General features: G+C 46.9%; 8 protein-coding genes and 1 pseudogene across 18 annotated transcripts in view; 4 read left to right on the forward strand and 5 right to left on the reverse strand.

The window, feature by feature from the left end:
* LOC310670827 (uncharacterized protein) overlaps nucleotides 1-4936 on the forward strand; it is a 10643-nt gene extending 5707 nt beyond the window's left edge. For 4 of the 5 annotated variants that reach the window (XM_083426610.1, XM_083426611.1, XM_083426609.1 and 1 more), the window contains one exon: nucleotides 1146-3058. In XM_083426610.1, coding sequence (XP_083282736.1) covers nucleotides 1146-1621 — 476 coding nt within the window. In that variant the 3' untranslated portion in view covers nucleotides 1622-3058. Of the gene's footprint in view, nucleotides 1-1145; nucleotides 3059-3736 lie in introns of those variants that run through there. The other variant, XR_014507636.1, reaches the window with a different exon arrangement.
* A 425-nt stretch (nucleotides 4937-5361) lies between these two features.
* Nucleotides 5362-16218, forward strand: LOC310670038 (uncharacterized protein). 3 transcript variants are annotated; one of them, XM_083424484.1, is made up of 6 exons: nucleotides 5362-5519; nucleotides 7223-7738; nucleotides 8355-8451; nucleotides 10058-10140; nucleotides 11854-11980; nucleotides 14935-16218. In XM_083424484.1, exons 1-6 carry the CDS (start codon nucleotides 5463-5465, stop codon nucleotides 15771-15773), a joined length of 1719 nt encoding a protein of 572 aa, XP_083280610.1. In that variant the 5' UTR covers nucleotides 5362-5462; the 3' UTR covers nucleotides 15774-16218. The 3 variants fall into 3 exon arrangements, with proteins under 3 accessions (XP_083280610.1, XP_083280611.1, XP_083280612.1); XM_083424485.1 differs by having other exon boundaries at nucleotides 14938-16218; XM_083424486.1 differs by having other exon boundaries at nucleotides 8355-8436.
* Nucleotides 16219-24063: 7845 nt separating this feature from the next.
* Nucleotides 24064-30577, reverse strand: LOC310670300 (uncharacterized protein). 2 transcript variants are annotated; one of them, XM_083425438.1, is made up of 5 exons: nucleotides 30162-30577; nucleotides 29357-29429; nucleotides 28720-28802; nucleotides 28337-28463; nucleotides 24064-25898 (listed from the first exon to the last, which is right to left on the reverse strand). In XM_083425438.1, the coding sequence occupies exons 1-5, from the start codon at nucleotides 30486-30488 to the stop codon at nucleotides 24526-24528; spliced, it is 1983 nt and encodes a 660-aa protein (XP_083281564.1). In that variant the 5' UTR covers nucleotides 30489-30577; the 3' UTR covers nucleotides 24064-24525. The 2 variants fall into 2 exon arrangements, with proteins under 2 accessions (XP_083281564.1, XP_083281563.1); XM_083425437.1 differs by having other exon boundaries at nucleotides 29342-29429.
* An 8075-nt stretch (nucleotides 30578-38652) lies between these two features.
* LOC310670208 (uncharacterized protein) lies at nucleotides 38653-64636 on the reverse strand. 3 transcript variants are annotated; one of them, XM_083425098.1, is made up of 6 exons: nucleotides 64534-64618; nucleotides 47218-47638; nucleotides 46927-47008; nucleotides 45043-45125; nucleotides 43094-43220; nucleotides 38653-40763 (listed from the first exon to the last, which is right to left on the reverse strand). In XM_083425098.1, the coding sequence occupies exons 2-6, from the start codon at nucleotides 47629-47631 to the stop codon at nucleotides 39145-39147; spliced, it is 2325 nt and encodes a 774-aa protein (XP_083281224.1). In that variant the 5' UTR covers nucleotides 47632-47638; nucleotides 64534-64618; the 3' UTR covers nucleotides 38653-39144. The 3 variants fall into 3 exon arrangements, with proteins under 3 accessions (XP_083281224.1, XP_083281222.1, XP_083281223.1); XM_083425096.1 differs by lacking the exon at nucleotides 64534-64618 and adding an exon at nucleotides 48811-48927; XM_083425097.1 differs by lacking the exon at nucleotides 47218-47638 and adding an exon at nucleotides 60758-61178 and having other exon boundaries at nucleotides 38655-40763; nucleotides 64534-64636.
* On the reverse strand, nucleotides 51458-60432 carry LOC310670738 (uncharacterized protein). The gene is made up of 4 exons (XM_083426461.1): nucleotides 60351-60432; nucleotides 57171-57297; nucleotides 52480-54995; nucleotides 51458-52102 (listed from the first exon to the last, which is right to left on the reverse strand). Exons 2-3 carry the CDS (start codon nucleotides 57202-57204, stop codon nucleotides 53968-53970), a joined length of 1062 nt encoding a protein of 353 aa, XP_083282587.1. The 5' UTR covers nucleotides 57205-57297; nucleotides 60351-60432; the 3' UTR covers nucleotides 51458-52102; nucleotides 52480-53967.
* A 5946-nt stretch (nucleotides 64637-70582) lies between the features above and the next one.
* LOC310670138 (uncharacterized protein) lies at nucleotides 70583-81197 on the reverse strand. Its single transcript, XM_083424877.1, has 6 exons — nucleotides 80841-81197; nucleotides 78829-79252; nucleotides 77894-77975; nucleotides 76940-77019; nucleotides 75133-75259; nucleotides 70583-72961 (listed from the first exon to the last, which is right to left on the reverse strand). The coding sequence occupies exons 2-6, from the start codon at nucleotides 79243-79245 to the stop codon at nucleotides 70770-70772; spliced, it is 2898 nt and encodes a 965-aa protein (XP_083281003.1). The 5' UTR covers nucleotides 79246-79252; nucleotides 80841-81197; the 3' UTR covers nucleotides 70583-70769.
* A 3324-nt stretch (nucleotides 81198-84521) lies between these two features.
* Nucleotides 84522-98037, reverse strand: LOC310670659 (uncharacterized protein). Its single transcript, XM_083426298.1, has 4 exons — nucleotides 97924-98037; nucleotides 95822-95872; nucleotides 88665-88786; nucleotides 84522-87412 (listed from the first exon to the last, which is right to left on the reverse strand). The coding sequence occupies exons 3-4, from the start codon at nucleotides 88696-88698 to the stop codon at nucleotides 86163-86165; spliced, it is 1284 nt and encodes a 427-aa protein (XP_083282424.1). The 5' UTR covers nucleotides 88699-88786; nucleotides 95822-95872; nucleotides 97924-98037; the 3' UTR covers nucleotides 84522-86162.
* Nucleotides 98038-106677: 8640 nt separating this feature from the next.
* LOC310670996 (zinc finger protein RFP-like) lies at nucleotides 106678-119057 on the forward strand. The gene is made up of 7 exons (XM_083426894.1): nucleotides 106678-107183; nucleotides 108733-108828; nucleotides 109891-110121; nucleotides 112175-112197; nucleotides 112992-113110; nucleotides 116284-116316; nucleotides 118320-119057. The coding sequence occupies exons 1-7, from the start codon at nucleotides 106758-106760 to the stop codon at nucleotides 118835-118837; spliced, it is 1446 nt and encodes a 481-aa protein (XP_083283020.1). The 5' UTR covers nucleotides 106678-106757; the 3' UTR covers nucleotides 118838-119057.
* Nucleotides 119058-124665: 5608 nt separating this feature from the next.
* Nucleotides 124666-137042, forward strand: part of LOC310672801 (zinc finger protein RFP-like) — a 15046-nt pseudogene continuing 2669 nt past the window's right edge. Inside the window, exons 1-5 of the transcript XR_014515465.1 lie at nucleotides 124666-125198; nucleotides 126271-126366; nucleotides 134004-134026; nucleotides 134834-134952; nucleotides 135348-135380. The product of XR_014515465.1 is annotated as a zinc finger protein RFP-like (transcript). The remainder of the gene's footprint in view (nucleotides 125199-126270; nucleotides 126367-134003; nucleotides 134027-134833; nucleotides 134953-135347; nucleotides 135381-137042) is intronic.

Here is a 137042-nt window from a genome sequence, read left to right on the forward strand (position 1 = left end):
TGCAAAGAGGTGGAGGGAATGTCCTTTCATATGTGGTAGACCTGTGAAAGGGTAAAAGAGTGTTGGGAAATGATCCATAATGAATTGAAACAAATGTTTAAAAGTACTTTCCCCAAAAAACCAGAATTCTTTTTGTTGGGGATAATTCAGACTGACATTCCCAGGTGTCCAAAAAGGTGTCCAAAATGTATGCCACTATGGCGGCCCGTGTTTTGTTAGTCCAAAAATGGAAAACGAGCCAAGTCCCAACCAAAGAAGTTGACAGAATATGCGCAGCTTGCAGACTTAACATATAGCATAAGAGAATAAGAACTCGTTCGTTGTTGTTGTTTAGTCGTGTCTGACTCTTCGTGACCCCATGGACCAGAGCACGCCAGGCACTTCTGTCCTCCACTGCCTCCCACATTTTGGTCAAACTCATGCTGGTAGCTTCGAGAACACTGTCCACTGTCCTCCATCTTTCCCAACATCAGAGTCTTTTCCAGGGAGTCTTCTCTTTTCATGAGGTGGCCAAAGTACTGGAGCCTCAGCTTCACAATCTGTCCTTCCAGTGAGCACTCAGGGCTGATTTCCTTAAGAATGGATACGTTTGATCTTCTTGCAGTCCATGGGACTCTCAAGAGTCTCCTCCAGCACCATAATTCAAAAGCATCAATTCTTCGGCGATCAGCCTTCTTTATGGTCCAGCTCTCACTTCCATACATCACTACTGCGAAAACCATAGCTTTAACTATACGGTACTTTGTTGGCAAAGCAATGTCTCTGCTTTTTAAGATGCTGTCTAGGTTGGTCATTGCTTTCCTCCCAAGAAGCAGGTGTCTTAATTTCATGACTGCTGTCACCATCTGCAGTGATCATGGAGCCCAAGAAAGTAAAATCTCTCACTGCCTCCATTTCTTCCCCTTCGTATTTGCCAGGAGGTGATGGGCCCAGTGGCCATGATCTTCGTTTTTTTGATGTTGAGCTTCAGACCATATTTGGCGCTCATTACAAAGACTATAAACAGACAGTATATACAGAAATGAAAGCACACCCACCACATGTGGTAGAATATGCCTTCCTTCTCTTTACACTTCCCACATACGTTTTGTGTACAAAGACACCCCCTTGGGCTCTCTTATCGGTTTCCTCTCTTCATTCCGCAGCTCACGGAAAGCACTTCCGCCATCGTTTGGACCACATGACCCACCAAACCATCCATACGTCGGAGAAGCCGTATCAGTGCTTCATGTGCGGCAGGAAGTTCATCCAAAAGGGAAGTCTCACTGAACATCAGAGAATCCACACAGGGGAGAAGCCGTATCAGTGCTCCGAGTGCGGAAAGAGCTTTGGCCAGAAGTCGCAGCTCACTTTTCACCAGAGAACTCATTCGGGGAAGAAACCTTATCAATGCCCGAAGTGCGGAAAGAGCTTCGTTCACCATTCGACCTTTTCTTGCCATCAGAAAGTTCACTTTCGGGAGAAATTGTATAAATCTGGGGCGGGCAACATCAGGCCACTCTACCCTGCGCATGGCACCTGCCCCACACCAGGGCCCCCCTCCCCAGCCCCTGCCCCCCCAATGACTCTTCTGTTTCTGCCTGCCTGGAATGTGTCCTTCAACTCCAACAATGCCCCTTGAATGTCTGTATCGAGGATAGAGAAGGTGTTGAAACTGGCCGGCTGGCATGTCAGGCTATGAGAAAGTTCATTGCAGAGGACTCTCTTACGCAACTGGGGCCAGGACAGATCTCTTAAATCAGCTTGTGGGAAGAAGGGAGCTTCATTCCGCCTGATTTAGGTGTGCGAGTGATCTCTACAGGGAGCTTTTCCGTGCTTCAGAGCCCAGCGCTAAGCAGGATTGATCAGTCCTGCTCCGCACCCACATAGACCAGCTTTGACCCACATAGACCCACACAGACAGGTGAACAATGACAGCAAATGATTGACAGGTGGGTGGGCTCACCCACAAGTCAGAAGTTGGCTCAGGTCGGTGGAGTGAAGTGTGGAGATATCTGGTCCCCCAGGCAGAAAAAGGGTTCTCTACCCCCTGGGGTGGGGCGCGGGTGGCGCTGTGGGTTAAACCACAGAGCCTAGGACTTGCTGATCAGAAGGTCAGCGGTTCACTCCCGTTGCTCGGTCCCTGCTCCTGCCCACCTAGCAGTTTGAAAGCACGTCAAAGTGCAAGTAGATAAATAGGTACCACTCTGGTGGGAAGGTAAACGGCATTTTCGTGCGCTGCTCTGGTTTGCCAGAAGTGGCTTAGTCATGCTGGCCACATGACCCGGAAGCTGTATGCCGGCTCCCTTGGCCAATAAATTGAGATGAGTGCCGCAACCCCAGAGTCGTCCGCGACTGGACCTAATGGTCAGGGGTCCCTTTACCTTTACCCACTGGGGTAAGTTACTGGTTTTCCTTTACCGATTTACTAGATACTGTCATTTTGAGACAGCATATGGCAGCCATTCTGTGATTGGCCATGCCCAAGAGAGCAGCCATTTTAGAGTGGCACCCATGTCTCTTTCTCTACATTCCAAAGGTTGCAAAGAAAGGCGTAAGAAGAATGGAGAGCCTGCCGTATCGCCAGGCTCATCCTGGATAGCTCAGTTGGTGCTGATAACTCCAAGGTTGCAGGTTCGAGCCGTAAATGGGGCAACTGCATATTCCTGCACTGCAGGACTAGATGATCCTCAGGGTCCCTTCTTACCCTACAATCCTATGATTTCTATGATTCCCTAAACTGGCATCTATGCATCTATCCACAGCTGATCCATCAGGCTACAGTGGCAGGAGGCTACTGCAGGGCTTATCCTTTGGAGAGCAATTTTGTGTTCCTCGGTTTGAGCTGTTTGCATTCCAGCTGGTCATTGCTATTACTCAGTGACTAAGAAACAGCTCCTGGGCTCCCTTCTCTTATTTCCTTTCCATCCTGTTTCCTTTTCTGTTGTGGCTCTTCGATCGTAAGCAGATGATGCTCTTATGCTACTGATATTTGTAAGCTGGTGCTTTCAAATGTTTCCGGGTTGCACATCAAATAAATGCTTCGTTTATCTTTATAAATGGATTGCAGAGAATAAAATGCATATTGCAATTTTGAAAAAAAAGGGGTGTCCTGGGTGTTGCATGGAGACTTGAAAGGTGGGATAGGAATTGTGTTTTATATATATAGAGAGAGAGTTGTTGTTGTTGTTGTTGTTTAGTCGTTTAGTCGTGTCCGACTCTGTGACCCCATGGACCAGAGCACGCCAGGCACTCCTGTCTTCCACTGCCTCCTGCAGGTTCGTCAAACTCATGCTGGTAGCTTCAAGAACACTATCCAACCATCTCATCCTCCATCGTCCCCTTCTCCTTGTGCCCTCCATCTTTCCCAACATCAGGGTCTTTTCCAGGGAGTCTTCTCTTCTCATGAGGTGGCCAAAGTATTGGAGCCTCAGCTTCAGGATTTGTCCTTCCAGTGAGCACTCAGGGCTGATTTCCTTCAGAATGAAGAGGTTTGATCTTCTTGCAGTCCATGGGACTCTCAAGAGTCTCCTCCAGCACCATAATTCAAAAACATAAATTTTTCGGCAATCAGCCTTCTTTATGGTCCAGCTCTCACTTCCATACATCACTACTGGGAAAACCATAGCTTTAACTATACAGACTTTTGTTGGCAAGGTGATGTCTTTGCTTTTTAAGATGCTGTCTAGGTTTGTCATTGCTTTTCTCCCAAGAAGCAGGTGTCTCTTAATTTCGTGGCTGCTGTCACCATCTGCAGTGATCATGGAGCCCAAGAAAGTAAATTCTCCTTCATGCATCACTGCCTTGCCGTGGCGAAGGGTCTTGAATAACTCAGATAAGCTATGAGCTATGCTGTGCAGGGCCACCCAAGATGGACAGGTCATAGTGGAGAGTTTTGACCAAACGTGATCCACCTGGAGCAGGAACCGGCAAGCCACTCCAGTACCCCTGCCAAGAAAACTCCATGGACAAAGACAACAGGATTTCTGTCTCCCAACCCTGAACATCAGCAGGGACTGGCCCAAGGTCACCCAGGAGCTTCATTCATGGCTGAGTTAGGGGGATCTGAACCCGGGTCTCCCAGGTCCTAGTCCAGCACTTGATAACCACCACACCACACTGGCTCTGCAAGGTTGTTGTTAAAATTTGTATATCCCCCTTCATCCGTAGATCTCAGGGCAGTTCACAACGTTGGAGGTTTATAAGCAGAGTTTGGCTGGCCATCTGTCATGGATGCTCTAGTTGAGATTCCTGCATTGCAGGGGGTTGGACTAGATGACCCTTGGGGTCCTTCCAACTATGATTCCATGAGAAAATTACCATATAAAAAGCACATACACATAATAAAAATAAGAACAAAAACTCTGAGTAGGACCAAGCTGAATACTACCCAGAGCCCCCAGGAGAGACTCCCCACCTCACCCAAAAAAAACCACAAATACACATTATAATTTCCGCCCCTTCAAGTGTCTCAGGGACGTCCATGATTTAGAGAAGCCCATGCTGGTCTCTAATCTGATCCCGGAATGTCCCACTTTTCCCTAGGATGTCCATATTTTCATTGGAGGGTATGGAGTAATCTGACCCCCGAGTCGTCTGAAGTCAATCCTGTATAGGGAAGGTTTTTTTATTTTAAAAAATGTATAATGTTTTATAATGTTTTTATATATGTTGGAAACCGCCCAGAGTGGCTGGGACATAAATAGTAAACTTATTATGGAATGGGGTGTCCTTATTTTCATCGGAGAAATGTTGGAGGGTATGCAATTTAGGACTACATAAACTCTTAGAAGACACCTGTATTGGGAAGTTTTTAATGTTTGGTGCTTTATTATGTTTTATATGTCCTGTAAGCCGCCCAGAGTGGCTGGGGAAATAATAATAATGATGATGATGATGACTGGAGTATAATATTATTATTATATGTACCCAGATGAGCAGGAAATAATAATCATAATCATAATCATAATCATAACAACAACAGCTGGAGTATATTATTATTATTATTATTATTATTATTATTATTATTATTCTCCTTTTGGGGTATAATAATAATATTATACCCAGCCATTACTGTATTATTATTATTATTATTATTATTATTATTCGTACCCAGATGAGTGGGTAATAATAATAATAATAATAATACAGTAATGGCTGGGTATAATATTATTATTATACCCCAGAAGGGCGCGGAATAATAATTAATAAATAAATAAATAAATCATATTTAAGATCAGCGTTTGGGCCAAAGGATAAGCCCCCGCCCCCCGCGTGTGCTTTCGTTGCTCCTACTGGGAGGCAGGCAGCATCGCGTGGGCGTCTAAGGGTTAAGGGAAACAAGCGGAGCCAGATTCCTAGAGCGGAAGGCAGCTTCTTCCGGGTGTCGGGAGAGGAAAGGGCGGCGCTCGCGGGAGTGCAAGGGCGCCTCCTGGCGGTGCTCCTTCCTGCTTTCCTACTTCTTCCCCTCCCGGAGGGGGAAAATGGCTTTTGTCTTCCCCGAGGGCTGCCTGGGCGCCTCCCTGCCGGGCTTGGCTCTGGTGGGTCGCCCTGCTCTGGCCCCCTCTCTCCCCCCTTGGGCTTTGGAGGGATGCGGGGCAGGCGGGGGTCAAGGGGGTGGAGGAACCCGCTGGTTGGGGGTGCAGGGAGGGATGGCTTCACCCCATAGGGAGGCGTGGGGTACGGGAGGCACCCCGTTTATTCCCATAGGGAAGTGGGCATTGGCATGGGACGGACCCCTCTGCATGTCCCCCCCATAGGGTGGTGTGGGGTGGCATTGACATTCCCCTCTGCATTGACATGCAATGCTCTTTTAAAATGTTCTGGGGAGGGAGGTTATTGGGGCGGGTTTGTTTCTGTTTTCATTATGGGGGGGATGTTGTTGTTGTTGTTTTAATTAGGTATTTTGTGGTTTTATATCTCGATTTTGTTCTGTGAACCACCCTGAAACCCCCTGGGTATAAATTTAATAAATAATGCAGCGGTACCTCGGGTTACCTTTAGCTTACAGACACTTCAGGTTACAGACTCCGCTAACCCAGAAATAGTACCTCGGGTTAAGAACTTTGCTTCAGAACAAGAACAAAAATCGTGCGGCGGCAGCAGGAAGCCCCATTAGCTAAAGTGGTGCTTCAGGTTAAGAACAGTTTCAGGTTAGGAACAGATCTCCAGAATGAATTAAGTTCTATTTTGTGTTTTTATATTGTGATTTTATGCTGTGGCCGCCCTGAGACCTGCGGGTATAGGGCGTTATACAAATTTCTTTAATAATAATAATCATAACAATTACACCCAATAGTTATGGGGGGGTGGAGAATACAGAGAAGAGGAATTCAGAGGACACCCCCCATTTCACCCCGTAGGAAGGTGATCTGAGCACCTGGCCCATCCAGAACCCCTCCCCATCTGCAACTGCAAAGGAAGGTGGGGAGAAGCTTCTTTCCTTTCTCCTTGGCCCACCCAGGTGTCTCTTTGCCAGCAGTTCTCAGCCTGTGGGTCCCCAGATGGTATTGGACTACAACTCCCATCATCCCCGAGCTCTGGCCTTGCTAGCTAGGGGTGATGGGAGTTGTAGTTCAACAACATCTGGGGACCCACAGGTTGAGAAAGGCTGCTCTAGGCCATTGACACCTGGTAGATGTCAGATTATATCTATCAGGCTATTAACAATCAACCCTATTCTTCAGCTCATAAATTCTTTTAACTGATTTTTAACGTTGTGTTTTTTTACACTGTTGCAAACCTGCCCATGTCATGGTACAGAATAATAATAATTTATTATTTATACCCTGCCCATCTGGCTGGGCTTCCCCAGCCACTCTGAGCGGCTTCCAAAAAAATTAAAATACTGTAATACATCAAACATTAAAAGCTTCCCTAAACAAGGCTGCCTTCAGATGTCTTCTAAAAGTCTGACTTGACTTTTTATGTTTCCATGAGGTTCTGGGGGCGGAACGACGGCAAAAGAGGGCTGGGGACTTAAGAGGAACAGCAAGAAAAGGAGAGAATAAATACTTGATCATGCTGCATGTCTAGGAGAGATGCTACATCTTCTCACCCACAACCAGATTGAAGGTTTTGGTTTGTGGCCTTGAGACAGAGCAGCCTCCTCTTCCAATCTCTAGCTTCTCTTTGAGTTTTGCTTTTTCTCCTAGAATGAAACTTGATTGCTGGCTGGAGTCATCCACATAAATCTTTCTTTTCCGACAGCACAATAATTTGTGTAAACGTTTTGGCTTTGCAGGACGTGGTGGAACCTCCAATTCTGTCTGTCTTTGCCTGGAGACAGGCATTGGCAGAAGAAGGCAGATTTCACCACTCAGCCTTTGTGGAGGCTTCATTGGAGCACAGATCAACGATGGGAGAAGAAGACTCAGCTGCTCGCAGAGCAGGAAAAGGCCCCCTTATCAGTGGGGAATTCTGGGAAAGAACACTGCCGAAAAACATGGATGAGGAGGACACCCTCAGCTCGGACGTACAACGCCGGCGCTTCAGGGAGTTCCGCTACCAGGAGGCCGAGGGACCCCGAGAGGTTTGCAGCCGACTCCACGATTACTGCTGTCGTTGGCTAAAGCCAGGGCAGTACACCAAGACTCAGATTCTGGACTTGGTGATCCTGGAGCAGTTCCTGGCTGTCCTCCCCCCGGAGATGGAGAACTGGGTCAGGGAATGTGGAGTGGAGACCAGTTCCCAGGCGGTGGCCTTGGCCGAAGGTTTCCTTCTGAGTCAGGCGGAGGAGAAGAAGCAGTTAGAGGAACAGGTGAGAGGGTTTCATCCTGGTAGTTCCAAGGTGCTGAGAATCCTTAAGAACTCGACTGATTCCCCCAGCTTTCCCTAGAAATTATCCAATAGCCAGCACCCCTCAAGCTTTGGCTTCTGCCATTCCTTTTGCAATCTGTAATGGTTCTAGGGATTGCTTGTGCGTAAGTTGCCTTTACTCCTGGCTAGGTTGCATGGTTGAACCCTTTCTGACAGGACAGCCTTTATTCCGTGGCTGCCTCAGTCGCTGGCAGAATCCGTCAGTGGGCGTTTCTTAAACCGCTTCCAACATAAAAGCTGCTTGACGCCCAGTCTCCTCCCCCGTTGCCTGCGCGAAAGCTTTCTGCGCAAGGTGGGTGTGGGCAAAGGAGCACTTGTCCCCTCTCCGCTGGTCTCCTGCGAAGAGTCCTGGAGCCAACTCTCCGCTTCCTCTATCTCCTCCCCTTCTCCACTGGTGTTACGCTGATTTCCTTCCCCAGCGGATGGGCTATCCCTCCTCCTACTAGGACCTTCTCCACCATCATCCGGGAGCCCCCTCACCACCTCCCGCTCTGATGGCAGTTCCCTGACACAATCCTTCTCCCCATTCTCTGTTTGAATACACTTTCCTCTTTCAGGTCAAAGTTCTTCTTGGACAAGCAGTTCCTGATTTCTTTGAGGCGGAGAGGATTCTGTTGGGCACCGGACAGAGGTCACTGGGTAAGGGAGAAGGAGGTGGCCTCGATTGATTATACCATACAGTCGTACCTTGGAAGTCAAACGGAATTCGTTCCGGAAGTCCGTTCAGCTTCCAAAACGTTTGAATACCAAAACGCGGCTTCTGATTGGCTGCAGGAAGCTTCTGCCGCCAATTGGAAGCCCCGCCGGACGATCGGCTTCCAAAAATAGTTCGCAAACCGGAACAGTGACTTCCAGGTCTGTGACGTTTGGGAGCCAAAACGTTTGGGAACTAAGATGTTCAACTTCCAAGGTACGACTGTAAATCTGTGGGCTGCTTTCATCTTTTTTTATTTCTTTTTCAATGGTGTAACACTCTTGTCTCCAGCCTCAGAAATGCCATGATCCTGAAAAGCTTGGTATGTTTGTGTCCAAGAGCCCAGATGGGGAGAGAGTTGTTTCCACACCACCGACCTGTAAAATGGGTATAAACATCCAGAAATGCATGCAACAGCTAAATATTTTTTTGTAGCACCCACATGCACCATATTTTTTGCTCTATTAGACGCACCGGACCATAAGACGCACCTAGTTTTTAGGGGAGGAAAACAAATAAAAAAGCAACGCAAAGCCTTCTGAGCTAAGAGGGAGCGCTCCTCCATCTTCGTTCAGGAGACTTTGCGGGGCTATCCCTGAACCCAGGAGAGCAAGCGGGATCGGTGCGCACCAATCCCTCTTGCCCTCCTGGGTTCAGTGAAAGCAAGCCTCCTGGCTTTCCTTCTGCAAGAGCCGGGCACTCTTTAAAGGGAGCGCGGCTCTTGGGGGCTTTTCTGGGAGGTGGGGGAAGGGATAGAGCCATGCGCTCTGTCCCTTCCCCCACCTCCCGCAAAAGCCAGGGATAGCCGCGCAAAGCCTCCGCAGGGCAGTGGGATGAAGGCTCCCCGCTGCCCTGCGGAGGCTTGTCGGGGCTGGCGGGGGAAGCCCCGGTTGCTCTGCCGGCACCTGGGGTTTCCCCCGCCAGCCCCAAAGAGCAGCTCAGGAGCATGCCGCACTCCGGCAATTTAGCTCCAGGACCCACACATTCGCTCCATAAGACGCACAGACATGTCCCCTTAGTTTTTAAGAGGAATAAAGTGTGTCTTATGGAGAGAAAAATACGGTAACATACCATATTTTTCGCCCTATAAGGCGCACTGGCCCATAGGACGCACATCGTTTTTTGGGGGGGAAATGAATAAAAAAAAAATTTCCCCCCCCAGCCACGGGTCTGGGGCGGGGGAAGCCCGAGCTTCCCCCTACCCTAGCCCACAGAACAGGCTGCCACCTCAAGCCTTGCGCGCCCGGGGGACCTCCCGACAGCGTGCTTCGGGCTGCTGGCTGCCGCCCCAAGCCTGGCGCGCCCGGTGGGACCTTCCGCCAGGCGCGCAAGGCTTGTGGATAGCTTCCTGAAGCCTGGAGAGCGAGAGGGGTTGGTGCGCACCGACGCCTCTCGCTCTCCAGGCTTCAGCGGAAGCCTGCATTCGCCCCATAGGACGCACACACATTTCCCCTTCATTTTTGGAGGGGAAAAAGTGTGTCCTATAGGGCGAAAAATACGGCAGATGTGCATTGTAACTGAGACGAGCACCTCCTACCGACTTCCTTTCATCTTTGTCTCTGACAGGTGATGGAGCGATACCAGAAATGCTTACTCGGACAACTCTTCTGTGTGCTGGAGGAGAAGCAGCAGACACAGGAGCTGAGCCGGTATGGAGAAATATCGCTGGCTGTCTCTGCCCCACCCCTCTTGCCTCCTTAGGCCTAGAATGAACCTCTGTTCTTCTTTTTAACTGCATTGCTCAGTCAGTAGAGCACAAGACTTTTAATCTGAGGGTTGTGGGTTCAAGCCCCACGTTGGGCAAAAAGATTCCTGCGTTGCAGGGGGTGGGACTAGATCACCCTCGGGGTCCCTTCCAATTCTACAATTCTATGAGTCTTTGCTTCTGTCAAAACTGCAGGCGGGGAAGCAGTGGTCGCTGGTACCCCTTAGGACTAGTGGGTGGGGGTTGAAGGCAACCTTTATTTAAAAAAAAAACAGAAGCCTTTCTCTGAGGGAAAATACGACAGGATATAGCAAATGATCGGAAGAAAGTACAGTGGTGCCTCGCAAGACGAAATTAATTCGTTCCGCAAGTCTCTTCGTCTAGCGGTTTTTTCGTCTTGCGAAGCAACCCTATTAGCGGCTTAGCAGATTAGCGCTATTAGCGGTTTAGCAGCTTAGAAAAAGGGGGTGGGGAGCGAAAAAAAATCTCAAGACTCGCAAGACATTTTCGTCTTGCGAAGCAAGCCCATAGGGAAATTCGTCCTGCGAAGCGCATCGAAAAACGGAAAACCCTTTCGTCTAGCGGGTTTTCCGTCTTGCGAGGCATTTGTCTTACGGGGTACCACTATATTTGTGTATGCAAGCACAGCAGCCAGGATGCTTTATGCGCAGAGATGGAAGGAAGATACGGTCCCAACCAAGGAAGAGTGGTAGGCAAAATCAATGGAATATGCAGAAATGGCAAAACTTATGGGGATAAGAAATCATCTGAAGGCAAGCGTTTAATGGACTATTGTATTTTAATATTCTGTTGGAAGCAGCCCAGAGTGGCTGGGGAAACCCAGCCAGATGGGCAGGGTATAAATAATAAATTATTATTATTATTAATCAAGAAGAAAGTGTTTTTATTAAAGTATGGGGATGTTACATAGATTTTTTTAAAAGAATCATTGTAGAAAACTAAATAGATTAGCAGGATTAATATAAAATCAAGCAATTGGGGGGAAAGAAGATCTATCTATCCATCTATCTATCTATGTATCATCTATCTATCTATCTGTCAGGAGTTCAGCCTACACTTGAGTAGGACCCTGGCAGAGACACATGCCCGACAGGCATGTCCCCTCCCTCCTGGTCGTTTGTTTGGGAGCTTCAAAAGCTTTCTCCAGCTCAAACATCACAGCGACTGATGCCAACTGACACCGGCACACTTAGGGATCCGCAGAGTTTGCGCAACTTTCGTGATAGATCTCAGGAGCTCAGCATTTTGGCTAATCTACTTTATTTACATATAAACACACACGGAGCACTGCAACAGGGATCCCCCCCCTCTCTAGCATCAGACAGCAAAGACAAAAAGAACAAAGGACAATAGTCCCACTTCACGGAAGACAGTAACACAAACATCCTGTCTCCGTCACTTCCCACTCTGTGGAGTCAAAACATGTACTGTCATGTGAAAAGACAACAACCCCATGACTGCAATCATGGAGCAGGAATTCTAACAGAAGGCTGCAAATGTCTCTCCCCACCCCCAGATTATGCAGAATAATATCCAGCTGCCTTTCCTGGATGAGCCTTTTGGATTCAGCTAGTAGATCATCTTTTATGTGATCTATAAAGCTGCAAATGTCTCTCTCTCTCTCTCTTTTTTTCAGGGTCCAGTGTCATTTGAGGAGGTTGCTGTGTTTTTCACGGAGGAGGAGTTGCCTCTGCTGGATCCTGACCAGAAAGCTCTGCACAGGGAAGTTATGGAGGAGAATTATGGGATGGTGGCCTCTTTTGGTAAGGCCCCCTAATTCCCTGGCTGGGAAAATAAGGAACGAAGATAAGGAACGCATAATTTCTTTTGCACATTTCCACCCTCCAACCATATTTTGGGTAGTGCGGTTCTAACCATGTCTACTCAGAAGTAAGTCACATTAAATTCAGCGACTGCAAGCTTATTTTTTTAAGGAAAACATTTAAAAACAGTCTCGGCTCTGCATGCTGTCTGAGCTGGGAGCTGAACCCAGGTCTCTGACAGACTTCATCCAGGTCCAGCATTCATGGAGAAGGCTGCCATAATGGCTCTGCTCGGCCTCCACAGCTTGGAGAGAGTAGTGCTACCAAAAACCGGTTGCTAGAAACCCTGCGAGGCGAGACTGCCCTTTCTCAGGTCCTGTTTGCGGGCTTCCGACAGGCATCCTTTGGCCACTGCGAGAACAGGATGTTGGATCCAGCAGACACTTTTTATGTTCTTTTTCCTTTTTCTTTTCTTTTTTTAAACATCTTTATTGAACATTCAAAAAGTACATAATTACCGTATTTTTTGCTCCATAAGACGCACTTTTTCCCTCCTAAAAGGGGGAAGTGTGTGCGCGTCTTATGGAGCAAATACAGGCGGGAGGCTCTGCTCAGTGCTCCCTTTAAAATGCTGCGGTTGGTCTCGACTACTTGGTTCAGGGCGGTTTGGTCCCAATCTGGGGTTCTCTGGCCGGTGCTCGGCCTCCATCTGGCCGGGCGGGCGCCCAATATCCAAATGCTGCTCCGGAACTCCGACACTTGGGACTGGCGGTCTTCTTTCTCCTGCCGTAGCCGCCGCTGCCGCGCCAGCCACTTCTCTTCCTCATTGGTCCGCTGGATGAGGAGCGCTGTGGCTGTGCTGCTGCCAGGCAGGGGGAAGATGCTGTGGTTGGAAATGAGGCTGGGCACGGGATGGTGCGAGGCAGACGACGAGTGCAAAGGATGCTGGACTGGCTTGGGGGTCTGGATAGCAGAAGAGTCCTTGGACTTCTCTGCTCGGTTTGGCGTTAGCTGCTCAGATGGTTTGACACGCTCTTCTGGTGGGTGACTCCTCAGTCCGTGCAACTCTGACACTGGTAAGAAGGGGCCTTCCATGGCTTTGACAATGCTCTGCTCTTTCTCCCAGGCTCTTTCTCTCTGCCTCTCCAGCTCCCGTTCCCTCTCTTTTTCCCGCTCCCGTTCCAGCTCCTTCTCCCGCTCCCGTTCTCGCTCCCGTTCCCTCTCGCGCTCGCGATCAGCTTCCCGTTCTTGGGGGCTTTTCCCCGAGGAGGGAGAAGGGCAGCCCGTCAGTCACTTCCCACACCTCCCAGAAAAGCCAGCAAGAGCTACTGCCAGGTTCTGCTCAGCACTCCCTTGTAAGGGCTCCCTTTCATCCCTCATCCTGCTTTGCTGGGAAGCCAGCAGAAGTGGCGCTCCACAGCTACCGCTCTTGCTCTGCTGGCTTCTCAGCGAAGAGGGAGGAGGGACGGAAGGGTTTAAAGCAAGAAAAGCGAGAGCCACTTACATGCTCTGCGCAGAATATTTTTTTTTCTTGCTTTCCCCCTCTAAAAACGAGGTGCGTCTTATGGTCAGGTGCGTCTTACGGAGCGAAAAATACAGTGTATGTGCACTAAACATGGTGAGACATAAATAAAAGGGAGAAAAAGAAGAAGAGAAGCAGAACCCGTGTAGAAGGGAAAATAAAGGGGGGAGGGGAAATAACCCCAAACTGTATATTTTACAAGGTCGTTACTGTACTTCACCAGATCTCAGACCTGTTACAGTATTTGTAAGAATGGATTCCAAATATCATTGAGTTTGTCCATGGCAAGTCTGCGTTTATATGCAAGTTGTTCGTATGCTGCGAGTTTGTATACGTCTTTGATCCAATCGTAGAAGGGAGCCGCATTTTTATTTTTCCAATTCATCAGTATTTGTCTTTTTGCTGTGGTCAGGGCAGGGAGAGTCCACTCGTATTGTCCTTTCGTAAGGTTCCTTGTGCTGGATATGTAATTCAAGGGGATATTTTGCTCTGTAAATGGAAGGTTGTTCCATACAGTTCTGTAAATAGTTTCAGTTCTTAGGTTTATAGCATACCAGTTGCAGGGAATTTCAGGAGGCTTGGAGTCCAATGCTCTAACCATTACACTACACCACACGGGCTCCATAAACATTATGAGGACAGTTCTCTGTGTTGGTAGAACCTGAGATTCTTAATCTAATGGGTTGTGGGTTCAAGCCCCACATTGGGCAAAAAGATCCCTGCATTGGAGGGGGTTGGACTTCATTATTATTATTATTATTATTATTATTATTATTATTATTATTTATTATTACAGTGGTACCTCGGGTTAAGTACTTAATTCGTTCTGGAGGTCCGTTCTTAACCTGAAACTGTTCTTAACCTGAAGCACCACTTTAGCTAATGGGGCCTCCTGCTGCTGCCGCGCCACCGGAGCACGATTTCTGTTCTCACCCTGAAGCAAAGTTCTTAACCCGAGGTACTATTTCTGGGTTAGCAGAGACTGTAACCTGAAGTGTATTTAACCTGAAGCGTATGTAACCTGAGGTACCACTGTATTATTATTATTATTATTATTATTATTATTTATTATTTATTATTTATTATTTATATACTGCCCTATACCCAGGGGTCTCAGGGCGGTCCACAGAATAAAATCAAGATATAAAACGACAAAATACATAATAAAAATAAAAACAACAACCCAATAGCTCCCCCAAACAACAAATTACAATCATAGAATTGTAGAATTGGAAGGGACCCCCAGTGTCATCTAGACTCTCATCCTGCAATATATGCCAGTTGCCAGTAAAGGCCAGTCAACAGAACGTGTGAAAATTTGCCTTCCGTATATTGCAATGACCTTTATTGCAAAGTGTCGTTCTGTTTGCTTGGTGAATGGAGGCTCAATTTCTTCCCCAAGCTCTTATCACTTTCCCTGTCTTCATTACAGCAGTCGGCGAATGGGAAACACAGCATAATCGTGACCGACTCCCAAAGGTGTCGTCGGAAAGAGACAGATGCAAAAAGAACAAAACGCACGCCGGACAGCTGCCGTATAAATGCTTGGAGTGCGGAAAGAGCTTCAGACTGAGTGCAAGTCTCACAAACCATCAGAGAAGCCACAAGGGGGAGAAACCATACAAATGTTTGGAATGCGGAAAGAGCTTCAGTCTGAACAGAGACCTTGCTTATCACCAGATCATTCACACGGGGGAGAAGCCGTTCCAATGCACGGAGTGCGGAAAGACTTTTACTCGAAGCACAAACCTCCGCGGTCATCAGAGAATCCACACAGGCGAGAAACCCTACCAGTGCTTGGTGTGTGGAAAGAGCTTCAGCCAGAAGAAATATCTCACGTCTCATCATCGGATTCACACAGGGGAGAAACCCTATAAATGTTTGGACTGTGGGAAGTGCTTCATTCTGAACAAAGACCTCACTTGCCATCAAAGAATCCACACGGGGGAGAAGCCGTATCAGTGTTTGGAATGCGGGAAGAACTTTCGCTTGAACAAAGACCTTGCTTGTCATCAGAGAATCCACACCGGGGAGAAACCGTACCAATGCTTGGAGTGTGGAAAGAGCTTCAATAGGAGCACAAACTTCCGCTGTCATCAGAGAATCCACACCGGGGAGAAACCGTATCAGTGCTTGGAGTGTGGAAAGAGCTTCACTCGGAAGGTACATCTCACTTGTCACACACAAAAATCTCACTCGGGTGAAATCGTACAGGAGATTGGAGATGAGCTGTTCCAGGAATCCTTTGAAATCCTTACCGTGGACATATGAAAAGGAATCCGAGCGAGATAAATTTCACTCTAGAGTCAAACTTGAGTCTAATACAGTTAAACCTTGGATCCCAAACACCTCCGTTTTCGAACGCTTCGGCTCCCGAACGACGGAAACCTGGAAGTAAATGCTCCAGTTTTGGAACGTTTTCCGGAAGCTGAACGTCCAACGCGGCCTGCAACCAATCGGAAGCCACGCCTTGGTTGTCGGAACATTTCGGAAGCCGAACGGGCTTCTGGAACGGATTATGTTCAACAACCAAGGTTTGGCTGTAGCTGTTCTGCAGCCGTGGCAGAGATCTGTAAATACGTTGTCTTATTAAAGTTCTCAAGCAATCTTTGTTTTCAGTTAGTTGCTGACACAACACGGTGGTCCAGAAGCGAGCTTGCAATTTTTGCTGACATATCAAAGAGAATTAAATCAATACCAAGTTAGAGCATTGATCTGTCTAGCTCAATATTGTCTTCATTGACTGGTAGTGACGTTATAGGCAGGAAATATCTTCCAGAGATGCCCTTCTATGTGAGACGTGTCTTCAGTCTCCTCATTGGAAATATACATATTTATACTGGCAATGGGCCAAACATCTCTCTGTTAATCTCAAAGAGTTGCATTCAACTAAGCCCTACTCAGAGTAAACCCTCCGAAATTAATGAACCCAATCATATCTCCAGTGGGTCTACTCTTGAGCAGGACTAACGTTGCACACCGCCCAAAGTAAGTGTTTACAATGTTTTGTATTGCTGGTACCTCGCACCGCAGAAGTCACGATATTATCACCGTTTGTTGAAAATGATGCAAACGCCATGCGTATATGGTGGGAAAATAAAATCGCCTATTCCTGTGGGGACGTTATAGCTCAGATGAACGAAAATACTGGCAGTTCCGTATCTGCAATACAGTCGTACCTTGGTTTTCGAACAGCTTAGTTCTCGAAAGTTTTGGCTCCCGGACACTGCACACCAGGAAGTGAGTGTTCCAATTTGCGAACTATTTTGGAAGCTGGATGTCCGATGGAGCTTCCTGCAGCCAATCGGAAATTTTGTTTTGGTTTTCGAATGTTTTGGAAGTTGAACAGACTTCCGGAACAGATATGCGTTCTACTTCCAAGGTGCGACTGTATATATTTTACTTGGTTGTCTCAGTGGCGGGGGACAGACTATTGCTAGCACGTAACTCTGGTGTTTAAAAGCTTGCGCTGGTTGCCCGCTGGGAAAAGCTAAAGGTTCTTGTATTAAGAACCTGGGCCCAGTACAGTGGTGCCCCGCAAGACGAATGCCTCGCAAGACGGAAAACCCGCAAGACGAAAGGGTTTTCCGTTTTCAGATGCACTTCGCAAGACGAATTTCCCTATGGGCTTGCTTTGCAAGACGAAAATGTCTTGCGATTTTTGAGGGTTTTTTCCGCTCCCCAACCCCTTTTTCTAAAGCGCTAAGCTGCTAATTGCCTTTTAGCAGCTAATCCACTAATCCCTTAAGCCTTTAATAGCCGTTAATAGCCCTTAAACTGCTAATAGCACTAATCCTCTAATGGGCTTGCTTCGCAAGACGAAAAAACCGCAAGACGAAAAGACTCGCGGAACGGATTCTTTTCGTCTTGCGAGGCACCACTGTATATTCTTAGGACTGCCTGATTCCTTATATCCCGGCCCGATCAAGGAGGTCTTCAAAGCAGTCATTGTTACGATCCCTCATGATGTTGTGGTTCATCTCCATCAGGAGCTACGTGGCAGGCCCAATTGCGTGGAACTCCCAATTAAAATCACATACCCTCCAACATCTCTCCAATGAAAATAGGGATGTCCTTAATTTGCCGCCACTGAGCTGCTTCCAATATATATAAAAACATAAAACCTTTTTAAAAAAACTTCCCTATACAGGGCTGCCTTCTAAAGGTTGTATAGTTACTTATCTCCTTGGCTCGGGGGTCGCATAACTCCATACCCTCCAACATTTCTCGGATGAAAATAGAGATTTCCCAAGGAAAAGCGGGACATTCTAGGATCAAATCAGAAACTGGGGCGGCTTCTGCAAATCCTGGACTGTCCCTGGAAAATAGGGTCTGAGATCAGTTTTGTTGAGCTTCCGGTGCTCAGTGATGACCTTAAAAAGCTGGTGTTTAAGTAAGCTATTCTGATTTTAGTTTTCTTGTATATTCTCAACTACACTGCACACCACTTAGAGACTATGATGTTAAGTGGTATGTAAGTGGCTGAAATAAATTGACGATAAGAAGGGGCCCTTTGGAATGAGCAGTAAATCTTTTATTTAAACACACAGTGGGAATAGTTTTAGCTGCCAAATGGAGGCTCTCCTGCATTCCTCCACAAAAGGAATGGATTTATGAAGTTTTGGATGTAATGTTAACAGGATTCGCTCATTTATGCGAAGGCAGGCAAAAGAAAGAAATCTCTGAGCAATGTGGAAAGCCATTATTGTATCATACTGCAATGTAATATGGATATCAAAGTGATCTGACCGCACATTGGATTAATGAGTTACCTTGCATATATTAACTTCTATGTAAAGCAAAAACAAGATGGTATAAATGCAGATTAATTTGGTAACTCCCATTGATGAAACACATTTTATCAGTGAAGAATATTATCTGTTACGTGTATATATTGTGCATTTTGTGACGTGTGTTTTGTATATTTATAATAAAACTTTCCCCCCCTTAAGTACTTGCAATATGGAACAAAACTATGCCACCGTTTCGCTCCTGTTTTCACACTGGAGAATCCATTTGCTGTAGGAATGAAGAAGTCGAGAGTATTCGCAAGAGGTTTCTCTGCCAATAGCCAGCTTTGCAAAAGTTTTATTTGGTTTTACAAATTCATTCACACAAATAAAATTCTTACAACTGTTAAAATTAATACAAGATTCTTCCGAATCTTAGGACTTCCCTCCCCAGCCCCCCACCCCGTGGATTCTTAGAATACCTTTGTCCACCAAATATTATAGAATCATAGAGTTGGAAGAGACCACAAGGGCCATCGAGTCCAACCCCCTGCCAAGCAGGAAACACCATCAGAGCACTCCTGACATATGGTTGTCAAGCCTCTGCTTAAAGACCTCCAAAGAAGGAGACTCCACCACACTCCTTGGCAGCAAATTCCACTGTCGAACAGCTCTTACTGTCAGGAAGTTCTTCCTAATGTTTAGGTGGAATCTTCTTTCTTGTAGTTTGGATCCATTGCTCCGTGTCCGCTTCTCTGGAGCAGCAGAAAACAACCTTTCTCCCTCCTCTATGTGACATCCTTTTATATATTTGAACATGGCTATCATATCACCCCTTAACCTCCTCTTCTCCAGGCTAAACATGCCCAGCTCCCTTAGCCGTTCCTCATAAGGCATCGTTTCCAGGCCTTTGACCATTTTGGTTGCCCTCCTCTAATGTGATGGAGTAATTCCTTTTGTAACGACAATGTTTTCCCTCCCTTCTTGACATGTACATGCGCATTGTGGCCAGATAAAAGGGTTTGTCTTTTTTAATAAATAAAAAATAAGTAGAGCACGGTTGGTCACACTTGTCTAATCTTTTATCAAACCTTTTCAGGTCACCTTGGTTTCAGAAATTCATTCTGAGTGCCTCCTCCTTTTGAGAAAGCGCCATTCAGAATAGTGGTTTTGCAGGACCCTACTCAGGTGGCGCTGTGGGTTAAACCACAGAGCCTAGGACTTGCCGATCAGAAGGTTGGCATTTCGAATCCCCGCGACGAGGTGAGCTCCCGTTGCTTGGTCCCTGCTCCTGCCAACCTAGCACTTCGAAAGCACGTCAAAGTGCAAGTAGATAAATAGGTACCACTCCGGCGGGAAGGTAAACGGCGTTCACCTCTTCCGCTGATAAATGGGAAATAAATATTCGCAAATGGGATCTTGACCCTCTAGCATTCTGTTTGTTCCCTACCCTATCAGACCTTGCAGGCCAGCGGCTGAAGAAGGAGCCAAAAGGGTTTTCTTGTGTGTGTGATTCTTTGTGGCTGATTAGCTACTTTCCCTGTGCAAAGGTCAGAGGGGGCAGGGTTTCTCTTGAGGCAGGTGATTAGCTGTGGGAGGAGCTTATCAGACTTTGCAGGCCAGCGGCGCGCGCCTAGTGGCGCGCGCAGTTTGATCCGTCTTTTAGATTTAGGGGAGCTAGTCTCAAACGTTTGTTGAGGGAGACCTAGGTTTTTTGGGGGGGAGTTATTAGTCCTGTCTTCACACTTTTTATGATGCAGGACCGCTGTAGCCACGCCCAACGACACGTTCTCCAGATGGAGGGGGAGGGAACAGCTGCAGTCGCCTGCAGTTCCTGCGCAATGCTTGCCATCTTGCCAAAGGTTGCAGGCAGCTTTACATGCAGCAATTGCATGTTGATTGCCCTCCTAAAAGACAAAGTCCAGCAACTGGAGGAACGTGTAGCTACACTCCAAAGAATTAGAGAGCTGGAGCTCTTCTTGTAAGCAGCAGAGCACACCATCTCCACCAAGGAGGAGACAGGAGACTCCCCTGGGAAGGAGGCTAGTTCACCAACACAGGAGCCCGATATGTGGAGAAACGTGACTCAAAGAAGTAGGAGGCCCAGGGTTCGCTCTGATTGTTTAGAAATACACAATCGCTTTGAGGTCCTCTCCCCTAGCATGGAAGACGAAGAGCAGACTCCATTTGAGGATCTCTCCCTCATTACAGTCGATCAGGTATATGAAGATGAGCAGCAAAGTCAGTCCTCAGGGAATGTGCAGGCGACCTTGGAACGGACCGCTCACGGAAGAACCCCGACCAAACCTAAGAGGAGGCGTGTAGTGGTGATAGGGGATTCCCTACTGAGGGGAACAGAAGCAGTGATCTGTGGGCCTGACAAGATGTCTCGGGAAGTGTGCTGTCTCCCCGGGGCTAAGATCCAAGATGTAACTGAACGACTGCCAGGAATCATAAAACCCACTGACAAATACCCCTTCCTCTTGGTTCATGTGGGAACCAATGACACTGCAAGCAATAGCCTCCAGAAGATCAAAAGAGACTACGAGGCTCTGGGCAGGAAATTGAAGCAATTAAATGCACAAATCGTCATCTCATCTGTCCTCCCAGTTGAACGACGTGGCCCAGGGAGAGAGGGGAAAATAGTGGAAGTAAACAGCTGGCTTTGCAAATGGTGTAAACAGGAACGGTTTGGATTCTTAGATCACGGACTGCAGTTTCTTGAAGATGGACTTCTGGCAAGCGATGGGCTGCACCTCACAACGGTTGGGAGGAATGTTTTTGCCAAAAAACTCAGAAACCTCATCAGGAGGGCTTTAAACTGACTAATGTGGGGGAGGGAGACAGTGCTCCTGAAGGTAGGAGTCTATCAATTGATGAAGATGATCATCCAAATGTCATAGACCAAATGGAGCAAACAGCAAGCAGACCTAGTGGTGGGAGGAAAAAATCCTTAAATAAGAGACACGGGGGAATGACTAATGGACTTCAATGTCTGTACACTAATGCACAAAGCATGGGAAATAAACAAGATGAGCTTGAGCTCTTGGTACAGCAAACTAAATATGACATAATAGGCATCACTGAAACCTGGTGGGATAAGTCCCACGATTGGAATGTAAAAATGGAGGGATACAATCTATTTCAGAGTAACAGACCAGACAAGAAAGGAGGAGGAGTGGCGTTATATGTCAGGGATGTATATACCTGTGAAGAGATCCAAGATTTAGAACCTCAAAGCCAAAGTGGGAGCATTTGGGTCAAAATTAAGGGAGAGAAGAATAACAGTGACCTCATTGTGGGAGTTTACTATAGATCCCCAAGCCAAACGGAGGACATAGATGATGCCTTCCTGGAACAGATGGCCAAGCATGCAAAAGGAAGGGAGATAGTGGTAATGGGGGACTTCAATTACCCAGATATTTGTTGGATGTCAAACTCAGCCAAGAGCATAAGGTCAAACAGATTCCTCACTGGCCTTGCAGACAACTTCATTGTCCAGAAAGTGGGAGAAGCAACAAGAGGAACAGCCATTTTAGATCTGGTCCTAACCAATGTCGATGACCTGGTTAATGGGGTAGAAGTGGAAGGATCATTAGGCGCAAGTGATCATGCTCTTCTGAAGTTTACTATACAACGGAAAGGAGCAGCCAAGCATACTAGGACTCAATTTCTTGACTTTAAGAAAGCCGACTTCATAAAACTTAGGGAAGTGCTGGGTGAGATCCCATGGACAGTAATACTAAAAGGAAAGGGAGTTCATGATGGCTGGGAGTTTGTTAAGAGGGAGATAGTAAAAGCACAACTTCAGGCAATACCAATGAGACGGAAACATGGAAGGTGCCTAAGGAAGCCAGGGTGGCTATCTAAAGAACTTTTAACTGAGTTAAGATTAAAAAAGGATGTGTACAAAAAATGGAAAAGGGGGGAAACCACCAAAGAGGAATTCAAACAAATAGCCAGCACGTGTAGACACAAAGTCAGAAAAGCTAAAGCACAAAATGAACTCAGGCTTGCTAGAGAGGTTAAAAGCAACAAAAAAGGCTTTTATGGGTATGTTCGTAGCAAAAGGAAGAACAAAGAAACAGTGGGGTCACTCAGAGGAGAAGATGGTGAAATGCAAACAGGGGACACAGAAAGGGCTGAACTCCTCAATGCCTTCTTTGCCTCAGTCTTCTCCGATAAAGAAAACAATGCCCGACCTGAAGAATTTGGAGCAAATGATTCAGCAGAGAAAACACAGCCCAGAATAACTAAGGAGATAGTACAAGAATACTTGGCTAGTTTAGATGTATTCAAGTCTCCAGGGCCAGATGAACTGCATCCAAGAGTATTAAAAGAACTGGCAGATGTGATCTCAGAACCACTGGCAATCATCTTTGAGAATTCCTGGAGAACAGGCGAAGTCCCAGCAGACTGGAGGAGGGCAAATGTTGTCCCTATTTTCAAAAAGGGGAAAAGAGAGGACCCAAATAATTACCGCCCAGTCAGTCTGACATCAATACCAGGGAAGATTCTGGAGCAGATCATTAAGCAAACAATCTGTGAGCACCTAGAAAGGAATGCTGTGATCACCAATAGTCAGCATGGATTTCTGAAAAATAAGTCATGTCAGACGAACCTGATCTCATTTTTTGACAGAATTACAAGCCTGGTAGATGAAGGGAATGCATTGGATGTAGTCTACCTTGATTTCAGCAAGGCATTTGACAAGGTGCCCCATGATATTCTTGTAAAGAAGCTGGTAAAATGCGGTCTTGACTCTGCTACCACTCAATGGATTTGTAACTGGCTGACTGACCGGACCCAAAGGGTGCTCATCAATGGTTCCTCTTCATCCTGGAGAAGAGTGACTAGTGGGGTGCCACAGGGTTCTGTCTTGGGCCCGGTCTTATTCAACATCTTTATCAACGACTTGGATGATGGACTCAAGGGCATCCTGATCAAATTTGCAGATGACACCAAACTGGGAGGGGTGGCTAACACCCCAGAGGACAGGATCACACTTCAAAATGACCTTGACAGATTAGAGAACTGGGCCAAAACAAACAAGATGAATTTTAACAGGGAGAAATGTAAAGTATTGCACTTGGGCAAAAAAAATGAGAGGCACAAATACAAGATGGGTGACACCTGGCTTGAGAGCAGTACATGTGAAAAGGATCTAGGAGTCTTGGTTGACCACAAACTTGACATGAGCCAACAGTGTGACGCGGCAGCTAAAAAAGCCAATGCAATTCTGGGCTGCATCAATAGGAGTATAGCATCTAGATCAAGGGAAGTAATAGTGCCACTGTATTCTGCTCTGGTCAGACCTCACCTGGAGTACTGTGTCCAGTTCTGGGCACCACAGTTCAAGAAGGACACTGACAAACTGGAACGTGTCCAGAGGAGGGCAACCAAAATGGTCAAAAGCCTGGAAACGATGCCTTATGAGGAACGGCTAAGGGAGCTGGGCATGTTTAGCCTGGAGAAGAGGAGGTTAAGGGGTGATATGATAGCCATGTTCAAATATATAAAAGGATGTCACATAGAGGAGGGAGAAAGGTTGTTTTCTGCTGCTCCAGAGAAGCGGACACGGAGCAATGGATCCAAACTACAAGAAAGAAGATTCCACCTAAACATTAGGAAGAACTTCCTGACAGTAAGAGCTGTTCGACAGTGGAATTTGCTGCCAAGGAGTGTGGTGGAGTCTCCTTCTTTGGAGGTCTTTAAGCAGAGGCTTGACAACCATATGTCAGGAGTGCTCTGATGGTGTTTCCTGCTTGGCAGGGGGTTGGACTCGATGGCCCTTGTGGTCTCTTCCAACTCTATGATTCTATGATTCTTGCTTTACTTAGGGCAAATTAAAGAATTCACTTTCACGAGAATTTGTTCCTTTCCGGGAGCACAGCTTCCCCCTGTGTGCATTACCATTGAACCTTTTAAAAAATACATCAAGAATAAATACTGCTCCCCGCTTTACGACAACGGAAGTTTGTGTTTCTACTCAAATTCTCTCCCCCACTCCCCCGTTTTTTTATTTGTTGTTGTTTAGTCATGTCCGACTCTTTGTGACCCCATGGACCAGAGCACGCCAGGCACTCCTGTCTTCCATTGCCTCCCGCAGTTTGGTCAAACCCATGCTGGTAGCTTCGAGAACACTGTCCCACCATCTCGTCCTCTGTCGTCCCCTTCTCCTTGTGCCCTCCATCTTTCCCAACATCAGGGTCTTTTCCAGGGAGTCTTCTCTTCTCATGAGGTGGCCAAAGTCTTGGAGCCTCAGCTTCAGGATCTGTCCTTCCAGTGAGCACTCAGGGCTGATTTCCTTCAGAATGGAGAGGTTTGATCTTCTTGCGGTCCCTTTTGTGAGCTCTTTGATGAGAACTGAGGCTTTTCTGGCTGTAGAAGCTCTTCCCGCACTCCAAGCACGGATACGATTTATCCCCCGTGTGAATGCTCTGATGGTACGTGAGGTAAATAGCCTGGCTGAAGCTCTTTCCGCACTCCAGGCACTTATAGGGCTTGTTCGCCGTGTGAATCAACGCTTGGTGGTTGGCAAGGTGCTCCTGCCGCCGGAAGGCCTTTCCACATTCCAGACACGGGTAGGGCTTCTCTCCCGTGTGAATCCTTTTGTGGGAGTACAGGTGGGACTTTGCTCGGAAGGCCTTCCCGCACTCGGGGCACTGAAACGGCTTCTCCCCTGTGTGGATCCTTTCGTGGGAACAAAGGGCGGCGCTGGTTTTGAAGCTCTTTCCGCACTCAAAGCACCGATACTCCTTCTCCCCCGTGTGGGTCCTTTGGTGGCGGGTTAGCTTGAAACGGCAGCGGAAGCCCTTTCCGCACTCCGCGCACCTGTGCGGCTTCACCTCTGTGTGAATCGCCTGATGCTTACGGAGGTGCTTCTTCTGGTAGAACTGCTTCCCGCATTCCGGACAGGCGTACGGTTTCTCTCCCGTGTGAATCTTCTGGTGGGAATACAGGTGAGAGCGGTCCCTGAAGCGCTTCCCGCACTCGGGGCACGGATACGGTTTCTCCCCGGTGTGAAGTCTCTGGTGGGAAGAGAGGGTGGAGCTGTGCCGGAAGCCCCTCCCACAATCCGGGCACTGATACGGTTTCTCCCCGGTGTGGATCCTCTGGTGCCGAATCAGATTGTAGCGGCAGTTGAAGCTCCGCCCGCACTCCGGGCACCGGTGCGGTTTTTCCTCCGTGTGAATCGCCCGGTGGTTGCTAAGGTGTTTCTTCTGGCTGAAGGTCTTTCCGCATTCCAAGCACCGGTACGGCTTCTCACCTGTGTGAATCCTTTGGTGAGAAATAAGGCCAGAAGTGTAAGGGAAGCTTTTCCCACACTCGGCGCAAATATAGGGCTTCTCCGTGCCGTGAATTCCTTGATGGGAAGCGACACGAATGATGCTCATTCCGCACTCCGAGTGCGCGTAAGAATTCTCCCTTGGGTAGGTTTTGACGCTGGGTTTACGTCCCCTTTTGGAACGGAGACTTCCCCTGTTCACACAGGGTATCCCTGTTTCCTTTCTCTCGTCCGTTTCTTCTCGGGCTGCAATTTCACGGTAGTCACATCCCCGAGAAGCGGACGATTTATTTCTCCTCTTCCCTTCACGTCCCTCCCTTTCCGATGTCTCTTTCCCAAGTAGATCTCCCTTATTCTGGGTTTCCCATTCGTCACCTTCTGCAAAGAAGAGAGAGAGAGTAAGCAGATAAGAGCCTGAGGGGAAAACATAGTCTCAAATCACTGAGCAGCTTCAACACTTGTGATCAAGGAAGAGCTGGAAGGATTTAGATGGGAGGCAGGCCTGACCACAGATTAATTCCAGCTGCTGTGCTATATAGGCTGTTGAGTTCAGCTTCTAGCTCAGATAGGAAATTCATGGGGTGATCTGGGACTAATCACACTCAGCTCGGCCAACTTCACAAGGTTGTTGTACAGGTAAATGGAAGAACCATGCATCATCTACACTGGTTTCCAGTATGTTTCTGAGTACAATTCAAAGTGTTCGTGCTGACCCTGAAAGACCTAAACGGCCTCAGCCCGGTATACCCCCATCGTTCTGCCCAGACACTGAGGTCCAGCTCCGAGGGCCTTCTGGCGGTTCCCTCACTGCGAGAAGTGAGGTTACAGGGAACCAGAAAGAGGGCCTTCTCGGTGGTGGCGCCCACCCTGTGGAACACCCTCCCATCAGATGTCAAGGAAATAAACAACTATCTGACTTTTAGAAGACACCTGAAAGCAGCCTTGTTTAGGGAAGTTTTTAATGTCTGATGTTTTATTGTGTTTTTAATATTCTGTTGGGAGTCGGTCAGAGTGGCTGGGGAAACCCAGCCAGATGGGCAGGGTATAAAAAAAAATATTATTATTATTATCTCTTCCAAACTGTTAGTTGCAAAAGAAACAACTGGAGGATAGATATGGGGGGGAAATGGCAGAGCATCCCAGACTTTTTTAGGCCAAACCCTTTTCATAAAATAGGGGTAACCACTCCCATTCCTCTCAGCCCCAGCCACAATCGCAATGCTCAGGAATGATGGGAACTCAAATACAAAAACCTTAAGAGGGCACTACAGTGGTGCCCCGCAAGACGAATGCCTCGCAAGACGGAAAACCCGCAAGACGAAAGGGTTTTCCGTCTGCAGAGGCGCTTCGCAAGACGAATTTCCCTATGGGCTTGCTTTGCAAGATGAAAAATGACGAAAAAAATTGAATTTTTTCCCCGCTCCAAAACCCCTTATTTTGAATCGCTAAGCTGCTAAAAGCATTTTAGCAGCAAAACCGCTAATCTCCCAAGCGTTAAAAAGCCGTTTTTAGCCCTTGAAATGTCAATAGCGCTAATAGCGCTACTCCGTCAATGGGCTTGCTTCGCAAGACGAAAAAACCGCAAGACGAAAAGACCCGCGGAACGGATTCTTTTCGTCTTGCGAGGCACCACTGTATTTTGGCTGTCCCAGTCCTGTAAGGGTCCTCAAACCTCACCCCCCCCAAAAAAAATCACAATAGGCACCCAATAGCGAGGAAGATCCTCGTTCCATAACCTGGTCTGCCCATCTGCAGGAGGGAGTATCTGAGTCCCATTTTTGGTGCTCCTCCCTCCACACCACCTATAGGAAACATATAAACAAAGCCACCCCAAGGCCCAAAATAAAAAGCTGTACAGAAACCTGACAATGTATGATGGAACCAAAATGGAGGTTAGATACAGCATACGAGCATGTGAGGAAAAGGTTTAGTGAGAACGCCAAACAAGGGTCTTTCAAGCCAAATGTGGGGAAATATATACGTATATAACTTTTTTATTGGGGAGAAGTGGGGGAAATGGATGTAGGCTCTGAAAGAGAGCATACTTGACTCCTGATCAAATGTTTCTTGAGAGGCAAAAGAACCTCGCATTTGTGTTTACTTGAAACCAGGAAATCCCAGCCTTTTTTCTGCCATGGTTTGCTGTTTGGCCCAATCAAGAAACCTGCTCCATCTTCTGACATCAGTCGTCTTTCCAGCCAACCAGGAAATAGCTGAGATACTAGTTCCACTGCCATATCAGATCTGAAATTTCCATTCTGAAAAAGCCTGGCCAGTTTAAACCAGTCAGGCCATTGCTAAGAATGGCAAAAGTGGAGGGTGTGTATTCAGAGAACGTCCTTTCAACATTTACCACACAGGCAGGGATGCTGAGCTACATCAGAATACAGTGGTGCCCCGCAAGACGAATGCCTCGCAAGACGGAAAATCCGCTAGATGAAAGGGTTTTCCGTTTTGGAGGTGCTCCGCAGGACGAATTTCTCTATGGGCTTGCTTCGCAAGACGAAAATGTCTTGCGATTCCTGGGGGGTTTTTTTCCGCTCCCCACCCCCTTTTTCTAAGGCACTAAGCTGCTAATAGCCTTTTAGCAGCTAATCCGCTAATCCCTTAAGCCTTTAATAGCCGCTAATAGCCGCTAAACCGCTAATTGCGCTAATCCGCTAATGGGCTTGCTTCGCAAGACGAAAAAACCGCTAGACGAAGAGACTCACAGAACGGATTCTTTTCGTCTTGCGAGGCACCACTGTACCGAGTTTCACTATATAAAGAAATTCTGAATTATGAAACAGAGATTATGATCCAAGAGAGAGCCTCACCGAGAGAGGGCAGAATCCAAAGGCTCTCCTCCATGACTTGGTTATGCAGAGCTCTCTGGTCAGGATCCAGCAGATCCCACTCCTCTTCTGTGAACCACACAGCCACGTCCTCAAAGGATACCAGACCCTGAAAGAAACAGAAAACGTTTTTCCTCCTTGCAAGATTAGCGACTAGCCGCAACCAAAATACTAGTTGTGGTGAAGTGGCTGGTCATTATTCTCAATATTTAAATGGGGTTTTTTTTGGGAGGTGGGCAGACACAAGTCTTCATTAGGGGCAGCTTTGAGAGAAGCTAAGAGGAGGAGAGAGATCTGTTTAGGATCGAGAGGGGAGCAGGTGGCAAAGGTACCAGCCTCTTTCCCCCAGTGATTTATCCTCCTACCTGATCTGGTTTCACAGCTGCTCCTTCTTCAACACCACAAAGAAGAGATGTCTGAGCAGGTATGTGTGGCTTCATTCTGTCACCTGCGAGAAGAAGAAGAGTTTGGATTTGATATCCCGCTTTATCACTACCCGAAGGAGTCTCAAAGCGGCTAACATTCTCTTTTCCCTTCCTCCCCCACAACAAACACTCTGTGAGGTGAGTGGGGCTGAGAGACTTCAGAGAAGTGTGACTGGCCCAAGGTCACCCAGCAGCTGCATGTGGAGGAGCGGAGACGCGAACCCGGTTCCCCAGATTACGAGTCCACCGCTCTTAACCACTACACCACACTGGCTCAAATGTGAGAGACAAATGTGCCATGAACCCATTAAAACACGCATACCTTGGAGACTGAGCGACTGCATGTCTCATTTAGGAAAGGTCCTATATGATGAGTGTATTCCAGCAGATTATACTCTTTATATTTCAATCGTGTGAAAACCTGTCTCTGGATCCTCACCAGAAATCAGGGGTGTGAAGGGTTGCAAATAAACCAAGTTTGCCTTCCCCCAAAAGATGAAAGGGTTTCCTTCAAAAATATGCAGAGAGAAAACAAACTGAAATAGAAGCCTTGAATCCGTACCTGGTGACCTCTGACTTTTGACGGACGGAGCCCTCTCTGCTTTAGGGAAATCAGTCCTCATTTCTGTCGCTGGATCCTTTACCCAAAACTGCAATAGGGATAAGAAGACGTCACATGCGGAGAAGGATTAAAAAAGGGGATGACAAAGGCAGAAACCTAAAGGATATTCCTGTTCGGCTGATTTCCAGTAGGAAAATGAACAGAGATTTTTTCAAATCAACCCTTCCATTCCGAAAACCTTGGGAGTTTCAAACTCAAGGGTTCCCTGCAGATTCCAAACACCACCAGCCCCAGAAAATACAGACAATCTTCAGGGTCCTGCAGGACCTACATTGGCTCCCAGTACGTTTCCGAGCACAATTCAAAGTGTTGGTGCTGACCTTTAAAGCCCTAAATGGCCTCGGCCTAGTATACCTGAAGGAGTGTCTCCACCCCCATCGTCCAGCCTGGACACTGAGGTCCAGCTCCGAGGGCCTTCTGGCGGTTCCCTCCCTGCAAGAAGTGAGGTAACAGGGAACGAGGCAGAGGGCCTGCTCGGTGGTGGCGCCCACCCTGTAGAACGTCCTCCCATCAGATGTCAAGGAGATAAACAACTATGTGTCTTTTAGAAGACATCTGAAGGCAGCCCTGTTTATGGAAGTTTTTAATGTTTGATGTTTTATCATGTTTTTAATATTCTATTGGGAGCCGCCCAGAGTGGCTGGGGAGACCCGGCCAGATGGGTGGGGTGTAAATAAAATATTATTATTAGGGATGATGGTCATTTTTAATTCAACATATCTTGCAGGACACATCCATAATCAAGATGAAATGCTCTCACCTGCTGCTCTTCCTGCTTCTTCTCCTCTGCCCGACTCAGGAGGAAACCTTCGGCCAGAGCCACCGCCTGGGAGCTGGTCTCCGCTCCGCATTCCCTGACCCAGTTCTCCATCTCCGGGGGGAGGACAGCCAGGAGCTGCTCCAGGATCACTAAATCCAGGATCTGAGCCTTGCTGTGTCTTTTTGGCTTCAGCCACTGACGGCAAAGGTGGTGGAGTCGGCTGCAAACCTCTCGGGGTCCCTTGGCCTCCTGGTAGCGGAATCGCCTGAAGCGCTGGTGCTGAGCGTCTGAGCTGAGGGCACCCTCCTCGCTCAGGATCTCCTGCATGGCTCTTTCCCAGAATCTCCCACTGCTCCAAATCTTGATAGAATTGTGGTCTCTTCCCTCAGCCTTTTTTGGTCTATTTCTCAGGGCAAATCCTGCAAAGCCAAGACATTTTTTCCGTGTTAGAATTATCATGTTGTCAGTAAAAAGATTCCCTGTATTAGTTAAAGGACAGTGTTCTTGAAGCTACCAGCATGAGTTCGGCCAAACTGTGGGCTGCAGTGGAAGACAGAAGTGCCTGGCTTGCTCTGGTCCAGGGGGTCACGAAGAGGCGGACACAACTAAACGACTAAACAACCACAATTATTTAAAGGAGCATGGCTCTCAATCAGGGCTGGGCGATATATCGATATATCGTCCAAACCCAGTTTTCAAGTCCATATTGTGATTCATAATTTTTGACCTGGCAATATATCGTGAATCATGATGTGTGTGTGTGTGCTTTGCAAAAATCACGATGCAGGAAAAACCGTGAAGCCGGCCAATGACTCTACATTGCTCCATTCTTATTTAAGACATCCTGATTCACAATATATTGCTCATTTTCAGCCGGGTTTTCCTTCGCTAGGTTTGATGGCTCGCCAGTTTTCATGTTAAGTGCCTTCTGTTAAGAAGCGTAGAATCGTGGCGTTGGAAGGGACCCTAGGGGTCATCTAGTCCAACCCCAGGGATCTGAATGAAAGCATCCATGGCAGGTGGCCATCAAAAAGTCCCGCACGCGCATCTTGGGAGCTGGTGTCTGAATTGCCCGCACGTGTGTGTTATTGGAGGGGCATTAATTCTAATCGCAGCGCAATGCACAATTCATTGAACCGCAGAGCTGGAAAGGGTCCCCTTGGTGTCATCTAGACCAACCCCCGGAAATGCATTGGCCGTCTCAAGAGATGCAGACACAGCGCACCCCCAGCGGCTTCCTGGCCTTGCTGGCCATGCTCCCTGATTTGGGGGGCATGGGATAAACAGCCCCCCCCCCCCCGTGGGACCCTCTCCCTGGGGCATCCTGTGCAATGGGTACGGGCTGGGGGGGGGCTCACCGGATTTCAGATGCAGCATTTGGAAATGACCCTCCCAAGTGGAAAAGCCAGGCAGGAAAAGGGACTTCAGAGAGGTGGTGCTTTGGCTGCAGAGGACGCCTCCTCCTCCCTCCCCCCCCCCCAATTCACTTCTTCTCTAGGAATCGAGCTCGCTTCGTTTTAACCCTTTGAAGCCCAGCCTCTGCACCGCTTGCTCTCGAAGCAGCCGCCAAGGAGGAAAGGCAGATGGGTGCTTTGCAGGCGCACTTCAGGTTCCCAAATGAACATAGCCCATGGAAACAGCTCCGCCACAAGGCTGTTTGTTACGTGGTTACAAAGCACGGATCCACATGGATCCTCAGGATTTTTGCATTTTTTGTTGTTGTCGTTTAGTCGGGTCCGACTCTTCGTGACCCCCTGGACCAGAGCACGCCAGGCACTCCTGTCTTCCACTGCCTCCCGCAGTTTGGTCAGACTCATGTTTGTAGCTTCGAGAACACTGTCCAACCATCTCGTCCTCTGTCGTCCCCTTCTCCTTGTGCCCTCCATCTTTCCCAGCATCAGGGTCTTTTCCAGGGAGTCTTCTCTTCTCATGAGGTGGCCAAAGTCCTGGAGTCTCAGCTTCAGGGTCTGTCCTTCCAGTGAGCATTCCTTAAGAATGGATCAGTTGGATCTTCTTGCAGTCCATGGGACTCTCAAGAGTCTCCTCCAGCACCTTAATTCAAAAGCATCAATTCTTCGGTGATCAGCCTTCTTTATGGTAATAATAATTTATGGTCCAGCTCTCACTTCCATACATCACTACTGGGAAAACCATAGCTTTAACTATACGGACCTTTGTTGGCAAGGTGAACCAAATTCACCATCAGATCACATAGCATGTCCATGGCTACAGCCCGAACCAAAAAAATATCATGCACCTACTGTTTTGTGGGGCCGCAATGACGCAAAAACGTGGTTACAAAGCACGGATCCACATGGATCCTTAGGATTTTTGCATTGGGTCACCCCAAATTCACCATCAGGTCACATAGTATGTCCATTGCTACAGCCTACACCAAAAAACCCCCACACACCCAAAGTTTTATGGGGCCGCAATGGCACAAAAATGTGGTTACAAAGCACAGATCCCCCATGAATTCTCAGGATTTTTGCATTGGGCTACCCCAAACTCACCATCAAATCACAGTATGAACCACAAAAATCATACATCCACTGTTTCGTTCGGAATATTTTTTTTCTTGTTTTCCTCCTCTAAAAACTAGGTGTGTCTTATGGAGCGAAAAATACGGTATATATCCAAGGACTTTTTCCACCCAGGACCCCCATGCCACACACTTGGTTCTCCTGCCCTCCCCATTTTATCCTCGCAACAAGCCTGCGAGGTAGGCCAGGCCGAAGCCACGCATAGAATCGTAGTGTCGTGGAATTGTGGCCTCGGAAGTGACTCTGAGGATCATCCAGCCCAACCCCCTTGCAATGCAGGAATAGGCAGCTGCCCCAGATGGGGATCGAACCTGCAACCTTGCTGTTATCGGCACTGCGCTCTAAGCAACTGAGCTATCTAGGGAGCAAGAACTGGGGGGGGGGGGTGTCTAAAGCATCATCAGGTTTTTAAAACAACAGCATCAACTGGGTCAATTCAGGGAGGCGTGGAAATGACCCACACTTTATGACATAGAGCCATAGAACTGTCGAGTTGGAAGGGATCCCTGGGGATCATCTAGCCCAACCCCATTGCGATGCAGGGATCTTTTTTGGCCGACATGAGGCTTGAACCCACGGCCCTGAGATTAAGAGTCTCGTTCTCTGCCAACGCAAGGAGCTGACTTCACAGAGCCCGTGTGGTGCTGTGCAGTGGTTAGAGCATTGGACTCCAACCCTCTTGAGATTCCCAGTGACTGGCACTGTTGTAAATAAAAATATGCCCTTTTCCCTTATGGGGTATCCAAGAGCCCATATAGAGTCCTTACATAGGTTCCCTATTGGTAGGAGAAAATAACAGGCCAACCAGAGAATATTGAGAAGCAAAGCAGCTAGTAAGCTTGATCTTTATTGATCTGTTGCAACAGGGTGCTCCCCTCACCCACAGGAGAGGAAAAGGACCCCCAAAATTGCTGTGCAAGGGCTTATAAAGACTTTTGAAATTCCCATCCTGTAGATCAAGACCACCCCCAGAAACATTATGCATACATCACAGAAGGGGTGTAACCTAAGACCACCCCTCAGATACATCCCACCTATATCACAGAAATTTAAATGTTGTTTTTCTCCTGTCACAGTTTATCTCCTGTCTGGCAAGTTACTTGATTGGATTTCCTGGGGAGCCTGGCCATTCTTTTGTAGTGGTAAAATACTTATTTCCTGGGCCAGGTCACAGGCTCAAACCTTATTCAAACAGACATATCTTGTGAGGAAAGAGACAATGGGGAGGCTTTTCCAGTTTAACCTTGCAGAGAAAGGATTTGGTCAGTTTAGGAATCAAAATGGTTCCAGGTTGGTCTTCCTGTGTTGATCTATGTATGTGCAGTTATGAACATTACCATATATCTAATACCATAAAATTCCTATCACAGCACCCAGAGGCATCACTAGTAGCAGCCACGGGTGGCCTGGCCGTCCATGAGTTCCTCCAGTCCTCTTTTAAAGCCAGCAGTGGTGTGCAGTGGTTAGTATGTCAGGTTGGAGGATGGATGGCAGCTAATGGATTGAGGTTGAATCCTGACAAGACAGAAGTATTGTTTTTGGGGGACAGGGGGAGGGCTGGTGTGGAAGACTCCTTGGTTCTGAATGGGGTAACTGTGCCCCTGAAGGACCAGGTGTGCAGCCTGGGAGTCATTTTGGACTCACAGCAGTCCATATAGGCGCAGGTCAATTCTGTGTCCAGGGTGGCTGTCTACCAGCTCCATCTGGTACGCAGGCTGAGACCCTACCTGCCCAGGACTGTCTCCCCCGAGTGGTGCATGCTCTGGTTATCTCTCGCTTGGACTACTGCAATGCGCTCTACGTGGGGCTACCTTTGAAGGTGACTGGGAAACTGCAATTAATCCAGAATGCGGCAGCTAGACTGGTGACTGGGAGTGGCCGCCAAGACTGGTCCTGAAAGATCTTCATTGGCTCCAGTACGTTTCCGAGCACAATTCAAAGTGTTGGTGCTGACCTTTAAAGCCCTAAACGGCCTCGGTCCTGTATACCTGAAGGAGCGTCTCCACCCCCATCGTTCAGCTCTGACATTGAGAACAATTTTGTACGGTAAGAACTTTAGGGGAGGTGTTAGAACAAGTAAAGTAGGGGTTGCTGCGCCTCCAGATCGGCTGTTTCCTTCTGTCCCCACCCCCGTTTTTTTGCACCACATACATAACCAGCCATAAAAGTCCTGAATGAATTCATCATGCATGAAATTGCAGCTGGTCGTGGTGGGGGAACCTCAGTCCTGGAGGCCAAACGCCTTCACCAGTCGTGCTCCATGCCTCTTTTGTGGTGTTCTTCAGCTGCATACACACCATGCATTTAAAATGCACAACTCCCCCCCCCCAAAGAATCCTGGGAACTGTAGTTTCTTCAGGGCACTGGGAGCGGTAGCTCCATGAGAGGTAAACTGCAGTTCCCAGAATTCCTATGGGGAAGCCATGTGCTTCAGACGTACGGCGTGTATCGCTCTGGAAGTGGGATTAAGCCTCTTGTCTGTGGGTGTCTGACTGAAATTCAGCCTATTGTACAAATGTCACCTCCATCACTCGGTCACTTTTGCCTTTGGCCCCTCCCACCATCGGCATGCGGCCCCCAGAAAGTTGCTCACAAAAGGTTGTGTTGCTGGCCAAGGCACAGTCTGACCCCCTCCTTTGGTAATCCTCACAGAACTCTAGCCCAATAGCTGCCATTAATTTGATTTTGAATTGATTTTAAAATGAATTGATTTTAGAATGCTGTGTTACTTTTATTGTTGTTGTTGTTGTTTAAAAAAATAATATTTATTCGAAGTTTAAAAGTTACAGAAAAAAAGCACAAAAAAGAAGAAAAAGAAGAAAAAAACCAAAAAACACAATACATCAAAACACAAAAAGAAACAAAAACAATTAAAAACACATCCAATATTTATCCTTATCTTTCATTAACTTATTTCCTCGAACTCCTCACACCTCCCTTTTTTGTATTCCAGTTATTAACTATATCTGCAAATCCTTTCCCTCTTTTCACTGCTTTCTGTCATTTGAATTATCTTAGTTTATTTTAACAATATCTTACCATCAAAACCTTAAAATTTATTTATACTTAACTCCTTATAATATTTCTACTAAAGTCATGTAATTTCATTCCAACATTTCCTATCATTCATTAATTTTACAATATTTCTCTAAATAGATTTTTAATTTTTTTCCAATCTTCTTCCACCGTCTCTTCTCCCTGGTCTCGGATTCTGTCAGTCCTTTCTATCATTTCCATATAGCCCATCAACCTGGTGATCTTCTATCCGAGGCTCTTAGCTCTTTTCCATGTCCCTTCTGCAGGTCTTCTTCATATTTATGCATACACTTTACTTTATCTTCTGTTACTTTTATTGTTGTTAGCCACTCTGAGACCAGCTTCGGCTGGGGAGGGCGGGATATAAATAAATTATAAATAAATTATAAATTATTAATAAATAAATAAATTATTTTTATTACTGTGAGGAGATTTGACCATATGTGGCCTTGTATCTCCTTAGGGTGGTGGGGAAATTAAGGGAGCAAGCAGATTTACATTTCACTCCCTTTGAAGGGACAGGATACCCAAATCCTGTCTGTGAAATCACTCTAGGCCTCAAAAACTGTAGCTAGGCCCCAAAATTCCCCTTTCTCTCTTCTAAAATCCACAGCTTCAGCTTTTCTCACAAGATGCTGCTGCATAAGCAAAACATTATTTTTAGCAGCACAAAAAGCTTCAAAGCTAATGAATAGGCTCTGTCAATGCCAAGCAGAGGCACTGGCTTCTCAACCCCCTTTTTCCTGGGAAGGGTGCCAGGAGTCCGAAGAGAGGAGCTTTCTGTTCATGCTCAGGAAAACTCATCATGCGGCAGGGCTCCTGAGGAGGGGGAGAAAGGGGAGGGAACTGGAGGGGATATATGCTCTGTGCAAATGGCTGTAAAACTTGTGCTAAGCTTGTGAGTCATCACGCTTGCTCCTTCCGCCAGCCCGGATGGTAGCAATAAAGCTCTTTCTCTGGATCAACCCTTGAGTGTCTGCTTGACTCCCACTTCCCTGTCCCGGGCGCAATGCTCTTCCCACCCGAAGGCAAAGCCTGAAAAGGCTACACCTTTTTGTAGTGAACAAAAAGAACTACCAGCCAGCAACAGGTCTACCATTTGGGGCAGACCTGGCGAAGTGAGCTGGGAAATTCCTCAACATACCTGACTTCTGAGAAACTTACATTCTGGGACCTGACATCCAGACGTCTTTAAACTCAGCACTGGATCATTAAAGTTACTTCCTTTTCTCCTCACATCCTGCCCTTAAGTTTTTAACATTTGGCATTTTATTATTATTATTCATATGTGATACTGATTTTATTAGTTTTCCAATTACAATAATCCAATAACAGCCTCGTAATAACAATGCCAAATTATAATACACTCTCTCCCACTTTATGAATTATTTGATGGCAACTGGAGTTTGTGCCTTCTTCTGAAACATTTCCTGCACACGTCATTGAGCAAACACCGGCCAGGAAATCACACAGTTCAAAGCTGGAGTTATTTCTTTATTAGCAAAACATGATCTTCACAGACTGGGCTGAGTGTCAGCCTTCATGAGCAGAGCAGTTCATTCCCTGTATGTGTTACCCCATTACCCCATGACGTGGGTGGCACTGTGGTCTAAACCACTGAGCCTCTTGAGCTTGCCAATCAGAAGGTCGGCAGTTCAAATCCCCGCGACGGGGTGAGCTCCTATTGTTCTTTCCCAGTTCCTACCAACCTAGCCGTTCCAAAGCACGCCAGTACAAGTAGATAAATAGGTACCACTGTGGTGGGAAGGTAAACGGTGTTTCCGTGCACTCTGGTTTCGGTCACGGTATCCTGTTGTGCCAGAAGCAGTTTAGTCCTGCTGGCCCACGACCCAGAAAGCTGTCTGTGGACAAACGCCGGCTCCCTCGGCCTGAAAGCGAGATGAGCGCTGCAACCCCATAGTTGCCTTTGACTAGACTTAATCGTCCAGGAGTGCTTTACCATTTTTTTTAATAACCCATGAAACCAGTTGCCGAGACTAAAGGTCCCTGCCTTCTCACAGCTGTCTATGTGGGGAGCCATCTCCAGAGCTTTTCCCAAGCAATCAGAGACCATGCCTGTGTGTCTGTCTTTCCTCCTCCCTTTTCATGCCTCTTTTGGTTCTGGGAGTGAGAGGAGCTTGTCGCAGCAGGAGGGGAAGACATTTGTGACTCCTCGCATTTCTATCTCTTTACCTCCCTCCTCCTATTCACCTGCTTTGGCTTTCCCCCCTGATTCTGGTCTTCTTTCTGCCACAGACTCTCCCAGCTCACTAAGTCCGGTTACCTCTTCAGCTTCCCACATCTCCTTCTACCAGACTTCTCCCCCTTCTCTCTCTGACCACTCATTGTTGTCCCACCACCAATCCCTGGGCTCTGAGCCTTCTTCCCTTGATGGTTCCCCAGCCACTTCCTCCACCATTCCTCTGCTTCCAACCAGTCCCCAACAACACACACAGCAAACATCTCTATACAGTGGTAAGTAAAGGTAAAGGTACCCCTGCCCATACGGGCCAGTCTTGTCAGACTCTAGGGTTGTGCGCCCATCTCACTCAAAGAGGCCGGGGGCCAGCGCTGTCCGAAGACACTTCCGGGTCACGTGGCCAGCGTGACATCGCTGCTCCGGCGAGCCAGAGCCGCACACGGAAACGCTGTTTACCTTCCCGCTAGTAAGCGGTCCCTATTTATCTACTTGCACCCGGGGGTGCTTTCGAACTGCTAGGTTGGCAGGCGCTGGGACCGAACAGCGGGAGCGCACCCCGCCACAGGGATTTGAACCGCCGACCTTACGATCGGCAAGCCCTAGGCGCTGAGGCTTTAACCCACAGCGCCACCCGCGTCCCTCTATACAGTGGTACCTCGGGTTATATACGCATCATGTTACAGACGCTTCAGGTTACAGAGTCCGCTAACCCAGAAGTAGTACCTCGGGTTAAGAACTTTGCTTCAGGATGAGAACAGAAATTGTGCTCCGGCGGCGCGGCAGGCCCCATTAGCTAAAGTGGTGCTTCAGGTTAAGAACAGTTTCAGGTTAAGAACAGACCTCCGGACCGAATTAAGTTCTTAACCCGAGGTACCACTGTACTTTCCCCCTTGTATGAATTCTCTGATGGGAAGTGAAACCTTTTTTGCAGTCCTTTCCATAATCCAAGCATTTATACGGTCTCTCTCCATTGTGAATTCTTTGATGATCAGTGAGATGTCTCTTCTGTGGCAATGTAAAGGCCACACCTTCTTAAGTATTTACATATATCACCCTTTGTGTGAATCCTTTTGAGAAGTGAGTTGTATCTTCTTCCTGAACCTCATTCTATATTCAAACATCAATATGGTTTTGCCCTTTGTGAATTCATTGATGACAACAAAAACGTGTACGTCTCCTGAAGTTCTTTCCAAACATTTTTTTTTTATAGTTTCTTACCTATATGAATTCTTTGGTGATTAAGGATACTTTTCTTGCAGCTGAAGTTCCTTCCACATTCTAAGCATTTAAATGCCTTCTCCCCTGTGTGAATTCTTTTATGTTTCGTAAGGTGAGAGTTGTCTCTGAACCCCTTTCCACACACCAAGCATTTGTACGGTTTCTCCCCGGTGTGAATTGTTTGATGGAAGAGAAGGCTAGAACCGTCTTTGAAGCCCTTTCCACACTCAGAACATTTATATGGTTTCTCCCCTGTGTGAATTCTTTCATGAGAACTAAGGTGGGCCTTCCCACCGAAGCTCTTTCCGCACTGGAAGCATTTGTATGGCTTCTCCCCACTGTGAATTCGTAGATGGGAGGTGAGACTTTGCTTCAAGATGAAGCTCTTCCCGCATTCCATGCACTTATACGGTAAGTCCTGTGTGTGAATTCTTCCATGGGAAGTGAGTCTGTGTTTGGAAATAAAGCAGCTTCCACATTCCAAGCATTTATATGGTTTCTCCCCAGTGTGGATTCTCTGATGATTAGTAAGATGTACCTTCCGAGTGAAGCTCTTTCCACACTCCAAACATTTATGTGGCTTTTCCCCTGTATGAATTCTCTGATGGGAAGAAAGGCTAGAACTGTGACGGAAGCTCTTTCCACATTCCAAGCATTCAAACGGTTTCTCCCCTGTATGAATTCTCCGATGGGAAGAAAGCTCACCACTGCGAGGGAAGCTCTTTCCACACTCCAAGCACGTATAGGGTTTCTCCCCTGTGTGAGTTCTCTGATGAAAAGTGAGACTTGTCTTATGGGTGAAGCTTTTCCCACAATTCAAGCATTTATACGGTTTCTCCCCTGTGTGAGTTCTCCGATGAAAAGTGAGGCTTGCCTTATGCATGAAGCTCTTTTCACATTCTAAGCATTTATATGGTTTCTCTCCTGTGTGAATTCTTTGATGATATGTGACGCTCTTTTTGCAGCTGAAGCCCTTTCCACACTCCAGGCATTTATATGGTTTCTCCCCAATGTGAATTCTCTGATGGGAAGTGAGCTTGCAGCTCTGAGCGAAGCCTTTTCCACATTCCAGGGACTTATAAGACTTCTCCCCTGTGTGAACCATTTGGTGATTAGTAAGATATATCTTCCGAGTGAAGCTTTTCCCACATTCCATACACTGATACGGTTTCTCCCCTGTGTGAATTCTTTGATGATAACTGAGCCCCTGTTTGCAACTAACTCTCTTTCCACATTCCAAGCATTTATATGGTTTCTCTCCACTATGAATTCCTCGATGGAAAATGAGTGCGGAGTTTCTCATGAAGCTCTTTCCACACTCAAAGCATTTATATGGTCCCTTCCCTTTGCAGTTTTGGCAATGTGCTTTACATTTTCTTTTAGAACCGAAACTTTTCCAATAATCCCGACACTTCTTTTTGTTTCTTATATCTGTTTTTCCTTTGACTGCAATTTCAGTGTAGTTACGACCCTGAGAGGCTGGGGGTGTGTTCCTTCCCATTTTCTCTGCTTCAGTTTTCCTTCTCTGCTTTCCCTTCTTTGTGCATCTTTCCAGTGACTCTTTTCCAACTCGTTTCCCTTTTTTATTGGTTTTTGATTTGTCACCTGCAATGAAGAGAGAAATAGCTGAGAGCCTGTGGACAGAAGCCTTCAATGCTTGTGATAACGGGGAAGCTGGAAGGACTTGGATGAAAGGCAGATTTTAACTGCTTCTGTTGGCCGGTGTTAACTGACAGCTGGAGTGCTATGGATTTGGGCCATAGAGATGTATGTTCAGCTCCTAGAGAGAGGTGAATCTCATTGGATGGTCTTCAGCCAATCACACACTCTCGGTCTAATCAACTTCACCTATCTTATAGGTTTGCAAGGCCTATACAAGCAATAATTCCCCCGTTTAGATTTTTATTAAATGCAGTGTTAGGATATAAAAGTTTTTAATCAAGAAAAATAAATACCGTATTTTTCGCTCTATAAGACGCACCAGACCACAAGACGCACCTAGTTTTTGGAGGAAAACAAGAAAAAAATATTCTGAATCCCAGAAGCCAGAACAGCAAGAGGGATCGCTGCGCAGCGATCGCTCTCGCTGTTCTGGCTTCTGGGATAGCTGTGCAGCCTGCATTCGCTCCATAAGACGCACACACATTTCCCCTTACTTTTTAGGAGGGAAAAAGTGAGTCTTATGGAGCAAAAAATACAGTAAATACTCCGAAATTGGAAGATGGAGACTTCAAGTGCTGGAATAGAGGAAATGTGCAGAAAATATTAGATACATTGAGAAAGATCAGGAGTGGGGGGCCCTTTTTAGTTACTGGCCAAACTTTCCCCCCATAAGAGTGGCATTATTGTTAATTCAGTCAAACCAAATCTGCTCAGTCTCTTATGACAGTCAGCGCGCTGCCCCAGCAGAAAATGGGCGGGATGCTAGTTCTGCCTCCTGAACAACTCTGAAACTTACATTTCGAAAGGTCTGCCCAGTTCAAAGCAGCCAGGTCATTGTTTAGAAGGGCACAACAAAAGGACCCACTGGCTCCCGGTGGAGTACAGGGTCAGGTTTAAGGTGCTGGTTTTGACCTTTAAAGCCCTATGCGGCCTAGGACCCACATACCTACAGGACCACCTCTCCTGGTATGCCCCGCGGAGGACCTTCAGGTCCACAAATGACAACATTTTGGAGGTCCCAAGTCGCAAGGTGGTTAGATTGGTCTCAACTAGGGCCAGGGCCTTTTCAGTACTGGCCCCGACATGGTGGAACGCTCTGTCACAATAAACCAGGGCCCTGCGGGACTTGACATCTTTCCGCAGGGCCTGCAAGACAGAGCTGTTCCGCCTGGACTTTGGTTTGGACTCAGTCTGACCCTTATGTTGCCCTCCCCTTATGGTTTTGACTTTTAAAATGAGGCTGCATTTTAAATTGCATTTTAACCTGTACTTTTTCTTTTTTTCTTACTATGTTTTTACTGAAATTTTATTGGTGTTAGCCACCCTGAGCCCAGCTCTGGCTGGGGAGGGCAGGGTATAAATAAAAATTATTAATACGATTATGATTGTGATTATATTCAGAGAGAATACATTAGATAACTGTCAGTTCAAAGTAAACTGAAGAGGGCTTCAAGGCCTGGAGAAGGAGGAGAACGTCTCTGACCACCAGAATGACCCAGAGATCAATCTGGGAAAGGACATGTCTGTGGGGACGATCGAGTCAGTGATCGTTCCAGGCTGCGACCTTTTGTCAGGGACCAGGCTGAGGAGGGGCTGCGCTGAGGAGGAATGGTGGGAGCCTTTCCCTGTCCCTGAATCTTCCCAGGAACAGGAGGACAGTGTAGATTTGGAACAGCGGTTTGCTGAGGGGCATAGTTCGAAAGGCCAAAGCTGGGAAATACTGCATGGGGAACAGCTAGGAGGAGAAACAATGGGGGAGAGAGAGAGTTAACAGATTCAGTCGTTGGACAGCATTCCTCCACCGCCCTCCCCAAGGTCGAGAAGAGCTCAGAAAGTCTCAGAGCAGAAAGTGCAGAGGGTACAAGCTCAGATTACAAGACGTGGGAGCAACGTAGATTAATAGTGATGGAGGGGGGTGAGCCTTAATTGGGAGCACCACCATTTCTAGGAGATGTGTTCTTTGTTCTCTCGCTGGGATTATTAAAGAATCTAACTGGTAAGACGTTCCTTTCATTTGATCTTCTTATTTACTGCCACGGGGGAGAAAGCTGATTCCCCAAAGCCTGACGCCTTTGCTTCATCAAAAACCCGGCAAAGCTGTACAAAAGGAAGCGGATGAGCCCGTGCCCTGTGTGCGGGAAGGTCTTTGCCACCCAGTCAAGCGTCAACCAACGCTCCAACACTATTGAGCTACATCAGAATATTGGGGTTCGCTGCGCACAAAAAAGTACTGAATTTAAAAATGGGCATTATGATCCAACAGGGAGCCTTACCCAGAAAGGCCACGATGCCTCTATTTTCCTCCATGACTTCCTTGTGCAGAGCTCTCTGGTCAGGATCCAACACAGCCCACTCCTCTTCTGTGAAATGTACAGCCACATCTTCAAAGGACACTGGACCCTAAAAAGAAAAAGGAAAGTTCTCCTTGCATATAATATACAGATGAGTTACTAGGTTAGTTTAAGGTGACCATGATCATTATTCCCAGAATTTAGTGGCCTTCTAGAGGAGAGAGAATTGTTTCAGCCGAGGGAGGTGAGCTGGGGATTGGAGCATTTGGCTGCTCCCAGTTGTCTCCCAAGCGATCTGTCTGCCTACTTAAAGGGTAGGTGCCCTCAAGCTTGGGGGCCAGGAGTGCCCCCACCTAGGCCTCAATATCTGGTGCTCAGGAATTGCCTGTCATAAACTGGTTGGAGGAACTGGCTGGGAAACCCTCAAGGGAAGAAGACTCAGAGTCTGGGGAAAGGTGGTGGAGCAACGATGAGTTGACAGAGGGAGAAGACTGGGAAGAGGAGGTGTCAGAAGCTGAGGAGGTAACAGGGCTTAGTGAGCGGGGAGAGTCGGTGGCAGACAGAAGTTCAGAATCAGAGGCAGAAGCTAGAGCAGGAGGGTGGGAGGAGAGGCCAAGAGTCAAAGATGAGAGACTGGTGAAGAGGCACAGGCATCTCCCGCTCTTGCCAAGACAAGCTCCCCTTCCGCCTTGTCTCCCAGAATCAGAAGAGGCATGAAAAAGGTGGAGGAGAGGTTGGTGGCAGGCAGGCGCAGTCTCCTATTTCTTGGGGGAAGCCCTGGAAAGGAGGGGACTCAGAGAGGAAAGGTGGGGACTTTCAGTCTCAGCAACTGATTTTTCATGGAAGAAGGCCAACAGGAATGAGCGACTCTGCTCATTGGGCTTGACAGCCCAGTTTGAGAAGTGTGTGGTTTTGCCAATAAAAAGTTGACTCCATCTTTAAACTGGTGGCTCCTCACTGCGAGAAGTGAGGTTGCAGGGAACGAGGCAGAGGGCCTTTTTGGTAGTGGCGCCCACCTTGTGGAACGCCCTCCCATCAGATGTCAAGGAAATAAACAACTATCTGACTTTTAGAAGACATCTGAAGGCAGCCCTGTTTAGGGAAGTTTTTAATGTTTGATGTTTTATCGTGTTTTTAATATTCTGTTGGGAGCCGCCTAGAGTGGCTTGGGAGGCTGGGTGGGCTGGGTATAAGAGTCAGATGGGCTGGGTATAAGTAATAAATAATAATAATAATTATTATTATTATTAGTGATTACTGACCGGCACGTTCCTGTGACACTGCCCATCCCCGGCAACACCTCTCCCCTGTTAGAATTCCTGCTCCATGATTGCAGTCATGGGATTGTTCTCTATCACATGACGGTGTATATTTTCACTCCACAGAGTGGGAAGTGACAGAGACAGGATGTATGTGTTATTGTTTTCCGTGAAGTGGGACTATTGTCCTTTGTTCTTTTTCTCTTTGCTGCCTGATGCTAGAGAGAGAGGGAGCCATGTTGCAGTGCTCCGTGTGTGTTTTATATGCAAATAAAGTAGATTAGCCAAAATGCTGAGTTGCTGAGGTCTGTTATGCAAGTTGCAAACACTCTGCGGATCCCTAAGTGTGCTGGTGTCGGTTGGCATTGGTCGCTGTGATTTTCGGGCTGGAGAAAGCTTTTGAAGCTCCCAAACAAACGACCAGGAGGGAGAGAACATGCCAGTCGGGCATGTGTCTCTACCAGGGTCCTACTCGAGTGTAGGACGAGCTCCTGACAGCCCCAACCCTAATTCATACCAACCTTGAGTGTTCATCCCTTGCTGGAATATGACCTTGAACTTGGAGGGGTGTGTAGAAACTAATTTCATTCACTTTGATATGTGGCCCCTGGAAGATTGCTCAGATAAGATTGTGGCCCTCAGTCTGAACCAGTTTCCCCACCCATGTCCCACCTGCTCCGATTCCACAGCAGCTCCTTCTGCTCCGCCACAAAGAGGAAATGAATGAGGATGCCTTGGTCGCTTCATTCCCTGGCCTGAAGGAGACAAACAAATGTGTCATAGAGCCATTAGCACATCCTTGCCTCTGAAATGAAATGATGCGTGCCTAACTTAGAAAAATTCCTAGCTTCATATGTGGTGGTCTTGTAGTAAGGTGAAAGCTTACTGGGAAATAATATATAATGAATTGAAAAGGATTCAATTCATTATATATTATTATTATTCTGCTCTGGTCAGACCTCACCTGGAGTACTGTGTCCAGTTCTGGGCACCACAGTTCAAGAAGGACACTGACAAACTGGAACGTGTCCAGAGGAGGGCAACCAAAATGGTCAAAGGCCTGGAAACGATGCCTTATGAGGAACGGCTAAGGGAGCTGGGCATGTTTAGCCTGGAGAAGAGGAGGTTAAGGGGTGATATGATAGCCATGTTCAAATATATAAAAGGATGTCACATAGAGGAGGGAGAAAGGTTGTTTTCTGCTGCTCCAGAGAAGCAGACACGGAGCAATGGATCCAAACTACAAGAAAGAAGATTCCACCTCAACATTAGGAAGAACTTCCTGACAGTAAGAGCTGTTCGACAGTGGAATTTGCTGCCAAGGAGTGTGGTGGAGTCTCCTTCTTTGGAGGTCTTTAAGCAGAGGCTTGACAACCATATGTCAGGAGTGCTCTGATGGTGTTTCCTGCTTGGCAGGGGGTTGGACTCGATGGCCCTTGTGGTCTCTTCCAACTCTATGATTCTATGGATGTTTAAAATAACCTTTGTAAAAAACAACAACCCAGAAGCTTTTCTTTTGGGAGTTATAGGGACAGAGCTACCTAAAATACACAGAAATTTATTCATGTATGCGACTACAGCAGCAAGAATGTTGCTTGCCCCCAAATAGAAAGAACTTCTAAAATACTGCAAACAAAACACACCCCATCCCCACCTCTCCTAGGTTTTCGGAGACCTGGCTTGTATTTTCTTAACTGCTGGATGAAATGTTGGTACTTGGATGGTAATGAATGCATCTTTGCTGGTGAACAAGGTACATAGCAGGTCCGAGAGGAAAACAAGAAAGGAATTTTTGCCTAGAAAGTTCATAGAAGAGGCAACTTAAAGACCTTCTCAACTCCACCAGATTCACAAACTGGGCAGCTTGAAATGTTATTAATCCTGCCATGCAAAAAAGTGTGTCCCCTGCAGAGCTAAGGTTTGCAAATGGTTTTTCTCAGAGCAGCAATAAGGATGATAAAATACTTCCAAAATGTCTTTTTTTATAATGGGCACCAATATGAATAAGACATTTGTGTGATTGAATGAAAACCCCATCACTTAAAATAGAAAGGAAACATCTTGACACATCGGATTCACTCTAGTGGGACAGAAATTAGGCCAAGCCTCAGTATTAAAACCAGGGCTTTTTTTTCCAGTTGGAACTAAACAGAACTCAGTTCTGGCACCTCTCAGTGAGGCTACAGGGAACCAGGCAGAGGGCCTTCTCGGTAGTGGCACCCTCCCATCAGATGTCAAAGAAATAAACAACTATCTGACTTTTAGAAGACATCTGAAGGCAGCCCTGTTTAGGGAAGTTTTTTATGTTTGATCTTTTATCGTGTTTCATATTCTGTTGGGAGCTGCCCAGAGTGGCAGGGGAATAGATTATTATATATAATATTATATAGAAAAATAGCACTGATTAAGACCATCAGAATGCCAGTGGAATTTCCTCAGTACATTTGAGAAGAAGTTGGTTCCAGTTCACTATCTCCAAATAGCAACTACTTCCACGGAACTTCAATTCACAACATGGAGAGAGACCACACTGAGATACATCACACTTATCCTCACCCAATGGCTTCTGTCTGGGGTCTGATGGAGTCATCTCTGCTGCAGGGGAATCACCTCCCATTTCAGCAAACAGACCCTTTACCTGAAACAACAGCGATAAGGATAGAAGACATTAAATGGGGAGAAATGACACAGCTGAAAACCTTGATGATTTATCAATAAATTTGGACAGGGAGTACAGATGTTGTTGAACGCCAGCTGCCATCAGCCAATGCTCAAAGATGATGGCTTTAGTCGAACAACATCTGGGGGCTCATGTTTGTAGGTTTAATGTAGATTAAACATGCTCACCCGCTGCTCTGCCTGCTTCTTCTCCTCTGCCCGACTCAGGAGGAAACCTTCGGCCAGGGCCACCGCCTGGGAACTCGTCTCCGCTCCGCATTCCCTGACCCAGTTCTCCATCTCCGGGGGGAGGACAGCCAGGAACTGCTCCAAGATCACTAAATCCAGGATCTGAATCTTGGTGTGTCTCTCCGGCTTCAGCCACTGATGGCAGAGATGGTGGAGTCGGCTGCAAACCTCTCGGGGTCCCTTGGCCTCCTGGTACTGGAAGTGCCTAAACTGTTGGCAGTGCAGATCTGAGCCATGGATGTTCTGCCTCAATGTCTTGTGTCTGCTTCCAACCCAAATTTCTCCAGTGCTCCCAGTCACGACGCTATCAGGCTGTCTTCCTGCTTCGAGGGCGGCAGAGTCTTGTTCTTCCATCTCTTATCTGCAGAAAAACATTCTCTGATGAAAACATATTTTTCATTTTGATTCCTCATACAGTGGATGCTCGGTTTGCGAACATGATCTGTAAGGGATGCACGTTCACAACCTGCAGCGTTCGCAACCACGGAAACGCCGTTTACCTTCCCGCCGGAGCGGTACCTATTTATCTACTTGCCCTTTGACGTGCTTTCGAACTGCTAGGTGGGCAGGAGCAGGGACCGAGCAACGGGAGCTCACCCCATCGTGGGGATTCGAACCTCCGACCTTCTGATTAGCAAGTCCTAGGCTCTGTGGTTTAACCCACAGCGCCACCCGCGTCCCTAGCATGAGGAACAAGGCTGCAAATGTGGTAGTGGCAACCCCACGTCTCCTTTCTAACTCAGCCAGGTCCAATTGCCTCACTCTTGTTCATTATTCACTTTCCTTTTATTTATTTTTTTAAAATTATTTGGTTTTTCAGATTAAAATTTTACAGTCACATATCCAACATACGGGACGCGGGTGGCGCTGTGGGTAAAAGCCTCAGCGCCTAGGGCTTGCCGATCGAAAGGTCGGCGGTTCAAATCCCCGCGGCGGGGTGCGCTCCCATTGCTCGGTCCCAGCGCCTGCCAACCTAGCAGTTTGAAAGCACCCCGAAAAGCTACAAAGCCAGGAAGCCCACCAGGCAAACAGGGAATTAAGAACCATCAGCATGGATAGCAAAGCTGGGGAGAGCGTGGTGCTGATAACACCAAGGATGCGGGTTCGATCTCCCTATGGGAGAGCTGCATATTCCTGCATTAAACCGGGTTGGACTAGATGCTCCTCAGGGTCCCTTTCAACTCTACAATTCTGTGATTGTATGACAATCTGCTCTCATTGAGCAACTCTGCCCCGCAGACCCACTTTAAGCCCCAGCCTCCCCAAATAGCTCAGCCGGTAGAGCAACAGACTCTTCATCTCAGAGTCGTGGGTTCGAGTCTCACATGCGCAAAAGATTCCTGCATTGCAGGGGGTTGGAGAAGATGACTCTTGCAATTTTACGATTCTGTGATTCTATCTTAGATGGGGAACGGAGACACGAAGAACCCCTCTCCCTATTTGTTTCCTGTGATGGTTCTCCTGATCTGCGTCTCCCGTGCGACGCCTCCTCCGTTCCACCAAACGCACCAAAAAGATGTTGCAGAATCTCACCGGGTTGCAGGAGGAGCGGCGGATGCAGCGCGCGGTGGGGAAAAGCAGAGGCTCCTTCCTCTGCAAAGCGGGGAGCTGCTTCTGCTCTAGAGGAAGCCCCCCTCCCTTCCTCCCACCCCAAATTTCCTTCTTCTCTAGGAATCCGGATTTTTTTTTAACCCTTGCAGGGCCTGAGCACGAGCATCGCCGCTCTGTGCCAAAGAGGAAACGTGCGCCCTGCGCGCACACAGATGGGAATCCGGGCATCTTTTCTTGGGGGCGGGGAGACTCGCCTCCACTTCGGGTTCCCAAGCGAACGTGGCCAGGGGGGAGGAATCAGTTGAAAATAACTTTGAAGGTGGGGGGGAGGAAGTCTAGTGGTTAGAGCAGCCCTTTCCCATCACTGCACAGGGTGATTCTCCTGCCCCACGTGCCAATGCTCTATGCGGCCTAGGATCCACGTACCTATGGGACCGCCTCTCCTGGTAAGGTCCACAAATGACAACATTTTGGAGGTCACAAGTTGCAAGGTGGTTAGATTGGTCTCAACTAGGGCCAGGGCCTTTTCAGTACTGGCCCCGACTTGGTGGAACGCTCTGTCACAAGAGACTAGGGCTCTGCGGGATTTGACATCTTTCCGCAGGGCCTGCAAGACAGAGCTGTTCCGCCTGGCCTTTGGTGTGGGCTCAGTCTGACCCTTATGTTTCCCTCCTCTTATGGTCTTGATCTATTGGCCACTTTTAAAATGAGGCTGCATTTTAAATTGCATTTTAACCTGTTTTTTAACTTTCCTATTACATTTTTACTGTAATTTTACAGGTGTTAGCCGCCCTGAGCCCGGCTCTGGCCGGGGAGGGCGGGATATAATTAAATTTTATTATTATTATTATTATTATTATTATTATTATTATTATTATTATTATGCCCCTGAGCAAGAGTGCTGCTTGTCTCTTTTCTTGGCGAGGGGACAGAGGGAGCAAGGAATTTAATAGAATCAAAGAAATGTAGAGATGGAAGGGACCCCAAGGGTCATCTAGTCCAGCCTCCTGCAATGCAAGAGTTAAAGGTAGAAAAAGTGTTAAAGGGGCAAGGAGTAGCGGTGGGGGAGAGAAGAGGGGCAGGAAATTTTTCCAAGCTGCCGCCTTTGAGAATCCGACGACTCCTCTGCGTCGGGTTTGGAAAGGATGGATCTTGCCCAGTGCTGACTGGACTTGAACCCGACACCCTCTTCATTCAAAGGGAGATGCTTGGCAACCGGGCTAAGGTCCTTTCCGTAGCGAGGCAACTGGCCTTGTAATGGCTGCGGCTGAAGCCTAAGGGGGCTGGGAAGGGGGCAAGCTCGCCTTTCAGTGGCAGTCCAAACCAGGGTGTATAAACCAGCGTATATAAAAACACAATAAAACGCCAAACATTAAGAAGCTTCCCAATACAGGGATGCCTTCAGATGCCTTCTAAAAGTTGTGTAGTATTTTATCTCCTTGACATCTGGTGGGAGGGAGTTCCACAGTGTGGGTGCCACCACCGAGAAGGCCCTCTGCTTGGTTCCATGTAACTTCGCTTCTCGCAGTGAGGGAACCCCCAGAAGACCCTCAGATAAGACCCTGAGTGTCTGGGCTGAGCGATGGGAGTGGAGATGCTCCTTCAGGTATCCTGGGCCATGGCCCAGGTTATCAGATTTATCAGGTTATTTGATACATGAAAACATTCTGCCTGCTTCTGAAAGGCCTGGTTAGATTTATATATCAATAAAAATATTGCAAGGCCACTTCCTAGAACTACGACTCCCATCAGCCTCAGCAAGCATGGCCAGTGGCCAAGGCGATGGGAGTTGTAGTTCAGCAACCGCTGGAGGGTCCCAAAGGTCGCCCACCTCCTTGTGAGCATCTGAGGCAATTCCCTCTGATACGGGGGGGGGGGGGGGGCATGTCTTCTTCACCTCCTTCTTTGCTACAATATATCCATTTGTTTCCAATTGTCAATGTCAAAAGCGACTAAAATCTATAAAATCCATAGAAAATCAACGTGCCAATTTGCTCAACTTCTCTAGGACTCCATGACACCTCCCCTGTCCTCCATAATCCCTCAAGCAAGGTGTCAAGACCCTAATCCTGTCAAATCACTCTGCCAAGCCTTGCCTCTGGGCAATGCCAGGTGGCAGACTATGCATACATGGACCATTGTCTTCTCATCACCTGTACTCAGGATGTGCTTATCTGCGCATATCTCCAGCTCTGCATATTCCCCCCTCCCTCCTCCATATGTTAATCCTGTGTAACCCAACCTCTTCTTAATGTATTCATGATGTAATCTGTGTAACCCAACCTCTTCTTAATGTATTCATGATGTAACTGGGATGTATTTTGCACTGTATTCTGGGACCTGGAGGGAAATTTCAAAAGTTCATGTCACCCCTTTCTCGCTGTTCAATCTCGCCTTGAACCTGTTGCGCAATAAACATGGATCTTCTGCAGTTTGCTCCTGTCTCCGGCTGAACTCATTTTCCTCCGCAGGGACCCGCGGACTTAGTCCGACGAGCTGGGTGGCAGAGCAGCCTCGCACCCTGATTTTGCCGTAACACCTAAAAGGGAAAAAAAAACACTGATCCTGCTATTCTAGCAGCTTGGAAAAAGGTGGGAAAACCCTCAGCTAGAGGATTTCGTTATCTCTGCTTCCGAAAGCACGTTCGCAACCCGCAGCGCCGCGTCTGCGCACGTGCGGGTCGCAATTCAGCGCTTCTGCGCATACGCAAAGTGCAATTTAGCGCTTCTGCGCATGCGCCAAAACCTGGAAGTAACCCGTTCCGGTACTTCCGGGTTCAGTGCGGTGCGCAACCCGAAATTGCACAACCCGAAGTGTCTGTAACCTGAGGTATGACTGTAGTTGGTCAAGAGAGCCGTGGACCCAAAAAGGTTGAAAACCTCTGGTGTAGATCATTTGCACAGAGGAAAACAATTTAACAAATCACGTGTAAATACTGAGATCAGTTGCAGGCATTAGGCAGTAAGCTTGTTTCAATGTCTCGTCAGATTTCTCCGGAGATTGTCATGAGTCCACAGCGGTTTGGGTCCTTCAGAATCAAGGTAACTGGAGACGACAGTGTCTTTCGGATATGTTTTATTTACACATATATGCAGGCTGAATATAAGACGGAGAGGGCTCACAGCATTCACACAAATCTTGCTCTCTTGTTCTGAGTCTGGGGAGAGGCATAGATCCACAGAATTGGGCTCAACACAGAGAGCAAGTCATGCTTTTCCCCTCCCAAGTCCATCACAAGGAAAGGTAGCACAAATAGCAAGTCACTGAACTTTACCTTAAGGTAAAGGTAAAGGTACCCCTGCCCATACGGGCCAGTCTTGACAGACTCTAGGGTTGTGCGCCCATCTCACTCAAGAGGCCGGGGGCCAGCGCTGTCCGGAGACACTTCCGGGTCACGTGGCCAGTGTGACATAGCTGCTCTGGCAAGCCAGAGCCGCACACGGAAACGCTGTTTACCTTCCCGCTAGTAAGCGGTCCCTATTTATCTACTTGCACCCGAGAGTGCTTTCGAACTGCTAGGTTGGCAGGCGCTGGGACCGAACAATGGGAGCGCACCCCGCCGCGGGGATTCGAACCGCCGACCTTTCGATCGGCAAGCCCTAGGCGCTGAGGCTTTAACCCACAGTGCCACCCGCGTCCCGTAGACTTTACCTTACCTGCATATAACTGTTCCTTTTATTTCTCCTTGCTGATTTCTCTTTGATGCTTTCATCTTTCAAAAACTAAAAAGCCCCCACTGGTCTTCTGCTAATGTATTTACAGTGGTACCTTGGTTTAAGAACAGATTAGTTTATGAACAACTTGGATTAAGAATGCTGCAAACCCGGAAGTAAGGGACGCGGGTGGCGCTGTGGGTTAAACCACAGAGCCTAGGACTTGCCGATCAGAAGGTCGGCGGTTCGAATCCCCGCTACGGGGTGAGCTCCCGTTGCTTGGTCCCTGCTCCTGCCCACCTAGCAGTTCGAAAGCACGTCAAAGTGCAAGTAGATAAATAGGTACCGCTCCGGCGGGAAGGTAAATGGCATTTCTGTGCGCTGCTCTGGTTCACCAGAAGCGGCTTAGTCATGCTGGCCACATGACCCGGAAGCTGTACGCCAGCTCCCTCGGCCAATAAAACGCCGCAACCCAGGAGTCGTCCGCGACTGGACCTAATGGTCAGGGGTCCCTATAACTTTACCTTTAAACCCGGAATTAGGTGTTTTGGTTTGTGAACTTTGCCTTGGAAGCAAAACATGTTCTGCTTCCTGTTGAGTGTGTTCCATTTGTAAATTGAGTCCCCCGTTGCTATGGGAAAGTACACCTTAGTTTAAGAACACTTTGGTTTAAGAACGGACTTCGGGAACGGATTAGGTTCATAAACCAAGGTACCACTGTAAAATAAATATATCCAAGTGGATTTTTAGACTCTGGGATCCTGCCTGGTCCTCAACATCTTGCCTACAGGGACAAATATATTGTTTCACCCCTGTGTGAATTCTTTGATGACAGGTTAGGTTAGTACTGTACATGATGCTCCGATCATCTTTGAAGAATTAATTAATGATAACAACAGAGTTTCTGCCTTTTTGGAAGCTCCTCCCAACTTCTAAGTACTGCATTGGCTCCCAGTACATTTCCGAGCACAATTCAAAGTGTTGGTGCTGATCTTTAAAGCCCTAAACGGCCTTGGTCCTGTATACCTGAAGGAGCATCTCCACCCCCACCGTTCAGCCCAGACACTAAGATCCAGCGCCGAGGGCCTTCTGGCGGTTCCCTCACTGCGAGAAGTGCGGTTACAGGGAACCAGACAGAGGGCCTTCTCAGTAGTGGCGCCCACCCTATGGAACGCCCTCCCATCAGATGTCAAGGAAATAAGCAGCTATCTTATCTTTAAAAGACATCTAAAAGGCAGCCCTGTTTAGGGAAGTTTTTAATATTTAATGCTGTATTGTTTTTAACACTCGATTGGGAACCGCCCAGAGTGGCTGGGGAAACTCAGCCAGATGGGCGGGGTATAATAATAAATTATTATTATTATTAATGATTACTCCACAAATTTTCCTGCATATGCCCTGTCTATACGCAATCCAAGCATTTATATGGGTTTATTCTTGCAGAAAGAAGGAACTGCTCCTAAATCTTCTTTAATATTCCAAGTCTTTATATGGGCTCTCCACTGTATGGATTTTTTGGTGGGAATAAAGGCTGGAGATCTAAAGAAAGCTGCTCCCATACACTGCCCATCGATTTGTGTGTTCTTTGATGAATATTGCGATGGGAACTCTGAGTGAAGCCCTTTCCACACTCCAGGCATTTATAGGGTTTTTCTCCCGTATGAACTCGTCGGTGTGTCGTGAGAGTTGACTTCTCAGTGAAGCTTTTCCCACACTCAGCACATTTATACGGTTTCTCTCCTGTATGAATTCTTTGATGTTTTCTAAGGCAAGTCTTCTGAGTGTACCTTTTCCCACATTCCAAACATACATGTGGTTTCTCCCGGATGTGCATTTTTTGATGATTAACGAGATCTGCCTCCTGACTGAGGCACTTTCCAGAATCCAAGCATTTATATTGTGACTCTGCAGTGTGCGATTTCTGGTGATAAATTAGACTAGTACTTTGGCTGAAGTTCTTTCCGCACTCTAAACATTTATATGGCTTCTCCCCTGTGTGAATTCTCTGATGGTAAGTGAGATGGGAGCTCTGACTGAATCTCTTTCCGCACTGCAGACATTTATACGGTTTCTCCCCGGTGTGAATTCTTTGATGGGAAGTGAGGTTTTTCTTCAAAGCGAAGCTCTTTCCACATTGTGAGCATTTATGTGGTTTCTCACCCGAGTGAACTGTTTGATGGTGCATAAGAGTTATTTTGTGAGTGAAGCTTTTTTCACATTCCAAACACTGATAGGGCTTCTCCCCAGAGTGGATTCTTTTGTGAGAAGCAAGACTTGTCTTATGCCTTAAGATCTTTCCACACTCCAAGCACTGAAACGGTTTCTCCCCGGTGTGAATTCTTTGATGGGAAGACAGATGGTTGCGTTCCCTGAAGCCCGTTCCACACTCCAAGCATTTATAGGGTTTCTCCCTATTGTGAATTCTTTGATGGTACATGAGAATTATCTTCCGGCCAAAGCTCATTCCACACTCCCTGCATTTATATGGTTTCTCTGTGCTGTGGACTCCTTGTGCTGAAACAGAGGAAAGGGGAAAATGCGTGGGGTTATTAATTTTTAAAAAAATATTTTTCCTTGCTCAATTTCCACCTAACAAATTATCAAACCATATAATCCCCCCCTCCCTCCTGCATAATGGAATTCCCTCAGCTCCTCTCCCTGGTTTCGCTGCACATTATTTTCTCTGCATATTATAAAATTGTATACAGTGGTACCTCAGGTTACATACGCTTCAGGTTACAGACTTCAGGTTAAGAACTTTGCTTCAGGATGAGAACAGAAATCATGCTCCGGCAGCACAGCAGCAGCGGGAGGCCCCATTAGCTAAAGTGGTGCTTCAGGTTAAGAACAGTTTCAGGTTAAGAACGGACCTCCGGAACAAATTAAGTACTTAACCTGAGGTACCACTGTAGATCCTTACATATCTTTCCATCATGTTATCAACAATAAATTTGTGTGTGTATGTTTATTCAAAACCTGCCAAGGAGTCCAGTTCATTTTGTTGTGTTTTTAAATAATTTGTGTGAAGTTCCCATTCCTCCTTAAAGTCACAGTTTTAAACATTTCCTTCAATTCATTTTAAACATTTCCTTCAATTCATTATATATCATTTCCCATTTTTTAAAATTTCTTTACATTCCCACCACATATGATAAAAAGTCCCTTCTTTTTCTTTACATTTCCAGCAAATGTTAAGAGCCGGTTTTGTACATTTTTGCTATCTGTACAGGTGTTATATACATCATTTTCATATAATTTTCTTTCAGAAGAGAACAATCTGTAAATTGGAAAATATGTGGGGTTCTTACTGGCTAATACCCTTTTATGTTATTAGACTTTCCCATCAGCTCCAGCTGGAACGGACAGCTGTCAGGGATGATGAAGGTGGAATCCTGCAACCTCTGGAGGGACCCACATTGGCTACCCCAGGCGTAAAAAGGTGTGTGTCCCCTAAAAAAAACATATTACACTAAGCTGCCACCAGCCCTTCCTTTCACCTCATCTTTGGAATTAACATAAACAAAGAGGGAAACTTTGGGCTTCAGTTGTGAAGCATTTTGGACATGAAAATGGAGCTTAGCCACGCTTTATATTAGCACATGAGGGAACGTTTTAGGCAGAAAATCCGGATTCAGAACCGATTCGGAAGCCATGAGGTGAGAAGAATAATGGAAGCTGGTTCTGAAAGAGAGAGCATTTTTGCATTCCTAGGAAGGCAAAGGCCTCTCGTTTTTATGGAAATCAGCGAACCCTAGCCTCTTTTGTGAAGTGGATTATTATTTGGCCCATTCATGAAATTCACTCAATTTCTGATGACGTGTACTCATCTCTTTGGCCTTCTGGAAAATGACATCGTTCCACCTCCCTCACAACTCTGAAACTTTGTTGTTGTTTAGTCGTTTAGTCGTGTCCGACTCTTCGTGACCCCCTGGACCAGAGCATGCCAGGCACTCCTCTGTCTTCCACTGCCACCCACAGTTTGGTCAAACTCATGCTGGTAGCTTCCAGAACACTGTCCAACCATCTCGTCCTCTGTCGTCCCCTTCTCCTTGTGCCCTCCATCTTTCCCAACATCAGGGTCTTTTCCAGTGAGTCTTCTCTTCTCATGAGGTGGCCAAAGTATTGGAGCCTCAGCTTCAGGATCTGTCCTTCCAGTGAGCACTCAGGGCTGATTTCCTTAAGAATGGATAGGTTTGATCTTCTTGCAGTCCATGGGACTCTCAAGAGTCTCCTCCAGTACCATAATTCAAAAGCATCAATTCTTCGGCGATCAGCCTTCTTTATGGTCCAGCTCTCACTTCCATACATCACTACTGGGAAAACCATAGCTTTTACTATACGGACCTTTGTTGGCAAGATGATGTCTCTACTTTTTAAAATGCTGTCTAGGTTTCTCTTTGGCCTTCTGGAAAAGGACATCGTTCCACCTCCCTCACAACTCTGAAACTTACATCCCACAAATAACCTGACCAGATAAGACCAAGCAAGCCACAGCTGTGAAGGGCAGATTTAGAGAAGGCATGCTCAGAGAGAATGCAGGAGAGATTAATTTTCAAGATTAAAAGCAGGAATAAAAATCCTAGATGCTGTATGTGTAGCACAGCTGAGCTATGTCAGAATATTAGGATTGCTCACATACAGAAACATTGAATTTAAAAAACGGTATTATGACGCAACAGGGGATCTTACCGAGAGAGGCCATGATCCTCCAGTTCTCCTCCATGACTTCCTTATGCAATGCCCTCTGGTCAGGATCCAGCAGCGACCATTCCTCATCTGTGAAATGCACAGCCACATCCTCAAATGATATGGGACCCTAAAAGAAAAGGGAAACATTTTTTCATAGGTAGGATAGGGATGGTCTATTGGCGACATTCAAAAGGCCAGTTAAATTGAGGTGGCTGCTTATTATTCTCAGGAATTAAACCTTCTTGGGTGGCATTCGCAGGCTTCGCTGAGGGCAGCTTTTGATAGGAGCAAATCGATGGAAAGAGATTCACTCAGGACCAGGGAGGTGAGACGGGAAAGTGGGGCCCAGCCTCTCCCCTCAGTGATCCATCCCCCTACCTGATCAGGTCTCACAGCTGTTCCTTCTACTGAACCACAAAGAGGAGATGGCTGAGGACATCTTCCCGGCATCATTCCATTGCCTGTCAGAGACAAAACCACTAGTTATCTCCCGCTTGGACTACTGCAATGCGCTCTACGTGGGGCTACCTTTGAAGGTGACCCGGAAACTACAACTAATCCAGAATGTGGCAGCTAGACTGGTGACGGGGAGCGGCCGCCAAGACCACATAACACCAGTCTTGAAAGACCTACACTGGCTCCCAGTACGTTTCCGAGCACAATTCAAAGTGTTGGTGTTGACCTTTAAAACCCTAAATGGCCTCGGGTCCAGTATACCTGAAGGAGCGTCTCTACCCCTATCGTTCTACCCGGACACTGAGGTCCAGCGCCGAGGGCCTTATGGCAGTTCCCTCGCTGCGAGAAGTGAGGTTACAGGGAACCAGACAGAGGGCCTTCTCGGTAGTGGCGCCCACCCTGTGGAACACCCTCCCATCAGATGTCAAAGAGATAAACAACTACGTAACATTTAGAAGACATCTGAAGGCAGCCCTGTTCAGGGAAGTGTTTAATGTGCGACATTTTAATGTATTTTTAATCTTTGTTGGAAGCCGCCCAGAGTGGTTTGGGAAGCCCAGCCAGATGGGCGGGGTACAAATAATAAATTATTATTATTATTATTATTGGCACATACTTGGATGAGAAACTGATACTTAGAGAAAGTCTGAACTGTTGAGCAAGTTTGAGATCTGTGCATCTGTTTGACAGTTCCAGTGTGTGAACACATAGCAACTCTTTGGGGCTTTTGATCACAAATCCATGTGCACAACATGTTGCAAATAAGGGTATTTTCGAGCCCTGGAAAAAGGTGGAGATTTGCTTCCCCGCAAAAGGTTAAAGAAGTTGATTTTGGGATGCATCCGGGGAGACGGGGGCAATTGGCAGGCCCCCAGCTGGCTCCAGCCCACCAGCCAGCAGCCGGGCGAACTCCGGTTCTCGGAACAGCATCAAAACTGCGACTCAGGCCTCAGAGTCCTTTAGAGACTGAGCACGCAAGCTAGGAGAGATAAGAACTCTTTGCAACAGAAGTAGCAGACAGAGGCATATGTAAGCATATTTACAAGCATTTATTCAACATCAGGACAAAGGAAAAACATGTCTGCTTCCCTTCGTGTCCAAGCAAAGAGCATAGGCAAAAGCTATATACAACGGAAGTTCCCAGCAGACTGTGCTGGAAGTAAACAGACATGTAACATACAACAACTCCACATGCCTGTTCTAAAGGTGGAACGGAACTATATCCTAACAGTTGATGCATGGGTAGGCAAACTAAGGTCCGTGGGCTGGATCAGGCCCAATCGCCTTCTGGATCCGGTCCACGGACTATCCGGGAATCGCTGCGTGGATCACCAGCGTGCATGTTCTTTCCCTCTCCCTCACACGGCAGCAGCGCCGCTGCCTCCCCCTCCCTCCTCCTGGCTTCTCCCCGCCCTGCCTAGAGGAGGAAGGGGGTGGGCTTTGTTGGTGTCAGCAGCAGCAGCAAGGCTCAAGCGGCCGCCATTTTAAGCAGCTCCTCTCCAGAGCCCTTTCACACGCCGCGCATCGTCCGCCAGCCCCTGCCGCTCACAAGACACAGGCAAGCAGCCACTGGGGCTCGTGGTGGTCTTGCATAATTTTGTTTTTCAAAATATAGTCCGGCCCCCCACAGGGTCTGAGGGACAGTGGACCGGCCCCCTGCTGAAAACGTTTGCTGGGGGGTGAAATCCCCAAAAAGGATGTTACTTTTTTTCTGTATGCCACAACAGCTGCAAGAATATTGCTAGCGAAGAATTGGAAGAAACAAGATTTACCAACTATCGCAGAATGGCAGATGAAGATGATGGACTATATGGAACTTGCCGAACTGACCAGGAGACTCCGAGACCAGAGTGAAGAGACGGTGGAAGATGATTGGAAGAAGTTTAAGGAATATTTGAAAAAAAAAAATGTTAATATTTAAATCTCAGAATAGCTTTGGAAGTGGATATAAGCTGTAGGCTTAGAAGTAGAAGATAGTGTATTTTGAAAGAGTATCATTTGTAAGTGATAAAATTGTGAAGATTTTCATGGTAAAAGTGAGCTGGGCATGTTTAGCCTGGAGAAGAGGAGGTTAAGGGGTGATATGATAGCCATGTTCAAATATATAAAAGGATGTCACATAGAGGAGGGAGAAAGGTTGTTTTCTGCTGCTCCAGAGAAGCGGACACGGAGCAATGGATCCAAACTACAAGAAAGAAGATTCCACCTAAACATTAGGAAGAACTTCCTGACAGTAAGAGCTGTTTGACAGTGGAATTTGCTGCCAAGGAGTGTGGTGGAGTCTCCTTCTTTGGAGGTCTTTAAGCAGAGGCTTGACAACCATATGTCAGGAGTGCTCTGATGGTGTTTCCTGCTTGGCAGGGGGTTGGACTCCATGGCCCTTGTGGTCTCTTCCAACTCTATGATTCTATTTTATGATTCTAAAGTAAGTGTGATTTAAAAAAAAACCGGTTAGAAATTATGATATATGTAAACTGCTAAAGATGAAGTAAAATGAAAATCAGATAGGTGGGACTAAACTAACAATGTTTAGAAAAATAAGGATAAGACAAGAATCTGATTGTATTGTTTGTTTTTCTGTTTGTGTTCTTTATTTGTGTTATAAAATGAATAAAAAAATTTGGAGGGGAAAAAATGAAAAAGTTTGCTGACCCCTGAGTTGATGGCTTAGTTTCAAAATGAACAGAGGGAAACCATCTTGAAACAGTACCCCTAAATCCTCACCGAGAGACCTCTGCCTGATGACTGACAGGTTCCTTTCTGCTTTGGGGGAATTGCTTCTCATTTCCGTTACCAGATCCTTTATCTGAAACAGAAAAATATGCATTGAAGACATCGCACGGAAACAGCAAATGCAAAAGCCTCAGGGGTACTTGGCTATCTGTTTGGCTGACTTCCACAGAAAGCGGGTGAAGAAGCAGAGAATTCTGGGATCCCCTCCCTCACACCGTGAGCCCCTTGTGATCATCTAGCTCAGAGGTAGCTGACATAACGCTCTCCAAAGGTTGCCGGACTTCAACTCCCATCATTCCCAGTCAATACGTAGAATGAACAGGGATGATGGGAGTTTTAGTTCAACAATCTCTAGAGGACATCAGGTTGACTTTCCCTGATCCAGACAAAACTCTCACCTGCAGCTCTGCCTGCTTCTTCTCCTCTGCCCGGCTCAGGAGGAAACCTTCAGCCAGGGCCACCGCCTGGGAACTGGTCTCCGCTCCACATTCCCTCACCCAGTTCTCCATCTCCGGGGGGAGGACAGCCAGGAACTGCTCCAGGATCACTAAATCCAGGATCTGAGTCTTGGTGTGTCTCTCCGGCTTCAGCCACTGACGGCAGAGATGGTGGAGTCGGCTGCAAACCTCTCGGGGTCCCTTGGCCTCCTGGTACTGGAAGTGCCTAAACTGTTGGCAGTGCACATCTGAGCCATGGATGTTTTCCCTCAATGTCTTGCGTCTGCTTCCAACCCAAATTTCTCCAGTGCTCCCAGTCACGACGCTGTCAGGCTGCCTTCCTGCTTCGAGGGCGGCAGAGTCTTCTTCTTCCATCTCTTACCTGCAGAAAAACATTCTCTGATGAAAACGTATTTTTCATTTTGATTCCTCGTATTGTGAATTATGGGACGTGGGTGGCGCTGTGGGTAAAACCTCAGTGCCTAGGACTTGCTGATCGCAAGGACAGCGGTTCGAATCCCCGTGGCGGGGTGAGCTCCTGTCGTTCGGTCCCAGCTCCTGTCCACCTAGCAGTTCGAAAGCACTTTTCAGTGCAAGTAGATAAATAGGCACTGCTTTCTAGTGGGAAGGTAAACGGCGTTTCCGTGTGCGGCGCTGGTGCTGGCTCGCCAGATGCCGCTTAGTCATGCTGGCCACGTGACCCAGAAGTGTCTCCGGACACCTCTGGCTCCCGGCCTCTTGAGAGAGATGAGCGTGCAACCCTAGAGTCGGACACGACTGGACCGTACGGGCAGGGGTACCTTTACCTTTATTGTGAATTATGTAATACACAACATTTCTTCCCCCCATTTGAGATCCGGTATACCGGTTCTGCATATGGAGGTTCTATTGCTCACACAGCTATTCATGTTCCTCTCATGCTGCCCATTTGAGGGATCCCTGCCCCAAAATCTAAGAACCTGAACCAAGACCGCATCTTGGTCTCCCTTAAGACTGCGGACTCTCCTTCCTCGGAGGCTTTTAAGCAGAGGTTGGGTGGCCATCTGTCATGGATAGTAATAATAATAATAAATTTTATTTATACCCCGCCCTCCCCAGCCAAGACCGGGCTCAGGGTGGCTAACACCAGATATAAAACAACTGATTGAAATACAACTTAAAAAACAAGATTAAAAATACATTTTTAAAAAGCCAGGGAAGTCCCCAAGTAGGAGTTCCATCACAGAAGGAAAAAAGAAAGAGGGGTGGGGGATCAAGTTAATTCCAAGCCAAAAGCCAGGCAGAGCAACTCTGTCTTACAGGCCCTGCAGAAAGAAATCAGATCCCGCAGGGCCCTGGTCTCATGAGGCAGAGCGTTCCACCAGGCCGGAGCCAGTGTTGAAAAGGCCCTGGCTCTGGTTGAAGCCAATCTAACTTCCTTAGGGCTCGGGACCTCTAGGGTGTTGCTATTTATGGACCTTAAGGTCCTCCGTGGGGCATACCAGGAGAGGCGGTCCAGTAGGTACGAGGGCCCTAGGCCGTGAAGAGCTTTAAAGGTCAAAACCAGCACCTTAAACCTGACCCTGTACTCCACCAGGAGCCAGTGCAGCTGGAAAAGCACTGGGCGCTTCAGCTGAGATTCCTGCATTGCAGGGGTTGGGCTAGATGACCCTCAGATCCCTTCCAACTCTTAAGATTCTGCGTCCATACCCAGACTCACACAGACTCATCAGCCAGAGAGAAACATACCACATTCTGGCCCAGCTTCCTCCCATTGCTATATTCAGGGATCACTAACAAGGACTGTTTTCATCTATGCTCTTTAAGCTCGGTTTTAATCCTGTAAATGCCAAACCCCTCATACAGGAATAGTCTCTTTGGGCAGAAGTACTCTCAGCATAATGTGATCCCTGGAAAACACTGGTGTCTGAATGTGCACACATTTATTATGTGCTACCAAGCTGGACGCGGGTGGCGCTGTGGGTAAAACCTCAGCGCCTAGGACTTGCCGATCGCATGGTCAGCGGTTCGAATCCCTGCGGCGGGGTGCGCTCCCGTAGTTCGGTCCCAGCGCCTGCCAACCTAGCAGTTCGAAAGCACCCCGGGTGCAAGTAGATAAATAGGGACCGCTTATTAGTGGGAAGGTAAACGGCGTTCCGTGTGCGGCTCTGGCTCGCCAGATGCAGCTTTGTCACGCTGGCCACGTGACCCGGAAGTGTCTGCGGACAGCGCTGGCTCCCGGCCTATAGAGTGAGATGAGCGCACAACCCTAGAGTCTGTCAAGACTGGCCCGCACGGGCAGGGGTACCTTTACCAAGCTGGAAAGCTCCGCTTGACAAACAGGGGCTTTAATTTTAAGGGAAGAAGAATAATTGGCTGGGATAGCTCAGCTGGTTAGAGCATATTTCCAGTAACACCAAGGTTGCAGGCTCAACCCACCTGTATATTCCTACATCGCTGGGGTTGGACTAGATGACCCTCAGGTCCCTTCTGACTCCAGGAGTCTATACTTTTGTATTCCACCTTTTTCTCCAAGGAGCTCAAGGCAGCATGCGTGGCTCTCCCTCTCTCCATTTAATCCTCATGACAACCCTATGAGGTAGGCCATGCTGACAGGAAGTGGGCCAAAGTTGTTGTCCCCTCGGGGGCTTCATGGTCCTGATCCGCTCTCACCACTGCACCGCGCTGCCTTTAAGAGAGGACGGTACACTGATAGCAGAGGGCTATCAGTGGCTACTGGTCGTCATGGCTGTGCTCTGCCTGCTTGCCTCTTTTCTGAATTATTTTCTTTGTAAAGCTTTTTATTGCTATTTAATTACATGATTAATTAGGGACGCGGGTGGCGCTGTGGGTTCAACCACAGAGTCTAGGACTTGGTGATAAGAAGGTCGGCGGTTCGAGTCCCCACTACGGGGTGAGCTCCCGTTGCTCGGTCCCTGCTTCTGCCAGCCTAGCAGTTCAAAAGCACATCAAAGTGCAAGTAGATAAATAGGAACCACTCCGGCGGGAAGGTAAACGGCGTTTCCGTGCGCTGCTCTGGTTCACCAGAAGCGGCTTAGTCATGCTGGCCACATGACCCGGAAGCTGTACGCTGGCTCCCTCGGCCAGCGATGAGAGCCGCAACCCCAGAGTTGGCCACGACTGGACCTAATGGTCAGGGGTCCCTTTACTTTTACCTAATTACATGATGTGCGTAAACAATTATAACAGGAGATATGTTGCCTGCAGGCCAGGAGAAGCCCAAACTCCCATCCTCAGCACATGTTTGCTCCTTAATCATCATCATAATGATTTTATTGCTTATACCCTGGCCCATCTGGCTGGGTTCCCCCAGTCACTCTGGGCAGCTTCCAGCAAAATAAAATATGGCTCAGTTGCATATTTCTGCGTTAAAGGGGGCTGGAGTAGATGATCCTCAGGGTCCCTTCCAACTCTATGACCTTCCGCTCCCACTGATCAACTCCACCTCGCAGCCCCTCTTTAAACCCCAGCCTCCCCAAATAGCTCAGCCGGTAGAGCAACAGACTCTTCATCTCAGGGTCGTGGGTTCGAGTCTCACATGGGCAAAAGATTCCTGCATTGCAGGGGGTTGGAGAAGATGACTCTTGCAATTTTACGATTCTGTGATTCTATCTTAGATGGGGAACGGAGACACCAACAACCCCTCTCCCTATTTGTATCCTGTGATGGTTCTCCTGATCTGCGTCTCCCGTGCGACGCCTCCTCCTTCCCACCAAAAAGATGTTGCAGAATCTCACCGGGTTGCAGGAGGAGCCGCAGATGCAGCGCGCGGTGGGGAAAAGCAAAATCTCCTTCCTCTGCAAAGCGGGGAGCTGCTTCTGCTCTGGAGGAAGCCCCCCTCCCTTCCTCCCACCCCAAATTTCCTTCTTCTCTAGGAATCCGCTTCTTTTTTTAACCCTGGCAGGGCCTGAGCACGAGCATCGCCGCTCTGTGCCAAAGAGGAAACGTGCGCCCTGCGCGCACACAGATGGGAATCTGGGCATCTCCTGGCCCGGGGCGGGGGGGGGGGGGAGAGACTCGCCGCCACTTCGGGCTCCCAAGCGAACGTGGCGGGGGGGGGGGGAGAATGAGTAGGAAAACAGCATTTTAAAAGTAACTTTGAAGAGGGTTGGGGGGGGGGAAGGAGGTCTAGTGGTTAGAGCAGCCCTTTTCCCGTCACTGCGCAGGGCGGTTCTGATCCCCACGAGCAAATGCGCACCTCTTTTCTTGGCGAGGAGAAAGAGGGGGCGAGGAATTTAATAGAATCAAAGAATTTTAGAGTCGGAAGGGACCCCGAGGGCAGTGGCGTAGCGTAGGGGGTGCAGGGGGGGCCGGCCGCAACATCTGGGGGTTAGGGTTAGGGGGCGCAAATCCACGGGTTAGGGGGCGCAAATTACTTGCCTTGCCCCGGGTGCTGACAACCCACTCTACGCCACTGCCCGAGGGTCATTTAGTCCAGCCTCCAGCAATGCAAGAGTTAAAGGTAGAAAAAAAAATGGGGCGAAGCTCTTTTTCTTCTTTGTGGGGCAAGGAGTAGCGGTGGGAGAGAGAAGGGCAGGGAATTTTTCCAAGCTGCCCCTCTGCAATTTGGAAAGGATGGCTCTTGCCTGGCGCTGTTTGGACTTGAACCTGGCCCCCTCGGTGTTATCTTGGAGTGTATGTATGTATGTATTTTTTTTAACTCTAATAAAATCCATTGAAAAAGAAAAAGGGTGGGGAAACCCTCCGCTGGAGAAAGACTCCATTATCTCTGCCTCCTCTCCGTTTCTGAGGAAGAAATTCGTCCTAAAATGATCTACAGAAGTATGTTGCAAACCTCCCTGGGAGCTACAGGTTTGCAAAATTAGATAAATATAAAGACTTTACTAAAAAGTAGAGACATCACCTTGTCAACAAAGGTCCCTATAGTAAAAGCTATGGTTTTCCCAGTAGTGATGTATGGAAGCGAGAACTGGACCATAAAGAAGGCTGATTGCCGAAGAATTGACGCTTTTGAATTCTGGTGCTGGAGGAGACTCTTGAGAGTCCCATGGACTGCAAGAAGATCAAACGCATCCATTCTTAAGGAAATCAGCCCTGAGTGCTCACTGGAAGGACAGATTGTGAAGCTGAGGCTCCAATACTTTGGCCACCTCCTGAGAAGAGAAGACTCCCTGGTAAAGACCCTGATGTTGGGAAAGATGGCGGGCACAAGGAGAAGGGGACGACAGAGGACGAGATGGTGGGACAGTCTTCTCGAAGCTACAAACATGAGTCTGACCAAACTGCGGGTGGCAGTGGAAGACAGGAGTGCCTGGCGTGCTCTGGTCCATGGGGTCACGAAGAGTCGGACACGACTGAACGACTAAACAACAACAAAGAGTCTAGAAGCCACCTTATAGTCCTCAACCAAGATTCACATCCTGTGTGTTGCTATGGGGATTGCGCACAGTTGACGTGGTTTGAGGGAATTTACTTTTATTTACCCCAAATAAACCGCCTCAAACTTCCCTCACAGGGGAGCAACGTAGAACCTGAGATGGGACGCAGTTCATATTCTCTTTCTCTCGATATGATTTTGTTCCCAGTTAGGGAACGTGTTTTTTTTTAATTTCCACCATTATTATTCCCATATGGAGGCACTTGACAAAGCGATCAAATTGCGGGACGACAAAAAATTCTGGGAAATTATTGCTCAGGGAGTTTCACCCAAAGGGAAAACTATAATCAACAGTATTTCACCCAACTTATGGTACCAACATTTCTCCCGGCTATATACAGCTCCAAACATTGCTAAACCGAGCCAGTTCCCTTCTCTTAAAAATGATCTATTAATGGGCTGGGATCCTGTTACCGAATTAGAATGTTTACAGCTAATTAAAACACTCAAAAATGGCAAAGCTCCTGGTGAAGATATGATTCCTCCTGAGGTGTTTACATTAAATGCCCAGTGGTGGGCTGCTTTCTTGGCCCAATTTTTTACGGTAATAAATGATACATGCAAAATCCCAGAAAACTGGAAACTGAGCCTGGTAGCCCCCATCTATAAGAAGGGAGACCCCCAAGACCCCTCAAACTATCGCCCCATAAGCCTTCTGGACATTGTGTATAAACTTTACACTCGTTACCTGCTAAATAAACTGGTTGACTGGGCTGACCACTCTAACTTGCTTAATCCGGAGCAGGCAGGGTTTAGAAAGGGCCATAGTACAACAGGCCATTGCTTGGTACTACAGACAATGATAGATAAGTATACAAAGGTACACAAGAGTAAACTTTTTGTGGCTTTTGTAGATCTTACATCTGCTTTTGACTCAATCTGTAGGGACAAATTATGGCAAAAACTATATGAGACGGATATTGATAGACGACTTCTTAATATACTTAGAGAGTTACATTCAGACACCACAGTTAAAATCAGAACCGGGATGTCAGGCAACTATACTGACCCACTGCCACTGGGGAAAGGGGTAAAACAGGGTTGTTTGTTAGCGCCGTTCCTCTTTAATTTCTATATAAATGACATTGTTCAACATATGGCAAAGTATAAGTTAGCAGCTCCCGCCCTGGAAGGCAAACATCTGAATATATTGCTATATGCTGATGACATGGCTGTCATGGCACTTACTCGAAGGGGCCTACACAGCATGCTGGAGGGGCTCGCAGCTTATTGTGCCCAAAACTCTCTAAAGATAAATTATGACAAAACAAAAATTGTGGTGTTTACTAGAGCTCGCCAGACATTCAGATGGTCTTTAGATGAACACGTAATCGAACAGAGACTTTCTTTTAAATATCTTGGTATCACTTTCCAAGCTACATCTAGCTGGCTTGCCCACTTCAAGACTGTAGCCCTCCTAACACGTAGGACAATCGGTGCTCTGCTCAGCTTTTTTTATTTGAGGGGAGGGCAATTGGTGATCCCGGCACTAAAAGCTTTTGTAGGAAAAGTGATTCCCCAGATGCTATACGGAGTAGAACTCTGGGGATGGAATCAGAAGCTGCTAGAACGGCTTGAAATTTTTCAAAATTATTATCTCAAGAGGATTCTAGGCCTTCCTCAAGGAACCCCAGCAGCTCTCTTGAGGGTGGAGGTTGGATTACCCTCTGTGTCTGCCAGGGCCCACTTAAGATTCCTACGATTTTACATCAAACTTGCAAATACCACAAACACCTTATTGGCCAAACAAGCCTTTGTATCTCTTCAAAAGAATACCACTTGGCGTCAAAACCTATCTGAGATCCTGGTTAGATACACCCTACCGGAGTTTAACACCCTCAAACTGTGGAGCCCAGACAAAGTTCGGGAATGGATCCTGGAGAGAGACGCTCTGTTGGATATCACAAAAATTCAGAACCCAGGGTCCTCCCACTGGCTTCCCCGACTGAAAACAGTCAAAACCTGTGCCAATTATTTGGCGAATATCACCAATCCCACCCTTCGGAGAGCCTTCACCATGGCCCGTTTTCAAACCATTCCTACGGCCTACCTGACAGGCAGATATGCAAAAATCCCAGCAGAGCAACGTATATGTCTTTGTCATATGAGAACCCAAGAGGATCTCACACATTACATGTTGTATTGTCCCATCTATTCGGCCTTCAGGGATGCGATGTTACAAACTATTCCCAAATCAATAGTCAACTCTGAGGACCAAGTAAAGTTTTTACTGGTGGACGCTGATCCACGGATTTCTCACGTGGTAGCGGTCTTTGTGGTGAAGGCTATGAAAACTAGGGTACGGTTCCTGGACGAAACGGTGAGGTCCCTCCCATTGTTTTCCTAACCTGTTGCTGTATCTTCTTTCCTGAATGGTGGGGGTTTTTGGGTAGTCTCCTTGCTGGGATAGCATGGCATGAATTTTAGCTTACTTTTATAATCTTATTGTTATCTTTTAACAATGTTTTATGGTATTTTGTGTAAAGGCATGGACCTCACAAATTTAATAATAAACAAACAAACATTATTCCCATATAATAGGGGAGCAGGTCTGTGGCTGGGTTACGCCAGCCCTGCAAAGTTGTCCAGAAGTATTATACCCATTTTGCTGGAGAAAGGAAGGGAAGTTTTTGAATGATAGTCTAAAGTGCAATACAGTATTGTATTAAATGTGCTGTTGCTCTTGTTGGTAAGGAAATGTAGTGTGGAGGCTGCTGTAAAGCTATTTAACATATGCGTAAATATTTAGATCAGTTGCAGACATTAGGTAAAAAGTTTTTTCATTCATCAATATGCGGATGATACCCAGCTCTACCTCTTTCAGATCAGAACCAGTGAACGTCCTGTGTGAGTGTCTGGAGGCGGTTGGAGGATGGATGGCGGCTAACAGATTGAGGTTGAATCCTGACAAGACAGAAGTACTGTTTTGGGGGGACAGGGGGCGGGCGGGTGTGGGGGACTCCCTGGTCCTGAATGGGGTAACTGTGCCCCTGAAGGACCAGGTGCGCAGCCTGGGAGTCATTTTGGACTCACAGCTGTCCATGGAGGCGCAGGTCAATTCTGTGCCCAGGGCAGCTGTCTACCAGCTCCAACCGGTACGCAGGATGAGACCCTCCCTGTCCACAGACTGTCTCGCCAGAGTGGTGCATGCTCTAGTTATCTCCCACTTGGACTACTGCAATGTGCTCTATGTGGGGCTACCTTTGAAAGTGATCTGGAAACTACAACTAATCCAGAATGCGGCAGCTAGACTGGTGACTGGGAGTGGCCGCTGAGACCACATAACACCGGTCTTGAAAGACCTACATTGGCTCCCAGAACGTTTCCAAGCACAATTCAAAGTGTTGGTGCTGACCTTTAAAGCCCTAAATGGCCTTGGTCCCGTACACCTCAAGGAGCGTCTCCACCCCCATCATTTTGCCCTGACACTGAGGTCCAGCGCTGAGGGCCTTCTGGCGCTTTCCTCGCTGCGAGAAGCCAAGTTACAGGGAACCAGGCAGAGGGCCTTCTCAGCAATGGTGCCTGTCCTGTGGAACGCCCTCCCACCAGATGTCAAAGAGAACAACAACTACCAGACTTTTAGAAGACATCTGAAGACAGCCCTGCTTAGGGAAGCTTTTAATGTTTGATGCATTACTGTATTTCAATATTTTGTTGGAAGCCGCCCAGAGTGGCTGGGGAAGCCCAGGCAGATGGGCAGCGTATTATTATTATTATTATTATTCATCTCTGATTTCTCTGCAGATTGTCCTGAGTCCACAGCGGTTTGGGTTCTTTAGAGTCAAGGTACAGACCGGAGAAGACAGTGTCTTTCGGATATGTTTTATTTTCACAAATATACAGGCTAAGCATAAGATGGGAGCAGGAGTCACACAAATCTTGCTCCCTTGTTATCTGTAAACAAGTCTGGAGGAACCTACTAACTTTATTCTTTGCTTATTCTCCCCTCTGAGAATTCTTCAATGAGATGAGAGCTGAATTTTCTTACTCAAGCTTTTCCCGCACTCCAAGCATTGATATGACCTGTGAGGAGAATCAGAACTTACAGGGTTAAACAGTTCTGTGTTATGTCTCACATTCTGAGGCGTGGTTTGGTTCACATACGGGAATCTTTCTTTGTGTGTGAGTTTCCTTTCGTTTTTGGCTGAGAGGCGAGAAGGATGTCTGCTCTCTCGCCGGGACTGATTTATGATGTTTTTCTTCACAATTAAAGGCTGTTAGAGATTAGCAAGAAGCCTGCGTTCAGTCTGATTTATTATCCACACACAAGGCAACACTTTCTACCGCTGCAGAACTCTGCTAAGAGCTTCAATAAGAGCTCAAGTTTTTTCATCGGCACAGGCGTCCATTGGCACAGGGGAAGTGTGCCGGGCGCCATCTTATCTCACCACTGTGAATTATTTGATGATAATGGAAATTTCTGCTTCTTCAGAAGCTCCTTCCAAGCACTTATAAAATATTCCTCCACAAAGTGTCTTGGCACAAGCCCTGTCCGTACGCATTACAAGCATTTATATGGTTTCTTCTTGTGGAAAGAAGGAACTGCTCCTAAAGCTCCTTTAATATTCTAAGTCTTTATATGGGCTCTCCGCTGTATGGATTTTTTGGTGGGAATAAAGGCTGGAGATCTGAAGAAACCTGCTCGCATGCGCTGCCCATCGATGTGTGAGTTCTTTGATGAAGATTGCGATGGGAACTCTGAGCGAAGCCCTTTCCACACTCCAGGCATTTATAGGGTTTCTCCCCCGTGTGAATTCTCTGATGGCGAGTGAGAGGGGAACACTGACTAAAACCCTTTCCACACTCCAGGCATTTATAGGGTTTCTCTCCCGTATGAACCCGTTGGTGTGTCGTGAGAGTTGACTTCTCAGCGAAGCTTTTCCCACACTCAGCACATTTATACGGTTTCTCTCCTGTATGAATTCTGAGGTGTTTTCTAAGACAATTCCTCAGAGCGTAGCTTTTTCCACATTCCAAACATACATATGGTTTCTCCTGGGTGTGCATTTTTTGATGATCGGCCAGATCCGCTTCCTGACCGAGGCACTTTCCACATTCTGAGCATTTATATTGTGTCTCTGGAGTGTGCGCTTTCTGGTGGTAAATTACACTGGTACGGTTTCTGAAGCTCTTCCCACACTCTAAGCATTTATACGGTTTCTCCCCAGTGTGAATTCTGCGATGGTAAGTGAGATGGTGGCTCTGACTGAAGCTCTTTCCGCAATGCAAGCATCTATAGGGTTTCTCCCCCGTGTGAATTCTTTTGTGGGTAGTGAGATTTATCTTCGCAGCGAAGCCTTTCCCACATTCCGAGCATTTAAAGGGTTTCTCACCAGTGTGAGTTCTTTGATGGTCGGCGAGTCTGTCCTTGCTGCTTAAGCTCTTTCCACATTGCAAGCATTTATACCGATTCTCCCCCGTGTGAATTCTTTTATGGGTATTGAGGTTCATCTTTAAGGTAAAGCTCTTTCCACATTCCAAACATTTATATGGCTTCTTGCCCGTGTGAATTGTCTGATGAGAAGAAAGGCTAGAATTGTTTCTGAAGCTCTTTCCACACTTCAAGCACGGATACGGCTTCTCCCCGGTGTGAATTCTCTGATGAAAACCGAGTTGTACCTTCCGACTGAAGCTCTTGCCACACTCACTGCATTTATAAGGTGTCTCCCCTGTGTGAATTCTCTGATGGCGAGTGAGAGGGGAACACTGACTAAAGCCCTTTCCACACTCCAAGCATTTATATGGTTTCTCCCCTGTATGAATCCTTTTGTGGGAAGAAAGGGTAGAATTATGTCTGAAGCTCTTTCCACACTCCAAGCATTTATATGGTTTCTCCTCTGTATGAATTGTCTGATGATGAGTAAGTTTTGGATGACTAATGACGCTCTTTCCACATTCCAAGTATTGATATGATTTCTCTCCGGGATGAATGGTTTGATGCCGAGTAAGTTTTGAATGACTAATGAAGCTCTTTCCACATTCCAAGCATTTATATTCCTCTGTGTGAATTCTTTGATGAGAAGCTAGGCTAGAATTTTCCCTGAAGCTTTTTCCACATTCCAAGCACTGATATGGCTTCTCCCCTGTGTGAATTCTTTGGTGAATAGTTAGACGTAACTTCTGAGAGAAACTCTTTCCGCATTCCAAGCATTTATATGGCTTCCCCCCCTTGTGAATTCTCTGATGAGAAGAAAGGGTAGAATCGTCACTGAAGCTCTTTCCACATTCCAAGCATTCATATTGGTTCTCCCCTGTGTGAATTCTTCGATGAGAAGAAAGGGTAGACTTTTCTCTGAAGCTCTTTCCACATTCCAGGCACTGATACGGTTTCTCCCCTGTGTGAATTCTTTGATGATAAACGAGTCTTTGCTTGCTACTGAAGCTACTTCCGCATTCTGAGCATTTATATGGTTTCTCTCCTGTGTGAATTCTCTGATGGCAAGAAAGGCTATAACTCTCTCTGAACCCTTTTCCACACTCAGAGCATCTATGCGGTTGCTCCCCTTTGTAATTTTTGCAGTAGGATTTACATTGGTGTTTTGAACCAAGACTTTCCCATTGAACGAGGCAGTTGCCACATGGCTTTCTGTCATCTGTTTCTCCCTGGACTGAGGTTGCATAAAGGCCACTGTCCTTTAGAAGCGTCTTCCTTTTCTTTTCTGCTTCGCTTTTCCTCCTTTGCTCTTCTCGCTTCCTACAGCTGTCTCGGCCCTGGGTCTCTTTTCCGTGTAGTTCTTCCATATTCTTCATTTCTGATTCATCACATTCTGCAATGAATTGAGAAACTCATAAGAGCCTAAGGAAGAAACAGACCCTTATCTAGCTTAACGACTTCCATACTTAGGATAAAGGCAAAACTGAGTGGGTATAGATGGAAGTACACATTTAGCTGGGACGCGGGTGGCGCTGTGGTCTAAACCACAGAGCCTAGGGCTTGATGATCAGAAGGTCGGCGGTTCGAATCCCCACGACAGGGTGAGCTCCCGTTGCTCTGTCTCAGCTCCTGCCAACCTAGCAGTTCGAAAGCACGTCAAAGTGCAAGTAGATAAATAGGAAACGCTCCGGCGGGAAGGTAAACGGCGTTTCCGTGCGCTGCTCTGGTTCGCCAGAAGTGGCTTAGTCATGCTGGCCACATGACCCGGAAGCTGTACGCCGGCTCCCTCGGCCAATAAAGCGAGATGAGCGCCGCAACCCCAGAGTCAGCCACGACTGGACCTAATGGTCAGGGGTCCATTTACCTTTTCACATTTAACTAGCTCTCCTGACGCAGCAGGTGTGCTACAGAGTATTGGTTTCAAACCACAGAAACCTGAGTTCAGCTTCCAACTCAGGGATGAATCTCATTGTCTGGTCTTGGGCCAATCACTCTCACTCGACCCAACCCAGTTTGAGAACTATGATTCATGCACCTACTTACCATGCATTTTTGGAATGGCTGGATTTGGGCTAGCTGGAACTAATTATACTTCACAGACCCCCATTTCTCACTAAGGGTAGCTTTGGAAACGGGGAACCCTTTTTGAATATGACCCCCACGCCTGAAAGAGACCCCTAGACTCTCATCCTTGATATTGGATATTTGTTGCTTTGCAAGTTTGGAAGATCAAGGAAGGGAGCAATGGCAGGGGTGTCCACCATTTCCACCAGGGTAACACAGTGGCCTGGAGAAAAGGCTTAGCTGTGTTACGCACAGCGGCTCATCATGGGTGCAGGAACATAAGAGCCTCTGCAGCTGGCACTGATGGAGTAAATTATCTTAAGAGCCCTCAGCCCCCTCTCCAAACCTGTCAATTACAATAGGTTGCTATCAGGCACAGCAAAGTGTTGGTGCTGACCTTGAAAGCCCTAAACGGCCTTAGCCCAGTATACCTGAAGGAGCGTCTCCACCCCCGTCCTTCAACCCAGACACTGAGGTCCAGCTCAGAGGGCCTTCTGGCAGTTCCCTCACTGTGAGAAGCCGAGGTAACAGGGAACCAGACAGAGGGCCTTCTCGGCAGTGGCACCCGCCCTGTGGAGCGCCCTCCCACCAGATGTCAAGGAAATAAACAACTATTTGACTTTTAGGAGACATCTGAAGGCAGCCCTGTTTAGGGAAGTTTTTAAAGTTTGATGTTTTATCGAGTCTTTAATCTTCTGTTGGGAGCCGCCCTGAGTGGCTGGGGAAACCAGATGGGTGGGGTACAAATAATAAATTATTACTACTATTATTATTACAATGATCTTCCTTCCGTACCCTGGTTTATCCAGCTGTACATGGGAGTTTCTCAGCCTTCTTTCCCAGAAACTTCCTTCCCACCCCATTCTAGGAAATTGTGTGTGCGTGCGTGTGTGTGTGTGTGTGTGTAAACAAAGAGGGGAGCTTTGGATTTGCCTTCCCAAAGCCCTAAGCACACACAAAAAACAGACACCTGGCACTTCCACTTGCAAAGGCCAGAGGATTAAGAAGCTCAAATACTGCAGGAGTGCCACTGTTGATCCACCTCGGAATATTGGATTTCATTCCATAAAGAAATAAAGGTAAAGGACCCCTGGACGGTTAAGTCTAGTCAAAGGCGACTTTGAGGTTGGGGAGCTCATCTCGCTTTCAGGCCGAGGGAGCGGGTGTTTGTCCACAGACAGCTTTCCGGGTCACGTGGCCAGGAGGACTAAACCACTTCGGGTGCAACAGAACACTGTGACGGAAACCAGAGTGCACGGAAATGCCGTTTACTTTCCCGCCGCAGTGATACCTATTTATCTACTTGTGCCGGTGTGTTTTCGAGCTGCTAGGTTGGTAGGAACTGGGAGAGAGCAATGGGAGCTCACTCCGTCGCGGGGATTGAAACCGCCGACACAAGAGGCTCAGTGGTTTAGACCACAGCGCCACCCGCATCCCGTTCATTCCGTAAATAAATTCTGACTCATGAAGCATATATGAAGATCCAAGAGGGAGCCTCACCCAGAGATGCCAGGATCCCAACACTCTCCTCCATGACTTCGTTATGCAGAGCCCTCTGGTCAGGATCCAGCAAGGCCCACTCCTCTTCAGTGAACCACACAGCCACGTCCTCAAAAGATATTGGACCCTGAAAGAAAAAGAAAACATTTTCTCCTTGTAGGTAATACAGTATTATTTGCACCTGCCTACCAGCCACTTGCAACCAAGTGAAGATGCCCAGGTGTCAGGATGGCGCCTGATGTCTCCCCCATCTGGAAGTGCATACCTGGGGCTCCTTGGATCAGTTTTCACACACTAACAACACACCCTGTAGAATTCTACCCGTGATATTTTATCTGCACAATCTGAACAGATTACAACATAATTTAAATAGAAACACTTGCAAGTACAGTGGTGCCTCGCAAGACTAAATTAATTCGTTCTGTGAGTCTCTTCGTCTGGCGGTTTTTTCGTCTTGCGAAGCATCCCTATTAGCGGCTTAGCGCTATTAGCGGTTTAGCGGCTATTAAAGGCTTAAGGGATTAGCGGCTTAGCTGCTAAAAGGCTATTAGTGGCTTAGCGGGCTTAGTGGATCAGCTGATAAGCGGCTTAGCGATCAGCTGTTAAGCGGCTTAGCAATCAGCTGTTAAGCAGCTTAGCGGCTTGGGAAAAAGGGGGGGAGGGGAAAAAACCCCGCAGGAACTCGCAAGACATTTTCATCTTGCAAAGGAAGCCCATAGCAAATTCGTTTTGCGAAGCACCTCCAAAACGGAAAACCCTTTCGTCTAGCGGGTTTTCCGTCTTGCGAGGCATTCGTCTTGCGGGGCACCACTGTACCAGATTGGCTTAGGATTTAAATATGTGATGTTCTAGAATAATATATCTAAAGTTAAATTGAAAAGAAAGATGTTAGTTGATTAAGTGAATTTTATGAGAAATTACCGTATTTTTTGCTCCATAACACTCACTTTTTTCCTCCTAGAAAGTCAGGGGAAATGTCTGTGCGTGTTATGGAGCGAATGCCTACGGATGGCGGGGGGATCTGCTGCAGTCGTGAGCAGAGGATCCATGGTCCCCCTTCCTTCCCTCCTCCGTGGCTCGCTTTGAAACAGCCTGGGGCCACAGTGGTGCAAAAACGTGGTTACAAAGAATGGATCCCCATGGATCCTCAGGATTTTTGCATTGGGCTACCCCAAACACACCGTCAGATCACATGTCTGTGGCCACAGCCTGAACCACAAAAATCATACATCCACTGTTTCGTTTAGAATATTTTTTTTCTTGTTTTCCTCCTCTAAAAACTATGTGCGTGTTATGGTCGGGTGTGTGTTATAGAGCGAAAAACACGGTAGTTTTGGAAAACTGTTACAATGATATACATAGAAACTCAGCTAGGGGGATTTGAGGAAGTCACCTAAAAATGTTAACAAAAGTGGAATTACAGTTAGGATTTTTGTTTGTTTGTTTTTTGAGGTTTGTTATAAATTTGGAAACTTAATAAAATTTTTGAAAAATAAAATAAAATAAAAATAGACCAATTGCCGAACATAATCACCGGCTACTGACCAAAAGAAAAAAAAGGGGGGGAGGGTTCCGGGTTTAAGCAGCGGACGCACACAGTAGTGTGGGAAGGAGCAGGAGCAGAAATAGAACAACAAAACAACAGGACTGTTGCCACGTGTCAAAGGTATGCCACCACTGGTATATACAAACTATCTTCACCCATTTTTACATCTGGTGCCCCCCACCAGTGGCATGTGAAACCCCAAATCTTTCACAGAGGAGATGCAGCCCCCACTCTGAAGACGTTTCCCCACTCCTGCCTTACCTGATCTGGTTCTGCAGCAGCTCCTTCTCCTCCCCAAAGAAGAGATGTCTGAGTAGATCTTCTCCACATCATCCCATCACCTGTGAGAGACAAAGGTTGTGGGAAGCCATTGGCTCATGCTTATCTCAGAGGCGAATGAAAGCATGTCTAAGCAGACATGGGCATTGGCAGACATTCTTCTCTGTTGTCGAGGGAATGAATAAAACTTTGTTGCTCAATAAAAATAATAATAATTTATTAGTTATACCCCACCTATCTGGCTGGGTTTCCCCAGCAACTCTGGATGGCTCCAATAGAATATTAAAAACATGATAAAACATGAGACATTAAAATCTTCCCAATACAGGGCTGCCTTCAGATGTCTTCTAAAAGTCAAATACAGTGGTACCTCAGGTTACATACGCTTCAGGTTACAGACTCCGCTAACCAGAAATAGTACCTCAGGTTAAGAACTTTGCTTCAGGATGAGAACAGAAATCGTGCTCTGGCGGCACAGCGGCAGTGGGAGGCCCCATTAGCTAAAGTGGTGCTTCAGGTTAAGAACAGTTTCAGGTTAAGAACGGACCTCCGGAACGAATTAAGTACTTAACCCAAGGTACCACTGTAGAGTGGTACCTCGGTTTACAAACTTAATCCGCTCCAGAAGTCCGTTCTTAAACCAATACCGTTCTTAAACTGAGGTGTGCTTTCCCTAATGAGGTGCCCTTCCACTGTTCGGATTCCGTTCTTTGACTGAGGTAAAGTTCGCAAACCAGGACACTACTTCTGATTTTGCGGTCATTCGTAAACCAAATCGTTCTTTAACAGGACTGTTTTTAAACCGAGGTACCACTGTAGTTGTTTATTTCCTGCATGCACACTGAAGTCTCTTCCCTCGCCAGATCAAAAAAGGCCACGGATCCCTTTCAAAACCAACAGAGGGAGACCATATGGAGACAACCGATGGATCCTTACCCAGTGGCTTCTCTCTGACATCCAACGGAGATCTCTCTGCGTCAGGGAAATCACTTCTAATTTCCACAAGCAGACCCTTTACCTGAAACAGCGATGAGGATTGGAGGACATTGAATGGGGAGATGTATTAGAAAACAGAATGACACTGGGGAAAACATAAGCAGTACTTGTAAGATTTTCCAGAGAACGTTGGTGAATGAAAGTAGAGGTTTTTGGGGGTGCCCTCCCTCCATCTCTTTTTTTGAAATAATTTTTATTTGGTTTTACAAATATAAAATCATAACAAAACAAAATACATATCCATATTTAGAGATTCCTTCAGATCTCTGGAGTTCCCACCTTTCTCAGGTCCCAGGTCACAAGGTGGTTAGATTGGCCTCAGCCAGGGCCAGGGCCTTTTCAGTACTGGCCCCGACTTGGTGGAACGCTCTGTCACAAGAGACTAGGGCCCTGCGGGACCTGACATCTTTCCGCAGGGGCTGCAAGACAGAGCTGTTCCCCCGGCTTTTGGCTTGGACTCAGTCTGACCCTTATGTTTCCCTCCCCTTACGGTTTTTTATCTATGGGCTATTTTTAAAATCAGGCTGCATTTTAAATTACATTTTAACCTGCATTTTAAATTAGTTTTTTCCTATTATGTGTTTACTGTAATTTTATTGGTGTTAGCCACCCTGAGCCCGGCTCTGGCTGGGGAATAAATAAAACTTATTATTTTATTATTATTATTCCCTGTTGTCAACCTTTTCAACTGCATATTATTCAGTAGTCCATATTTTAAGTCACTCCATTTTGTCTGTAATATTGCCCTCCCTCTCTTTCAGAGTCTGTTGGGACTATCTGGACCAGGAGTAGCCAATATTCCCCCTCAACGTTGCTCAGGGGCAATGAGTTCAAAAACACCTGAAGGCCATCACAAGATCTTGAGATGCTCTCACCTGCTGTTCTTCCTGCTTCTTCTCCTCTGCCTGACTCAGGAGGAAACCTTCGGCCAGGGCCACCGCCTGGGAACTGGTCTCCGCTCCGCATTCCCTGACCCAGTTCTCCATCTCCGTGGGGAGGACGGCCAGGAACTGCTCCAGGATCACTAAATCCAGGATCTGAGCCTTGGTGTGTCTCTCCGGCTTCAGCCACTTACGGCAGAGATGGTGGAATAGGCTGCAAACCTCTCGGGGTCCCTTGGTCTCCTGGTTGCGGATCGGCCTGAAATCCTGGTGCTGAGCATCTGAGTTGAGGGCGTCCTCTTTACCCAGGACCCCCTGTGTGTTCCTTTCCCAGAATCCCTCACTGCTCTCGCTTTTGATGGGATCGGCGCCTCCTCCTTCTTCAGCGGCATCCGCCTCTTGCTCTTCCATCTTTCACCTGCATAAAACCCACGTTGCTGATTAAAACTTATTTCTCCCTTTGCTTTGCCGTGTTTGTCCCTTTCCTATCAGCCTGGGGAAAACATACACCACTTTTCCAAGCCTGCCAGCTGCATTCCACCATTAATAATAATAATAATAATAATAATTTTTATTTATACCCCGCCCTCCCCAGCCAAGGCTGGGCTCAGGGCAGCTAACAAGCAATAATAAAAACAAGTTGAATGAATACAACTTAAAAACAAAATTAAAATACGACATTAAAATACTGAAACATTAAAATGTAGCCTCATCATTTACATTACAATCATGATACATTACATTCATGTACCATGCAAGACTGTAATCATCTATGGTTCCTTTTATTTCCAATTAAGTTCCAATTAATTTTCCAAATTCTAAAACAAATTAACAACGAATCAATTTGGACTTTAACACCAATTTAACAATTGACTTTCCATTCCCCCCCCTAAAAAAATAGGATTCTTTTCCCTCTCGCCTTTGCTGCTCGTAGTAAAACACTTTTCCTTAATTTCTAATACTTTCCCATTCATTCCTTTTCCCGCCGGCTCTGCATGTCCCATTCTTGTTTAGACATTTACCTGACATTTCCCCGGTGAATCAAATTAATCTTCCTTTCTCGATCCATATAAATCATAATTTTAAATCGTATTTCCTCCAATACAACCCAATAAGTCATCCTGTCTTTTTCATCTATGGTTCCTAAGCCCCACTTTAAATGCTGGACAGAAACATTCCCATAAAGAGGGCGGCCCCAGGAAAACCAGTAACTTTTAAAACTGCATATTGTAAGTCCATCTAATTTGTAATCTTGCGTTGTATCCGAAATCTGTGTAACTTCGCAAGAGCTATTTAAGACCTGCTAAATCCCTTTCCCGGGTGTGCCCAGGTTTCTTGCTGCCCAAGTTCAGGGGCAAGAAACGTCTCTCCTTCCACACTGATGCAACCTGATCATTTGGGATCCAGGGGGATCTTCCCTCCAGCATCTCCCCTCCCAGCTCACCTAAGCGGACCACCCACGTTGACCCATTGTTCTGCACCTGAGAAGGCGCACTCTCCCCGCCCCCCCCCCAATCCCACGCATTGGTCTCCATGGCAACCTCTTTGCACTTGCAGATCCGAGGCCATTCACAGGCGGGGAGCTACCTTTGCCTTTGCACAAAGGAACCGGTCGGGCTGGTTTCCTCTCGCATGCCTCCCCCCTGCACGGATGCAGGATTGCAGGTCTGGAAGCGGCGCGCCACGACACCCCCCTAAGAGCCTTCCTAACAATGCAACCCGCTCAGCTCCCCCCGGAGCCTCGCGCCTTTGTTGTCACGTGTGAAGGCGCAGACGCGTGTCGGTGCCCGATCAACTTGATGGTGCAGCTCAGCCTTGCAGATCGGCTTTAAAATCCCCATGGCTGTGCAGATAAGAAGAAATCAAAGCGCGCCGCTCCCTGACCTGGGCGTGGGGTTGTTTATTTTGGGGGGGGGTGTCCCCAATTTAGATCATCTGCAGAGGCCGCCGGTGCACCCTCCCCACTGCCCAGGGAAACCCCTTCGACCCAAATCAGGGACACTCACCAGGTTCAGACGGATGCTGCTGCAGAACACGGGTCAAACAAAGGCTCCTGCTTTGCGTCTTGCCCCGCTCGTGAGAATGCGGACTGGAAAGAGGTGCTTTACCTCCCCACCCCACCCCAAGGCCCCACCTCTAACTCCTCCTCCTCTGCCCCACATCTCCTCCCTCTGCATGCATCCGGTTCACTTTAACCCTTACAGCACCCAACTGCGGAGAGGACATCCCTCCTTCCCTCTCCCCAAAATACCCCAGTAATAAGATCATTAAGTTTGCAGATGATACAACTGCGGTGGTTGGTTTGTTCACGGCTTGAGAGGGGGAGGCAGCCTATAGGAAGGAAGTTGAGCAGTTGGGGGAGTGGTGCAGGAAAAACAACTTACTCCGTAAAGAAAACAAAAGAGATTATTGTGGAAATGTAAATTGAATATTCAGCCACTCATTATTGAGGGGAAGGGTGTGGAACAGGTCTCGGTGTTTCGATTTCTGGGAATGGAGTTGAGAGATGACCTAACCTGAGGAGAAAACAGCAAAGACCTGCTGAAGAGAGCACAGCAGAGGTTATATTTTCTGAGAATCCTCCACAAAAACAATCTCTCAAAGGACCTGTTGATGGCATTTTGCCATTGTACTGCTGAGAGTGTCTTAACTTATGGTCTGTGTGTGTGGTTTGGGAGCTGCACGGTCAGGGGGAAAACAATGCTGTCCAGGGTTGTAAAGACTGCGGAGAGAATAATTGGGTGCACTCTTCCCACCTTGGATCAAATCTATGCTTCCAGGTGCCACAAGAAAGATGCAGAGATAGCGCAGGATAGTGCGCACCCCAGAAATGATCTCTTTCAGGTTCTGCCTTCTGGAAGAAGGTACAGGGTTATTAAGACTAGGACTAGCTACCTGAGAAAGTTTCTATCCAAATGCGATTTTGGTTTTAAACGCAGTGTAAAGGTAAAGGTAAAGGGACCCCTGACTGTTAGGTCCAGTCGTGGTCGACTCTGGGGTTGCGGCGCTCCTCTCACTTTACTGGCTGTGGGAGCCAGAATACATCTTCGGGTCATGTGGCCAGCATGACTAAGCCGCTTCTGGCGAACCAGAGCAGCGCATGGAAACGCCGTTTACCTTCCTGCCGGAGAGGTACCTATTGATCTACTTGCACTTTGACGTGCTTTCGAACTGCTAGGTTGGCAGGAGCAGGGATCGAGCAATGGGAGCTCACCCCATCACAGGGATTCGAACCGCCGACCTTCTGATCAGCAAGTCCTAGGCTCTGTGGTTTAACCACAGTGTAAGGAGTCTCTATGGCATAGCTGTCAACGTTTTCCTTTTTTAAAGGGAAATTCCCTTATTCCAAATAGGATTCCTCGCAAGAAAAGGGCAAAGTTGACAGCTATGCTCTATGGGAGTACAGTGGTACCTCGGGTTAAGAACTTAATTTGTTCTGGAGGGCCGTTCTTAACCTGAAGCACCACTTTAGCTAATGGGGCCTCCTGCTGCCACCGTGCAATTTCTGTTCTCACCCTGAAGCAAAGTTCTTAACCGGAGGTACTATTTCTGGGTTAGCGGAGTCTGTAACCTGAAGTGTCTGTAACCCGAGGTACCACTGTATATTGTATTTTTAAAACGGGGTATCTGAGTTTTTATGGGGCTAACCAGGTTGGGATAGCAGGCTTGTTGATTTTGAATGTCTTATGTAGATATTTTTTCCCAGTTTTGTTGTTCTGTATGGGACAATGAAAATAAAGATTATCGTATCATATCTCTTTGCATTCCTTCGAAAGCAAAAGAGCCAAGGGGCAATGAATCATGGAATTGCAGAGCCAGAACATCCAGTCCAACCCCCCCAAAATGCAGGAATCTTTTGCCCTAGAATGTGCTATTCTAGGCTGCATCCCCAGAAGTACAGTGTCCAGATCAAGGGAAGTTCTAGTTCCACTCTGCTCTGCCTTGGTGTCTCCAGTTCTGGGTGCCACGGTTTTATTTTTATTTTTCCAAACATTTTATTAGTTTTCACAATATTATAAACAAACAAACACACAAGACAAACATAAATCATAGCCTTATTGAAAATTACAGTTATTATGTTAAGTGACTTCCTTGCTTCCCCTTGGTTGAATTTCATTGCATGTCTTTTTAACGGTTTTCCAAATCCCAATTTTTATGAAATTTAACTTAAACATTAACATCCTTAGATCTTCACCTTATGGAATTAAACATATTAATTCATCACTTAACATAAATAAAATCCTAAGCCCATTAAATATCTGTAAGCTATTTTCAGTTAGCTTAACTTAACAAATTTAACTAAATAATCATTAAATTTATTCCACTCTTTCTGATACTCCGGTTTTAAGGATAGAATCTTAAAGTTGGAAGGGACCCCAAGGGGCACCTTGTCCCACCCCCTCTGATGGAGGAACCACAGCTAAGGCACCTGTGAGAGATTGCCACCAGACCTCCAGGGGGAAACAGGTATTGCACAGAGATGGTGCTCTTTTGAGGCATCGGACTACAAAAATAGGAGGAGGAAGCTGGCAGAGAAGACTCCAAGCCGTTTTAGCATTTTTGTGAATGTTCAGTCCCCCATTCCACACACCCAGAAATCCCATCATCTCACACCTCAATACAGCCCATCACTCAGGGAGATATGTGCTAAGAGGAAGGCACTGCTTTGCAAACCCTCACTAGGATCAACTCCCACCCGGAAACCTATGTCCCCACTGTGGAAGGACGTGTGGATCCAGAATTGGCCTCACTTACGGACTCACTGTTAAGACTGTGTTCATGTAAGACAAACTTACTTGGCTACGAGTATGCCCCACAGAGAGCCTCAAGGTACATAAATAACAACACCCTAGTGGTCCCAGGCCCTAAGGAAGTTAGATTGGCTTCAACCAGAGCCAGGGCCTTCTCAACACTGGTTCCGGCCTGATGGAATGCTCTGCCTCATGAGACCAGGGCCCTGCAGGATCTGATTTCTTTCCGCAGGGCCTCTAAGACAGAGTTGTTCCGCCTGGCCTTTGGCTTGGAGCCAATTTGATTCCCTCCCTATCTTTCTTTTTTCTTTTCCTTCTCCTCCTGCGATGAGGCTACATTTTAATATTTTAATGTTCCATTATTTTAATGTTGAATTTTACTTTTGTTTTTAAGTTGTAATCATTCATCTTGTTTTTATTATTGCTTGTAAGCCGCTCTGAGCCCGGCCTTGGCTGGGGAGGGCGGGGTATAAATAAAAAAATATTATTATTATTATTACGAGGGCTTGCCTAAGAAAAAGGAAAAAAAGATAAAGCCCTAAATGGCTTGGGACACATGTTCCTGAAAAGGTGCCTTTCCCAATATCGACCATCTCGCACCTGAAGAGCGACAGATGAGCACATTAGTGCCACTAGGGAGTGCCACCCACTTGGTCTTGACAGGGCCTTTTCAGTGGCAGCCCCTCGTTTGTGGAATGCCCTCCCGAAAGCGCCAAATGATTTGTATCAAAGCCATCTCACCTCGCCACTAGATCTCCGTCTGAGCAACTGGAAGTCCTATGAAAGGGAAGGGTGATCTCCAGCTGTAATGCCCAAAATCCAATCGTAACCGCATGTGTGGGCATCGCTTAAGAAACACAGGAGAGGGAGACTAATTTTGAAGCAGGAATGACCAAAAACAACAAACAAAAAGACCGGCAAAAAGGTGGAAGAGAATTAAGTTTCTAAAATGGATTTTTATTAAAGTTTTCACAATACAATGAAATAATATCTAGAACAAGCAGAATCGGGAATATAAGAGAGGAAAGAGGGAAAGGGGAAAAAAGAGGGAGGGAGGAGAACAAAGCTATAAGCAGGGGTCAGCAAACTTTTTCAGCAGGGGGCCGGTCCACTGTCCCTCAGACCTTGTGGGGGGCCGGATTATATTTTGAAAAATAATAACGAACAAATTCCTCTGCCCCACAAATAACCCAGAGATGCATTTTAAATAAAAGGACACATTTTACTCATGGAAAAATACACTGATTCCCGGACCGTCTGTGGGCTGGATTTAGAAGGCGACTGGGCCGGATCCAGCCCCTGGGCATTAGTATGCCTACCCATGCTATAAGAAACACCAAAGATAAAGGGGGAAGACATCCGATTCTCCGTCTACATTAGAAAAGGATTATTGAAGACGTTTTTAAAATGTGTAAGAGCATTAAGACTAATTGGGGACAGTGCTGTGTTTCGGATATACGGTTTTATTTACATATATATGCAGCCTAAGCATCAGGTGGAGAGGCCTCCCAAAATTCACATTCCCACAGATTTTGCTCCCCCATTTGATCTTTGGGGAGATGTTGGGATATTTGCACGCCGACCTCTCCAAACTTCACCAGGGAAAATAAGAAAAGACTGTCCCCTGCCCACTAGATGGCCTCTGAGGCGGGGGATTCAGTTCACAAACCTTTCGATTATATACAGTTTCCTTATTCTATTTCTATATCTACTATCAGCATCTAAAACCGCCAGAGCCTTTCCCCACGCAATCGCATTCTAGATACTAGCGATATTCTTCTTTTAAACTAAGGGGGTATGTAGCTACGGCAGTTACACAAGCTTTAAAGAGAGGGCCGTTGGGAGTTTAGGTGACCCCCGTGAAGTCACAGTCAATTTTAATTTTCCATGTAACAGCCGCTTCACCAGGTTATCTTAATACAGTTTATTTCAGTCTTCGCTTTCCCTTTTTATTCATCGTGTTTTATTTTACCCACCGTTCCTTTTATCTTTCCCTTCCCCAAAATTATATATAGTTTGCAGTTGCTCTCCCTTTCTATACTTCCATGGTTCATAAACAAAACTACACCTATCGTTCTTCTGCTGATTGTATTTAAAATAAAACTTTCCAGGTGGGTTGTTTTGGGGGGTTGTTTTAGCTTCCTGGATCCCGTTTGGTCACCGACATCTTGCAAATCAAAGTCCTCGTTTTCACATGCGTTTATATGGTTTCCTCCGTGCGAGAACTCTTCAACGCCAGGTAAGGCTGAAACTTTCTGAAGCTCTTTACAGCTTCAAAGCACCAACAGTTAATCTCATAGCTATATGAATTTTCTGGTGGTTGAGGGGGAGTTGGGAAGATAAATGCAGTGGAAGGATTTCAATTTTTTCTGGCCTTTATATGGATCCTACCCTCTCAGAATTGCCACCCAAGCTTTTTCCGCACTCCAAAGCTTTAATATAATCTCAACCCCCAACTGTGTCTCCTTTGATTACTGAAGTTTCTGCTTCTTCGCAAAGTCTCTGCTACCATTTCTACGGTTTCTCTGCTCCGGGAAATGGGAAAGCGAGACTTTTCTTGAAGCTATTTCCAAGCATCTATATCGGTTCTCCGCTGTACGGATTCTGTGGCGGGAACAAAGGCTGGAGCTGCGAAGAAAGCTGTTCCCACACTCCAAACATGGAGGTGTGGCTTCTCTGATGGAGACTGAGAGAGTAGCTCTGCGTGAAGGTTTTCCCACACTCCATGCATTCGTACGGTTTCTCCCCTGTGTGAGTTCGGTGGTGTTTCGTGAGGGTGGTCTTCTCCGTGAAGCATTTCCCGCACTCAAAGCATTTATACCGTTTCTCTCCCGTGTGGATTCTCTGATGACGTCTGAGGTAATTCTTCAGGGTGAAGCACTTCCCGCAGTGCAAGCACATATGGGGTTTCTCCTGGGTGTGGATTTTCTTATGGTTGACGAGGTCCGCCGCCCGTCTGACGCACTTTCCGCACTCCAAACACTTATACGGCTTATCCCCGGTGTGGATTTCCTGATGGTAAGTCAGGTTCGTGCTGTTTCTGAAGCCCTTTCCGCACTCCAGGCATTTATAGGGTTTCTCCCCCGTGTGGACTCTCCGGTGGTAAGCGAGGTTGGAGTTCCGGCTGAAGCTCTTCCCGCACTCCAGGCATTTATACGGTTTCTCTCCTGTGTGGATTCTTTCATGTGCGGTAAGGTGCACCTTCAGAGTGAAGCTTTTCCCGCATTCCAAGCACTTGTAGGGTTTCTCCCCGGAGTGAATCGTCTGGTGGTTTGCCAGGATCACCTTCCGGGTGAAACTCTTTCCGCACTCGAAACATTTGTACGGCTTCTCGCCGGTGTGAACTCTCTGATGATTGGTGAGAATGATCTTCCGAGTGAAGCTCTTCTCACACTCCAGGCATTTGTAGGGTTTCTCGCCGGTGTGGATCCTCTTGTGGTACGACAGGCTGCAGTTGTGTATGAAACACTTGCCGCACTCCAGGCACTGAAACGGCTTCTCCCCTGTATGAATTCTCTGATGATTAGTTAGACGCAACTTCCGAGAGAAGCTCTTTCCACATTCCTTGCAGGTGTAAGGTTTTTCCTTCGTGGGAATTATCGGAGGAGGAGGAAGGCTATCGTCTCCAAAGTCCCTTCCACATTCCAAAGACCGGTATGGTTCCTCCTCCGGGTGAATTTCCTGATGAGAAGAGAGGGTGGAGTTTTCTCCAAAGTTCTTCTCACATTCTGTGTATTGGTATGGTTTCTCTCCAGTACAGCTGCCTTTTCCCTCTGTCTCTGTCGCATGTTGTTCTCCATTATTCTCGGTTTCAGATAGATCACCTTCTGCAATGAAGAGAGAAACTAATAAGAGCCTGAGGAAGACATAGAGCCTCAAATCATTGAGGTGGTAGCAAGGCTGAAGCTTACTGGGAAATGATATATAAGGAATTGAAAAGGATGTTCAAAATATCTTTTATTTAAAAACCAACAACCCAGAAGCTTTTCTTTTGGGAATCATAGGGACAGAACTACCTAAATCAGGCACCCCCAAATTCGGCCCTCCACATGTTTTGGGACTACAACTCCCATCATCCCTAGCTAACAGGTCCAGTGGTCAGGGATGATGGGAATTGTAGTTCCAAAACATCTGGAGGGCTGAGTTTGAGGGTGCCTGACCTAAATTGTATAGAAATTTATTTATGTATGCGACTAAAGCAGCGAGAATGCTACTCGCCCCAAAATGGAATGAAGCAGAAGTCTCAGCAAAGGAATAATGGATACAAAAACTTATGGAATATGCAGAAATGTCAAAACTTACCAGAAGAATAAGAAATCAAGATAACAAACTTTTTATTAAAAAAATGGAAAAGGTTTATTGAATATTTACAGATAAATTGCAAACAGATAAAAAACACTGGCAGGATTATTGTAATAACCTGCCGTTTCATAAGAGTAAATACTGAAAGTAGATAATTAAATGAGCAAATTAAATGAATTTGGATATGCAGAAGATATTAAAAATAAATTTAAGGAACCGGAGAAAGAGGGGAAGGAAGTCAAGCTCTGAAATGTATAAATTTGAAAAGTATAAATAAAAACTTTTTTTAAAAAAAGAAACCAGGTGGAATATCCAGAAATTGCTGAAATGTCCAGGGAAACCCAGACGTTTGGCAACCCATGTTGGAAGTGAAGATTTTGGGGTGAATTTACTTTTTAAAAGCTCAAAAACCTCAATTTATTTGGAGATTTAGCAAGAAAAGGTCAACAACTTTTTGAAATATGGCAAACCTACAATCCTTAAAAACTTTTTAAAAAATGTATTTACAGATTTCAAAAAATTACTACACAAGACGTATTTTCCAATTAATATTCATTGAAAATTACTTGTTTCACCCACCGAACAAATCAGAAACTTGCCTTTCAAAAGGCCTGGCCTATTCAGACCAGTCAGGTCAACTGGAGGGGGTATATTAAGAGAGAACACAATAGACAGCTGCCCATTCAAACCTAACTGCAGTGGATTAAGAACCCCTGAGCTAATCACATACAGAAATTTCAAAACAGGTACTTTGATCTAAGCAGGTTGCTTGCTTACCCTGAGAGGCTGCAGTCCCATAGATCTCTTCCATGACTCCCTGATTCAGAGATCTTTAGTCAGGATCCAGCAAAGCCGATACTCCCCTTCTGCGAAATGCACAGCTACGTCCTCAAAGGACACTGGGGGGGGAAAGGAAAACATTTCATCCTTGTAGATCAGATTATCAGCCAGCTACATAAAAAAGGATAACTGCTGATCATTATTCTCGTAATTTAATGAATCCTTCTTGAGTGGCGTTCTCGAGGAGAGATAACGGTTTAGGCTCAGGGAAGGTCATTTCCAGAAAGAGATGGCTTTCCAGGACTTGCTAGCTCCATCGCCTGTGTCTCAGAGGCAAATTGAAACACATCCAAATAAGAAAAAGTTGTATCGGCGGTCTGAGTGGATAAACAAAACTTTATTGTTCGAAGCTGTAGCCCACCACAAGGGAGATACAACGAACACACGAGGTCAAGAGGGATGTGAATAAACAATCAAAAGTCTATTATTGGATCCACACAGGCGTCAAACCTACGTTAACGATAAAAACTTACTTTCCCCTTTGATTAGTCATGGGTTGGGGGTTTTTTTAAGACAATTTTTGGTTTGTTTGTTTTTAAACAAATACAAAAATGATTAAGCACCTATCCAGCATTCAAGATTCAAACATATTACTTTACTGAGAATATTGAGCAGTCGGCACAAGATCCCCCCCCCCCCGAGGTCAAGAGGGATGTGAATAAACAATCAAAAGTCTATTATTGGATCCACACAGGTGTCAAACCTACGTTAACGATAAAAACCTACTTTCCCCTTCGATTAGTCATGGGTTGGTTTTTTAAAAGACAAATTTTGGTGTGTGTTTTTTAAAACAAATACAAAAACAATTAAGCACCTATCCAGCATTCAAGATTCAAACATACAGTGGTGCCCCGCAAGACGAATGCCTCGCAAGACGGAAAACCCGCTAGACGAAAGGGTTTTCCGTTTTGGAGGTGCTTCGCAGGACGAATTTGCTATGGGCTTGCTTCGCAAGACGAAAATGTCTTGCGATTCCTGGGGGTTTTTTTTCGCTCCCCACCCCCTTTTTCTAAGGCACTAAACTGCTAATAGCCTTTTAGCAGCTAATCCGCTAATCCCTTAAGCCTTTAATAGCCGCTAATAGCCCCTAAACTGCTAATGGGCTTGCTTCGCAAGACAAAAAAACGCTAGACAAAGAGACTCAGGGAACGGATTCTTTTCGTCTTGCGAGGCACCACTGTATTACTTTACTGAGAATATTGAGCAGTCGGCACAAGATCCCCCCCCCCCAATTATTCAACTCCCCCTTCCCACAATCCAAAAACAGTTTGGATGAACAGAAGTACTCTCAGCAAGAAGCCCGGAAAACACCGAAATGAGGTGCTCGGGGGGCGGGGGCGGGGAAGGTCTGCGCCTCCCTGGTCCTGAATGGGGTAACTGTGCCCCTGAAGGACCAGGTCCACAGCCTGGGAGTCATTCTGGACTCACAGCTGTCCATGGAGGCGCAGGTTAATTCTGTGTCCAGGGCGGCTGTCTACCAGCTCCATCTGGTAGGCAGGCTGAGACCCTCCCTGCCCGCGGACTGTCTCACCAGAGTGGTGCATGCTCTAGTTATCTCCCGCTTGGACTACTGCAATGCGTTCTATGTGGGGCTACCTTTGAAGGTGACCCGGAAACTACAACTAATCCAGAATGCGGCAGATAGACTGGTGACTGGGAGTGGCCGCTGAGACCACATAACGCCGGTCTTGAAAGACCTACACTGGCTCCCAGTACGTTTCCGAGCACAATTCAAAGTGTTGCTGCTGACCTTAAAAGCCCTAAAAGTCTCTACCCCCATTGTCCAGCCCGGACACTGAGGTCCAGCTCCGAGGGCCTTCTGGTGGTTCCCTCGCCGCGAGAAGCCAAGTTACAGGGAAGCAGGCAGAGGGCCTTCTCAGTAGTGGCACCCGCCCTGTGGAATGCCCTCCCACCAGATGTCAAAGAGATAAACAACTACCAGACTATTAGAAGACATCTGAAGGCAGCCCTGTTTAGGGAAGCTTTTAATGTTTAATAGGTTATTGTATTTTAATATTCTGTTGGAAGCCACCCAGAGTGGCTGGGGAAACCCAGCCAGATGGGCAGGGTATAAATAATAAATGATGATGATGATGATGGGCTCCTGTAGCTCCCTAGCCTGCACTGTTTCTGACACTTGATGGCACTGGGCTTATACCGGGATAGCCAGAACAGACCTTTTGTGGGATGGGATACATAAGTAGGAGTCAAGTACAACATTCCTTGTTTTCCTAGAGTGGACATGCAAGGGAATGTTTGGTCCAGTCAGTCGAAAACTTCCTGTTTCCTCCTGACTGGGACATACTTCCTTTGGCATGTTAACAAGCCTGATCGGGTGTGGCCTTACCTGCCCAGGTAACAAAAGGGCAAAGCACACAGCACACTTCCTCTCTTTGACTTATTCCATTGAACCAGCTTTTTAGCTAGCAATGTTCTTTGGCCTTTAGCCGACAGAGGAAACTGGGATTATACCCATATGGCATGTCCAAAGTCTGTTTCGGGGCCTAATCCGGCCCGCCGGTTGGTTTAATCTGGCCCCTGTGGCAGTTTATTTCCTGCGGTAAAACCCTAAAAAAGATCAACAACTTTGGTCGGCCATCATGCATGCTCACTTCATCACATCCGGACACCCCTGGCATATGGGATAGATCCACATATATATACTTTGTAACTAAGTCTGCCTTCAGGGATCCAACTGTGAAATAATGATTCGTTTGTAGACTTCTTTTATATACGTTACACAAGATTGTGGTGTGTTTATTCCTTTAAGAGGGATAATAAGGGGACTTAAAGGTAAAGGTAAAGGGACCCCTGACCATTAGGTCCAGTCGTGACCGACTCTGGGGTTGCGGAGCTCATCTCGCTTTATTGGCCAAGGGAGGCGGCATACAACTTCCAGGTCATGTGGCCAGCATGACTAAGCCGCTTCTGGCGAACCAGAGCAGAGCACGGACATGCCGTTTACCTTCCCGCCGGAGCGGTACCTATTTATCTACTTGCACTTTGACGTGCTTTCGAACTGCTAGGTTGGCAGGAGCAGGGACCGAGCAACGGGAGCTCACCCTGTCGCGGGGATTAGAACCGCTGACCTTCTGATTGGCAAGTCCTAGGCTCTGTGGTTTAACCCACAGCGCCACCCGAGATGCTTAAACAAGCCTGCAACCAGCTACCTGCTGTGCGTTTAAAGGGGAATGTAAACGCTGCTAAGTTATAGAACTTGCTAGCACAAGTTAGTAATTCGTTCTGGAGGTCTGTTTTTAACCTGAAACTGTTCTTAACCTGAAGCAGCACTTTAACTAATGGGGCCTCCCAGTGGCGTAGCGTGGGTTGTCAGCACCCGGGGCAAGGCAAGTAATTTGCGCCCCCTAACCCGGGGCAAGGCAAGTAATTTGCGCCCCCCCGCTGCACTGTCCCTCCCCCAGATAGTCCCTCGCTCTCCCTCCGCACCGCACTGCACGCCTGGCACCCTCCCCTCCACAGTGGGCGGCTTGGATCGGATTCGCACAGCCAGCACTGCAGTGAGAGAGAGTGAGTGAGCCAGGTAGGGGCAGAGAGCTGCGAGTGCGAGCGCGCAGTGGCATGGCGTGGGTTTTCTGAGCTTGCACAGAGTGCTTTTCCTCCCTATGGGCAGAGCCAGCTTGCTCCTAAATACCTGAGCTCTATAGTTAGAGACTCACCATTTCCCCAGTTGGCTTGGCCCCCAATTTCTCTTACTATAGAATTTGGGGCTGGTGGTGGAGGAAATCATTATTCTTCCCCCTTGCTACCCCCCCCCCCAAAGCATAAGAGAGGGACTCCCAAGAAGGTGAAGCAGGATTTCACTCCAGGGTATCTCGGAAGCCCAGACCCCCGATCTCTCCCATCGCCGCTGGAGGGGTCATGGAGGCACTGAGCCCGGGAGGCGGGCAGCCAGCCAGGGCGCACGCACCTACCCAACCTCGCTGCGCCCAGGCGCGCTGCTCTCTCCAACTTTTCTCCCTGCCGTGCCAGTGGCTCCGCCTCCACCTCTTCCTTTGCCTCTTTGAGCAAGGGATTAGCAGGCTCGGGATTGGATCCTGCGGCAGGCAGGCGGCGCCTCCACCCTCCTCCTCCCGGCTTTGCTGCTCCTCCACCTCCTCCTCCTCCTCCCTGCTGCTGCTGCAGCTGCTGCGCGGCTCTTTTCCCTCCCGCTTCCTCCGGCCAAACGGAGACGACGATCCCTCCCCCCAACCAAGCCTCGATTGCTTGTCCCTTCCCTCTGGACTTGCGCCCCCCCCCACCTCCTCCTCCCTGCTGCTGCTCGGCTCTTTTCCCTCTCGCTTCCTCCGGCCAAACGGAGACGACGATCCCTCCCCCCAACCAAGCCTCGATTGCTTGTCCCTTCCCTCTGGATTTGCGCCCCCCCAAATATTGCGCCCGGTGCGGCTCGCACCCCTGGCACCCCCCACGCTACGCCACTGGGGCCTCCTGCTGCTGCTGTGCCGTCGGAGCACGATTTCTGTTCTCATCCTGAATCAAAGTTCTTAACCTGAAGCGTCTGTAACCTGAAGCGTATGCAACCCGAGGTACCACTGTAAACAATATATCCTCTCCAGCTTCCCTGAACCTTCTCACACCTTTCTCTTCCCAGGGAGCATAAGCAACAATTCTGAAAAGAGAACCGGTGTGGTGTAGCGGTTAGAATGTTGGACTAGGAGCCAGGAGACCCGGGTTCGAATCCCCGCTCAGCCACGAAGCTCACTGGGGACCTTGGGCCAGCCACTGCCTTTCCGCCTAGCCTACCTCACAGGTTTGTTGTGAGGAAAGGATGGGGGGGCAGAAAGGTGGGATATAAAGGGTGGTGATGACATCACTCCTATGCACCCCTGTTGCCACTGCCTGGCCAGCTAGGGTCAGAGGGCTCGGTTAATCTGCATTCATTTCCATCTGAACAGTTCATTTCCACCAGGAAGTCTTGCGCAGTTGAGCCTTTTATTGATAAGAAATGCATTGGGGGAAAACAAAAGAAACAGCCCCTAGTAGTACTTGGTTTCGGCAAGATTTCTTTCTTTCTGTTTGGTGTATTATTTTGTATTAAATTTTCCAAACATTTTCACAATAATCTGCATCTCAAATGATTACACGGTTTCATAAATTGACTTCCCATCTTCACTTCCGATGTTTTTTTCCCCACTCAAACCTTTTCTGCTGCATTATATATTTATGTACTGCAGAAAGTTTCTCTGTTACAGTTAAAGACTTTGAAAAGATTTCTATCCATATTCTGCAAATAAATCATTTCGACACTGTACTATGCCACACTGAAATGTTAAAATGTTTAAAATTCCTAAAAGGAATGCCTCTGGCCTTTTACTATATGATAGTCTTAGTATTTTATTTCTTCGTGGATCATGCTCCAAAATTTCAATTTAAATGATGATATTCCAGAAGACAAAACTATTTTTTTTCTTATATTCAACGTCTGCAGCAAGAATCCTGGTGGCTAAGTATTGGAAAGAGAACCAGTTACCCACAAGGGGAGAATGGTTATGTAAGCTTTCGGAATATTTAGAATTAGCCAAATTGACAGATATAATGAGACAAAAACCCAAAAGTGAAGTGAAAAAGAAATGGGAGCGGCTAAATGAATACCTTAAAAGCCAAGGTTCGAGGACAGAAATCTGGCTGAGTCTGGAATAACCTTGTGAAGTGATGGATAAGAATGAGGGATTTATATCTAGATGCTAGGATAGAGAAGATAAGGAAAACAGGAAGACATAATGAGAGGTAAAGGAGGTGCTGTGGGATTGGTGGAAGTCAATGTTTGTTTTTCTTTTTAATGTTTATATTATTAACTTGTAAGATATGGATTTTGGTTGTTGTTTTTTGTATGCTGGTTTTTGTGTATTGTTATTTTTCGATATTTTCCATGTTGTTGTTGTGTGGAAAATACTAATAAAAATTGTTATTAAAAAAAGAAGAAGAAGAGTTTGGATTTGATATCCCGCCTTTCACTCCCCTTCAGGAGTCTCAAAGCGGCTAACGTTCTCCTTTCCCTTCCTCCCCCACAACAAACACTCTGTGAGGTGAGTGGGGCTGAGAGACTTGTGGGGCTGAGAGAAGTGTGACTAGCCCAAGGTCACCCAGCAGCTGCAGGTGGAGGAGCGGAGACGCGAACCCAGTTCCCCAGATTACGAGTCCACCGCTCTTAACCACTACACCACACTGGCTCTCTAATGTTAAATGTTAAAATGTTTATTTGATCGTCCTTGTTATCTTGCCATCCTCCACTTGGCATCCTGTCCTGCCACACACTTTGAGAACCACACAATTAAAACGTTTTGCGTTGTGACAACCTCATCCAGACAGGGAAGATCTGGGATACCAAGGCATTGTCACGGACACTGATTTGGGGAAGGGGGCACTGAAATCAAAGGGTACTTATGAAATTACTCAGGGCTTGTTTGTTTTTTAGCAGGAATGTGGGGGAACTCAGTTCCCTTACCTTTTGAAAATTAAATAATTATCATCTTTTGTCTGGGGGTGCTAGAACGGATATACACCCAAATAAAAGGTAAAGGTACCCCTGCCCGTACGGGCCAGTCTTGACAGGCTCTAGGGTTGTGCACCCATCTCACTCAAGAGGCCATGGGCCAGCGCTGTCCGGAGACACTTCCGGGTCACGTGGCCAGCGTGACATCGCTGCTCTGGCGAGCCAGCGCCGCACACAGAAACACTGTTTACCTTCCCGCTAGTAAGCGGTCCCTATTTATCTACTTGCACCCGGGAGTGCTTTCGAACTGCTAGGTTGGCAGGCGCTGGGACCGAACAACGGGAGCGCACCCCGCCGCGGGGATTCGAACCGCCGACCTTTCGATCGGCAAGCCCTAGGCGCTGAGGCTTTTACCCACAGCGCCACCCGCGTCCCATACACCCAAATACCTGAGCCCAAAATCCACCTAAATCTGCAATCAATAAACATCCTTGTCTGCTTGAGTTTATTAATCACATCTTACATTTAGCCACTGGCGGGTGGCAGTGGTGGCACTGCAACTGGGCCCACAATAAACAAACAAGTCCCCCCACCTTTTTTTCCAGAAAAAAAGCACCCGGTACTGGAATCAAAGGGTACTTACCAAATGACTCTATTTATTAAAGATGGAACGGTCTCTCTGTTGCTACTTCAACTAGAAACAAGCAAAAATAAAAACATTTTTTTAAAAATTAAAAAAATACATTAAAGGCCCACATCGAATATAACTGATCTGTAGAAAGGACTTTATGATCTGAAAATAGAGACGGTGTATGATAAGATTAATGAATGTTAGAATGTCATCGGATTGAATCTAAAAGGTTATTAGTAATAAAGTGGTGAAGGAGTACAGGTAACTTAAAGGTTAAAAGGTATAAAATTAAAAGGCTTTAATTGGTTAAGATACCAAGGAGACTAAGATGTATTAAGATATTAAAAATTAGGCAAGCAAAAGGGAAGGGATTTGCTGACCAAATATATGAATTGGAATACAGTGAAGGGAGGCATGGGGAAGTCTGGGAAACAAGTAAATGCAAGGAATACTATGAAATGGAATTGTTTTTTTTACCCGTTTTTCTGTTTTTCCTTTTTGTGTTGTTCTTTGTGCTGTTTTGATTTTTTTTTTTTGTATTTTGTTTGTTTGCTATTTTTTCTACTTATGTAAAAACTTTAATAAAAATATTATTAAAAAAAGAAAAAGAAAATAGAGACTGTGCATGTACTTCTGCAACCCAAGGAAATATTTAATAAAAACAATTAAAATAAAAGAGTGTGTCAAGAAAAAAAGAAAAAGAAACCCTCAAATTTGGATTCCGGCAGCTTTGAGAGCCACTGCTTTAGATGAAAAAAACCCCTGCTGGTTTGGATTTGTCTGCAAAGATCCCCTCCTCTTGCAGACCCTTAAAGGGACGCTGTTATCCAGGGACAGCCCAGGATTTGCAGAAGCCTTCAAGGTTTCTAATTTGATCCCAGAATGTCCCGCTTTCCCTTAGGATGTCCCTATTTCCATTGGAGAAATGTTGGGAGTTATCCAACCCCCCAAGCAGAGGAGATAAGTAACTATATAACCTTTAGAAGATATCTGAAGGCAGCCCCGTACAGGGAAGTTTTAAAAAAATGTTTAATGTTTTATTATTATAAAACATTTTAATATTCAGATTCAGATACTTTATTCGGCTATAAGTCCACAAGGTAAAACCAATCAATAAATAAAATAGCATTTTACATTCTAATATATTTTTTGTTGTATGTTGGAAGCCGGTCAAAATGGCTGGGGCAACGCAGTCAGATGGGCGGGGTACAAAAATAAAATAAAATAAAAATTATTACTGAATAGGACGTTCCTATTATCATCAGAGAAATATTGGTGGGTGTGGAGTTATGCGACCCCTGAGCCAAGGAGATAAGTAACTATATAACCTTTAGAAGACATCCCTGTATAGGGAATTTTTAAAAAAAGTTTAATGTTTTATTATTATAAAATATTTTTATATTTTATTTCTATCTATCTATCTATCTATCTATCTATCTATCTATCTATCTATATGTTGGAGGCCGCCCAGAGTGGCTGTGGCAACGCAGTCAGATGGGTGGGGTATAAAAATAAAATAAAATAATTATTATTATTGAATAGGACGTCCCTATTATCATCGGAGAAATGTTGGTGGGTGCAGAGTTATGCCACCCCCGAGCCAAGGAAATAAGTATCTATATAACCTTTAAAAGACATCCCTGTATGGGGAATTTTTTAAAAAATGTTTAATGTTTTATTATTATAAAATATTTGTGTGTGTGTTTGTTGGAGGCCGACCAGAGTGGCTGGGGTAACGCAGTCAGATGGACGGGGTGTAATTAATAATAATAATAATAATAATAATAATAGAATAGGACGTCCCTATTTTCATGGGAGGGGCTGCTCCTGCCCGGATTCCCAGACCAAAATGTGGGGGAAGCCTCCATTCTGTCTCTCTCTCTCTCCGGAGCACAAAGGAGGCTTCGCCTCCCGGATGGCCTGCTAGCTTTGCGCTTTTGCGCGCAGGAAGGCAGAGAAAGGATCTCCCCCTCCCTCCCCAGATCGGGTGGCTTTTTGGGACAGATCCCGGGCGGATCGGCTGCAGGCCCCCTCCCGGGCCCCCTCCCTTTGTCTCGATCCCACCCCCGGGACACCCCTTTGCCCCCTCCCCATGCGCAAAAGGGGGAGCTCACCCGGTGGCAGGAGGCGCCTCGACGCAGCGGCAAAGGCGAGGCGAGGCCACCCTGGGGAGGGAGAGGCAGGCAGGAAGGCGCTTCGGAAGGAGGCGCTTTGGCAAAGACCTCGTCCCCAAATCCCTTTCCTCTCTAGGAAGCGAGTTCATTGCATTTTTAACCCTTGCCAGGACAGATCTCTGCTCCCCCCCCCCTTTTTTTTTTTTTGCATTTGACAGATGGGAGTTTTGCCTTAGAATCATAAAATCATAGGCGGATCAAGGGAATCTCAATAGAATATGTGAGATGGCCTCGGGCAGCAGCCGGGCTTCATTTCTTAGTTCTAGTTACAGCTAGGTAGCCGTGTTGGTCTGCCTAGTCGAAACAAAAAAAAATTAAATCCTTCCAGTAGCACCTTAGAGACCAACTAAGTTTGTTATTGGTATGAGCTTTCCTGTGCATGCACACTTCTTCAGATACGAAATACAGTGTTGCCTCGGGTTACACACGCTTCAGGTTACAGACTCCGCTAACCCAGAAATAGTACCTCGGGTTAAGAACTTTGCTTCAGGATGAGAACAGAAATTGTGCTCCGGCAGCGGGAGGCCCCATTAGCTAAAGTGGTGCTTCAGGTTAAGAACAGTTTCAGGTTAAGAACGGACCTCCAGAATGAATTAAGTACTGAAACCGAGGTACCACTGTATATCTTCAGATATCTGAAGAAGTGTGCATGCACACGAAAGCTCATACCAATAACAAACTTAGTTGGTCTCTAAGGTGCTAGGGGATGGGGGGGGGAAATTATTTCATTTTTTAGGTTAGCTTTAGCTGAAGACCATGCCAGGATTAAGACGGTTGTTGTTTACATTTGTATACAGTGGCAATCAAAATGATTCAACCCCATTGCAAATCAGGTTTATTATCCGAAGCAAATCTCTCTCTCTCAAAGTAGTATTTGTTGTTGTTGTTGTTTAGTCATTTAGTCGTGTCCGAGTCTTCGTCACCCCATGGACCAGAGGACGCCAGGCACTTCTGTCTTCCACTGCCTCCCGCAGTTTGGTCAAACTCATGTTGGTAAACACTGGCCTGCGAGCGCTCCTATTGGAAAACAGCCTTTACCAAAGGTGTCATGAACTTTGAAGATGCTCAAACTCAGGACGAAAGGGAGAAACGTAGATCTTACTCCTTGAAATTGGTTGCCAAGATTAAAGATCCCCACCTTCCCACAGCCATCTATCTCCCCACTCCAGTCAGAGACTACGCCTGTGCATTGCTTCCCTTTGCTCTGCCCTTGTCATGCCTCTCGCAAGTCAGGGGGAGAGAGGAGTTTGTTGTATAAACCCCTACAGCTGGGAAACACTGGCCTGAGAAGAAGAAGAAGAAGAGGAGGAGGAGGAGGAGGAGGAGGAGGAGGAGGAGAAGTTTGGATTTGATATCCCGCTTTATCACTACCCGAAGGAGTCTCAAAGCGGCTAACATTCTCCTTTCCCTTCCTCCCCCACAACAAACACTCTGTGAGGTGAGTGAGGCTGAGAGACTTCTTTTTTTAAAAAAATATAATTTTTATTCAGTTTACAAATAAAACAAATTAATACAATTCATACAATTTTTTAACATCCCTTCTCTTTTTTGACTTCCCTCAACTTGGCTGGTACTCCCTCCCTTCTTAATTTCTTACACTTTTCTGATGTCTCACCTAATTATTTAAAAATTAAATCTTATTTCACTCAAATTCTAAACCTTTCTTTTTACAAAGCTTCATTAAAGGTTACAAGCATTATTTGTTTTTCACTTAGATTATGCATATATTCTGAAAACTTTTCCCATTCTTCAGTAAATCTCTGGTCTCGTCGATTTTGAATTCTTCCTGTCAGTCTATCAAGTTCTGCAAAGTCCATCATCTTCATTCCCCATTCTTCCAATGTAGGTAACTCTTCTTGCTTCCATTTCTGAGCTATCAATATTCTCGCTGCTGTCACTGCATATAAAAATAATTTCCTATCTTTCTTATTTATCTCATTCCCTACAATACCAAGTAGGAGTGCTTCTGGTTTCTTAACAAAGGTATATTTAAACTTTTTTTTTCAATTCATTATCTTAAACCTTCTTTCCACAATTTCTCCCAATCCTCCATTTGTATGTTATATCCAAAGTGTTTAGCCCAATCAATCATAACTGATTTTACCTCTTCATCTTTCGTGTGCCATTCTAGCAATATCTTATACATTTTAGCCAGAATTTTAAAGTCACTATTTAATATTTCTTTCTGGAATTTCGACTCTTTCTCCTCAAAACCTCTTAACTTTAGATCTTTTTTAAACATTTCATTAATTTGATAATGAGAGAGACTTCAGAGAAGTGTGACTAGCCCAAGGTCACCCAGCAGCTGCATGTGGAGGAGCGGAGACGTGAACCTAGTTCACCAGATTACGAGTCCACCACTCTTAACCACTACACCACACTGAGAGTGCTCCAACTGGAGAACAGCCTTTACCAAAGGTGTCATGGGCTTTGAAGATGCTCAAACTCAGGACGAAAGGGAGAAACTCCCGCCCAGAAACCTATGTCCCCACTGTGGAAGGACGTGTAGATCCAGAATTGGCCTCCACAGTCACTTACGGACTCACTGCTAAAGCCGTGTTTATGGAAGACAATCTTACTCAGCTGCGAGTGATATCCAAAGAAGAAGAAGATTATCAAAATTTAGAGACTTTCAGCTGTTTGCCCTCAGCAAACCGAACAAAAGCAATTGAAGTAGCTTGACACAATAGATGCTTCAAGTGGTTTCTCCAAAATCACTGATGGCGGAGACGGTGGAGTCGGCTGCAAACCTCTCTGGGTCCCTCGGCCTCCTAGTACAGTGGAACCTCGGTTGTCAAATGCTTCAGAAGCTGAACAATTCGGAACCCAAACGCCGACAACCCGGAAGTGAATGTTTCTGTTTTTGAGGTGCGTTTCTCCATTTTTTCTCCATTTTTCAATGGATTTTGCTGACCGGCAATTGAACCTTGGTTGTCGAATGTTTTTGGTTGTTGAACTGTCTTCTGGAACAGATTACATTTGACAACCAAGGTTGCACTGTAGCAGAAATGCCTGAATCTCTGACATCGAGCATCTGAGCTGAAGGTTTCATTTAAATAAAGACATACCCTTCATTTAAATACAGTGGTACCTCGGGTTACAGACGCTTCAGGTTACAGACCCCGCCAACCCAGAAATAGTACCTCGGGTTAAGAACTTTGCTTCAGGATGAGAACAGAAGTTGTGCTCTGGCAGTGCGACAGCAGCAGGAGGCCCCATTTAGCTAAAGTGGTGCTTCAGGTTAAGAACAGACCTCCGGAACGAATTAAGTCCTTAACCTGAGGTACCACTGTACTGATGATGCCTCTTGTATATGAGTAGGGAGGGCATTCCTCAATAGGTAAAGAAACCCACCTCTGTGTTACTGCTAACTAACTAACCAGATTCTGTTAGCTGGCCACAGCGCCCTCACTGGGCAATGGTGGGGAAGACAGTTTTTCAGGTAACCTGGTCCAGCAGAACCATAGCTGTCAACTTACAGATTTGAAAATAAGGGACCAGCAGCCTCGAAAATAAGGGATCAGCAGCCAAAATAAGGGATTTTAGACAACCAGCTGAAATACGAAGTTAAAAGGGACCAGATAATTTGGGAGAGCGGTGCCGGTTTTTAGCCCTTCGTTTCCAGATGTTGCTGTTCAAGACACCAGCCGCTGAAACACTGCAATTAAATAACTACAAGCAGCAACCACTTTTCGCGCAAAACGAAGTCCAAGCTACGAAGATGCTGCTGCAGTTCTGTATCTTTTCTCTCGTGCTCCATCTGCAGCTCTCAATTCCATCAGGCGGGGCGGGAGGAGGGGGGGAAATAGCGCCCGAAGTAAACCCGCAGATCAGACCATCTATGCTAGTCTACCACTACAAATATATGGGAGGAGCGCTTGCGGTCCTTCCCTTGTAGCCCTTGGAACACCTGCCCACGCCTCCACCTTCTCCTCTTCCTCCTCTCTCTGATCTGCTTTCTCTATGGTTGCCCTCGCTCTCCTCTCAAGGCTCCTCAGCAATTCATAGGCCATGCCAGGCTGCCCATCTCATTCGGGTCCTTCGGCGGCACAGCCGCAGTACGGCCTAGCGGGAGCGGCGGTGATGGGCAGAGGGGAGGCCCCAGGCAGAGACGCCCAGTTCGGCGGGCATGAGAAGGATGGCGGCGAAAGGGCCCGAGGCTCCCGCCAGTCCCGGCAGGGAGGGGTTCCGGGGGGCCGAGGCTGGTGAGAGGAGGCCGGAGGGGGGCAGGCCGGGCAGCCAAGCAACGCAGTTGGGGCCTCCCTCCTCCCTGGCCGGCAGGGAGGGAGGGAGGGAGAGGAGCTGCTTCCTTTGAAACCCGGGACATTTAAGGGACATAATCAATAAGGAACAGCAGCGGGACACGGCGCTGGGATAAGGGAGTTTCCCGCCAAATAATGGACGGTTGACACCTATGAGCAGAACCCCACATTTTGTTGTCAAAAGTGGCAGATATCACTGGTTTGTTTGTTTGTTTGTTTCCCCCGAAGGACTTCTCGCCCCCAAACCTGACCTTGTTTCCTGGCTGGAAGAAGTAGAAGAACCTTTTGTGCCGATCTCAGAGGAAGGGGAGCGATGGGCAGGGACCTGCTTAGGTGTGTGGTGACAACCTTTTCAGATGCCAAATTATATAATTTAGGTGCTAGAGCTGATGGTTTGATGATTTACTTTATTTCTGCGTTCCAAAATCTTAATTGCTGTATTTTTCCGTCTGTGAGACACCCCCATATATAAGACGCCCCTTGCCGCCAGCAACCGCCATTTGACTGCCCCCTCGCCACGGCGCCAGCCTAACAACAGCAGCCCTTGCCGCATGCACCAATCAACATCGCTGACAATCACTTGCTCGCGGCAACAACCAATCGCCAGTCCACCCTCGGCACTATCTGTGTATAAGACGCCCCCAAATTTTTGACATTATTTTTAGGGGGAAACCTGCCTTATACATGGAAAAATACAGTAATTTCAATTACACTCCAGTCAAAATAACAATCCCTTATACAACAACTGAAATATTAACGACTTCCATTTGTATTGACACATTAAATGATTTATAAACCGACAAATTAGTTTTTCTAAGAAGTGTTATCCTTAAATGTGAAAGCCATTCTTTCCTGTGGTTTAATATTGAATATTCTGTTCCGTTTCCCATGTAATAAATATATCTTTTGCACGTCTGACCACCTTCGTATTAGGGTTTTGTGTCTCTCTCTGTTTTTTTAATGGCTATCCCCTTTTTTCTAAATTTCCCGTTGGCTTTCAAAGGCCTCTGGCATGCTGTGATGCTTTAATAAATATTCCAAACCCATTTTGTTAGTAGCATTGGGGCTCATTTCTCGTTCCAGCCTTTGGACCCCCAGAGGTGTGAGTGGGGAGGGGAGAGACCCACAGGGCTGCAGACACAATATATATTTAAAGCATGTAGCTTCCCCCAAAGAATTCTGGGAAATGTGGCTTACAGTTCCCAGCGCCCAGAGAAAACTATGGAATGTTAAGGGTATTCTCATTCAGCCTTCATTGGCATAATTTAGACAATAAAATCAGAAAAGAGGGGGTGAAACCAACCATACAACATTGGCAATCCAGACATATTAAACACATAAAACATATAAAAGACTCAGTAGGCACCATTAAGTAAAATTTAGTGGTTTTAGATTCAACTTTCAAAATCTCGGCTAAATATCCTGAAACAATTTCAGTTGTTTCGGGAATATCACTCCTCAACAGATACTGGATTACAGATTCTTTGCAAGTAGGTACTTTGAGCTTCAAAGGAGTCACCAGTAGGTCTCTGCGAAGAATGTCAAAGAGAGGGCGGTCCAAAATTATATGGTACAGTGGTACCTCAGGTTACATACACTTCAGGTTACAGACTCCGCTAACCCAGAAATAGTGCTTCAGGTGAAGAACTTTGCTTCAGGATGAGAACAGAAATTGTGCTCCGGCGGCGCAGCAGGAGCAGGAGGCCCCATTAGCTAAAGTGGTGCTTCAGGTTAAGAACAGTTTCAGGTTAAGAACAGACCTTCAGAACGAATTCAGTACTTAACCCGAGGTACCACTGTATATTACAGTGCTTTTTCCTCCCCTTAAAAAAATGTTTAGGGGTACTCTTATTTTGACTCAAGAAAATCACCATTTTATATTTCGGGGGAAATAAACAGAGTAAATGGACAAAAGTATAAAGATTCACAAAATGTTTAGGGGTATGCGTACCCCTGCGTACCCCTAGAAAAAAGCACTATATTGTATCTGGTGTATTCATATCACAAGAGCAAAGTCTATCCTGGAAGTGGTTTTTGTTTACCTTCCAGACAGTACAAATGAGTGGAATGCATTTAAACTGGCTAACAAAAAAACCCCTCTATAATATGAAGGGAAATCTAAAGTATAAAAATTGTTGGGTACCATTCCATGAGGAGGCTACATAAGCAGATAAACATACAGAGGAGTGATTTGGATAAAGTTTTTGAAATTCATGATCTAACAGGCTCTGCTTAATGCAAGAGAAAATATGTAACTCATCCAGTAAGAGGAGACTATTGCAATCCCTATTTGTTTGAGTTTAAAGGTAATTGCAGAAAACCATGTAAAATGACGCAAATATCTCAGTAAATAAGTTAGTAAGCTTTCTGAGTCTGTACTAAAAATGAATTTTTAACCATTACAGTGGTACCTCTGGTTAAAAGCTTAATTCATTCTGGAGGTCCGTTCTTAACTTGAAACTGTTCCTAACCTGAGGTACCACTTTAGCTAATGGGGCCTCCTGTGCCGCGCATGCGCAAAGCACAATTTAGCGCTTCTGCACATGCGCGACCGCCAAAACCCGGAAGTAACATTCTGGTACTTCTGGTGGTCTGTAACCCGAAAAAATGCAACCTGAAGTGTCTGTAACCCAAGGTATGCCTGTAAGTGTATTCTGCATTTGATCTATATCAGACTTGACCTGCCACCTGAGATGACTGACAGCGTACGGGTGTCTGGCCTAATGAAAATTTGATACAGATACAGTGGTACCTGTTAGAAGAGTTAATTAAAAAGTCCGAGTGCTGCCCATAAATCTCTCCAAACTGATTTATGTTTACCTTGGCAATTGTAATGTTTTTATTTTTACAATAATCCTGCTAATGTTTTTATCTGCAGGATAAAAAGAGCATGCATTTACAGTAGATAATTAAATGCGCAAGTTAAATGAATTTGAATCTGCAGAAGATATGAAAAAATAAATTTAAGGAACCTCAGAAAGTGGGGAAATGAAGTCAAATTTTGAAATGTTGAATGGATTGTAAAATTAATGAAATGTATGAATTTGAAAAGTATAATTGTAGTATTGTAGAGTTGGAAGGGACCCTGTTGAGGATCATCTAATCCAACCCTCTGCAAAGCAGGAAAATGCAGCTGTCCCATCCTTTTTACATTTGCTCTCAGGTTTGCCCTCCTCCTGCTATGTAAATTTACATATCTCTCTCCCTCCCTCCCCCCTCCCACACGGTTGCCTCGGATGCTGGTCCTATTCAGACTCAGAGTAGACTCACTGAAATGAATTAAAAATCCCAACATTAATTTCAAAGGGTCTGCCCTAAGTAGGATTTAGTTGGATGTAGCCTGTTATTATGACCAAAGTAAAGGGACTCCTGACCATTAGGTCCAGTCATGGCCAACTCTGGGGTTGCGGCGCTCATCTCGCTTTATTGGCCGAGGGAGCCAGCGTACAGCTTCCGGGTCATGTGGCCAGCATGACTAAGCTGCTTCTGGCGAATCAGAGCAGCGCACATAAACGCCGTTTACCTTCCCGCCGGAGTGGTACCTATTTATCTACTTGCACTTTGACGTGCTTTCGAACTGCTAGGTTGGCAGGAGCAGGGACCGAGCAATGGGAGCTCACCCCGTCGTGGGGATTCGAACCACCGACCTTCTGATCGCCAAGCCCTAGACCCTGTGGTTTAACCCACAGCGCCACCCGAGTCCCCTACCAAAGTCTTATCCTCCAGGAATTGTATCTAATCCCCTGTTAAAGCCCTCCAGGTTTTTCAGCCATTGGAAGGCACCACACTTTATTAGGAATATAGGAAGACTTTACACTGTGTAGTAATATCGGTTAATAATAATAGCCAAGTCGTACCAGGCATTCATATCTAGGGACGGAACGGCACAGCTGGGCTGCCACCATGCAGATGGTGCCTTCTGCCAGGTCCATCGAGGTCAGTCTTGCCTCCACTGACTGGCAGTGGCTCTGCAGAGTCTTCAGGCAAGGGCATTCCCAACCATCCCTGGAGATGTCCTGGCCAGGGATGATGGGAGCTGTAGTCCTAAGCAAACAGAGGGCACCAGCTTGGCAAGGCTGAAAGCATCTGTTCCAATCTGAAGTTCTTTGCCAGCATGCTAAAAAGGGATAAAGTTAGAACTAGCAACCAGATTTTTAGGAGTTCTCTTCACGGAATCAAGTCCCGCTTGCTAAATCAGAACTCCTGTCCATTTAGGGCAGAGGCAGATTTTCTCCAATTCAAAAATAACAAGGAAGCCTATGAATGAAAAATGTTGCAGTATGAAACTTACCAGGTACGTGTGTGTTTGTGTGTAATCAAAAGCATGGGAAGCAATCCAGAAGCGTTTGCTGCTACTTGAGAAAACATTCAGCAATTGCAAAGACCTAGAGACATGTGTTTTTAAAAGATAAAAAATCACATGATCACTGAGTCATTTCCAGGAAGGGAAACTCCCAGTGGCTGAAAACTGAAAAAGCGAAACTTAACTCGGGTCTTCAGCGCGAGGGAGCCATGGCTGCTGCGGGGGGTCACATCCAGCGTCTCCGTGATGAAGCCACTTGCTCCATCTGCCTGGATTACTTCAAGGATCCAGTGACCATCCCAGAGTGTGGGCACAACTTCTGCCGATCCTGCTTGGTCCTGTTCTGGGGGGAATCGGAGGCAGAGGCTTCCTGCCCTCAGTGCAGAGAAAGAGTCCCGAGAAGGAGCCTCGTCTCCAATAGACAACTGGCTAATGTGGCGGAAATAGTGAAGAATCTCAGCCTTCAAGAGGGAAAGGAGGAAGGAGGGAAAGGAGGAGTCTGTGAGAAGCACCAGGAGCCCCTGAAGCTCTTCTGCAAAGTCCACGAAGCCCCCATATGCCTGGTGTGCGACAAGTCAAAGGAACATGAAAATCACAAGGTGATTCCTCTGGAAGAGGCTTTCCAGGAATACAAGGTAGGAGATCCCTGGATCTGGAGGGGGAGAAATAAATAGCTGTGGATTCTTCTTGGGAGGTTTTCTTTTGAATTCTGAAGTCCAAAGTAGACATGGCATTGATTGGTCGTTGTTTATCACCTTGGAAGCAGCCCAGGGGACGCCTGAGGGCTCCTGGGGGGGCTGGAGGGGGGAGCTGAAGTCTTTCTCTCTGGGGACAAGGGGATCTTGAAATACTCACAGCAGCTTCAAAGCTTTGAACTGGGACCTTGGCAGGGAGAGAAAGGGTTAACCTCGTCCACATCCCCCAGAAAGGCTGCTTTGTAGGTATTTAGAACAGCAGAAATGTAAATGGCACATAGACAACTAAGTACAAGTCTCCTTTGGTTACCAGGATTCCTCCTCAATGCCCTGCAAAACAGAGAGCAGCAAGGGATCAGCTGGGGGGGGGGACTGGACAGGGACTGTTAGCCAGGAATTGACCAGATTTTGCAGGATCCCACCCCTCAAGTATCTGTTGGAAGCAGATTTGGGAGTGGGGAGTGGAAGGACCTACTGGTGGCTTATTCTGGGGGTGCTGTGGAGCCTGTGCAATGAGGTTTGGGGGGGCTGAGTATCTCCTCCCACCCCAAATGGCAAAGGACTCCGTGGTTCAGAGCAGCATCTGCAAAGACCAGGGGGAAAGATGACTTTTTCATGGCAACTCGGAATTGGACCTGTGCAATTATATACTATATATAGTGCCTTTTAATCCCTTTTTTAAAAAATCCCTTGTTCTACTACAGTGGTGCAAAAATGCTCCTGTGCCATGCAGTGCTACTAATGCCACGAAATAGTAGTAACAGTGGAAAAAAGCTGCTCCCTTTGAATTGTCAGGATGACCAGACAGCAATCTTCTGACCGAAGGAGCTACCTGGGTGGATTCTGGCTGCAGCAAGAACTTCTTTGGCCCAGAAATGGAAGAAGCTGCAGCACTTAAATCTCCCCTGGTGGCCCAAGCACACGTGGGCTCTGGCTACTGCAGAGAAAATAACTGACAAATAGCAGAAAACCACAATTGCCATCTGACCCAAAAGAGGGGTTTGGAATGGGTGAGGTTTTGAGAAGCTCTGGTCAATCTCTGCATCTCTCGCCTCTTGGGTTGACCTCACTGTCTCTTTGATGCTAGACTGATACATCCCAGGTTGGATCCTGCCTTAGCCCTTCCTCCTCCTCTTCCCACTTCTCCCTGAGACCTCAAGATGAGAGGTCAGGCTGGGACTCCCAAGGAGAGGAGAGGAGGCTGAGAGATCGCTCCACAAGGGAGGGTGTTTGAGAAAAGGTGAGGGGCTGCCAGCTCTGCAGGCAAGGGGGGACCTAACTGGGATCCTGAGCCCCACAGGGGTGCTGAAGATAGAAGGTAGTTGACCCATGGAGCCGTGGACCCAAAAAGGATGAAAACCTCTGTACTTTTATTTCCTCCAGGAAACTACTTTGCTATTCTAGCAAGGCCACTGGGCGCAAGAAGCCATTGTGATTTTCATCTCTCTGTGTGTCTCAATCAAAGCTGAGTTTTCCCTTTTCTCTTTAGGGAGAGATCTGTCGCCGCCTGGAGATTCTGAGGAAAGAGAGAGAGGAAATTCTGGCCCATCAAGCAGATCTGGACAAGGAAAGCAAAGACCTCCTTGTAAGTGTCTCTGTTGTTACTAGACAGGGAACAAGCACTTGAGACCTCCAGGTATAGGGCAGTGTATAAATTCAATAAAGAAGAGGAAGATGAAGAAGAAGAAGAAGAAGAAGAAGAAGAAGAAGAAGAAGAAGAAGAAGAAGAGGAAGAAGAAGAATCGAGTCAGGACTGAGAAGTGATGGGGAAATATGCCTGTTTCAGCTTCTACTCATTTCTCATTTTTCCTATTAGTCTGTTTATTAATTTATTGTTCTGAAAATGAATCAGATGTTAGGGTAGCTACCTCCTTGTATAAATATTTTGATCTGTACTTTACCCTCATAAATACATTTTTTGTGAATATTACCTGGCTGGGTCAAGCTTGAAAATATCAGAATTTTAAAACTCTGTTTTGGTCTCCATATTTCTTCAGCAATAGCGAATTAGGCAAGTTCACCTTTGAATGCAGCTAAATTGAGTTCATTTCCCCTTGTCATTTATTATGTGAATGGCAGTGAAGGAGAAGCCTGAGGACTTGTGAGCTGAAAGGGTGGAAGCAATTCAATACAAATCCTGATTTACCATAAATTCTACTAAAGAATTGCCTTTCTAAATGTGCGCTCTTGTTCATTTTAAGTAAACTCAGGCCATTTTGAAGCTTTAAAGAAAACAGGGGAGCTCTGGGGATGAACTCTGCACTTTGTCCTCCTCCTCCTCCTCTGTTTCTGTTCCTTCCTACACCTAAATGGCTCCAGTCTAAACTGAGGTGTGTTTTGTGTCCCTGGATGTTCTCTGAACAACTCTGAACTCTGGTTATGCCATGCCCCAAAACATGCAGGGAACATCCATGGCTAGGAAAAAAGAGCTCCTTCCTTTAGGCTGTATCCGTCTGCAAAATAGACGTCAACAGAAACAGCAATGGAGAGGGCCTCCCCTCAAAATAAAGGTTTGCTTCTTTAGCCACTGGAGGTTTCATGTCTATAGAAAAATCAGAAGCGTCCTTCCTGTTTAATACTCATAATTTCCTTTTTGCTGTTTTGAGCCTAAGCACCAAACACACTCAGACCTCCTCTTTCCTTGCAGAAATTAACAGAAACAGAGAGGCTGAAGATTGTGGAGAAGTTCAGAGAACTGCGCCAGTTCCTGGAAGAACAAGAAAAAGGTCTGCTGACTCACGTGGAAGAGATGAAGAAGGAGATTGCAGGGAGAAGGGATGAGCAGCTGGCCAGACTCTCCAGGAAACTCTCCTCTCTTGAGAGGATCATCCAGGAGATGGAGAAGAAGAGTCAGCAGCCAGCGAGTGAACTCCTGCAGGTAAGACGGTGGCAGGAACAGCCCAAGGCTCCAGGAAAAGGCTGCCTCCAATCCTTTATGTGTCTCTTTCATGTATGCAAAGAGTGCAGAAGTTCAGATGGTGGAGCCTCTAGTCAGATTTGTAATGGACAGGAAGACCCAAGAGACCTGGGATGCTTAACTCACCTGAATGCAGACTAGAGATTCTTCTGTGTTCTCGATGGAACGAGACATGATATTCTGCTCTTTGCTGATGATTTGTCCCCAAATGCCTTCTTCTTGGCAATGCTGCCTTCCTGCCCTTTGAGGGGCTTTGCCAAGGATGAGTTCAGGCCTCCTTCCGACATGAACCAGTCTCTTCTTTTCCACTTCCCTCCACAACTTCTTGGTTCATCCACCTTCACAATGGATTCAGGTCAGCCCAAAATGGTGCTCAGTCACAATGACCAAAGAGCAAGACAGAGGGACTCATCCAGACTGCTGCTTGTCCCACCCCTTTCCTCAAGGAAAACCTGCTCTTTACTGCTGAATTAGAGCAAACATCAGCCAGCTTTTCTCTAGATTGACGTTTCCTTCGATGTTGCACCAAGGAGCAGGTTTTCCCTGAGAGAAAGTGGCAGGGGAAAGGGAAAACCACTTGGACCCGTGTTTTCTGGGCAAGGGAAAAGCAGAAGTGTGGATGAGACGAAAGAAACACTCAGCTATATAATAATAATAATAATAATAATAATAATAATAATAATAATAATAATAAATAAATTTTTATCCTGCCCATCTGGCTGAGTTTCCCCAGCCACTCTGAGCGGTTTCCAACCGAATATTAAAAACAATACAGCATCAGACATTAAAAACCTCCCTAAACAGGGCCACCTTCAGTTTTCTGTTAAAAGCAAAATAGTTGTTTATTGCCTTGACATCTGCTGGGAGGGCGTTCCACAGGGTGGGCACCACCACCAAGAAGGCCCTCAGCTTGGTTCCCTCTAACCTCACTTCTTGCAAGGAGGGAACCGCCAGAAGGCCCTCGGAGCTGGACCTCAGTGTCCAGGCAGAACGATGGGGGTGGAGACGCTCCTTCAGGTATACAGGTCTGAGGCTGTTTTATTAGCCCTTTGGAGGCATTTTATGCTGCAGGTGCTTTTCTTATTTCCAGTTGGAAAGTAGAATTTGAATCCACCAACAGCATACAAATCAATATGGCTAACCTGATCCAAAACACCCACCCACCTCACTCACACACGAAAACAAAGATCACCACAGCCAATCACAAGCAAACAATCACACCCTAGGCCAACCCCAACCTCTCTCACCACCAGAGGAACACAAGTGAACAACACAAGCAACGCTGACACCAAACTCTACATACATTAAACATAATAGAAACACCGCCACCTGACCCCACCCCCATCCATCTTCCCTCTCTCCACCCCCTTTCTTTTTTTTCCTTTTTTTTCTTCTCCCCCTAATGCCTCAACAAATGAAATGGATTTGTAAAAATGTTACATGGGAAAAAACCAAAAACAAAAAAACCCCGAGGCATTGCACTTACTTCTGTAAAACAAGAAAATCCTTAATAAAATAAAATTAAAAAAGGAAAAAAACGGGGGGGGGGGGACAAAAAAGAAAGAAAGTAGAATTTGAAATTTGGGGACTTCTGTAGAAGACAATTTGGGACAGTTCCCTGGTAGGAATATCCTGTAGGCTTACTTACGTCTGAATGGCACAATGCAAACTGGATTAAAATTAATAAATTATAATCTAAGACAAGAGATGGAGTGGAATCTTCTATTGAATCCATAAACATGAGATTCCCTTAAGTGCTGGTGGATTTTCATAAGGATTTTCAACAATAATTGCAAACTGATGTGGAAATGTGGAAAACTTGATATTGGAAAAATTCATAATTTCAGATTGGAGAAATAAAAGCTGTGAGAAACCAAAACTGGCTGATTCCGCCATCCCTGCCCACAACCTTGCCTTGTGCCAGGCAGACTGACATCCGAGGGGCAGGGTCTGAGGGGGTCTTCCTAGTGTGGCCTGTGGTGTGCAGTGAATTCCCTTCTCTTTTCCCCTCTAGGATGTGAGAAGCACCTTGCAGAGGTAAGTGGATCTGGCTCATTTCCATTAGCATCCCTCCATGAGGCCGGGATGCAAGAACCTCAGACATGGCCCTCCAGGGGCTGCAGGGGGGAGACCGTAGGACTCACTCCCTGAGGCGTCTCACAGGTAAAACAGGACCCCCTCTTTGGAACTTGACAATGGGTAGAGCACAGTTGGTCTTTTTATACTGTGAGTAGATCGCAGTCTCTTGGGAGTTGGACGTGTCTGCCTTGGTTGTTTCCTTCTAGACTGACCAGTTCAGTCACTCTGCAGCAAACACTCTGCCTGCCACCCCACCCTGTCCCAAGCAAACTCCTGCCCCATAGAGCCCCTGGGGAGGGGGCAGCTACTCATGAAGGAGCAGGAATTGGCTATTTTCCTGACCGTATTCTGGCTTTAAGGTATCACTTAGGTGCAGAGTAGAGGTTTTAAGGAACATTTCTTGTTTCCCAACAAAAGTGCATCTCTTTTTCTTCCTCACCCCTTCTCTGAGGACATCTAGGGAAAGGATATGTGTTCTGTGCTGTCACCACCCTCAGACAATTCCTGCCCCTTGATACCATATGATTCTGCTGCTTCTTTGAATTGACACCAGTGGGGAGACCCAGAGGCCTGGGGTTGCTGTTTTGGCCCTTGGGGGTCTGGCTGAGGAGTCCGTAGTGAGGAAGAAACTCCCCCCTCCGCGCCTGCCTGTCCCTCTAGGCTTCTTCCAGCTTCCTCCTCTCACTTCCTTTCTTTTCCTTTAACAGAAATTGCGGATTTGAATGGGCTGACATTGTTTTTCTTTTCACCAGGTATGAGAAAAGAGAGAGTCCAGAGAAGCCGATGGCTTTCCCTCCAGAGCTGAGGAACAGGATCTTGGAATCCTGTGATCTAAATCACCTCGTGGAGGATGCAATGAAACAATTGAAGGGTAATGGAAACTGGCTGCCAGGATTTCACACTGGGAATTCTGTTACTTCTTCAGAACTGAACATGCCAGGCTCTTACTGCATGGAATTGAGTAACCCCAGGATACCTTCCTTCTTGGTGCTCCAGCCTTCATTTCCTGTCCCCCAGAATGGCCCATGTATAGTGTGATGCTGGATGCTGTAAAGAAAGCCTGAACCAGAGTGTAGAGGAAAGTTGGGGTGTTTTCCTCCCATCTGCATCTTTTTACAATTCTACAGAACCTCCTTTTCCTTTTGGTTTCCCGTCTGCACAATCTGGAGTTGTCCTTTTGGAGGTTCTCCTGCTCTGAGTGGAGTCAAAGGGCATTAAGAAGCCCCCAGTTCCCCCTCTGCCTCCTGCTCAGGCTGGTTTCTCAGCCGTGGGGCCAAGGCCTGAGCCGTCTCCTCCTCTGGCGTCCCCCTGCAGCTGCCATATCTAGGGCTTCAGCCTTCAAGATCTCCTGAGAGTTCCCTCATTGAGGAGGAAGCAAGAGCACATGAGCCCCAAAGGGCACAATTCTGCTTCTTAACAATCTGAATGTTTTGTAGAAGGTTTGTGAGGAAGGGCTTCTTTTTGCCTGAGAGCTCAGCCAAGCCTTCCTCATCAACCTTTGCTTCTCTTTATGATTCACAATTTTGGTTTTAATAATTTGCCCCATACTTTGCTTGGGGAAGATCTTTTTTAAAAAAATAATATTTTTATTAAGACTTTTACATAGAAAAAAAAAGAAAAGAAAAATACAAAAATAAAAAGAAAAACAAATAAAAACAATTCCATTTTCATAATATTTCTTGCATTTGCTTATTTCCCAGACTTCCCCACACCTCCCCTCGCTGTATTCCAGTCCAAATGTTTAATCAGCAAATCCTTTCCCTCTATCTTATCTTAATCTTTATCTTAATATCTTAATGTATTAAACCTTTAATTTTGCATCTTTTAACCTTCAAATTTTCCATGCTCCTTCACCGCATTATTACTAATAACCTTTTAACCTCCATCCGATGTCATTCTAACATTCATTAATTTTATAATATTTCTGTAAATAGTCTTTAAATTTCTTCCAATCTTCTTCCACCGTCTCTTCTCCCTGGTCTCGGATTCTGCCAGTCATTTTTGCCAATTCCATGTAGTTCATCACCTTCATCTGCCATTCTTCCAGAGTGGGTAATTCTTGTGTCTTCCAATACTTCGCAATAAGTATTCTTGCCGCTGTTGTGGCATACATAAAGAAAGTTCTATCCTTCTTTAACACCAATTGGCCGACCATGCCCAGGAGAAAGGCCTCTGGTTTCTTCGGGAAGGTGTATTTAAACACCTTTTTCATTTCATTATAGATCATTTCCCAGAAGGTCTTAATCCTTGGGCACGTCCACCAAAGGTGAAAGAATGTGCCTTCCGTTTCTTTACATTTCCAACATTTATTATCGGGCAAATGATAGATTTTTGCTAGCTTGACTGGTGTCATGTACCACCTGTATATCATTTTCATAATATTCTCTCTTAAGGCATTACATGCCGTAAATTTCATACCAGTGGTCCATAACTGTTCCCAGTCAGCCATCATTATGTTATGTCCAACATCTTGTGCCCATTTAATCATAGCAGATTTTACTGTTTCATCCTGAGTATTCCATTTCAACAGCAAGTTATACATTCTTGACAAAATACCATAAGACTAGTTTTGGGTTCTAACAGTTCTGTTTCCAATTTTGATTTTTCCACCTGGAAGCCAATTTTTCTATCCAATTTGTATGCCTCTGTTATCTGATAATAATGAAGCCAGTCTCGCACTTTGTTTTTTAGTTTTTCTAAACTCTGCAATTTTAATTTGTCTCCCTCCTGTTCCAAAATTTCCCAATATTTCGGCCATTTGGCCTCCATATTGAGCTTTTTTAGGGCTTTCGCTTCCATTGGTGACAACCACCTTGGGGTTTTGTTTTCAAGTAGGTCTTTATACCTTGTCCAAACATTAAACAATGCTTTCCTGACAATATGGTTTTTAAACATTCTATGCACTTTAACCTTTTCATACCATAGATATGCATGCCAGCCAAAAACATTGTTGAATCCTTCTAAATCCAAAATGTCTGTGTTTTCAAGGAGCAGCCATTCTTTCAACCAGCAGAAAGCTGCTGATTCATAGTAAAGTTTTAGGTCTGGCAGGGCAAAGCCTCCTCTTTCCTTTGCATCAGTTAGTATTTTAAATTTTATTCTTGGCTTTTTGCCCTGCCAGACAAATCTAGAAATATATTTCCTCCACTTCTTGAAACAATCCATTTTGTCAATAATTTGCAGTGTCTGAAACAAAAACAGCATTCTAGGCAATACATTCATTTTTATCGCAGCAATACGGCCTAGCAGTGAAAGCTTCAAATTAGACCAAATTTCTAAATCTTTTCTTCACCTCCGTCCAACATTTATCGTAATTATCTTTAAATAAGTTCCCATTCTTAGCTTGGAGAAGATCTTAAGGCTGCCTCCATCTCCCCTCTTTATCCTTTTGCAGGATTCCTATTGCTCTGCCGCCCCTCCAGTCCTCCAATGTAGAGCCCAATTTCTGTGACAAAGTTCAGAGATCATCAGGATTCATGCTGAATATATTTTTTTTCTTCAGCACCGGTAGTCGGTGCATAAACTTGGATTAAAGTAAAGGTAAAGGGACCCCTGACCATTAGGTCCAGTCGTGACCGACTCTGGGGTTGCGGCGCTCATCTCGCTTTATTGGCCGAGGGAGCCGGCGTACAGCTTCCGGGTCATGTGGCCAGAAGAACTAAGCCGCTTGTGGCGAACCAGAGCAGCGCACGGAAACGGCGTTTACCTTCCTGCCGGAGCGGTACCTATTTATCGACTTGCACTTTGACGTGCCTTATTAAAATGTTCCACTGTACTATTTAATAATTGTACAGTCAAACCTTGGAAGTTGAACGTAATCTGCTCCGGAAGGACATTCGACTTCTGAGGCACAGCGCTTGCAACACTTCCGGGTTTTTCTGGGTTCAGGAACCGAAACGTAAGGTAACGGAGACAAACGAAAACCGAGGTTTCACCATACTTTACTTTTACAGATGCTACATTATGAAATGTTACTTTTGTATGGAGATTTATTTCAGGTGGAAGAGCGTTGCGCTTACACTTTATATCCTTTTGCTTCCTCAGATGCTGTGTTATTCAGAAAACAGATTCAGAAAGGTAAATTTCCAGGGGAGGAACAATTTCACAGGAGGGATGGGGACGGATATTTCATGGGTGTTGAACCGTCTGTTCTGCGGACTTTGGGACCCCCATCAATGGCGTCACTCTGGGAAACAGTCCTCTAGAGGTGTTTGGGTTCTTTGTCTGTCCCATGAATGAACTGGGAGGGGTTTGAAGGCTTGGATTGGGGGCAGAGCTTGTCCCTGCGAAGAACCTGCACACCAGTCTGAGTTCCATTCCTGCCTATAGACTAGTATCCTGGTTTCACCCTCGATTTTACAGATTTTGCTTTCATAAAATTGATATACTGCTTGTTTGTAGGGAAAAGCCTCAGAGCCTTACAATATCTTACAAAACCCTTAAGGAAAATCCTGCAGGGTCAGTCCAGTGTTCCTGTTTTCGAGTTCTCATGTATAGGGAACCTCTCTTGCATTTTGTTTTCCCTCTACACAATCTGGAGAGGTTCTTTTGAGGCTTCTCGAGATTTGCTTGGATTTCCCCCTCGTGAAGTGTGTTAAGAAGGGCACCCGCAAGCACCCAGTCCCTCCTCCACCTCCTGCCAGGCTGGTCTCCCAGCAGCAGAGCAAGGCCTGAGCTGCCTCCTCCTCAGTTTCAACCTCATCAGCCATCCCCATCTCCTGAGACTTCCCACAGTTCTTATGAGATCAGTCCCATTCCATGAGGGAGGACTCCCCATTGCATTAGAGCAGGCATAGGCAACCTCGGCCCTCCAGATGTTTTGGCACTACAATTCCCATCATTCCTGACCACTGGTCCTGTTAGCTAGGGATCATGGGAGTTGTAGTCCCAAAACATCTGGAGGGCCGAGGTTGCCTATGCCTGCATTAGAGTCAGATCCAAGGCGCCCAGTTAGGCTAATCTGCAGCGGAGAATCACAACAGAGCAGCATCTTAAGCTAGCGACATGTGGCAAGTGAGGGAACAATGTGTATTATTATTCCTTTGTTGTTGAAAGTTAAGAACACTGCTACTAGCAATATATCACACCTACTACATATAGTAGGGGTATTTCAAATGAGAGTCGTCATAGCGATCCATGGTTAAAAGTCAAAGTTGGCCAATGTGTCCTCTTTCTTGCTCTTCAAAATAGGGCAGCCCTACACTTGCCTATCATGACTGTCTCAGCCCCAAACTGGTAACCTTTTGAGTTATTCCCCGCTTCCCCCAGGGAACTAGTCTTAAGGTATATATTAAATCCCAAAGAGAAGCCTGGAATAAGCAGTCCTTTGTAAAATTGCCCTGCCACCTGCCTCCTCTTCCCTGGCGGCAAGGCCTAAACTTCCAAGATGGTTGGGAGGAAGGAGAGACCAAGTGGGTGAGAGAGATGGAGAGCAGGAATAAACAGGCTCCCCACTTAATGCAGATTTTGACTTTTGGGCATGAGGGCCCAGAACATAACCCATGCGAAAGTGAGGGAAAGCCTATATGTGGTTTTGTGTTGTATTTTTATGCTGTGGACCACCCTGAGACCTATAGATGAAGGGCAGTATGCAAATGTTGGTATTATTACTACTACTACTACTACTACTACTATTACTGCTGGGGGTCCTCTCCCCCCCGCCCAACCCAGAGGTCCCGAAAGGCCAAGTCCCACAGAGATTGTCAGAGGAAAGCAGCTTCTCTCCTCTCCTGCCTCTTCTCCTCTCTTTCCCCTTAGATAACACAGAAGAGCTGAGTTAAAGGTTTCCTGGGTGGTTTTTCCCCTTAGAAAATGCCTGGGTTGAGAGGAGGGCAGGCAGAATGCGCATTGAATATAAGAAAGTGAAGGAAACTGATTTAAAAATCAACAAGGAAGTTATTTATTCTGATGAGAGTCTGCAAGGAGGAGTCTCAGTCTTGCATGCGATGCAAAGAAATCCCCGTGATCTGAAAGGGAATCTGGGTTTTTTGGGTGTTTTTTATTTATTTATCAGGATGTCCATCTCTCTCTCTCTGCTGACTCTGCCTAATCTTCTCTTTCCCTCATCCTCTCCCCAACAGCAAATGTCACTCTGGATCCAGACACAGCCCATCCTGGACTCATCCTGTCCGAGGATCGGAAAAGCCTGAGAAAGGGAGACAAACCTCAAGCCCTGCCTGATAATCCTGAGAGATTCAGACACTACTCTTGTGTGTTGGGACGTGAGGGATTCACAGCAGGCAGACATTTCTGGGAAGTCGATGTGGGAAGTGGGGAATGGTGGGATGTGGGGGTCGCCAGGAAGTCTGTGGAGAGAAAGGGCCGCTTCTCCTTTAGGCCTGAGTGGGGGGTCTTTGCTGTGGGGAAGTCGGGAGGGGGGTACGTGGCCTACTCATCCCCTGATCCCTCTCCTCTGTCCCTGAGTGAGGAGCCCAGGAGGATCCGGGTGACTCTGGACTATGAAGGGGGACGTGTGTCTGTTTCTGACGCCGACTCAGGAGCCGAACTCTACACGTTCTCAGGAGCCTCGTTCTCGGGAGAGACCCTCCTCCCTTTGTTTTATCTGGGGGGATATGAAACCCACCTCAGTATCTCCTGAGGAGACTAAATCTCCCTCTCAGGCCCAGCAGGAGTTTCTCTCCAGACCAGAGTGACTGACATAAAAAACATTTACCCACCAGGAGAACCTTGGGCAGTTTTTCAAGGGCCCTTTGTGAAGATTCATTTTCCTTCCTTTCCCCAGACTTCCCTCTGCAGCTTACTTCTTCTTAAAGAGACAGTCGCACTTTTAACAGTCCCAATAAATCATATTTTCCTCACCTTCAGTCTTGTTTTCCTTTGGAGATGTCTGATTTGGCAGAGCACGAGACACTTTAAAAAAAAAAAAAATTTTATTAAGTTTTACACACACACAAAAAATTAAACAAAAAAGGAAAACAGCAACAAACAAAGAAAAACAAGATTACAAAAACATAAAACATCAAAGTAAAAACAGTAAAACAGCAATAAAAACAATTCCATTTTCATAACATTTTTTGCATTCACTTATTTCACCGACTTCCCCGCACCTCCCTTCCCTGTATTCCAAATCTTAGATTTAATTAGCAAATCCCTTCCCTCTGCCTTCATTGGTCCTTCTCTTGTTTTTAGTGTCTTAATATAACTTTATCTCCTTAGTATCTTAAAATGTTAAGTCTTTTAAATTTACTGCTTTTTACTAATAACCTCTTGCATTCAGTCAGACGTCATGCTAACATTCATTAATCTTGTAGTATTTCTGCAGATAGTCTTTAAATTTCTTCCAGTCTTCCTCCACCGTCTCTTCTCCCTGGTCTCTGATTCTGCCGGTCATTTCAGCCAATTCCATATAGTCCATCACTTTCATCTGCCATTCTTCCAGAGTGGGTAACTCTTGTGTCTTCCAGTGCTGTGCAATGAGTACTCTTGCTGCTGTTGTAGCATACATAAAAAAGGTTTTATCCTTCTTTCGCACCTGTTGGCCGACCATGCCCAGGAGAAAGGCCTCTGGTTTCTTCGGGAAGGTGAATTTAAACACTTTTTTCATTTCATTATAGATCATTTCCCAGAAGGTCTTAATCCTTGGGCACGTCCACCAAAGGTGAAAGAATGTACCTTCAGTTTCTTTACACTTCCAACATTTATTATCGGACAAATGATAGATTTTTGCTAGCTTGACTGGTGTCATGTACCATCTGTATATCATTTTCATAATATTTTCTCTTAAAGCATTACATGCCGTAAATTTCATATCAGTGGTCCATAACCGTTCCCAGTCAGCTAGCATTATATTATGACCAACATCTTGTGCCCATTTAATCATTGCCGATTTCACTGTCTCATCCTGTGTGTTCCATTTCAACAGCAAGTTGTACATTCTTGACAAAATATTAGTTTTAGGTTCCAGCAATTCTATTTCCAATTTTGATTTTTCCACCTGGAAGCCAATTTTTCTATCCAATTTGTACACCTCCATTATCTGATGATAATGGAGCCGGTCTCGCACCTTACTTTTTAGTTTTTCAAAACTGTGCAATTTTAGTTTGTCTCCCTCCTGCTCTAAAATTTCCCAATATTTTGGCCAGTTGGCCTCCATATTGAGCTTTTTCAGAGCTTTTGCTTCCATTGGTGACAACCACCTTAGGGTTTTATTTTCAAGCAGATCTTTGTACCTTGTCCAAACATTAAACAATGCTTTCCTGACAATGTGATTTTTAAACATTCTATGCACTTTAACCTTTTCATAACATAAATATGCATGCCAACCAAAAACGTTAAATCCTTCTAAATCCAAGATGTCTGTGTTTTCAAGAAGCAACCATTCTTTCAACCAGGAGAAAGTTGCTGATTCATAATAAAGTTTTAAGTCTGGCAGGGCAAAGCCTCCTCTTTCCTTTGCATCGGTTAGTATTTTAAATTTTATTCTTGGCTTTTTTTTGGGGGGGGGAGATATCTAATTTGGCAGAGCATGAGACTCTTAATCCCAGGGTTGTGGGTTGGAGCCCCACGTTCGGCAAAGGTTTCCTGCATTGCAGGGGGTGGGACTAGATGACCCTCAGGATCCCTCGCAACTCTGCAATTCTAGGAAACCTTCCTCTCCCCACAAAACCTTATGCAGCTGTGAAAATGCATGCATAATTGGATTAATAGAGGACTAAAAAACGAACCCCTTCCCCCACATCAGGCAGGACAGCTGGAGACCTCAGATGGGAAGAAAATAAAAAAGAAATTGAACAGGGCGTCAGCTTCAAATGCCCTCTGCAAATGCAGCCTCCCCATCTCCACACGTTGCCAGAAATAAATTTCACTGTATTGAGTGGGGCTTCGGCCCAGTTATATGTGTTTCGGGTTGATGCATTAACGTTCCGTGTTTACAGGCTGGATTCTGTCTATTGGGGGCATCAAATGGGGTGTCCTCTGGATAATGCTGGACTCCAGCTCCCCTCTGACCCATCCAGCATGGCCAGGGGTCAGAGAGGATGGGAGCTTCCGGAGGGGGCCCCATGGGCTGTGCTGCCCAATACATTTCGCAGGACACCTTCCTTGTGTTCCTCAGCCCCACCCCAAATGCACAATGCTCCCCCAAGGAGCGTCTTTTCAGCACCAGCTGCATCTGATTTCTCTCCTGGGATACTAAGAGCTAGAACAACAAATGCCGGTGGAATTGACCTCTCTCAAAGATCTGGCCGGACTTTCTCTGGCTCCACGATCAGGGCCACTGACTACTGCCCTGTGCAGCCTGATCTCCTTTTCCTGCATTTCCCAAGGGGTAGTGGCACATGTCAAAATAAAGACACCTCCCCCCCACCTGCCTGAGGGCCACCTCCCCTTGCTCCACCCCCTATATGATGTTGGCGATGTTTGTGTGTCATCGTAAGTTTCCCTGTGAGCCTCCACTCAACCCCAGGAAGGACACAAAAGTGGCCCATTTGGTCCAGCGCCCAAGAGGGGCCACCAAGATGCCTGTGGGACACCTGCAAGCAGAACCAGAGAGCAAAACCAGCCTCCTCCCCCCCCCCCTGCAGTTTCCAGCACTGAGATTTAGAAGTCTTCTGCCTCTGGACTGTGGAGGCAGAGCAGAGCCATTGTGCTTCACAGCCTAGTGCTCCATGAATTTGTCCCCTTGTCTTGTCCCCAGCTCAATGGGTGGAGAATGATAGTCTTAATCTAAGGGTCACTGGCTTGAGCACCACGTTGGGCAAAAGATTCCTGCATTGCAGAGATCTGGACTAGGTGACCCTTGTTGTACCCTTCAACTATGCAACTCCATGATTTTAAGTTGGTTGCCATCTCTGCCTCCAGTGGCAGTGAGTTCCATGGTTCATTTACACGCTCCACAACGAAATGCTTTTTTCTGTCCTGCATCTCCCAACAATCAGCTTTGTTTGGGGGCCACGACTTCTAGTGCTATGAGAATCTGCAACGTGGATATAATGTGTCTCTGTCTCCCTGCCTCCATCATGGGGACCAGAGCAGGGGGTGGGCAGTTTTGTTTGTCCCCTCCTGGGGCAGAAAGCCTCAACAGAGAACTTTCTTGAATTAACAACAACAACTGGCCATCTGCCTATGTCTTGTGACCTAGATATGGTGTGTGTTCTCCACTGCAAATCAGGTTGTAACCAACATTTCTCCCTCTTTTTTTCTGTGGAATGTGGCACTTTTCAAGAATATTAGCTGGACGTATTCCCTAAATGAATTATCTGGTGTCCAATTAATCCCTTCTTCTTAATGAAGCTTTTTCCGCACTCGGCGCATTCATAAGGTTTCACCTCCGCGTGGGTCCTTTGGTGTTTGATCAGCGTATCTCACGGAGGAAAGTTTTTCCTGCTCTCAGGGCATTTGTGAGGCTTCTCTCCGGTGTGGATGTTCTGATGGTCAATCAACCTACAAGGATGACGGAAACTTCCCCCACACTCGGTGGGGTTTCTCCCCTGTGTGTGTCTTCCGATGTTCAATTAAGTTGCACGGGTGGTTGAAGTTTCTCCCACAATCATGGCACTCGTCCGGCTTCCCCCCTGTGTGGGTTCTCCGGTGTTTGAGTAACGTATCTCTCCGGGAAAAGCTTTTCCCGCAGTCTGGAAATTCGTGAGGCCTCCCTCCCGTGTGGATTTGCAGGTGACTCACCAAACTGGTCCTCTGGCTGAAGCTTTCCCCCAGTGGGAGCACTTGTGCGGCTTCTCTTCCATGAGTGATAGCTCACCCACATCTCTCGCTGGGGAAAGGGCTTCTCGCCCTCAGACTATTCATGCGCTTCCTCTCCCATGTGCATCCTCTGGTGCTCAGCCAGGGCGGATCCTCGCTGGAAGCTCTCCCCACACACAGGACATTCGTAAGGACCTTCAGCATTTAGCGTACCCCGACCCAAACTGTGCTGGTCGTTCCTCCCATGATTTGAGGGGAAGGGCTTTTCCACCCCAAACGGTGTTGTGTTTTCGCTAAAGGGGACTTGCTGCATTCCTTTGTTCCCTGGTGTCCTTTGGACTCCTGCTTTTGCTCTGCAATCTCAGCTAACGAAGGAGCGTTCCTCTGGCACAGCTTCGCCTGGGTGGGAATTCTCAGTCTTGATCGTTCTCCTTTTACCTGCAAGTGGTGGTGAAACAAAAAAAATTATTGAATGCCCGAGGGAAACAGATAAGCCGGACCTGAGCACAAGAGCCCTCTCCCCTTCTAGAGTCTCCAGCAACCGCTCTTCAGAACCGGCATTCTGTTCAAACCCTCCAGGTTTTTCAGCCATTGGAAAGGACCACACTTCATTGGGAATATAGGAAGAGTTTACACAGTTTGAAGTAATATCAATTAATAATAATGGCCAAGATAGTACCACGCAATCATATCTTGGGAAGGAGTTCCATAAATCGGGTGCCACCACGCAAAAGGCTCTGTCCCCAGTGGCAAAGCACATGCACTGCATGCAGAAGGTCTCATCCCATATGAAAGTGGCCTTCTGCCAGACCAGGGGTCTGCAACCTGCGGCTCTGGAGCCGCATGTGGCTCTTTTACACCTTTGCCGCGGCTCCGGGGCGCATACTAGCGAGGGGAGGAGGCGCATTGTGCGCCCCAACACTCCCCACTGTGGCGGGTGCTGTACTGGCTGTGACGTCGCATGGGGGCGGTGTGTCCGTTAGTCACGCACTGTCCCGACGTCACCTTCCCGCCTGCTACATTATAAGGGGCATGTACGCTGGTCACTGCATTGAAAGGGGGCATGTATGCTGGTCACCGTTTTGAAGGGGAGTGAAGAACACACACACACAAAAAGGTAACTTGTTAATTTAACGTTTATTTCTATGAGGAGGAGTAATTCTGAGGGGTCAAACAAAGAAATAATTAAAAAGTTACAAAAAAGTTGTTTTTATAATGACGAGTTTTGAGGCTCCCAGTTTTTTTCCTTCGGAAACAGGTCCAAGTGACTCTTTTTGTCTTAAAGGTTGCAGACCCCTGTGCCAGACCATTGGTCTATCAAGGTCAGTACTGCCTCCACTGACTGGCAGTGGCTCTGCAAGGTCTTCTCAACCATACCTGGAGATGTCCTGGCCAGGGATGATGGGAGCTGTAGTCCTAAGCAAACAGAGGGCACCAGCTGGCAAGGCTGAAAGCGTCTGTGCCAATCTGAAGTTCTTTGCCAGCATGCTAAAAAGGGATAAAGTTAGAACTAGCAACCAGATTTTTAGGAGTTCTCTTCACGGAATCAAGTCCCGCTTGCTAAATCAGAACTCCTGTCCATTTAGGGCAGAGGCAGATTTTCTCCAATTCAAAAATAACAATGAATGAAAAATGTTGCAGTATGAAACTTACCAGGTACGTGTGTGTTTGTGTGTAATCAAAAGCATGGGAAGCAATCCAAAAGCATTCGCTGCTACTTGAGAAAACATTCAGCAACTGCAAAGACCTGGAGGCATGTTGTTTTTTTTAAATAAAGATCACATGATCACTGAGTCATTTTCAGGAAGGGAAACTCCCAGTGGCTGAAAAGTGAAGAAGCGAAACTTAACTCGGGTCTTCAGCGCGAGGGAGCCATGGCTGCTGCGGGGGGTCACATCCAGCGTCTCCGTGATGAAGCCACTTGCTCCATCTGCCTGGATTACTTCAAGGATCCAGTGACCATCCCAGAGTGTGGGCACAACTTCTGCCGATCCTGCTTGGTTCTGTTCTGGGGGGAATCGGAGGCAGAGGCTTCCTGCCCTCAGTGCAGAAAAAGAGTCCCGAGAAGGAGCCTCGTCTCCAACAGGCAACTGGCTAATATGGTGGAAATAGCCCAGAATCTCAGCCTTCAAGAGGGAAAGGAGGAAGGAGGGAAAGGAGGAGTCTGTGAGAAGCACCAGGAGCCCCTGAAGCTCTTCTGCAAAGTCCACGAAGCCCCCATTTGCCTGGTGTGCGACAGATCGAAGGAACATGAAAATCACAAGGTGATTCCTCTGGAAGAGGCTTTGGAGGAATACAAGGTAGGAGATCCCTGGATCTGGAGGGGGAGAAATAAATAGCTGTGGATTCTTCTTGGGAGGTTTTCTTTTGAGTTCTGAAGTCCAAAGTAGACATGGCATTGATTGGTCGTTGTTTATCACCTTGGAAGCAGCCCAGGGGATGCCTGAGGGCTCCTGGGGGGGCTGGAGGGGGGAGCTGAAGTCTTTCTCTCTGCCAGGGGGACAAGGGGATCTTGAAATACTCACAGCAGCTTCAAAGCTTTGAACTGGGACCTTGGCAGGGAGAGAAAGGGTTAACCTCGTCCACATCCCCCAGAAAGGTTGCTTTGTAGGTACTTAGAGCAGTAGAAATGTAAATGGCACGTAGACAAGTAAGTACATGTCTCCTTTGGTTACCAGGATTCCTCCTCAATGCCCTGCAAAACAGAGAGCAGCAAGGGATCAGCGTGGGGGGGGGGACCGGGACTGTTAGCCAGGAATTGACCAGATTTTGCAGGATACCACCCCCCAAGTATCTGTTGGAAGCAGATTTGGGAGTGGGGAGTGGAAGGACCTACTGGTGGCTTAATCTTGGGGTGCTGTGGAGCCTCTGCAATGAGGTTTGGGGGGCCTGAGGATCTCCTCCCACCCCAAATTTTGAGACGCTCTGATCTTTCCCTGCATCTCTCGCCTCTTGGGCTGACCTCACTATCTCTTTGATGCTAGACTGATACATCCCAGGTTGGATCCTGCCTTAGCCCTTCCTCCTCCTCCTCTTCCCACTTCTCCCTGAGACCTCAAGGTGAGAAGTCTGGCTGGGACTCCCAAGGAGAGGAGAGGAGGCTGAGAGATCGCTCCACAAGGGAGGGGGTTTGAGAAAAGGTGAGGGGCTGCCAGCTCTGCAGGCAAGGGGGGACCTAACTGGGATCCTGAGCCCCACAGGGGTGCTGAAGATAGAAGGTAGTTGACCCATGGAGCCGTGGACCCAAAAAGGATGAAAACCTCTGTACTTTTATTTCCTCCAGGAAACTACTTTGCTATTCTAGCAAGGCCATTATGATTTTCATCTCTCTGTGTGTCTCAATCAAAGCTGAGTTTTCCCTTTTCTCTTTAGGGAGAGATCTGTCGCCGCCTGGAGATTCTGAGGAAAGAGAGAGAGGAAATTCTGGCCTATCAAGCAGATCTGGACAAGGAAAGCAAAGACCTCCTTGTAAGTGTCTTTGTTGTTACTAGACAGGGAACAAGCACTTGAGACCTCCATGTATAGGGCAGTATATAAATTCAATAAAGAAGAAGAAGAAGAAGAATCGAGTCAGGACTGAGAAGTGAGGGGGAAATCTGCCTGTTTCAGCTTCTCCTCATTTCTCATTTTTCATATCAGTCTGTTTATTAATTTATTGTTCTGAAAATGAATCAGATGTTAGGGTAGCTACCTCCTTGTATAAATATTTTGATCTGTACTTTACCCTCATAAATACATTTTTTGTGAATATTACCTGGCTGGGTCAAGCCTGAAAATATCAGAATTTTAAAGCTGTATTTTGGTGTCCTTATTTTTTCAGCAAGAGCGAATGAGGTAAGTTCACCTTTGAATGCAGCTAAATTGAGTTTAGTTCCCCTTGTCATTTATTATGTGAATAGCAGTCAAGAAGAAGCCTGAGGACTTGTGAGCTGAAAGGGTGGAAGCAATTCAATCCAAATCCTGATTTACCATAAATATTACTAAAGAACTGAATTATAAATGTGCTGTCAGGGGTTCAGGAGCAGAGGCACAGGAAAGGGAGGAAATGGAGAGCGAGGGGGAGGAGTCCGAAGGAAATGTCAGCGATGACAGCGGTCCGAGGTCTCTGAGTCTTTCCAGCGAATCGGAAGATTCACAGAAAGGGGCTCCCATGGTCAGGACAAGGGGGGTGCCTAGGGGGACACCCCAGGAAGAAGGGGCCAGGGGGGACTCAGAGAGCAGCAGTTGGAAATCCGGACCAGCGTCCACACCAGAGTGCAGTAGGGGGGAGGAGTCCCAGGTATCGGGATCAGGCGGCGCGCTGCCAGCTGGAGGACATGAGGCAGGATTGGCCACGCCTCCATCTGGGAGCGAGGAAACGGTCGAGAGGAAGGTTGAAGGCTGGGCGTGCGCGCCAAGTTCAAATGTACAGGAGGGTGCAGCAGTTGGCAGCCCGGATAGGGAGCCAGGTCCTAAAGCCCGCCGAAGAGAGAGGGAGGAGTCAGGAGGGTCTACGTCTGCGTCGGAAGAATCCAGGAAGGAAGGGACCCCGGGGGGTAGCAGGACCCAGAGGAGAAAGGAGAGACGGAAGAGGTGGAGTAAGGCTAGAGTCTTAAACTGGTGTACAGGGGGCGGAGATTCAGATGGAGCTTCGCCGGTCTAAACCCTAGACGTAGAGCTGGGGCGCTCCGGTTTGAAAATGGAAACTGTACTTCAATAAAGACTTTTGTGCATTACTACCGGCTAGCGTTGGTCCTCTGTGAGCTGGGACCTGGAGCCAGCTTTGACAGTAAGCTCCATCTGCCCAAAAGTTTTGGCACCAAAAACCTCGTAACGTGAGTCGACGCAGCGAGGGGAGAGGATTGGTTCTTCGCGAGCTCACACAAGTCAGGCAAGATGACTACAGAACAGCAACTAGAAGACCTGCGAAATGCAGTGACACAACTCAACACGGAGGTACTTGCATCCAGGAAAAGGGAGGAGGAAATGGGTACCGCCTGCAGGGATCTCCAAGCCAGGTTGGAAGTGCTTTCTAAACAGGGGCAACCGGGACCCAAATCAGAGGGCATTGGGCTGGGGAGAAGAGGAGGCAGCCTTGTATCTCATTTCGACGGGAGTTTACAGCAGTACCCTAACTTCCGAGCAGACCTGCTGTTTGCGCTGGATCTGCTGGAAAAAGACTTTAGAGATGAGCGAGAGAAAGTGGGGTTTATCTTGTCCCATTTGCATGGGGAAGCTAAAGCGTGGCTGAGGAATTTGTGGAGAGATAAGGATCCGGCGCTCCAAAATGCGGATGATTTCATTAAAGCGATGGATTCGTGTTTTTTATCAAAGATAGACATTGATATTGCCAGAAAAGACATACATGGGCTCAAACAAGGCAGAGCCAGTGTGAGGCAGTACCATTCCCGCTTTTTTGGATTAGTCCATGCGCTGGGATGGGAGAAGGATTCTGCTCCAGTCAGAGACCTTTTTTGGGAAGGCTTGAATGCAAATGTGAAAGATGAGATTGCAAGGGGGGAGAGACCAAAGAGCACTCAGCAAGTGGTCCAGCGGGCGCTGGAGATTGGGGTGCGTCTGGAAGAACGTCCATGGAACAGAGAAGAAGGACATTGGGGACGTACGCCAGCGAGAGCACCGCCCATCTTTCCCAAGGATGCAGCGCGTGCGCAATCCACACCTTCGCAGGGAGGGGGAGAAGAACCGATGGAGATTGGAGGCGCCAGGGCTCAGTCAGCTACCAGAGCCCTAACACCGGGAGCAGTCAAAGCGAAGCCTCCTAGAGGGAACAGGAAGTGCTACATCTGCGACAGTGCTCAGCACATGGCGAAAGAGTGTCCCCAGAGGCTCCATAAGCACACTGCAGCCTCTGCAACAGTCACAGACGCAACTCAGCAGAGAGAACCGCAGCAGGGAAACGACAGAGTCTGGCTGGAGGAAGACGCTCTGGGGTCCAGCCAGACAAGTCAGTGAAGCAATCCCCAGAAATTTTGCAACCCACAGACCCCCTCCCGCCCAAACCAGTGGTGCAGCTTACAGCATCGCTCCAACTGCCCAATGGACTCACTATGGAAGTGCCGATTACCATTGACTCTGGTAGTAACGCAGACTTCATAGGACTGGATTTCATTCAACAGCACAACATAGCACTACTGCCAGCCACGCTGCCTCTGAAGGTTGTCACGGTGGATGGCAGGGAATTGCTGGGGGGGCAGGTGGTGCAGCAAACGCCTCCGATGGTGATGCAAATTGGGAATCACCGAGAAGTCATCAGCTTCAATGTCACCCACCTGTCAGACACGCCTGTAGTATTGGGCATGAGTTGGCTGCACAGGCACAGCCCAGCATTGGCGTGGTACCAGCGCCAACTGACCTTCGGCTCCTGCTACTGTGCGGAACATTGCATTCTGCCTAGCCCGGAAGGGGAAGAGGATGACCCGCAGCTACAATTAGGCACGCTGCAAGCAGTGCCGCGCAAGTACGCAGCGTTTTTGGAGGTTTTCTGTGAGAAAGAAGCGGACAAGCTGCCTCCCCACAGGCCCTATGACTGCAAGATTGACCTCCTGCCAGGGGCGACGCTGCCAACCGGGAAACTGTATTCCATGTCTGAAGACGAGCTGCAGGAACTCAGGGAGTTCATAGACCTCAACTTGAAGCGCGGTTTCATCCGGGAGTCGAAGGCAGTGGGGGGCAGTCCTGTATTCTTTGTGAAGAAGAAGGACACGCCCCAAAAAAGACTTGTGGTGGACTTCAGGATCTTAAATTCCAAGACCAAGCCCACGGCCTTTCCAATGCCCAAAATAGACGACCTGCTCGCCACGGTGAGGAAAGGACGCGTTTTCACAAAGTTGGATCTGCGAGGGGCGTACAACCTGATTCGCATACGGGAGGGCGACGAGTGGAAGACTGCCATGTTCACGCCCCTGGGCACCTATGAATACAGAGTTATGCCCTTTGGATTACAAAATGGCTCCCACTGTTTTCAAGCCTTCATGCATCACGTACTGGCGGGTCTCCTCTACAAGAAATGCGTCTGCTTCTTGGACAACATCCTGATATTCTCAGAATCAGAGGAGACCCACGAGGTAGACGTCAAGGAAGTTCTGCAGAGACTGCAGGAGCATAGGCTGTACGCCAAGCTGGAGAAGTGCCAGTTCGACAGGAATGAGGTAGATTTCCTGGGCTACAAGTTGTCGGACAAGGGGCTCGCCATGGACAGCGCCAAGGTTCGCGCAGTGTTGGACTGGAAGAGCCCGCGCAATCGGAAGGAGGTCCAGCGGTTTGTGGGTTTCGCCAACTTTTACCGCAAGTTCATCAAGGGGTTCGCGATGCAAACAGCGGCCATTACCGACACGCTCAGCTCCAAGAAGAAAAAGTTCATCTGGACGGAGCAAGCGGAGCAGTCCTTTCAGAACCTCAAGCGTCTCTTCTCGTCCGAAGAGCAGCTACTGCATGTGAATCCCAGCAGACCGATGAGAGTTGAAACGGACGCCTCGGACAGAGCCGTGGGAGCAGTACTGTTGCAGCAAGACCCGCATGGGGACTGGAGACCGTGTGCCTTCTACTCTCGAAAGCTCAGCAAGTCAGAGCAGAACTACACCATCTGGGACAGGGAGTTGCTAGCCATTCATGCAGCATTCAAGGCGTGGCGGCACTTCCTCATCGGAGCCAAACACACAGTGCAGGTTCGCACGGACCATAAGAACCTGGAGTACTGGCATACGGCAAGGTTCCTGAACCAGCGGCACATACGATGGGCGGAGTTCTTTGCGGATTTCGACTTCAGGATAGAGTACATCCCAGGCGACAACAACATCATGGCAGATGCACTGTCCAGAAAGCCGCAATACCTCGAAGAGGCGGCACCAGCAGCGGCCAAGCACATTTTCGCACCGAAAGCGTGGGCGTGCGCTTCAGCAACCGTGGACCTGGATGCTGTCCGTCGAGCGCTGCAGGAGGACCCCTTCGCACAAGCCAAGATGGAGGAGGTGCACAAGGCCACGGCGAAGGACGACGAGTTCCAGATACGCGACGGATTGCTCATCCGCAGAGGGGCCCTCTACGTACCGGGAGACGACCTCCGCGCGAAAGTACTGCAGCAGTTGCACGACGCACCCACCGCCGGGCACTTTGGCAAAGAGAAGACGGCAGAATTAGTAGCCAGAGATTTTTGGTGGCCCAAGATGCGGGGGGAAGTCGCGGATTACGTCTCGAGGTGCGACACCTGCCAAAGGGCCAAGTCAGTGCACAAACCACCGGCGGGACTGCTCGAACCGCTGCAGACACCGAGCGAACCGTGGGAGAGGGTGGCCCTGGACTTTGTCACGGATTTACCCAGCTCGGGGGGCAAGACGGCAGTGCTAGTGGTGGTGGACATGTTCACCAAAATGGCCCACTTCATTCCGTGCGCGAAGGTGGCCACGGCGGAACAGACCGCCAAACTGTTCATAGACCACGTGTTCAGGGTTCACGGTCTGCCACGGTCTATCCTGTCCGACCGGGGGCGACAGTTCATCTCGAACTTCTGGCAGAAGCTGATGGGTTTCCTGAACGTCAAGATCAAACTAGCGTCGGCAAGACACCCGCAGACCAACGGACAAGCGGAGCGAGTCAACGCCGTCATGCAGCAGTACCTGAGATGCTATGCAAATCAGCAGCCGGCAACATGGGTGGACTACCTGCCGCTCGCTGAGTTCGCCTACAACAACACGAAGCACGTGTCCACGGGGGTGACACCGTTCTTCGCCAACAACGGGAGGCATCCCAGAACCTTCCCGGGATTAGAGAGACTGGGGGAGGGGGAGCCACAGGCAGCGGAAGCCTTAGCGTCAGAATTGCAGGAAGTTCACGAACAGCTTCGGAGGCAGTTAGAACTAGCTAAGCACGCATACAAACTGCAGGCTGACAAGCACAGAAGGGCTGGGGAAGACATACAGGTGGGAGACTGGGTTTGGTTAGCAACCCAGGCAGTGCCGACCAGATCGTTAGCGAAGAAGAAACTCGGACATAAGCAGCTAGGACCTTACCAAGTCGAGGCACAGATCAATCCAGTGGCCTTCCGGTTGACACTTCCGGAGGGATCCAGAATGGAACTTTTAACTGAGTTAAGATTAAAAAAGGATGTGTACAAAAAATGGAAAAGGGGGGAAACCACCAAAGAGGAATTCAAACAAATAGCCAGCACGTGTAGACACAAAGTCAGAAAAGCTAAAGCACAGAATGAACTCAGGCTTGCTAGAGAGGTTAAAAGCAACAAAAAAGGCTTCTATGGGTATGTTCGTAGCAAAAGGAAGAACAAAGAAACAGTGGGGTCACTCAGAGGAGAAGATGGTGAAATGCAAACAGGGGACACAGAAAGGGCTGAACTCCTCAATGCCTTCTTTGCCTCAGTCTTCTCCGATAAAGAAAACAATGCCCGACCTGAAGAATTTGGAGGAAATGATTCAGCAGAGGAAACACAGCCCAGAATAACTAAGGAGATAGTACAAGAATACTTGGCTAGTTTAGATGTATTCAAGTCTCCAGGGCCAGATGAACTGCATCCAAGAGTATTAAAAGAACTGGCAGATGTGATCTCAGAACCACTGGCAGTCATCTTTGAGAATTCCTGGAGAACAGGCGAAGTCCCGGCAGACTGGAGGAGGGCAAATGTTGTCCCTATTTTCAAAAAGGGGAAAAGAGAGGACCCAAATAATTACCGCCCAGTCAGTCTAACATCAATACCAGGGAAGATTCTGGAGCAGATCATTAAGCAAACAATCTGTGAGCACCTAGAAAGGAATGCTGTGATCACCAATAGTCAGCATGGATTTCTGAAAAATAAGTCATGTCAGACTAACCTGATCTCATTTTTTGACAGAATTACAAGCCTGGTAGATGAAGGGAACGCAGTGGATGTAGTCTACCTTGATTTCAGCAAGGCATTTGACAAGGTGCCCCATGATATTCTTGTAAAGAAGCTGGTAAAATGCGGTCTTGACTATGCTACCACTCAGTGGATTTGTAACTGGCTGACTGACCGGACCCAAAGGGTGCTCATCAATGGTTCCTCTTCATCCTGGAGAAGAGTGACTAGTGGGGTGCCACAGGGTTCTGTCTTGGGCCCGGTCTTATTCAACATCTTTATCAACGACTTGGATGATGGACTCAAGGGCATCCTGATCAAATTTGCAGATGACACCAAACTGGGAGGGGTGGCTAACACCCCAGAAGACAGGATCACACTTCAAAACGACCTTGACAGATTAGAGAACTGGGCCAAAACAAACAAGATGAATTTTAACAGGGAGAAATGTAAAGTATTGCACTTGGGCAAAAAAAATGAGAGGCACAAATACAAGATGGGTGACACCTGGCTTGAGAGCAGTACATGTGAAAAGGATCTAGGAGTCTTGGTTGACCACAAACTTGACATGAGCCAACAGTGTGACGCGGCAGCTAAAAAAGCCAATGCAATTCTGGGCTGCATCAACTGACCGACTCACTGACCGACTCTTTGATGTGGTGCTGGAGCAGAATAAGTAGAGAGCAGAACACGCCTCCTCCTCTCTGCAGACTCCTCAGGAGATTCTTGGATATGAGAGGGGTGAAATCTCCTCAGTATACAGGTCCGAGGCTGTTTTATTAGCCCTTTGGAGGCATTTTATGCTGCAGGTGCTTTTTAAATTTCCAGTTGGAAAGTAGAGTTTGAAATTTGGGGGCTTCTGTAGAAGACAATTTGGGACAGTTCCCTGGTAGGAATATCCTGTAGGCTTACTTACGTCTGAATTGCACAATGCAAAGAGGATTAAAGTTAATAAATTATAATCTAAGACATGAGATGGAGTGGAATCTTCTACTGAATCCATAAACATGAGATTCCGTTAAGTGCTGGTGGATTTTCATAAGGATTTTCAACAATATTTGCAAACTGATGTGGAAATGTGGAAAACTTGATATCGGAAAAATTCATAATTTCAGATTGGAAAAATCAAAGCTGTGAGAAACCCAAACTGGCTGATTCCACCATCCCTGCCCACAACCTTGCCATGTGCCAGGCAGACTGACATCCGAGGGGCAGGGTCTGAGGGGGTCTTCCTAGTGTGGCCTGTGGTGTGCAGTGAATTCCCTTCTCTTTTCCCCTCTAGGATGTGAGAAGCACCTTGCAGAGGTAAGTGGATCTGGCTCATTTCCATTAGCATCCCTCCATGAGGCCGGGATGCAAGAACCTCAGACATGGCCCTCCAGGGGCTGCAGGGGGGAGACCGTAGGACTCACTCCCTGAGGCATCTCACAGGTAAAACAGGACCCCCTCTTTGGAACTTGACAATGGGTAGAGCACAGTTGGTCTTTTTATACTGTGAGTAGAGCTCAGTCTCTTGGGAGTTGGACGTGTCTGCCTTGGTTGTTTCCTTCTAGACTGACCAGTTCAGTCACTCTGCAGCAAACACTCTGCCGGCCACCCCACCCTGTCCCAAGCAAACTCCTGCCCCATAGAGCCCCTTGGGAGGGGGCAATTTCTCACTAAGGAGCAGGAATTGGCTATTTTCTTGAACTTATTCTGACTGCAGTATTTCAATTCAAGGTGTCTCTCAGGTGCAGAGGAGAGGTTTTAAGGATCATTTCTTGTTTCCCAGCAAAAGTGCATCTCTTTTTCTTCCTCACCCCTTCTCTGGGGACATCTAGGGAAAGGAAATGTGTGCTGTGCTGTCACCACCCTCAGACAATTCCTGCCCCTTGATACCATATGATTCTGCTGCTTCTTTGAATTGACACCAGTGGGGAGACCCAGAGGCCTGGGGTTGCTGTTTTGGCCCTTGGGGGTCTGGCTGAGGAGTCCGTAGTGAGGAAGAAACTCCCCCCTCCGCGCCTGCCTGTCCCTCTAGGCTTCTTCCTTCTTCCTCCTCTCACTTCCTTTCTTTTCCTTTAACAGAAATTGCGGGTTTGAATGGGCTGACATTGTTTTTCTTTTCACCAGATATGAGAAAAGAGAGAGTCCAGAGAAGCCACTGCCGTTCCCTCCAGAACTGAGGAACAGGATCTTGGAATCCTGCGATGTAAATCACCTTGTGGAGGATGCAATGAAACAATGGAAAGGTAATTAAAATTGGCTGCCAGGATTTCACAGTGGGAATTCTATTATTTCTTCAGAACTGAAGATGCCAGGCTCTTACTGCATGGAATTGAGTAACCCCAGGATACCTTCCTTCTTGGTGCTCCAGCCTTCATTTCCTGTCCCCCAGAATGGCCCATGTGACACTGTATCCTGTAAAGAAAGCCTGAACCAGAGTGTATCTGTTTTCAATTATACGGAACCTCCTTTTCCTTTTGGTTACCCGTCTACACAATCTGGGGTTGTCCTTTTGGAGGTTCTCCTGCTCTGAATGGAGTCAATTCAAGGATGCTGCATTATGAAGTGTTACTTTTGTATGGAGATTTATCTCAGGTGGAAGAGTGTTGCCCTTACACTTTATATCTTTTTGCTTCCTCAGATGCTGTGTTATACAGAAAACAGACTCAGAAAGGTAAATTTCCAGGGGAGGAACAATTTTACAGGAGGGATGGGGACGGATATTTCATGGGTGTTGAAATGTCTGTTCTGCGGACTTTGGGACCCCCATCAATGGCGTCACTCTGGGAAACAGTCCTCTAGGGGGTTTGGGTTCCTTGTCTGTCCCATGAATGAACTGGGAGGGGTTTGAAGACTTGGATTGGGGGCAGAGCTTGTCCCTGCAAACAACCTGCACACCAGTCTGAGTTCCATTCCTGCCTATAGACTAGTATCCTGGTTTCACCCTCAATTTTATAGATTTTGCTTTATTTCTTAAAATTTATATACTGCTTGATTGTGGGGGAAAGCCTCAGAGGCTTACTATATCTTAAAAATGCCCTTAAGGAGAATCGTGCTCGACCAGTACAATGTTCTGATTCATATGGAACCTCTCTTGCATTTTGTTTTCCCTCCACACAATCTGGAGAGGTTCTTTTGAGGGTTCTTGAGATTTGCTTGGATTTCCCCCTCGTGAGGTGTGTTAAGAAGGGCACCCGCAAGCACCCAGTCCCTCCTCCACCTCCTGCCCAGGCTGGTCTCCCAGCAGCAGAACCAAGGCCATTTCTCATGCTTCAGCCATCCCCATCTCCTAGGACTTCCCACAGTTCTTATGAGATGAGCCCCATTCCATGAGGGAGGACTCCCCATTGCACAAGACCCTTTGAATTACAGGGTAAAGCTCAACAGCTTCTTCCTCTGCAATCTGGTTTGTCAGCATGCTTGGAAATTCCAGTTCAGCTTTTTCCCACCAGTTCACTTGGCGCAGATGTTAACCTTCCTCCAGCCCTCCAGTACAGATCCCCATTTCATTTGTGGATTTTGAATGATGGCATTCTGCCATTTTCTAGTATGGTTTACCACTTCTGATTCCCCCATGGAATCATGGAATAGTAAAGTTTGAAAGGATCCCAAGGATCTTCTAGTCCAGTCTTCTGCAATGCAGGAGTCACAGCTAAACACGTTAGTTGTTTTAATTCCTTAGGCCTACAGTTGTTGTCTTTGCAATTGACCAATGCAATTCTGGGCTGCATCAATAGGAGTATAGCATCTAGATCAAGGGAAGTTATAGTGCCACTGTATTCTGCTCTGGTCAGACCTCACCTGGAGTACTGTGTCCAGTTCTGGGCACCACAGTTCAAGAAGGACACTGACAAACTGGAACGTGTCCAGAGGAGGGCAACCAAAATGGTCAAAGGCCTGGAAACGATGCCTTATGAGGAACGGCTAAGGGAGCTGGGCATGTTTAGCCTGGAGAAGAGGAGGTTAAGGGGGGATATGATAGCCATGTTCAAATATATAAAAGGATGTCACAAAGAGGAGGGAGAAAGGTTGTTTTCTGCTGCTCCAGAGAAGCGGACACGGAGCAATGGATCCAAACTACAAGAAAGAAGATTCCACCTAAACATTAGGAAGAACTTCCTGACAGTAAGAGCTGTTCGACAGTGGAATTTGCTGCCAAGGAGTGTGGTGGAGTCTCCTTCTTTGGAGGTCTTTAAGCAGAGGCTTGACAACCATATGTCAGGAGTGCTCTGATGGTGTTTCCTGCTTGGCAGGGGGTTGGACTCGATGGCCCTTGTGGTCTCTTCCAACTCTATGATTCTAATTCTTTGTTCTATGATTTCATCTTTTGCTTGAT

The sequence above is a fragment of the Podarcis tiliguerta genome (genome assembly GCF_965153285.1).
Source record: "Podarcis tiliguerta genome assembly, chromosome: 2".
Classification (NCBI taxonomy): domain Eukaryota; kingdom Metazoa; phylum Chordata; class Lepidosauria; order Squamata; family Lacertidae; genus Podarcis; species Podarcis tiliguerta.

Bases quoted from the DNA above. Each gene is read 5' to 3' on its own strand.
- LOC310670138 (XM_083424877.1), bottom strand. From the start codon at position 79,245: ATGGAAGAGCAAGAGGCGGATGCCGCTGAAGAAGGAGGAGGCGCCGAT. The intron at 77,976-78,828 runs GTGAGAGCATCT...TCGCTGTTTCAG, and splicing joins AGAAGCAGGAAGAACAGCAG to GTAAAGGGTCTGCTTGTGGA. The intron at 72,962-75,132 runs GTGAGGCTCCCT...AATTCATTGCAG, and splicing joins TGGGATCCTGGCATCTCTGG to AATGTGATGAATCAGAAATG.
- LOC310670659 (XM_083426298.1), bottom strand. From the start codon at position 88,698: ATGGAAGAGATCTATGGGACTGCAGCCTCTCAGG. The intron at 87,413-88,664 runs GTAAGCAAGCAA...TCTTCATTGCAG, and splicing joins TGGGACTGCAGCCTCTCAGG to AAGGTGATCTATCTGAAACC.
- LOC310670738 (XM_083426461.1), bottom strand. From the start codon at position 57,204: ATGGAGGAGAACTGGAGGATCATGGCCTCTCTCG. The intron at 54,996-57,170 runs GTAAGATCCCCT...CCTCTGTTTCAG, and splicing joins GAGGATCATGGCCTCTCTCG to CACAAGGAGTCCACAGCACA.
- LOC310670208 (XM_083425098.1), bottom strand. From the start codon at position 47,631: ATGGAAGAACAAGACTCTGCCGCCCTCGAAGCAGGAAGACAGCCTGAT. The intron at 47,009-47,217 runs GTGAGCATGTTT...CTGTTGTTTCAG, and splicing joins AGAAGCAGGCAGAGCAGCGG to GTAAAGGGTCTGTTTGCTGA. The intron at 43,221-45,042 runs GTGGGACATGGG...TTTTCTTTTTAG, and splicing joins CTGCTGTGGAATCGGAGCAG to GGTCCAGTGTCCTTTGAAGA.
- LOC310670996 (XM_083426894.1), top strand. From the start codon at position 106,758: ATGGCTGCTGCGGGGGGTCACATCCAGCGTCTCCGTGATGAAGCCACT. The intron at 107,184-108,732 runs GTAGGAGATCCC...TTTTCTCTTTAG, and splicing joins AGGCTTTCCAGGAATACAAG to GGAGAGATCTGTCGCCGCCT. The intron at 116,317-118,319 runs GTAAATTTCCAG...TCTCCCCAACAG, and splicing joins CAGAAAACAGATTCAGAAAG to CAAATGTCACTCTGGATCCA.
- LOC310670038 (XM_083424484.1), top strand. From the start codon at position 5,463: ATGGCTTTTGTCTTCCCCGAGGGCTGCCTGGGCGCCTCCCTGCCGGGC. The intron at 7,739-8,354 runs GTGAGAGGGTTT...TTCCTCTTTCAG, and splicing joins AGAAGCAGTTAGAGGAACAG to GTCAAAGTTCTTCTTGGACA. The intron at 8,452-10,057 runs GTGGCCTCGATT...TGTCTCTGACAG, and splicing joins ACTGGGTAAGGGAGAAGGAG to GTGATGGAGCGATACCAGAA.
- LOC310670300 (XM_083425437.1), bottom strand. From the start codon at position 30,488: ATGCAGGAGATCCTGAGCGAGGAGGGTGCCCTCAGCTCAGACGCTCAG. The intron at 28,803-29,341 runs GTACGGATTCAA...TTCTTCTCGCAG, and splicing joins CAAAAGTCAGAGGTCACCAG to GTGACAGAATGAAGCCACAC. The intron at 25,899-28,336 runs GTGAGGCTCTCT...TCTTCTTTGCAG, and splicing joins TTGGATTCTGCCCTCTCTCG to AAGGTGACGAATGGGAAACC.